The following is a 144179-nucleotide window of genomic DNA, read 5'->3' on the forward strand; positions in this document are numbered from 1 at the left end:
GAAAGAGACAAGAATTGCCACAAATATTGCAAAAGCCCTGTAAATTAGACAGAAACTTGAAGCAAACTGGTCTAGGTCCAATCAGTTTTGATAAGAAATAAAATGCTTAACAGGCAAATTAAATAACTCTTCAGCTATCAAGAATGAATGCTTAACACTGAATCCTTCCACCTTTGCTAATAATTATGCTTGTTTTTTTGTAATTCACCATAACCAACATAATTAAAGCCCTTTCTTGCAATTTACTCTTCCACCAATGAAGAACAAGAATCTATATCCTCTAGCCTGTTATGCACTGCAACCTTTCACTTCTCTGAAATTTCAGTAAAACAAACCAAATCCCTACTTCTCAAACTCTATAGTTCAGGATCTAAATCCAGCAGTCTTCATCCCACCTTCCTAAGGCCTGCAGCTGAAAAAAATCACTAAGCCGCTTACTCATATCTTTAACCTCTCTCACCTCAGGAACTATCCCACTAGCGTTTGAGTACATAGTTATAATCCCTCTACCTAAAGTCACTTCTGCTAATGGATTGAAGAATTATAGACCTATTTCTTCCCTGTGCCCTATTACCAAAATATTTGAAAAACAGTGGCCTTGCTTGACAGGGGCACTGGGAACTAACTTTGGGTGGCATGATGCCAGGGAATCTTCTTGGGCTAGGCTTATATAGGCTCCAAGGCCATTAGCCTAGTACACACCTATGAACCTATACAGGCAAACTACTTCAACACATTCACAGCTAGGGCCTGTTATATGATGCACAGCATGGCTTTTGCAATGCCTTCAGTACATTTACTGCCCTGTTAATGGCCACTGCTATTATTTGTTACAACCTAAATGAGGGACATATTACTGTAGGTCTCTGTTGACATGACAAGGGCTTTTGAAATGGTCAACCATACCCTTCTTTTTAACAAACTCAAAAAACTTAACTGTGGTGATAACACTACTACCTGCTGGTTTTACAGCTATCTAAAAGACAGAACCTTCCAAGTCCATAACAATGTCTCTTCCTCTCCTGCTGCTAAACTAGATACAGGTCTACCACAAAGGTCTGTGCTAGGTCCTCTTTTCTTTTCTCTCTTTGTTAATTATCTCCTCCTGGAATGACCAAAACATAAGTAAAAAAAATGTATGCAGATGATATGCTGCTCCTGCAATTCATTGCTATCCACTCCGACCTGCAAACTGACTTACAGGACAATGTCACTCAGTTATGCCTCTGGGCCACTAATAAAAGCTACTAATAACCTCTCTCAAACACGCAGCATGGGTTTCACCCATCACATAGTACCACTCCAGCTCTCTTATCCTTCACTAATACCGTACACCATCACAGGAATAACAACAACTTTGTATCTGCCATCTTTCTAGACCTATCAAAAGCTTTTGATACGGTGTCCCATTCCAAATCAATAGATGTACTAACTAAACTATCCTTCTTACCATCTGCCACAGCATGGTTTCATAACTATTTATCTGGCCAGCAAAAGTCTGTTCAATGGCAGGGCGGCCTATCTCCACGCCTTCCTTTATTCATTGGTGTCCCCCAAGGATCTGTCTTGGGCCTTTTCCTTTTCTCCCTCTTTACTAGTAATCTACACAGAGCTACTCCATGTGGTTGTATAATACAGTATTCAGATGATTCAGCACTTACCTGTGCTGCCACTTCTCTATCAACTCTTCATTCTCAAACACAGGAATCTTTCACTTCCGTTGAAACATGGTTAGCCAATGCCCATCTAATCCTGAACCCAAACAAAGCTAAATTATTACTCTTCCAACCTAACAAGACATCTATGTCATGCCCACCATTTAACATAATAGCCAAAGATAATACTGTCATCTCCCCGATAACCCATACAAAGCTTCTTGGAGTGGAAATAGACAATAACCTAAAATTTGGCTCGCATGTCTCCCTAACTATAAAAAGAGTCCATAAGAAACTTGGAAGTCTATATAGACACAAAAGGTTCCTGACCACAATGGCCAAAATTACTTTAGCACAAACCCATCTGCTCTCCACTCTACTATATGCCTCTCCAATTTTAACTAATCTAAGGAAAACTGACTTATCTAAGCTAGAAGCATGTTATAATAAAATTGCTAAGTTTGCATCTGACTGCCCATATAGAACACATCATTGTACAGCTTTAAGGATACTAGACTGCCTCGAGCTTCCCAACATTATTCTTTACAACCAACTCTCTCTAACTCACAAAATTGTAACACAGACAACCAGATCCCCTGCACTACAAAATCTCATCCTTCCTTACAGTTCCAGCAGACCACTTCACTTTAATAATAAGAACTTACTCACCATCTCCAAGACCAACAACACTGCAGGAGAATCTTTATTTTCCAACTATATAGCTCGTATATGGAGCTCCCTTCCTAAATCAATTCTCTCAGTCTCATCCACTAACCACTTTAAGCCATCACTTAAAGCTTATCTAAATAATAAGTAGCTATGTTCCGGTACTGACCCCTCATGAATGCTCTGATACATAACAGTATACCCCAACCATATCCAATGTCTTCCTCAGTGTTTAATCCTTTATTCCTACTGACCTGTCTTAACTTTATACCTTGACATAAGTCATAGTTTACAAATAGTACTAGCTATGTTCAAAGCCTAGGTTTTGTTGTCATGATGTAACAAATTTGTATTTTCTTATGTATGCTACATTTTATTTACTTTATACTTTATTGATTATTGTAATGTGTGCATTAAAATTTACTGTTACTCATGGAGCTTTTCTCCCTAGGCCTCCGCTGAAAAAGGACCTGTGTCCAGTTAGACTTTCCTGGTAAACAAATGTTAAATAAATAAATAAAATAAATAAATACTAATTGTAAGAAAACCAATGTCATGGTCTTTGCTTCAGCCAAGTAATTACCCACTATTCCTCCTGTTCTCTTAACAGATATTAATAGGAACAGAATACCTAATGTCACTGAACAAAGGTACCTAGGCTTAATAATCAACCCTACCATTTCCTTCACCACACGCACAGATTTTATAACTAATAAAGTGCTTGCTCAGCTAAAATTACGTTACAAGATCAGTCATCTCCTTTCACCTGCTGCTCAAAATCTTTTAATTCATTTTATCATTAGCATTCAGCCTATGAAACTCACAGATATAGACTGTTGAGAATAAAACCTGAAGATTCATTCTGTTAGCATCCCCAGATATACCATTGCAATTTGCTAAAAAAAAAGCCAAATAGCTTTCAGTGCCATATAGGGGTACTTTTCTTCTAAGTAATCTAATTTACAAGTGCTAAAACATGGTCAATCTTCCACTCCCCCAGCATGAAACTACATTTGCAAGATAACCTTTATGTACTCAGAAGTACATAGAACAACAGTTTGACTCTGTTATGTCCTCCATTTAAAACTGCTGTAGGCAAGGCAGCCTTCTCTAGACTGGGACTCAGAGAACATCTGTTTACTGAATCTATCTCCAGCTGCCACCATGACAGTGGTTAGGTAACTTATCATCCCATGCAATGGATACTAGAATACATTTAATAAATTATTCTCAGCTTCTTAATGTGGCATCTTATATGCAAATATTTCACATGTATATAGGAGTTTTTGTATTACATGTATGATTGCACTGCATTTTATGCATACCTTACATTGCATTTTATATATATCTTTTTTAATGCACTCTGACTGGATCTTTTAATGTTATTCTATCTGCATTCCATCTTACTATCTTCTGAATTTTGGTATATGTTTGTATATAATATTGTTGTGTGAAAGACCATGATGTATTTTCTGCTTTTTGAGGTTGCAGATGAAAAGAGTCAATAGACCAGTCCACTTGTCATCAGATAGTAAATGATAATAATAATAATATTCAAATAGTATCTTTATGCTAGATATTGGGATTAAAGGATATTTAAAGCCTAGGTGAGAGGCTGTCTTCTCTTTCTGTTAAATTACTATATTTTATCGTCATCAGTATATTTCTCTGCTTACTTTTTGTTCTTGCCTACTCTGTAGAGTAAGTCATTCTAGCTGTCTTTTCCTTGCTGTGCTTTGTATTTATGGGTCCCTATCAGCATCTTGAATGCTGACAATATCAAATTTGATATTGTCGCATCGAGAATGCTGAAAGGGCAGAACGTCGAATGGATAAACGGAAATCTCCGTAAGGGGAGATTTCTGTTTACCTCAATGTAGTGCGGTCTCAGAGTTGGTATATTTAAGTAGCGGGGGGTGTCGGGGGGTGCAGGGGGGCTTGCCCCCCTGCCTACACCCTTTAGTTTTTTTTTTTAATTTTTTTATCAGCATTCAAAAATGTAATAGGTCGATCATTTCAGTTCGACATTTAGTGATTCAACCTATTACATTTTCGAAATGCTGATATAGACCCGTATTTCATTCCCATTTAACATTTTTTAAGTTTTTTTTTTTGCTTTTTACCTTGTCTACTAATTCCTGTTGTCTAGAATATTTCCTGTGAGATTATCAGTTTGTTTAGAATATTTTCGTATCTGAGTATTCTATCCTATACTGATTGAAACTGGTTTTGAACCAGACACTGTTTCTTCTTTAACTACACCAGTGAAGTTGTTCTTATCACTAAGATTTTCTTCCTCAGCGCTAACCTAATTCTTCAAATTTCCATCTGATGCTTTCTGTTTTAATTTGACAGAAACTTCAAAATTCATTTCAGGTTCTGTATTTTCCATATTTCTTAACTTCATTTCCCTAGAATAAACATCTTCACTAAGAGATTCCTTCTCTTCAGCCCTATTAGTCCTTGGTTGCTATGTAATTCTATTCCTTATACTATATTTGTTCCTGCAGGCTGCTCTGCCCTTGATATAAACTGACATTTCATTATAAATGGTGTAGTTTCATCTTCTGCTTGTATTGTTAGACAACTTTATTTACCTTTTGACCTTTCTAACACTATTTCTTAAAATTAGTTGGATTTATGTGCTCGTATGAATGTGATTGGTGTTTGCTCCCCCTTTTTTGGTTAGGTAGAAGTGTATCTCCTGGCTTGTTCACTTGCTGTCTCCCACTACACACTGATGAAGTGGTCTTTTGAAAGGAATGCCTACTTCCTATTGCCTCCACAATTTTTAAATTGAGGAAAATCTTTCCTTATTAACATGTTCCGCTGTATCAACCTTTTGGCAAGCTAGAAGGGAATTAATGCTCATGCTTGAAATAGTTGTATGTATTAACTTCCAGGTGGTCTGTAATGCTAGGGTATAACATACAATGAGCAATGGAATAATGCATACTGATTCCTGTCCCTACGAATGCAGACTATAACTGTTTTTCTAATAAAGGTTTTCCTTTTACACATATACTATGCCTTTATAAGTGTAACAATACTGTCTGAATCTAGTAGCCTCAGCAGTTCCCTGTAATTTATTAAGACATTTTACTTAACTTTGCAGTAACAGATTAGCAAAAGGTAACAATGCAGACAATTTATCACACTCAGTACGCTCACTATGATTAGTAGCATGCTTTTCGTTCATTATAGTTTTTGTCTGCTGGAAGGATATGCCATTATCCCTATGTTAAGTTTGATATGGTCAAAAATATTCCCTTGTGTTTTGTTAGCATTGAAATATCTAGCTATGTGACACCTTTTCCACATTTAAAATAGAGTACATCTACAGTTGGTACTTTCTGTTTGTTACCAGAATTAGGCGCATGCTTCCCCAAAAGTGTGGATTGTTTAGTTTTAAACAGTTTAATCAGATGATGATTTCTCTACAAGTATGACAGAATTTTTAGCATGCATTGGGTTAGTTTGATATGCCCGTATTCATAAAGAAGCAATATATGTTACTTACTGCTACTATATCAACACAGAGGATCCAATCATAATATGAATACATGTTTTAAATTACATATTTGATATGTTACCATTTTGTTAGGAGAGGTAATGAAGACTCTGGGTAACAGTGCCTTTTTATCATTCTCATAGTCATGATGTTCAGTCCCTTCCATGGTCATGAAGAGTTTTGAAACTTCCTCGGCTAGCTTGGCAGAAAGGATTCTAGCCCAGTTACTGTGGTTCCATCCTTTCTGGTGGGCATACTGCATAAAGGCTACTCAGTATGTCTTGAGATCTTCATTGATGAAACTGCCACTGGCATGACCATGGATTTGGCAACCACCACCATCCCCTCAACTTCAGCAGCAGTAGCCTGGAGCAGTTGCAGCATAGCTGTCATCCTGATAAAAGGAGAAACACAAATGCACTCCTCATAAAAGTCCTCAGAATATAGTATGAAACTGCTTTCTCTTTATGAGAGATTGATTTCCTCCAACAGTTCTTTTCTGTTCACAGCACACATCAGAGGAATGTAGCTACCTCTTAAGTAGGGGAAAACTTTTGTCACAAAAAATGTGCAAAAATATGCACACTGCACCCACCAGTGTGGAATATAAAGTGCAGCAGAAACCACCGGTTTATAAAATCTGGTTATATCGAAAAATGCAGGTTCTGCTCAAATGGTCAGAGTGATAGCACAACTTATAGTACCCTTTAGCCATAATACAAGGACACAGCTTCTCTTAACAAGTCTCTCTGAGCTTCTCAGCATCATTATTTCTTCTGATTTTCCTTGGGCAGGAAAGATCTTCAGGTTCCTTCTTGTGTTTTCCACATGTCTCTACTCTGCAGTGTTTAAGACAGAATTGCTGCTCTACAGCAAAATTTCCCTTCAGGAAGGGCTAACACCTATAACCTGGCTGAAGTCAGCCAACCTTTTAATACACCATTCATTAGCTTCATTAACACACCTGTGAGAACCTACTCTAATAATTTCTTAAATGAATAGCTCTACTTAAAGTAATAGTTTTTTTTACAGATTTTAGCATAATAGCATTATTTATATTGTTTAATCTCAGCTTCACTGCATTTTGGTATTTTTGAGATATCACTTGGTGAGAACGGCGACACTATGTTATTGTACTGCTATGCTTATATTAGTGCAAGTCCACTTAATAAAAGACGAGCTCTTCAACAGACAAATATTGATCTTTTTAGACTGAATTACATGTTGACAAAAAAACAGAAAGGAGATAAAATTCTCCACCCCCTCGCACTTCCTGTTACTTATATACACCAGCTGTAAGATTCTACAACAATGACGACATTGAAAAGTTTGACTCCCTACAAATTAATGCCAGCATCTTGTGATCAAAGCAGTTTTTGATTGCTTATGCTGACTTCAACCAACTGCCTGGTAAGCATCTCTCTCTCTCTCTCTATATATATATATATATATATAGATGCATATATATATATATATATATATATATATATATATATATATATATATATATATATATATATATATATATATATATATATATATATACACACACACACACACACACACACACACATATATATATATATAATATATATATATATATATATATATATAAATATATATATATATATATATATATATATATATATATATATATATATATAATGGCAAACTTTCCTAATGTTGACATTTGCTTTGTTGACACACTTTGGCTGACAAATCTGATAGTGGACAAGCATGCAAGACTGAGAGGGACAATCCCCAAGGTTGGGGATATTCCCCTTCCTCGCAAATTGTACCATCTCAGAATTTGTATGCAATATAAGTAGGGGTATGGGGGTGCTGGGAGGCCTGCCTCCTTTGCAAAAAACATTTTTTAGAATTTATTTTGTTGTTTAGTTTACCTGCTATGAGGTTCTTCCTCATGCATACACACTGATTTGTCGACATTTACATTGTCGACCTTTTGTTGCCCACTTTATCACTTTATCACTTTATTGATGTTGACATTTGTGTATTTTTATTTAGCAGTTTTTATATATATGTGTGTTTGTGTGTGTGTGTGCGTGCATGTGTGTGTGCATGTGTGTGTGTGTGTGTGTGTGCATTTTATACATATATCCAAACTAAAAGCAATATCTAAAATTCATGGGAAACTATGGATATTGTTGATGCATTTCTATTGCATACTCATGGAAAATATGTATACATGATGGTGCAATGTATTTGAGATCTCAGTGTCATGATAGGTAGGTATATCTGCAAATAAATACATAAGAAGATTAATAATATGCAATCCAGTACTCGATAATGGACACAAAAGTTAACACTACAATGACAAGGCTTGTAGAATATATGAATAAGTATAGTTAGATTCCTTTAAACATTATGCATATAATAATAGAGTGGCATACTTATTTATCAGGAAAAGAAATTCTGTCTGTCTGTCTGTTCTTCACAATCTTCAGTTATGACAATGGGCAAAGCATCTAAGATAAAATTTAATCTGAGAAACCACCGTTAGTACATGAGCATTGCCTAGATAATTAGACAATACGATCAAGAGCTTAAATAAGCATTTCAGAAGAATAAAGCTATGCAGAAAATTACAAATGCAAGCAAATCTGCATCCAGGCTGAGCTATAACATGCATACACTGGCCATACTGTGCATCAGATATAGACTGCCCAAAGAACATACTACTGAGCACAAGGGCACAGTTATCAGCATATACACAGAGAGGGAGGGCCACAGTGACAAGTGTCAACAATGGGCATTGTGTGTGAGGGAGTTTAACCACTATTGTGGTGTGTGTATGTGTGTTGGGGGGGTTACCATTATTGGTGTGTGTGTGTGTGTGTGTGTGTGTGTGTGTGTGTGTGTGTGTGTGTGTGTGTGTGTACGTGTGTGTGTATGTATAAGTATGTGTGTGTGTGTGTGTGTGTGTGTGTGTGTGTGTGTGTGTGTGTGTGTGTGTGTGTGTGTGTGTGTGTGTCTGTGTGAGAACCATGTCTGGGAGAGTTGGACGAGTGGGTGGACTGGCCATGGAAGGGCTTCTGATTCAAATGCTGTGAGACTATATGGTGTAGAGCACTGCAGGCATCTGAGTGTGGTTGTCTCAGTTGTCACAGAGAGCTGTGTCTTTGTTTTCTTGTCCATGTGCATCATTCAGGGTTTGTGGGATGGGTTGCACTGGAAGAGAAACTGTATCTTTGGAATGGGATGTCTTATACCCATGGTGAACCCTGATTAAACAGCACCTGTGGAAACACCAAAAGAGATCACCCTTTAGAACACTTCAGCAGTAGCTGGAGCACAGTAAATGAACTACTTCTACATAATATAGAGGTTCAGGAAAATAATAGGTAACATACCTTGGGCAGGTGACCTCTGAACCTGAAGCCATGATGTTTCTGTAAAATGAAGTTGTCATGGTTGTAAATTCTATTAATCTGCACATTGAGTTATTATGGTTGATAGTCATCCATTTTAAAACATACCCTCCTGGAGCATCACCATCAGATATGCTTAGTTGTCTGCTTATATCTGCAGTAATGTCTGTCATGCCACCATGAATTCCAGAACTCTTTAGACCTTAATGCAGAGTTGCCAGTAACTTCTCCATCTCTGTTTGTTGTAGTCCAGTTGGTGGACCACCTCCCGTGGTTATGTGCTCCTGTGCCAGTTGGGCTGCCTGAGTTTTGTCAGCCCTGATCAATTTGGAGGCCCCTTGTTTGAGTTAATTATGATTTTTATTTTTACCACTGACAGCTTTACTGTCAGCAGTTACATCCTACCAAGTGCAGTCTTAGAAATCCCGGTCAGATTTTTCATGACTAATTATCTGCAGAGAGTGGTGATGGAGGGGCTGTATTGGGATCTGATCTCCTGCATGGGAGAACTTGTAATTTGTCTGTTTCCCACATTGTCACATGGCTTTTTGAATTTGAAATTAAATATCCTCGTAAGAAATGTTACAGGCATACTTGCCATAGCCCTACACAGCTGCAAACTTTAGGGGGCAGGAGTGGCAACAACCATGTGGAACTGAAATATCTAATAGTGTTACACACATAAGTGCAGTACTGCTGGGAAGGTATGCTGTCTGCAAAGTCAGGATGTGTTATGCAACATTGCTGCTGGCATCTGTAGGTCCATAGACCCAATACTCAAATGTGTGGTCAGAAGGTGTCCATAGACAATTGTTTAGGCTTTACCACCCCCAAAGACCCCAGGCAAAGAAACACATATATTTGTGGTAGCATAGTCCTGATCTATAATGTTCCGTCATGAAATTCACCAACATATAATCATAACATATAATCATAAGTGTTCTATAGGCCATTGAGAGAGCAACTGAAATGTCAGTGAGCCCAAACGCGTGTGTGCATGGAGTGTGCATGTGTTTGGAGCCATACAGTAAGGTACACACAGAATACATCAATATAAGGTACCCATTACCCCAGATAACTTCAGTAATACACCAGATGATTAAACAATATATGGATTTGGAGTGAAAGTGGGCTGTGTAGGGACACCACTGTAAACACTGAGGATTTCCATGGTTGCTACTTAAACTTCTGCAGCGTTTACTGTACTTTTTATATTCCTATCTGTTCTCACCTCCAACACCAAAAATAAAGTGTTATAGCTAGAGCTGGGCAAGAAGAACAGCTGCCCTAGGAGCAGTGTTGGGGGGCACCATCAGCTAATCCCGATCTCTCTTTAATGCAGTACTGGCTTTTAAAAGTTGGTATTGCATTTGTGGTCAAACCTGAGTGCTGCAGCACTTTGTGTGTGGTCACAACTGTAGCAACTGCCAGTTTGCTACAGTTTTTTAACTAAAACATGAGCTTTGTAGCTCTCTGTGCAGGCATCATAAAAAACTCTAGCAAAGTGCTTGCTACACTTGTAGCAAGAAGTTTTCTACAGTTTAAAAGAAGATTTTTTTTTTAACTAAAACATGAGCACCATAGTGTTCCATGCAGGCAGGGTATAAATTGTAGCAAATGTTTGCTAAATTTGTAGCAAGCATTTTGCTACAGTTTAAAAGAAGAAATGATTTTTTTTAATAAAGTGGGGCAGGAGGGGTTGGTATGCCAGTAGAAGGAACTTCCTTTTTTTTGCTTTTCAATGAAAGAGCTGGAAAGTGGGGCGTAGATCCGACTGTAATAAACCAATCACTGCATTGAAGTACTTTTTTCTTGTTTTTTTTTTTGTTTTGTGTTTGTTTTTGATGCTCTTCAATGGAAGATCTGGGTGAGGGGGCTGATTTAATTATAATAGCATCATCACTACAATATAATGATCAGCTTAATACAGTTAAATTGATTTTTTTTTGGGTGGGGGTTGAACTGGCACAGAGTGATGGTTGAACGACCTACACCTCTGCAAAAATACAATCTACACTATGGAACACTTGTAACAGTGTGCAGAAAGCTTGTGCCATAATGGCACACAAGATATATTAGGTATCCCACTGAGTTTATACATATGACACATTTCCCATCTCCCACACCAGAGGCTTGGATAATGTGAGAAAAAGGGGGCAGTGTCCCCAAGGGCAAGGTGTTAGGGGGACATGATCAACAGATGGTGATCAGTTGTTAGTGCAGTCAATGCATTTGCAATCAGGACAGAAGCACTTCAGTGCTTCACTTGTAGTATAAGCTGTAGTAGAGTTTAAAAAGTCAAATACCTTTTATTTGACCCTCAAGTATGAGAGTACCTTTTCTTTTTTTTTTTTTTGTCAATAACTATTTATTTATTTTTTGCTACTCAACTTAAAATTGAGTGGATACCAGATCAGGTAACAGCATGGTGCACCAGAATGGATAGCTACAACAGTGTCCTAACACCAACACAATATAGCACTAGTCAGTCATGTGGCAACTTCTGTTGTAATGTACACAATATTCAAGCCTTCAGACAAATGTTATATCATTACACATTAGGCTGGATACTCACTCCTTGGCCTACAGGTATGCATGAACTATAGAAAAACATTAATAAAATGCAAGTTGCTTGCAACCTCAATAATCCTCCATTTAACCTGCAGTAGCAATAGGCTGTCAGTCAAGGTAAGACTTCCCAGCACCATGGCAGCATTGTTGCACCTTAAAGCACCAGCCAAATATATAAATAACAAGTGACAGAAATACATTTCCTATCCACTTACCTTTCAGAGACAAATGCTGTACTTAGAATTTCTTCTCTAGCTTGAATAATGTTTGCTTTATTGTTGATCATCAATCATCTGTAGCATGATGAGGTCTGGGTTTATAGCACGGCATTTATACTAAACAGGCACAATATAATAAATGTACCTGAATCAGTCATTTTTCTCTTTGTGACAAATATTAATAGTGTACAAATAGGCTCACTGACATACATACATTAGCATGAGCATCTGCAAAGTGCAATGAGCAGGCATGGGTGCGTCAGTGACCCCTTCAGGAATGTGGGGAAATATATTTTACTACTATTGCCTATAGAGGTGCTAAAGAGCAAAACAGCTCCTATAGATGGGCAACATGAAGCTTGTACATGTATTCCATACCAGTTTCACATCCTAATTAACCAGTGGGAAGAAAAGGTGGTCAGTGCAAAGACCACTGAGATATATTGTAAGTACAATGAGTACGAACTAGAAAACCTTGTAAAAGGCCAAAACGGAACACTATAAGAGCAGACTTGAATAAAACAGCTTTTATTATACAAGTAAAAGTAGGCGCTTTCGGCAAAATAAATATTAAGCCTTCATCAGACTTGTCTGATGAAGGCTTAATATTTATTTTGCCGAAAGCGCTTACTTTTACTTGTATAATAAAAGCTGTTTTATTCAAATCTGCTCTTATAGTGTTCCGTTTTGGCCTTTTACAATATATTGTAAGTACTTTTAATATACTGAGTATCCTATTTCTCTTGTTAGTAAGTCAGATTCTATTGAACCATTAGTTAAAGAGTTCTGTGTTTGCTGTTTTTCTTTCTTTTGCAGCTCAGGCAGAGATCACGGAGAACTCTACTGTTTTCCTGAAGAGAATGTCAGGCCATTTCAAATGAAGGGGTGTGTATGCTTTATCAACATATAATTTAGTGTTCAGTAATGTTCCTACCAGTTATGTGTGTAGACTTCCAGGGGATGTTTCTGTACAAATAGTATTAAATAGTATTAAATAGTATTATTTTCTTACAGTAGTGCATCTGCATGTTACCCCTGAACTAATTTTCAAAGTTATCATGACAGGTGGTGCACTGTTTGTAAATATTAAGTAGATTTAGGACTTACAAGTGACATTGGATTTTATAGGTATAAATGCTTTATGATGTAATACTAGGTAGGTAAGGAAAACGCGTTGCACTTATGGACATTGTTCTTCACATACCCACAAGCAGGGCACACGAGATAGTCATAAGCTACAGAGCTAGGTGTTCCTACTGATATTTATCCTACTACAGTGCATCTCTTGCTCACTGTGATGATATCCACTTTACATGCATTGCCTAACTTAGGGTTACGTATTATTGAGGTGGGAGAATACTGCCTGTTTAAGGGTGGAAACATGTTTTGTGGGTGTACTGGGTGGGTAGGTATAGTGAGTTGTGATTTAGGAGAAAGTACTGATGGGGTGGTGTTGGTTGGTGTCTGTGTTCCCACTGACACCATATTACCTATGCTTCACTTCAACTGCCACTGTCAGCCATACTTTCCCTTTACTTGTTTGCACATGTTCCTTTAGGACTTTGGATTAGTGCATGTAGACAGAAGTGTCTCAAGTATTTCAGTAGCATTTGTACTGTTTGTGCAGTACAGCAGTGAAGCATTCTGTACCATATATACTGATTTATATTTCCATTTTCTACATCATCTGAAGCAGCTGGGTTTGTGATATGGCCAAGGTCCCCAGCCACCCATCAGACCTGGCTTTCTCAAACTAATACTGCACCGGGTTCCTTGCCTTTCTCCTTTGCTTACTCTAGAAGAGTTCTATTACTTCCTCTAGTGACACTGTCAGGGGGTTGCAGTTTATTACATGGATGAAGTTGGTGGAGGTGGTAGGGTAATTGGTGGACTGATGACTGGAAGCCCACATTGGCCACCTGGAGAAGGTCCTTATGTGGCTTCAAGAGTTGCACAACTGCCTTGCACTGCCTTCACAACTTCATATGGGTGATCAGTGAGGAGAGCAGTCAGGGTGTAGACTGACTTCTCCCTGGGTCTAAACCTCATAATGTAAACAAATATTGATTATACCCATCTATCCCCCACATCCTGGTGTTCCCCTTGTCTATCACCTCCCTACCTTGTTTGTTGTCCTGTCCTCCTTATCACCAGTGCCCTCCTTTTGTATGTTTATAATTCCATTGTCAAATTTCCATGTGTGTCATCACCTGTCAGTCTTTGTCTGTGTTTTATGCTTGTTTGTTTATTTGTGTGCCTCTACTTCCAACCCTCTCCCTCATTTCACCCCCTGCCTTACACTTCCTTATCTTTCCTTCTCGAGAAGAAAAAAAATATCTCTTTCTTACCTCCCAATTTGCTTGTTTCTTTGTCTGTTGCACCCTCGTTCTTACTTTTCTGTACGCGCATTTTACCCCAGTTAAAGTAATAAAAGTATATATAAACATTGCTGCAGGCCATTTACTGTGGCTTCCAGACATTTTGTAGCATCACTATGTTGCACATGTCCACATGCTTAGCTGCCTATCTGCTTCTTGCTTGCTACTTCTCTTTGCATCATTGATAAACATAATTGTTAGAATCTATTTCTTTTTGTCACGCCTACCATTTCTGTGGGTGGATTTTCTAATTGATAGTGGCTGGTGATGTGAAATTCCAGTTAGTTAATTGACAACTGACATCAGGCTACATTGTGCTACAAGTCATACCCACAGTAGTCTCAATGTGATTGCGGTAGGCATATTTCTGAATCCTGTCGTAAGTGTGCAGTTTTAGAAATATCAGGGCCAATTGGAATTTTCCCAGATAAATGGAATGGATGTTTTATGATAAATAATAACATTATTTGTATGAAGGTAAGACAGGAAATTATGACACATTATTTTCAAATGTCTTATCTATGCATGCTATTAATAGTCATTATTTACTAAATGTTTTTGACCAAGATATGAAAAGCCACTAATTAATGGCAAATTCACAATGTGTTCCTTGATTTTTATTCTTAAGGATGCAACCGCAATATAAGATGCTGCTAAAGCATTAAACTATAATGAAAATACTGGTAAATAATATTATTTTTGCGCAGTCTTTTAAGAAGAAACTAAATAGTAAATTAACAGTGGCTGGATTTACTTGTATAGCTTGAATTTTAAGCAGTATTAGATTTTGAGATGTAGCTAAAATGTATATTGTTAATATTTGTAGCAACCAAAGCTGAAACAATGTCTTTATCAGCTTTATATGCAAGCAGTTGCATTGTGGTAGCACTACTTGTTTGAAAAAATCTACAGGGGTTTATTAGTCAGGGCTGTTATGTGGTTAAAAAGAATCTGCCATGCCTGCTCAGTATTAAAATCCTCAGATTACAATGTTTTCGCTATAACTGCCCGAAACTGACAGTGTGAATATGCAAACACCTAAAATACATCAACTTGAGATAATACAAGGTACAAGGAAGCACTACACCAAGTAAAGTCTATTAAAAACTTTTTTATAGGAGGCAAGTCCATCTTGCACACCCTGTATTGGGAGTTTCACATTTTTATTTTATCCAGACTTCCTTTAAATGTATTATTTTAACTCCATGATCACTGTAACTTGGAGAAAAAACAGCCAGTAATGTCAGAAAAAATATTAGTCTTAATCTGGGGTGCTTCAAACTTAAAAGCAAAACAAACCATACACATCGAGATAAAATACATCATTCCATTATGGAACATGCAGCACAATATGGGCATTTATTCTTTCAAACAGTAAAGCTCAAACAACTGTGAAAAGAACAATCTCATACTGAGCAACTGCATGTAAGACACCAATACTGTGATAAAGATTCCATTGTTTTTCAACAGGATTTTCCATTCACAAATTTCACCTTTTTTAACCTGCAGGAACATCAAAGTTTATTAAAAAATGGAGTTGTGGGTCTAGGGACAGAACTCTCCTCTTATGATTGTTTTGCCACAACAACAACAACAAGTAGTGAAAGCTTAATGTTTTTGATTGAAATTTTAGTAAATGGTTGGACTTGGGAAAACTTGAAGCTTTGCTGAGCTGCTTACCTGTGGATAGGCAGGTGTTCCTAAACTATATACAATTGTACTTCTCAGTTAAGAAAGACCTAGCAGGTAACAATGACCAAAAAATGCCATGATTTATCTTGACTTCTAAGAGGACGAGAACATCCCAAGTGATATTTACACTCATTCCTCGGTCTTAATATTTGATGGTGCAGGTCCACATCTGAAGGGGAAGGTGGAACAGAACTATGAGAATGATTGTCAAATTATATAGAGTGTGCATGGAATTGCTACAGATTATTCACATTTTGTGAAATTATGCATAATACCAAATAGTGTTCATGCTTCTGTTCTTGATCTAGTCTTTGAAAATTCAAAGCAATTTTTTCAGTTGTACAAAGGGACCAAACTAGTGTATTTCAGTACATAATTTTTGATAAGCCACAGTGGTGCAGCGGTTAGCATTGTCATCTCACAGCAAGAGGTTCTAGCGTTCGATTCTCGGCTGGACTGCCTTCTGTGTGGAGTCTGCATGTTCTCCCCGTGGTTGAGTGATACAGGTAGGTGCAAGCATGAATGAGCTTGCCTTCATTGAAGGTTGGGCATCGGGCTGGCAACTTGGCACCATAAAAATCCAATGCCAATCATGAGTGGACCGGAGTTCCACTGTGGCGACCCCTAACTGGGAAAAGCCGAAAGTCTATAATTCATGCTTTACCTTCTGGAAAAAATTCAACTGATATCATCTTATGCACTGCCTTCCCATGCTTCTGTCTTGACAACCTCACTGCTTATGCAAAATCCTTTACAGCCAAATTCTATTCACATGTACATAGCTGCATAGATACATCTGTTCCCCTCATAAATAAATACAATGTAAAATTGAAAACTAAACCCCTATGGTGAAACCTTAATATAAGCAGATCTATAATGAAAACTAAATTTAATTCTTAAGATGCCAATAGCAATCTTGCTAAACTTAACAAGGAACTCCAGACCCTGATCATATCAATGAAAGCTAGATATGAGGCAAAAATAGCCACCCATGTAAAGGATAACCACAAAGCCTTCATCATTTAAGTTACAAATCTCAGAAACAATGCCCAGCACTTCACAGAACTAGTACTAGAAAAAGATATTACTTACTTAGACCCAGAGGGCATAGCCAGTCTACCAGTGGACACATTTAGTTCAACTCCTGCCTCACCTTCTACATTCTCAGATCAAATACTTGCATCTATAACCCCTAAATCTCCCAAGAACAAGTCCTCATGGTGCTGTCCAAGGCCAAGAACACTACTTGTGTGGGGCTGGACAATATACCAGGTTGCCTTTTGGACAGTTTGAAACATGACTAGACAGACTCCCAATAATGGTTACTAAATGTCAACCTCCAAACAGGTTTCATGCCAAATGAACTGGGGACAGCAACCATCATCTCCTTGAGCAAAAGTGAGGCGTCTGTGGACCCAGGTAATTATAGACCTGTATGCCTCATCTGTAAGGCTATGGAAAGGATCATTATTGAATTAATAAGTAAGGACATAGTTAACCTGCAGTCTCTATACCCAAGCCAGTTCAGATTCATCAAGGGCAGATCTGGTTAATTTAGCTGGTCTACTTCTTCAAGGAAGTTACAGAAACAATGGATGAAAGCAAATAAATACACAACACATATCTAGACCTCACAAAAGCATTCAACACTATCACATAGTCAGGTGTCATAAATAAAATCTTCCAGTTAAAAGTAAATCCCTATGTAATTCATTGGACAGAAAAATTAACTCACAAGTAAAAGCTAAGAAATTAGGGTGGGTGGATGTAACTCCTCCAAAAGACCTGTTTCTAGTGGTGCATTCTATTGTTCTGTCCTTGGACCATTTCTCTTTGGCATTTACTTCTTGGAGGTTAAAATAAATGTTTAGTAACTCTCTAGAGAATGCAAAAAGTCTTCAAGAGGGCCTTTCCCAAACAAACAGCTGGTGTTATAACAATGGACTAAAACTAAATGCCAAGAAATGTATAATCACATCCTTCTGCAAGTATGGCTTCCCTTTTAACTATGACATTGACAACACCCCTGAAACTTAATCCTGTAGCCATGAATCTGGAAATCTATGTCAACAACAAACTGTCATTTAATCACCATGTATTGCAAGAATGTACTTTTTCATTAAACAGCTTGTACCTAAAGGTATGGTATTCAGGTGTAGAGATGTAATCATTCTAACGTACTCAGCTATCATCAGGCCGACCACTGAATATACTGCTTCATTTAGCATGTACCTGTCCAAACACTTGTCACAGCTAGAGTGAATGCAGTGCCTTCTCACAAAAAAAATCTTCTGCAATATTAACTGAATGATTTGGAGGGACAGGGTTATTTCCCAGAGAACCCTCCTGATATGGAACAGACTCCTCATCCATGTAAAACAAAGTTCATCCCTTTCCATATTCAAGTGCAACCTGAATCTATGGATGAGAAACAGACAGTTTACCCCAAGACTGCCACTGTGCTATTAATGGAGAGAGGCAGCTCCTAAATGCTTTATCTCATGCATGGGTACCCTCAAATTATCGATGGTATAATCCTAGTTATTATCAGCAAGGATAACATATAATTATTGATCATGGGATGTGCACGGCCAGTTGAAACCAAATGGGACAGGTTAATTTGATTACAAAAAGGGAACGTGACTAGTCTTAAAATGGAGTACTTACCTATGAACCTATTAAAAAAAAATCAAAGGCCTAAATCACAAAAATGAAGTAGGCCATCTCAAGTCTATGTCCTTCTTGGTATTATATGTGCTTCTAAGAGATGACCTCTGGCTTGAGTATAGAGCCTCAACAGACTCCATCCTGTCAGACCTGACATATTCACATGTCCAATAGCAGCATGAACACCCACTCAAAGGATCTCAATGTCTTTTGCAACATAAATAGAACATGTAGGAGGGATAGATGCGTATCACAGAGAATACCTCTTCTTTGGAACCATTTCCACTCCACATAATGCAAAGTACTTCTCTTAATCTATTGTAATATAATTTGGATGAATAGATGAGAAACCACAGATTTACCCCCAGTTTAACACACACATGAATCTCATGGATAGGAGCTACAAGTAAATGTTCCACCATATCCTTGTTCTGATCACCTCCGGGTTATTTGTATGTGAAATACAAGGGTTAAAACTTCCATGGGAGTGTAAAGCTAGGCTTCTTAAGATCCTTAATATCAATAGTCTAGTAAATCCTATAAACCTATGCAGAGTTCTATGAACTGTGAATCTCCTTAATGATATAACAACCTCTGAGACAGCTGCAACATGGAGAAAAGTGCTGCTTATACAATTTCATTTACCTTCCTCTAATTAAATACTTAATTCCCATTGAAAACGCCTTTTTTTAGAAACAAGGTTTGAGCTGCTTTATTGAATAATGTTATTTAACTATCATGTTATTAACTGCGGTGGTGGTGCTTCGGTAGCGTTGTCGCCTCACAGTAAGACGTTGTCCTGTTCAGTTCTCAGCTAAAGCATCTTCTGTGTGGAGACATGCATGAATGGGCATACCTTCATTGAAGGTTGTGCATCAGGGCCAGCAACTCGGCACGTAAAAATCTACTGCCAATCATTAGCGGACCGGAGTTCCGCTGTGGCGACCCCTAACTGGGAAAAGACGAAAGATACAACAACAACAACTATCATATTATTGTTTTATAACCTGGGTAAAGATCTAAGATTTATGTAACCAAGTTGTGACAGTTCTTCATTCTCTGTTTGTTTATCAGCATTTTCTCCTTCCAGCAAAGAGTAATGTACAGTTATTACTTGACAGTTAATGGTGATCTCTGTGTTTTTCACAGTTCCTGTGGCTTTTTGTATTATGACAATGAGTCATAGTTTTCTGCTTTAGTTACAATGATGCTTCATGTCACGATACTCCACAGTCCCATGTTTAGTCATTATACCTTATTGTTGAAATATTACACAGACATGCAGAAGCTATTAAACTTCTCTGCTGTTCCTAAGTCATAGTAGCAAAGTCACAGTTTGCTTGCACTGGAGAGTTACAGTAATCCATGTAGTTTTCTAACTAGTGCTGGAGCTGATTCTTTCTAAAGCAGGAAGCTGACACACCTCTTATATTTACTTTGTTTTTGACTAAACCACACTTAAGAATAAGACAGATATCCTTTTTAACATTTTTAAGCCATGTAATCTTTTGAATGAATGCTATAAAACTTATCATGGCATGTATTTCCTTTTGTTATTCTTCATCATCATCATCATCATCATCATCGTCATCGTCATCAACAACCCCCTTTACAATTTTTCTGCATAGGATCAGTGTATTGTATTAACTGTTGTCATCTCTCTCGATTCAATGCCACACTCATACCTTCTTCAACATTCATGCCTGACTTCCACAGATCTTCTCTCATATAATCCATCCACCTCTTTGCTGGATGCCCTAATTTCCTCTTGCCTTCTTCCTGTCTGTCCCAAATCTTCTTCATTAGATTGTATTCTGCTTTTCTGCACATGTGCCCGCCCAAACCATTGTAATTTGTTCCCTTTGACTTTTTCTGCAATTGGAGCTACTTTGACTTCTGCTCTTATGTCCTCATTTCTTCATATGTCCCACAGTGAGCATCATACCACCCGTCTTAGGCACTTAATTTCCATCACCTCTGGCTTCCTCATCTGCTCTACCTTTATTTCCCAGGTTTCTGTATCACACAGTAGTACTGGTCGCACCACTGTTTTGCATACCTTACTTTTCAGCTTCTTTGACATTCTTTTATCATACAATACACCTGGCACTGTCAGTTGGCTGCAGTCCCTCTGATTCCAGCTTTGTCCTCTTCATTTAAACTTCCCTTCTCCTCACCCACCCCTACCAGATATTTGGAGCTGTTAACTCATTCCACTATCTTCCCTTCTATCTCACTTCTCAGCTTCTTTTGATTTCCCCCATTTGTTGCTATTACCACTGTCTTATCAGTACACAATTTCATCCAATGTACCTACAGTTTTGCATTCCATTCCCCTATTCTTTGCTGAAGTTCTTGCTCCAAATCTGCCTGTACTGCCACATCATCTGCATACAACAACTTTGTTGCTCTGTCCCCTCCAACTATCCATCAAAACTGATATTCAGGATTCAAAAAAAAGTCCTACATAATAGGAAGACAAGATATTAACCGATTTTGAATTGTAGTGATAGAGGCTTAAATATTATAAGTCCACAAACTGAGGTAGATATGTCTGATGATAAAATACAAGCTATGGTAATTCCTTACAATCATAATGCTCAGGGCTTAGTAAGGATTTTGAAGGACACTTGGAATAATGACTTTTCTCCTGATATTAAAATCCTTCTTGGGGGATCACAGCACACAATATATGCTAGGGGACAAAACATGACAGGACTGTTGGAAAGTTCAAAACAGAATGAGATAGGCACTTTTAAATCTCACATGGGTAAAAGTTGTTCATGTAGGTTTTGTAAATTTATTAATGATAGTCCCTACATCACGGTCACCCATTTCAGTAGGGTGATTTCTTGTCCTGGTAGGGTGGACCGTAACACAAAGCAAGTGGTATATTTAGCCACATGCACATCATGCCCTGCATATTATGTAGGAAAAAACATTAGGTGATTAAAGGAATGTATAGGTGAACACACAAGGGATATAAAAACCAAGAAAGTAACTAATGTACTTTATGTACACTCTATTGATTATCCTAATTTTAAGATATTTCTTTTTTTGGGTCTATATTAGATATTCAAAAGCTTAAAAGTTCGAATCACTAAAGAATGAACTTTAGTGATCGAACGCTTAAATGTTCAAATATACACAAAAATTAAAAAAATAAATAAAAAAAAAAAAAAAAAAAAAAAAGAAAAACTAACGTGTGTAAGCAGGGAGTCAAGCCACCCTGCACCTCCCACACCCCCCACTACTTAAATATATCAACTCCAAGATCACGCTACAGTGTAGGAAATGGGAATTTTTCCATTTCTGCACTGTAGCACACTGAAGTAAGATCTCAGAGTTGGTATATTTAAGTAGTGGGGGGTGCAGGGGGACTTGCCCCTCTGCTTAAACCCTTTATTTATTTATTTATTTTTTTAATATTCTTTTTATAGATATTCAAACATTTAAGCGTCCGATCACTAAAGTTCATTCTTTAGTGATTCGAACTTTTAAGCATTCGAATATCTTATATAGACCCCTTTTTTATAGTGGATAAAGTAATAGACAGAGGTAGGGGTGGTAACCTTGGAACTTAGAATGCAAGGACATTATTTGGCAGTTGAGACTCAATGCCAATATCAAACCAAGTCTGAATGTAATTATTTCAGTACTTCTTATTTTAAAATAAAGAGTGGGTCAAATATAATAACTTTGATTACAACATAAACATTTTTATATTTTATAACATATTTTCTCTTACACACATGCTTAATATTATTTATTTTTTAATGTAGTTTTTAATGTGCTTATTGTTGTATTTTTTTAAAGTAGTATTTGTTTATTGCTTTTCCTTTGGTGGAAGTTGAGATGTCATTGCTTAGGAGGGATATTTAAATGTATAGTGGATTTGATTAGTTAACTCTGAAGAAGCCTAGTGTTGTCTTGGTGAAAGCACTTAGTTCTTTGTTTTAAACATTGAATACGATTTTCAGCCTGCACATTGGTTGTGGCACTGATCTTTTGACTCATTTTATTGTTTTGTGGATGTTTTTGTTAATAAGTTTGGTTACATTTCAGTAAGTGCAAGAAATTGAATAAAAACATGCTAGAAACCCACACCCAAAGCAGGATAATGCATTATATTGCCCTGAAGTTAGAGTATAGACCAAACAAAGAAAAAAATTGAAATACATGGATGCAGGTAAGTAGGACAGTGGGATATTTTTTGTAATAACTTAAGAGTTGGGAGTTTTATTCAAGGTCCTAGAGCATGAGTTGGTGGTATAAGTTAAGTAAATGAAAAGTTTGATTTTGAGTAATGAAATCTGGATAACATTTCTGCACTAGTTACAATGGAGTTCCATACAGCAGGCCTGTTTTTGGAAAGATGCGTTCATTGCATGCTCAAAGGCTGGGCTTTGCAAAGTGTTAGGACTTCTATCTGTACAATTCAAGTACTAAGATGCATTTACCTTGAGATTGTTTACTGGGGAAGAGGGTAGTCATAAACAGAAACTTCATAACTGCTGTAGCATGAAAACAATAGCTTTTTACTAACAGATATTCAGTTGACAATTTGTAGCCAGAAACAGGCATGCTGATCTCAGCAGGTGAAATAATCTGGCATTCAAATTCATATAATAACTTGCACAACATATGCAGGGAACATAAAATATTGTAGGCATAAAGTTATCAGCCATATTACTTTATTTTTACAAGAAGTTCCAATGTAAGTTTTTTTTTTTTTTTTGTAGCATTTCAGCCTCTTGCATTACCACATTGGGCTGATGTCACATGCATTTATGACTCCATTTAAACTAATGAAACTGCGCAACCTTCAGAGTAAGGGGACTGCTTCACTACTCCCAGAGTTCTGGAGCATTAAATCTGTTACAGCTGTATTGGTGGACTATACTGGGTTCAACTAAAGTCATTTGATTATTTAAGTCATTTTATAGGGCAGTTCCTGCGATGGAAACATGTAGATATAGTCTGTAATGAGATTTAATGCAGTGAATGTACTAAGTCTGTCTAAACTTAATCCTGGGGTTTTTTCTTATATTGTATTTACTGAGACAGAAAATATCAAAATTCAATGACGTATCTAAATCAGTATATCATTTTTATCATCTACAAACTAAACAGCTTCGCTAAATATTTTGGTTTAAACAAGTAATTTCAACACTTATCACTAATGTTTAACTTAACACCATATTCTTCTTATTTCATTGCTATAAATTATACAGTGTGAACTGGCAGGGCATACTTTCTTCCATATAAATGTAATAAAGGTTTGTTTAACTCACATTTATAATGTATTATATCATATTTCATTGCTCTTTTCTGGTACTGCACAAACAAATAAATGCATCTCAAGAAAAGAACCAATAATTTATTTATACCATACCTTCATTAGTCCCTTTTTATTTTATTATTCATATATTTATGCTGAACAGACTGCTTGATCTAGCCAACATCCTCAGAGTCCTCTATCAGCATACAGGTATACATGCCCAACCTGTTGCCATTCATTTGTTTAATGCTGCAAACATTTCCCTGAAACATCCACTGTTCTCCTTCATTGCAGTAAATTGCATTTGAACTCACTTTACACCATCTCTTTTCTGACTGTGCAGTCTAACAATAAACCTAATGATTAGTGAGGGTGAATCTCATCAAGGAACCACTAGAGAGTACAGCATGCTTCACTCATCTTCCACTGATGCATCATTGCATTGCAAAACACTCCCCTTGCAAATCAGTCGTGCCACTGCTGTTGTCAAACATTTCATCTAGTCCACCTGTTAGGAAATCAATGGCAGAACCAGGCTTCATGTACCCTTCTTCTAACCTCATACATCTAAAAGACCACTGGCATAAGATCAGTCTTTATTTTTTTCAGTATCTATGTTAGTTTCCTTCTTTTAGTCTTGACAGTTGAAGCAAACTGAGCACAACTGTCATAAAACATGTTTCCCTCATTAAATCATTTATATAGTTTCTCTCAGTCAATGTTATTCATGCCATTGTACTTGTTTCCCCCATAATATTGGCTACTGAATTTTATATGCCCTTGCACTCACTAAGATTTTCAAAATAGTTTTAAGGTTCACTGCTAACCAGATGGTTGTATCTCAGCATTATATCTAAATACCCTTATTTTCTCTTTGAACAATACACGGGTCCCTGTCAGTTGATTGAGTTTTCAGAAACACGAAATTCATATGGTCGAGACCACATGATTGAGTTTTTGAAAACGCAAAGCTTTCCAATGGAGATCGCAGTACAGTGTGGATCAGGAAATTTACCATTTTCCTCACTGTAGTGTGATCTTGGAGTTGGTATAGTTAATGTGAAGGGTTGTGGGGGTGCAGGGGGGGGCTTGCCCCCTGCAAAAAAGGTAAGAAAGTTAGAATTTTATGTTTTTTATTGTTTTTTTTTTTTGTTTCTTTTTGTGTTAGAGTTTTCAGAAACTCGATCATGTGGTCTCTACCATATGAATTTCCAGTTTCTGAAAACTCGATCATGTGACATAGACCCATATATATATATATATATATATATATATATATATATATATATATATGTAAATATATATTTATATAAATATATATTTATATACATACATACATACACACACAAAATGCATAACTCTTTAGGTCACTAACTTCCCCAGTGATAATATATTACATGGATGCCAAACATGCAGATCCTTTTGATATTAAAATACATTTTCTGGCAGAAAGATGATGTCATCTTATTTATTTTTCAATGCTAATCCAACAAATAAATGTATGGTTAACAATAAAGTTGTAATTTTTTGATGTTTAAGTTTGGATTCATCTCAGGCTGAAACAGCTTTCCATTTGACAGTTTTTAAGATTTAAGGCTTTTGAGGTGAAAGCACACTAATTGCACAGCATGGCCATTTTTACTGATGCGGTATAGTACAATGACTTAAACAAATGATGGTTGAATCGGCTTTTAAGAGATTTGATATTAAGTAAGCTTTCAGAATTAAACATTCTCTATTTATACAATAGTATTCATATCTGAAGCAACAGAATAGTCTGTTTGATGGGCAGAATTATCCTAAAAATAATAAAGGAAAGGTTCAGAGGTGTGTATTAGGCAAATGACCACAAGGGCCTTTTTAAGTGTAGTTATGCATCCCAAATCTCTGACAAGTTCTGGTATCCTTAATAAGTAAGCAATTGGTAGCCTATCTACCACAACAGGAATGGTTTCTGGCCCAGAAATTGTAGTTTATTGGCTGTCTGGGCAGATTTTCCATCTCTTTCAACTTTCTGATTTAAAATCCCACGTTTGCGCTTGTTTCCACCTTTCCTGCAGCCAGTCTAGTCCAGATACAGATTTGCTGTATCCAGGACTGTTTGCAAACTTCTGAATGGTGCCAAAGTCTGCTGTTCAATTTTTTCCCTAAGATCTGTTAGTTCTCTCCTCTCCTGCACTTTTACTAGGTTATTAGCAGTTTACCAGACTACTTGTAGCAATTATTGTAGCACACATAAGTGCTACCAGCACTAAACATTCTACAAGGAAACAGCTCCAGTACTTATTATTAATGCCCACCCCTCCAGGAATGTCTAAAGGTCAGCTCCCTGTGCTTTCTCCTATTAACCTGGTGAGTTTGAGCATCCTGAGGCAATGTAGCAACTGCCTCATGTACACTGACAACCCTCTCCTCTTACCTCCCAACACTCAAACTTGTGAGAGATGCACTTATATATCCAAACTGGAAGCTACGCACTCTCCAGCCAAGTCCGGAATAGCTGGTCAAGAGGAGAAGGTCAACACTTGCACCACACCACATGGAACACACAGCCCTCCAGAACACACACCAGCACTGCCTTCACATAAAAACACAAACCATACACCCACCTTCACAGAGGCTCTCAATAAAAATCTACCCAAACAGCAGAGACCTCGAAGGCAGAAACGCACTCGACCACCACAACACAATACTAATGACGAGACACATAACTCTCCTAAACAGTGTGCCACTCAATCAAAGCCCCTAAGGCAAAACAGCATGCCCAACACACTAGTCATAGGTGACTTGATAGTGAGCTACACTGATGTCCCACTCACTAGGTTGAATAAGGAGAAAGTAACAGTCAGCTGCCTGTCAGGTGTCAGGATCCGCCACATAATGCACACACTCAGGTCCCTCAACAACAAGTACAAATATGACTCTGTCATTGTACATGTGGGTGTGAATGACCTGAGATGTACCTCCCTGGACTACATGAAAAGAGACATGGAGGAGCTCTTGGAATATGTAGCCCAGGTGGGTATGACCCTAGCCCTGAGCAGCATTCTACCATCACCCAGAATGATACCACAGTTCAAGCAGAAAATGATTGATTTCAACAATTGGCTGAGTTTCTGGTGTCATTCTAAGGGGATCCAGTATCTGTCTGCCTGGGATGACATGATTGACACACCCAGATGATTTGCCAGAGATGGCCTGCATCTGTCACCCCTGGGCTTCCGGATACTGGCCAAGGCTCTTGCCACCCCTATAGTGACTTTTTTAGGTGGTGTTCCAAAGGCCAAATTACCACCATAACAGCTACAAACAAATTCAATCTGAGGGCCATGCTGCTCAACTCTAGAAATCTAAATCTCAAAATGCACTTGCCCGAAGCACTCCTTAAAATGGAGAACAGAGACCTGGTTCAAGGCAGCAGAAAGCACCCCTGCCCTACCAGGCTATAACTCATTCCACACCTTTAGGCCCCAGAACTTGGACAGAAGCTCCAAAGGCAGTGGTGTTTCCATATGCATAAAGGATCGGTGCACCTCCAGACTGGTAGCCCAACATAACACATCTGAGATACTTCAGGTGCAGCTAACATTGGGTAAGACAGCGATTCAGGTCATAGCCTGCTATAGGTCCCAAGACTCACACTCCACATTCCTAAGCACCCTGGAGAATATTAGGGTCCAACCTAAAACTCTCATACTGGGCGACTTCAACTACCTCCGTCCACGAGGCACTATTCAATAAGCTTGAAAGCTTAACTGCTGCCATTGGAGCTGCTTAAATGCCACACTTTTTTTTTCTAATGAATCCAATGTTCTTTCAAAAGCATCTATAGACTAGTCAGCGGTTACCACAGATGCTGTAATAGTCTTTGATAATGAAGGATTACATTATCAAAGACTATTACAGCACCAGAATCTGTGTTAGCCGCTCACCAATCTATAGAAGGTTTTGAAAGAAGATTGGATTCATTAGAAAAGAAAGTGCAGGCATTTAAGCAGCTCCAATGGCAGCAGTTAAGCTTTCAAGCTTATTTGAACCTGGGAATAGTGCCTCGTGGACTGAGGGTGCTTCAAATGCCTTCTTATGCCAACACATATCCGTAACTTTTAAAACAGTGGCAGCAGTTAATGCGATAAAGGTTGTTTTTTGTCTTTTGGCATTGGATTCTTGAGTCTGAATTCTTCTAATGCTTCTTCACTCCATTTATTGCAGTACAGACTGTTCTTGTGACATTCAACTTCAACTACCCCTCCATTAACTGGGAGAACTACTCATGTATCAATACACTTGGACAATGTTTCCTGGAATTCATTAATTCCAATGCCCTGGACCAGCTCGTTCTTACTCCCACTAGAGGTAGCAACATCCTTGACCTGGTTATTACTAACATGGATGACCGTTACTCTACACCAATAGTCAACTCCTCCCTGGTTAAATCTGACCACAAACTAATCACCTTGGAAATCTACATCCCTCCCACAACCCCTGCAAAGGTAACCACCATGAAAAACTGCTTCAAAGCTAACTTTGGGCTCCTAAATACAGAGATGGTTATCTTCATGGCAGTCATGCAAATGGAGATCAGTTGCATGACCGTTGAATCATACACCAATGCACTGTACGAACACATACACAAATGCATGGATCTCGTCATACCCAATAGAACTAAGATGCTCTCCTCCAAAAAAAGGAAGCCAATCTGATGGTCCCCAGCCATAAACAAACTCTATAACAGAAGGAGGAAACTGATGCGGAATAAGGTGATGTCCAAAGACTGGAAAAACTCCCTTATCAGCCCCAACAAAAAAATTGAGATCACCCGTCAAATCCTCTAAAGCTAGCTGTGAAAACAGATTGCAGCAGATAGTAAAGCCAACCACAAGGCCTCCTATAGTTATGTAAAGAATCTCCATGGCAATACCCAGATTTGCTCTGAGCTACTGCACAATATCCTATACCGAGCCAACAGATATTGCCAATATACTGGCTGATAGATTCAGTGCCAACTTTACCCCCCCCCCCAATGGACCAGTCTCAATACTAGTAGATTGCCAGGCACCCAGTATTACTGCTGCACAGGTTAAAACAGCACTGTCCAATGCCAAAAATACAGCTTCTGTGGGACCTGACAATATCCTTGGCTGTGTTCTACATGAACTACAGAGTGAACTGGCAGCTCACGTGTATGCCCTCTTCAATCACAGCCTCACCTCAGGCTTTGTCCCTACCGAATGGCTCACTGCTACAGTCATTCCTCTCCACAAAGGAGGAGTGACTACAGACCCTGCAAACTATCGCCCCATTAGCCTGATGAGTGTGATATGCAAAGCTATGGAATGCATCATCATGGACTTAATAAACAAGAATATAGGGGATCTCCAAACTCTGGATCCCACACAGTTTGGTTTTGTGAAGGGTAGATCATGCCTGCTCAACTTGGTTGACTGCTTTGAGTCAGTCACCAGAGCTGTGGATGAAGGCAAGGTGGTTCATACAGCCTACCTTGATCTTGCCAAGGCCTTTGATACCAATCCCACTCAGGAATCATAGAAAAACTCACTAAGCTAGGCATCAACCCCTACATCACTAGGTGGGTTGCAAACTGGCTCACAGGTAGAACCAACAGTGTGAAAGTAGCTGACTCCAAGTCAGACTGCCAACCAGTCATGAGTGGAGTCCCACAGGGTTCGGTCGTGGGTCCTCTCCTGTCTGGTATCTACTTCTCTGAAGTCTAGGCCAACACGAAGGGACTCTGGCTGACAAAGTACGCAGATGATTGCAAGTTGAGAGCTATTATTAACTCCCCAAGTGATATTGACATCCTACAGAAAGGCCTCACTGAGACCAACAACTGGCATCAGGACCATGGCCTTAAGCTCAATGCCAGAAAATGTGTCATCATCCCCTTTGGGAAAAACATGGTTCCCATGAATTACCACATTGATGGTAGTCCACTGAACACAGAAGGCATTATAAGAGATCTGGGAACAAAGGTTGACAGCATCCTCTCCTTTGACCACCACATTGCCACTATGGTCAGAAAGTTCTTCTATGTGGCACATTTCATTACTAAGGGTTTTGCATCCGGGAAGAAAGAGGTCATTGTCTCCCTCTACTCTTCCCTCATTAGGCCAATCATTGAGTACAATGCCCCATTTGGCATGTACCTCACTAAACAACTGCAACAACTGGAGAGGCTACAAAAGTACCTCACAAAGATGATCCTAGGCCTTAAACAGTTGTCCTATATGGACAGACTCAAAAAACTCCAACTATTCTCTGTCTCATATCAGCTACTTAGAGGTGGTCTCTGCTTGACTTACAAAGCCATGTCTGATCCAGCTCTGTTAGAAATGCTTCATCTAAAGAAATCCCAATCACTCCACACCACACGCTCCAGAGACCTCAACCTCATTACCACAATCAACAGAACATGCTGGACGGACAGGCTCATAACCCAGAGACTGCCCATGCTATGGAACAGACTTCCCATGCATGTCAAGCAGAGCACCTCACTGGCCCTCTTCAAGAGCAATCTTGATGAGTGGATGGGAAATAGAAAATTCACCCCAGGGATCACTCCAGTGGTTTTACTCGACAGAGGCACTGGGAACTAAGGTCGGGTGGCATGATACCAGGGTAATCCTATGGGCTAGGCTTATAAAGTTTTCAAGGCCATTAGCCTAGTACACACCTATGAACCTAGGAACTTAAGTGCAAGAAAGGGCCTTGGAGATGACCCATTTACAGGCTGCTTGTGTCCATTAAACCCTGCCAAACCAGGTAACAATTTCCTGTTCCCTATCCAATTGTCAGGGCAAGTGTTAGCATTTTGGAGCCTCCCAGCAAATTTCAGGTTTGGAGCCCCCTGCACACTTCCAGTCTAATTATAACCCTGTCTCTGTCATTCTACCTAAGCAACATGTTAGTTCATGTTACAGAGTTTTAGGAGACGTATGCACAGACTAAACTGTAGCTATAATTCTCTAACATTACAAGAAGCCTGTGTGCAACACTATTTTGGGCCACCTCACAGAATGACATTCACAGTTACTGGCATTTAGTTGCTACAATGACACATTACAACAACTCTATTTACAGGGCTGGACTTGGATGAACTGATGCCCTAAGCTCTGCATACGGTTTATCCCTCATGCATGCATCCTTCAGTGTTCCCCACACCATGCACATGACTTTTCTTCCTTTTCTCTCATTTTGCCTTACTCTTTAGCTTTTTCAAGAAGCCATTACTTTCTAAATGCTCTGAAGTGTATTTTCAAGTTTTTTTTTTCTTTTTTTCACAACCCTTTTATACCAACGATGGCTTGAACAAAAATTATGATAAAGGAAAAAAATTTGGTGTTGCTGTTTAACTTTAATTTCTCTTATATCCTTTCACCATGTCTTTAATAACCAAGACATTACAGTAAAAAACATTTAGGAAATAACTTAATTAAACCAGGGCCCCCATAAACCATAGGGTTATTGATGGACTTGTATAAATTTCAGACCACTGACCCAACATTTTAATCCAGTGGTGGCCTGAACAAAAATCATGAGTAGAAAAAAAATTTGGTCTTATTTTTTTTTTTCTTTCAAGGTAGATATAACTTGTGCCAAGACTTAATGTTTAAAGCTGCTGAAATAGTAGCTCACAATAAACTAACAAGACAATTGTTGTGAGGATACACACTGCCTGCCCACCCCCCCCCCGGTTAAAAAAAATTGCCTGTGCATCCTTCTGGTGTTAGATTGGGGTGAAAGCAGACTTTCAAATGGCCACAGTCATATATTTTAAGTGACTGATGTCATACATATGCATAGTATGCCTTCTCAATCCTCACCCCTATACCCCAAAGTCAGCCACCTGTCTATGTGCCCAATGTGTGATTGTGAGGAAAGTGAAAAAAATAATGATTACAATAATGTATTACACTTTGTTGCAATTAGACAGTTGTTGTTGAGTCTTTTGGCTTTTCCCAGTTAGGGGTAGCCACAGCGGAACTCAGGTCCGCTAATGAGTGGTAGTTGAGTTTTACGTGCCGAGTTACCAGCCCTGATGCACAACCTTCAACGAAGGTACGCCCATTCATGCATGTCTCCACGCAGAAGATGCTTTAGCTGAGAATCGAACCGGACAGCGTCTTACTGTGAGGCGACAATGCTACCGCAGCACCACCACCGCGGGTTACACTACCCCTATACTATCTATAGTAACCTTCACTGTACGCCTTTGAGGTTTGTAAGAAAAGTAAAAGAAACAATGACCACACTGTCCACAGCCCAAGCACAAGCTATAATGACTTCCTGTGCACATCTCCTAGGTTTGATTCTGAAGAAAATTACAGTAATGACCACACCATCCCCAGCCTCCTGCGCAGCCTGCAGCAATCTTCTGCTGACACTCTGAGCAGGGCAGAGTTCAGAAGTGGTGCAGTTGAGGGTGGAGGCCAGCAGTAAGTCCATGTCAAAATCCATTTACAGTTTGGGGTGTGGGAGTCACCAGACTCCTAGAAGTTGTAAATATCTGATTGTTCTGTGAAGTATTATATGCCTTACTTTTGAAATATAACTACATGTTACTTGCATTTTCACTGCTACCCAGAAGAATTATGTGTGCGCCTAACATCGTGTGTTAGTTTGTGTGTGTGTGTGTGTGTGTGTGCACATGTGCATGTGTGCGTGTGCGCGCGCGTGTGTGTGTGTGTGTGTGTGTGTGTAAAGTAAAAGTGATTTTTACCAACACACACACACACACACACACACACACACACACACACACACACACACACACACACACACACGCACACACACACATACTGCATGTTTACCTTCAAGGAAACTAAAAAAATGTCATCTGCTGCATGTTTTTGAGCTGCTGAGGTTACCCAGAGCACATGAATAGATGCGCACAGACAGAGAGGGCATGCAGACTTCACATATAAAAACACATAGCCAACAACTCAATCAGAGCAATGCCCTTTGCAATGGCAATGCTACTCACTGTGCACGGAGGCAATGAGCAGTTGTTTTCACACACATCCTCTTCCTGCCAAACCCCCAAAGATAGCCACCTATCATGTGTAAAGTCTATGTTTGTGATGAAAGTTAAAGAAAATATGGCCAGCGTGTTACTGGTAAATGCACTGCAGCCATGTTCCCCCTCTCACACACACAAGCGTAATAGCAGTGCTGATGATGTGAAACAAATTATAGTCATCTTGTTACTCTTACACTGTAACACGCACTCACACACAGACCAAACCCATATCAGTATCACCAAATAGCAATACACTATGCAAGGTCAGGAACTGTTGTATAGTAGATGCAAAACAGCAGCAGGGGCAAATCTCTTTTATTTATCTCAGTGAAGAGTAATGCATACCTGTCACTGTCCCTGATTTAACAGAATGTCTCTGATTTTATCTCAAAATTTTACTGTGTTCCTCATAAAAAGCTTGATTTTTCTGGTAAATTATGCAGGATTACAGACAGTTAATACATCCAGGCATCAGAGTTTCATATTTCTTATTGTACAAATAATGCATGTCAAAGCAAAATATATCTTATTCTATTAACTTTATAAGTGAATTAGAGTGATATCTTCAAACTGTTCCTGATTTTGAGCCTTTATTTTGGTGTTATATTTGACTGATTTTTTTTAGAATTCATGGACCTCATTAACAAGGACATTGGCAACCTCCAAACACATGATTCCATGCAGTTTGGCTTCATCAAGGGGAGGTCATGTCTGCTAAATTTGGTTGACTTCTTTGAGACAGTCACCAAAGGCATGGATGAGGGAAAGACGGTGCACACCATCTACCCTGACCTGGCCAAAGCCTTTGATACTATTCACTACTCGAGCATAACAGACAAACTCTCTCAACTAGGCATCAATCCATATGTTACCAGATGGGTAGCAAACTGGCTCACTGATAGAATCCATGTAATCAAAATAGGGAAAGCCACCTCAAGCAGTAGACCCATAACAAGCAGCATACCCCAGGATTCGGTCTTGGGGCCTCTGTTATTTGGGATATACTTTCTGAAGTGCTGGCCAAAACCAGTGGACTGTGGCTGACCAAGTTTGTAGATGACTTAAAGCTGGGTGCTGTCATCAATTCCCCCTACTGATGTGGACATCCTCCAAGAGGGTCTCACTCAGACAAATGACTAGTGCCAGAAACATGGCCTCAAGCTGAATACCAAAAAATGCATTATCATCCCCTTTGGGGAGAGTGACATCCCTACAAATCATCACATTAATAACAACATCCTAAGGACTCAGTCAGTCATGAGAGATTTGGGCATCCAGGTCGATAGCAACCTGACTTTTGACCACCATGTTGCTTCCATTGTATGGAAAGCCTTCTACATAGCCCACCTCATAAGTAAGTATATTTCATCCAGGGATACGGAGGTCATAACATCCCCTATATTCTTCCATTATAAGGCCCATTATTGGGTGTAATGCCCCTTTCAACAGGTACCTCACAAAGCACATGAAGCAGTTGGAGAGACCACAGAGGCTCCTCACCAGGAGAATCCAGGGCCTCAAACATCTACCATACACAGATAGGCTAAAAGCCATATCCCTCTACTCACTTTCATACAGACTCCTCAGAGGTGACTTCTGTCTGGCATACAAAGCAATCTCAGACCCTGCCTTGATGGGACTGCTGCATATCTGCAAGTCAAGCTCCACTTGAGTAACCTGCATGTGCGGGCTCAACCTGGTCTGTGACATCAACAAGACTTGTTGGCAAGACAGATTTATGTCCCAGAGACTCTGACATCCATGGAATAGACTCCCTCTTCACATCAAGAAAAGTACCTCTTTACCCCTTTTTAACTACAACCTGGATAACTGGATGGAAAACAGAATATATGCCCCTGGGATTCCACCTGTGTACCTGCTGGACAGGGGCATCAGGTACTGATTTGTCTAAACATGGGCTAAACTCTTGGCTAGGCTTATAAGGGCCTCAGGGCTAACAGCTTAGTAACCTCCTATGCTCCTATGATTGAGCAAGTAAGTTGAGAGTTATAGTATCTGGTATCCTGCCAGTATTTATAAAACTCCCTGAAAGAGAAAACCATTCCTGAAGATGGGAAGCATCTACTCTTATTACAATCCTAGGTAAATAGTGAGATTGGTCACTCTGGGCTGCTGATCTCTAATGCTTACCTTGCTTATGTTCATTCACTAATTTACGGGATTTATCCTAACAAGGACATATCACAACTCTGTTTTGGATAAAGCACATTACTGGAAAATTAATATTTTTTCTCCTTATTTTTCCCCAACCAGAGGCAGTTTTTGTGGGGCCCCTACACAGTCAAAGATCATTAGCCCCCCCCTCCCCCGCAGCCAAGGGTATTACAGATGCCTAACGTGGGATACAATTTTAGTGTTAGTGGAGAAAATGCCCACCACCAGATTTAACTAAGTGCACTTTATCAGTGATAAAATATTTAATGAAATTATGAAGCCTGCTACTTCACAAAATACGTTTACTATCACCAGAGGTATCTTTGAATTTTAAAGGATATATAAATAAGAGTTATTAATACTCACCTGGTTTAGTAAGTGCACAAGAATGCTCTACTATCTTTTCTAGTTTGCCAAACATTACAAAATATCAAATAAGATAACTTTCTATTTCTGGACTCCCCTTAATGGCCAGGGGACCCCCAGCAACTGCAGGGTTCACTGGTGCCTAATGCGAGCTTTGCAGTTGTCCAGGTTGCACTAAAATTGGATTAGGGAGGAACTCTACTTCACATGGATGGGGACCATGTTCTACAGAAGGGTTAGTCTTTGGGATACATATCTGTCTTACCAGCAGGTCTTGTTTGTGTCACAGGCAAGGTTTAGTTCTTTAGAATGTATAATTCTGGTGCTGTTTGTTTTGGGTATATGCAGGAGGTCCATCAGGGTGGGGTCTAACAATATCTTGTATAGAAGGCCTAGATCTCCCATCAACAACTTGTAGGAGACAGAATACAGGGATAGAGCTGTGAGGTTGTCTGCATAGGACATGTTACTTACCCTCTGTATTCTTTTACCTCTTGTGTTTTATTTCTCCAAGTCTTTTGGGTTTCTAATACCATGATGGGAATGGACTCCATTCCTAAGTCAAAGTACAATTAAAGTTCATGAAATTAGTATTGTTTCCCTCTTTGATGTCAGCCAAAAGTGCTCTTTACAGCACCCGCAATGTGCCCAATAATCTCTCCTGCAATTCGTACGGTGTTACATGAATTGGTAACATATCTAAATATGATTGTAAATTCTTTTTTATAAGACCAGTTGCTCCTACTACTGTTGGAACTGTCTGGGTATCTTTCTTCCACATGGCTCTAATTTCTGCCTGCAGATCCAGGTATTTTATGACTTTGTGTCTCTCTGTACGCAAGACACTGTAGTCACTGGGTGTGGTGATTTCAATGATCAATGCTACTTTTGTCTTCTTCTCTTGGACCACTATATCTGGTTTTCTAGCATCTATCTTTTGAACTGTTGGTATTGGGTGATCCCATGTGATATAAACTTCATCATTTTCTATTATTCTTTGTGGCTCATGTTTCCAGTGTTTTTCAGCCACTTCGACACCATAATGTTTGCACAATCTCCAGTGTAACAGTCTTGCCACATTATTATGCCTTTCAGTAAACAGTCCCTCTGCCATTAGTGCATCACATCCAGCAACAAGGTGTGTGACTGTTTCCAATTCAGTTTTACAAACCCTACATATGGCTGTTTCTCCCACATGTTCAATGGACTTTGTAAACCAGCGTGTACGTAGCCCACTATCTTGGGCTGCCAATATTAACCTTTCATTTCTTGATGTGAATTCACCTCTCCTTAACCATTCCTGCATTTGTTCTTGATCAACATGAGGCTGTTCCAGAAGTTTTCTATACTTGCAACTATATTTATTTTTTTTCCACATTTCTTGCCTTCTCATCTGGTCCTTCACCTTATATTCTTTCTTTTGTTTTTTAGCATATTCAGTTGCTGCCTAGTTTTTACATACTTCTGGTTTGATTTCCATTCCTGCTTGACATCGATTTGCTTCAGCTAAGTTAAGCAGAGATGTCATCCTAGATTTATTTTCCTCATGTTTCAAAACTTTCACTACATTTGGATCTTGTGAGGTCAGTAGATATGTGTGGAGTCCCACTATTGCAGATCTGTACATGTAATCAATTTCAAGGAGGCCCATCACTCCTTCAGAATGGGGAATATATAATCTTGGTATACACTGATTTTTATAAATCATTTGGTGAGCATGAAGCATCCTTCTTGATTTAATATCCAGTCTATCCAACACTTTTTGGGGCCAGTCAATCACTCCAAAACTATAAGTTAGGACAGGAAGAGCAAACTGATTTATAGCTTGGATCTTGTTCCTAGATGTCAATGCTGTTTTCAGGATTAATTTAAGTCTTCTAAAGTACTCCTTAATGAATGTTATTTGCATTTGTTCATGTTTTATTGTTGGTCCTTCATCAGTTCCCAAGTATTTATACACTCCCTCTTGCTCAAGTTCTTTTATATCATATTCTTGTCCCAAACGAATGTTTTCCTGGTGCTGCAGTTTTCCTTTTTGAAAGGTTGCTTTTGCACATTTATCAAGACCAAATGACATTCCAATATCATCTGAAAAAGTTTTGACAACCTGCAGCTGTGCTTTCAGATCCTCATCAGATGAGCTATAGAGTTTTAAATCATTGACCAAAGTAAACAGCTTAATGGATTAATGGCAAGGCAGAATAGCAACGGTGACAGAGTCACCCTGGAATATCCCCCTTTGAATTTTTATCCCTGGGATAATAATATGTCCTTTATCATGGCTTAATTGCAAAGTGGTCTGCCACTGTTTCTTGGTTACTGTATCTTACTGTAATGTAGTCAATCAGTGTAGGGTGTTTGTTATACATTTTTAAGCACTCTTTTATCCCTCATACAGTTCTTCAGTATAACTTTGTTTAACAGCAAATAATCATTTGTTCCATATGGCTTTCTTTTATTGCCCTTTTGTTTTACTGCCATAATTGAGTTTTCTTCTAAATGACTGTAAACTCTGTTGGTGTCAATTCCCATGTATAGTTTATATGTCGTTGGAAGACAAGTTATTGGTCTATAATTTTTAGGGTAGCTTGCAAGTTCACTCTTAAGTAAGAGCATTGTTTTTCCTGTTGTTAACCAGTGCGGCATGTGTTCAGGGTGCACATATAAATAGTTCTTACTCATGGCTAAATCCATGTGCTAAGAAGTTAATACTTTAAGCCAAAAGTTAGGTACTGCATCTGGGCCTGGGGTTTTCCAGTTAAAGGCTTTTCTCAACTTTGTTTGAATCTCTCTGGCTGTTATTTCATCCCATTTCATATCCTGAACCTTTAAACTTCTTATTCTTTCTTTTACTTCTTCTATCCATTTAGCATCTTTGTTATGTTCCACAGAATCTTCATAGATACTTCTCCAAAATGTATCTACTTCCTCTTTTTTGGCGGTCTTTCAATTCCTTTTACCTTATTTCCCAATTCTCTATAAAACTTTTTTGGGTCATCAATAAAATGCTTATTTTGTGCTTTTCCCTTACAAGGGCAAACTCTGACTGCATCAGAGTTTCCACAGTTTCCCGTTCCTTTCCTTGCTGTCTAGCTTCCAATGAACTTTTCTAAGTCTTTCCACCTGTTTTGACATGTTTAGTTTGTTATCTCCAAAAGCGCATAATAGATCCTTGTCTGCTCTAATACTGTGCATTGGTTTTATCACATCTATTGTTCTTAGTATTTTTGTTGATCTGTTCCCTCTTCTATAATCTTCTAACAATGACACTTCTTGTCTTAGCTGCTTTATAGTTTTCTCTATTCGATATTTCCATGCTGGTATTCGCTTTCGCCCCTTCCTTTCCCTCGCTACCGTGTGTTCCTGTGATAGATCAGTTATTAATTTAGCAGCACAGTAATATATTCTGTTTACTTCTGTTATATCACATGGATCTCTAAGGACAGTCCTAATTACTGTGTTCATTTGTTTTATCAAGCTTCTGACTTTTGGGGTTTTATTAACCTTCTGCAGTCTATTTCTCTCATTGATCTTGATATATCTGTCTTTGTCTATTAAATCAAGCAACTCTTCTTTTAATTAATTAATTTTCTTCCATACTGAGGGCACATCCCTTGTTTCCATTTCCTGCTGGCATTTTATAGAAAGTTCTATAGCATCTTCTTGTGGCACATTCTCTTCAATTCCATCCTGTGTCATCTGTTGTTCTATCATATGGGAACTCACTGGCCTATCGCTCCTCAACATTGACTGCATCAGAGTTTCCACAGTTTCCTGTTCCTTTCCTTGCTGTCTAGCTTCCAATGAACTTTTATACTGGTTTCCTGCAGAAGGCTCCAAAATATCTTGATATGGCAACTGACCAATTGCTTCCTGTTCTACTGGTTTCCCCTTAATTTGGATATCCATTGCTCTAGCCTGTTGTGGTGCTTTCTGTATTCAATTTACTACACTGAATCATACTCTTTGCAGCTGTTTCATAACCTCAATTTCTATTTCTTTGACTTCTACATTACTGTTCTCTTTTTCTACTTTTCCTCTTAGTCTTTTTATTTTTTGTATTGTAAATTTTTCCATATCCAGATTCCTTTTCGCTATATTTTTCTTCAAATTTCTTTGGTGCCGTTCTTTTTGTATTGGTTAGTTTTGCATTCTCCTTTGCCTAAATATTACACCATTTTAAATCTCTTTTCTTTCCCCTGTCCATATTTCTTCTTCACATGTCTCCTGATCTTGCTTTTCCTTATTCTGGGGACTCGCTCCATCATGCTGTGATGTAGTCTGCTTTAGACCTTCTACATTAAATCCTTCACTTTGCAGGCACTCCATAACTTCAATTTCTGTTTCTTTAACTTCTGCTTCACTAATCATCTTTTCTACATTACATATTTGTGCTATTAATCTTTTTATTGTGAAATTTTCTATATCTCGATGTCTGTGCCTGTATTTCTCTTTGAATATCTTTGAGACTGCCTTCTCTATATTAGTTAACTTGGCATTTTGATTTTAATAAATATTGCACCATATCAAATCTCTCCTTATTTCCCATGTCCATATTTCTTTTTTATATTTTTCAAATATCTCTAGGTTTTGTTTATAATTTCTCACTTCCTCAGATGCTTCCTTTTCCAAACAGATCAAAATGTCTTGATCTATATACTGTTTTTCAAAAATCGGTTGTACTAATGAATACAAATTTTTATTTGAAGTTTCTGACAGTTTTTCCTGTGGAAGTGTTTTTCTTTCCTCTAATTTCTCTCTTAATCGTTTTGTATATCTTGTTTCTGGAAATTCTGGGCTTTTTACATAATAGTAACAATACATAATTTCTTTCTTATCCTCAATAGTCCACTCTATCATCTTTATGGCTCTTCTTTGGCCAATCAATTTTTGTCATTTTTGTGGACTGCTACTTCTTTCTACAACAGGGGGGCCATCCTCCTCCTGAGCCTGGCCTGGCCCCATTGTAGGAATGTTTCCATATTTTGAGGATTCTACACTGTCATTTTTTCCAGTCGTGGTGCCAGTGTACCTACCAGGATTGGGCACTTTTTTATCCTGGGTCTTGTGCACCCAGCTATCTTTTTTTAGTTTTGATTTACTTCTGTCCATGATATATGCTATATAAATACAGTCTATATATCAGTCTCACCTTGGTGAAATTTTGTGAAAAAGAGGGTCCGCATGAAGGTACTCACCAAGACTTGAGGATGAATTCAGTTTCAGCACTACTGTGGATGTTCCAATTATTGGATGTGCCTGGTTAGGTAGATACCAAAGGAGGGCATTATACTCAATGGTAGGTCTGAGGAATGCTGAATACAGCGGAACAATGACCTCCTTGGACTGGATGCCATAGCTTTGTTAATAAGTTGTATAACATAGAATGATTTCCACACTACTGTAGACATATGACAGTGAAAGGCTAGATCGCTATGTGTTTCACCAAATCCCTGACTACTGGGTTGACTGTGAGGATTGTGATGTCAATATGATACTTACCAGAGGTGCATGACTTCCCAAAGAATACTATTATGGATTTCTTGGCATTTAGTTTTAGTCCATGGATCTGTCACAATTTGGTTGTCTGTGTCCACCCTTCCTGGAGAACATTAGTGTCAGTCAGGGATTCTACAACTACTCCTAATTTGCAATCATCTGCACATTTAGTCAGCCAGAGGCCCTTGACATTGGCCTTGACTTCAGAAAAGTAAATGCCAAAAAAGAGTGGTTCCAGGACTGGTCCCTGAGGGACTCTGCTTGTGACTGGCATTTTTGTAGAGATGGACTCCCCAGTTCTAACTTCCTAGGTCCTGTCTGTGAGCCATCTGACTATCCACCTGGTGACATAAAGGATTATACCTAACCTCTTGAGTTTGTCAACAATGACCCAGTGGGTTATTGTGTCAGATGCCTTGGCCACTTTAAGGCGTGCAGTGTGAACCATTTGACCTTCATCCATTGCCTTGGTAACCTTCTCAAAAAAGTCCACCAGGTTGAGTAGACATGATCTGCCCTTGACAAAAACAAATTGGGTTGGGTCCAGCATTTAGAGTTTTCCTTTGCATATGAGACTAGTGAGGCTTACATAATGATAAATAATAAAAGGTAGAGTAAAAAATAACACAGAAAGGACCACATTTTCACCATTATAGTCTTCTTGGTTATTTTCATGGCCCCAACTCAAAGTAAAATGGGATCATCCCCATATTATAGCTCTTGTCCTGTAGGCTCAAAATTAACATGTACAATTCTTCCTTAACAAAAAAATATATTTGCTTAATCTATTTTAGTCTATAGACTGTTTCATTTGTTGTCAGGTACTCTTGAATACTTGCATTATTTATTGAAATCACTCAAAATTTACACAGCTAAATGAACGGGTCCCTATTGACCACTTTGAATTGCAATTGTAATACACAGGCTATTTTTTATTTCACTGTTTAATCTATAATTGCATCTTTACACAAATGGATCACACTTCTACGCTGATTCTTCTCTGATAAGCTACTTTGATTATCATCAATTAAACATTATTGTTCATAATGGTTCACAGTTAAACAGATTTAGTTGTCTTTCCCCGATTTTATCGCACATTAACAGTCCCATTCGCTCTCCCTTTGTTGTTGTACACCTGCTGCTTCTCCCTTTACTCTTGCAATAAATTTGTTGAGCTGCCAGAGTTTAAAGTTCTTAAGTAATCAATGTCCATTGCTTCATGATATGAATACACTGGCAACTTCTTTTACTTAACTATTGCTTCTTCCGCATTAATAAAAGTCAACGTTCATCCACAGAAAACACTTGTAGCACTGCTGAGAAAGTCATTCAGTGCTTTTGTCTACATCACTTATATTCTCTTCTGGAATCCATAGACTGCAGTCTGTGAAAGGTTGCATCTACATAATCATGATCTATGTGATCATAGGATCATAGGAGGTTACCATGGAGGTCATTTCAAGCTAGCCGTTCCCAGTGTAATACCATAGATGCTCTAGTCAATACCCAGGATTGTATTTAGTAATGACTGCCCATTTCCAGGAGGGTTGTGGGCACTATTCCCAGTAAGAATTTATGGTGCCCTATCCACTTGTCCAGTTTCCTTTTGAACAGTGTCATAGAGGTGCTCTGCTTCACATGAATTGGCAGCCTATTCCAAAGATGTGGCAGTCTCTGGGTGACAAATCTGTGCCTCCAGCCCATCCTATTCAAGGTGCAGGCTATATGCAGGTGCCTGGAATGGGTAGCTCTAGTGTCATTTAATTTATGGATGTGCAGCAAATTCTTTACATTTGGGTCAGAGAGTGCTCTGTAAGCCAGGCACAAGTCTCCCATAAGAAGTCTATATGATACTGAGTATACTGAACTAAATTATCTATTTTATTAAATTTATTCCCAGGCTGCCATAGTACCTGACCATTTTCTTTGTTGTTATAAGTTGTTTTAAGTCTTATACATGTCTTTCAACTCTTAGAGCAAGAAATCTAGACAAAGCCATAAATAATGGAGAGACAAGGGCCCCAAAATAGGGGCATTTCTTAAATATTGCTCTTACAAACTTAGAAAGTTGATAAAGTAACAGGTTTTATATTAGTATAAATTTTTTGTAAAGGGTATGAAGTCTGAAACTTAAATGTCTGTCATTATTTTCTGACTTCAGTCCTCAATGACTTGCCAATGATTTGCCTGAGAACCACAATCTTATAAGAAAACAGAACAAAAATATAAAGCAAAAATCTAGACATTCTGTGAAAATCTGGACAGTTGAGAGGGCAGATTATGAGATACAGGCTGATATACTTCTTCTATCTATTCCCGATAATCATTTTGTGACAAATACCCACTGAGCTAATCTAGTTTTCCCAGACTTCAACAAATGTAATCCCCCTATATCTTCCACTCCTTCCATCTGTCTCAAAATCTTTCTTCAAGCATTTTGTCATTCTAATTAACTGCTAGGCACAAAATGATTTGCTTCCTATTGTTTAATTGGCAACATGGTGACTTGCTGAGATCAGTGTCTTTTGATGAAACTCAATGTCATTTACATTAGCTGTCTTAACTTTTGTTATGCCATCTTCCTTTTGTACAACTACTCTTTACTTCTTTAACATTTCAGTGAATTACTTGTTGTCTGTAGAACTTTGTTGAGATGCAACCACTCTTCTTGGGCATCTTGGATTTTTAATAATGAGGCACTTGCTGTTTTGGGAACATTCTTTAATAAAAAAGTGCCCTCATATGTAAAATATTCTTTTGATTTTTATCGACAAAAAATGTTTTTATCAATAATGCAAATATTTTTGGTAGAATATGTTGCATCATTGTATTCTGTTATTTCTAATGACAAAAGAATGCTATACTTGCCTATATGCTTTGAGAATGAGGAATTTTGTGATCAGCAAGTGATATTATTGGGTGAATGTTTGGATTTAATTTTGGACAATAATTATGTTTTTAAAGATAGATTTTTAAACAAAAGGATGTTGTGGTGGTGGGTACTGGAATGGCACCCAGTTATATACTTTTTTACTTTGGACAGGTTGAGAAAAAAAACAGCACAAACAACAAACTAAAGAGTAGGTCAGTTGTTCCAAATGGAAAACCAAATAAATAAAAATGGGACACTCCACAAAGTTGAGAAAAGAAATATATTTGTTCCTCTTATCAATGGCAAAATCTTGAAATATATTTCTGTTTTACTGGCAATTTTACATGCAGAAATTATTTAATAACATCAGAAGCTTGTAAGTTATTTTGAATCAGTGTTCTTATTATCTGTGATTTTTTCCTCCACTCATGATGTACACTATAAATTTCATGGTTTTAATAATTTATTAAGATGATAAAACAAGAAACTCGATGACTTATATAACTACAAAAATGTTAGTAGTAATAATTTGCTATATTTTAGTAGTAAGGGTCTGCATCACTTAAAATACTGTAAGTAGTCAGTTTGTTAGAGCCAGTATATTGATGGGCAATAATTTTGATAAAGAGGTAAAAGATTTACAGAAAAAAAATAGTTGAAAGACAATATCTGATAGTAAGTAAAGTGAAAAAAGATGTTATAAGTAAAGTGGAAAATAACAGAGTGGTTTTGTATAAATCAAAAGTAATAATGGAGGGTAATGAAATTCAAGGTATTCAGAGTAGCAGTAGTAATTATCTGAGTATGAGAAAATTATGAGTTTAGGGTCTCCTCCTTATCTTGTTAATAAGAGGAGCTATAATCTGAAGCAACAGGCAAATAATGATACTATGATGTATGTGGCATGAAGAAAAACATTTCCAGGTTTATTTATTCCTGCTGTAAATGTATAATGTGTGGAAATCTGTGTTATTACTGGTAAATCCTATGTTTCTTCAGAACAAGTTAATTGCATGGTGAAACTACATGGTGTATATTACATTTTGTGATCGCTGGACATTTTATGTGGATGGAGCTATGCATAAACTGGATGAAAATGTATGAGCATGATTATGCAATAAGGCTAGGCAATAATAATAATAATAATAATAATAATAATAGAAATAATGTCTTAAGTAGACATGCTGGGACTGTGGAGATTTTAGTAAATCTTACTTTTATGTGTTTGATTCAATAGTATTGGATGCAAGGGTGGAAATTAAAAAAAAATCCTGGATGCTAAAGAATAAGCTTGTCAGCATAAATTGACTGCTTGTATGCAACCAAGGTTTAATGAAATCTTGCATTTTAAGTGTAAATTAAAACAAAAGTCTTAAAACATTAATGTGACTTTTACTTCATATGGAATGTAACATATAATATCTAATAGCCTTGCTGTCTGAGGAAGACTTAAGACTAAAGCATTTGCTTCATGTAGATCCTGGCTTGCTTCATTGTTGGTGATGGACTACTTGAGTTTTTTTTTTTTTTTTTTTTTTTTTGGTGTGTATGCACTTGGAATAATCTTAATTCAGAAGGTTAAAATGTGGGATGTAGAGCAGGAACAGGAACTGTAAAAACTGTCATATAATGCAAGGATTTTAACTTCCATTAAGGTGTAATGCATACAGAATGGTAGGTAAAAGCTGTTGCATTCTACCAATGCATTCCACACCTATACTGAGATAGAGATCAGAGCAGCCACAGTACATACTCCATATCAAGTGCTACCATTTTATCTCATTGCCTTTTCCACCTGGTTTACTTTCTGGTTCTGTATTATCTGTGCATGGTGAGTCATAAGCATTTACTGGCTTAGTCATCTGCTACACTAATTTCTTGTCCGGTTATCAAAGAGAGTAAACATAAATAATACATTTTATTATGATGTACTACACTGATATGTGTTAGCAAATGTTGAGTACAATCTTAGTAGAAATGATTTGCAAGCTTTTAAACATTTCTCATAGACTCAGAACATTAAACTGAAAAGAGCAGATGTTACACTAGGTTTTAGGTAAAAGGGAAGGAGTGGTATTGGTTCCTTTAGTTTTGTCCTTGTTTGTGTGTAATATATATATATATATATATATATATATATATATATATATATATATATATATATATATATATATATGTTCTGGATCTGTTGTTCAGCTCTCATTATTTTTAGAAACATTTCCTGACTGATTTTCTCTGTGTTTCTCGGTTCTAAATCAAATGTTAAGTGATAAGGACAGCCACCAAATGAATCAAATGAATGAGTACATGTACAACAGCAGACATGTACTTATTGCATTTTACTTGTTTGTGGAACTTAATAGAGGGTCATGATAATCTTTTATTCAGACTAATGACACTGAAAATATTTCTGAGACACAGTGAAGATGAAAACCGGTGCCACAATTTGTTGGTTGGAGGCAAACCCAGAGTACTAGGCAATTCTCTGAGTGTGTGTCTGTGTGTGTATGTTTGCGTGTGTGCATGTAGTGAAATTCCACTGAGGAAGGGTGTATCTTTTTGTCAGGCAGGTGCAGCTCAGTAATACTGCTGTATTTGTTAGAGAATTGTATGCAGTCAAGTAGTTTATTCCTGACTGTTTTCAAAAAAATTTCCATTTTCAGGTGATTTTCTGAGTATGGGATGTGTCAACAAATTAGAAGTGGTGAATAGCTTTTATTCAGTTTCTATTCAGCAGTTTGATAAATTCAGTAATGATGTGCATATAGTACAGTAAGACAATAGTACAACATAGTCCTTATACAAAAAGGCTAAGGCACCCTCAAAGAAAAATGTCGTCATCTAACAAACATCATTAATGAGGCTGCAGTGCTCCATTTGATAGCCCGCATCTCTAAAATGGTACCAAAATTTGGAATATATATGCTGAGTATTCTGTTTTACATTTTGATTCAACACATGTAAGAATACCAAACATTTCTTTCACAGATCTCCATCTACTCTTTCTCACACATTTAATTTCTCTTGTACCTCACTTTACTGGCCTTTCCTTTTCTTTATATTGCAGTTACATCATCAAAATGTTGGCAAAATGAACTGATTTGAAATAATACAAGAATGCAGGGGATTAGCACTTAAATGTTCATGATGCTAATTCTCTCTCCAGACTTAGCCATATCGTGAGAGCATATTTTTTCTTGAAATGATAGTCTCTTTTCAAAAAAAAAAAATAAATAAAAATAAAAATAACTAGAAGAGCAAACCACTTTTACTGCTTAACTGCCCTTTAGCATCATTCTAGTTACATAGTGTTTGTCTTCAGATCTATAATGTTCACTAACCAACTGCTGTATATACAATTCTTATATCTGAAGTTTGTGTTTATGGTGTGTAGGGGAGGAGGGAGGAGAATAGCCACACAAGTGTCATTTTAGGAAGCAGCCAGTATAAAAACAGCATTTACATAAAGGTGCGATAGTTTCTTCTGGGGGGGGGGGGCAAAGTTCCCCAGTCTTCCATGCAGTAATCCATTCCTCTCTGCACCCCTATTTAATATAATCAACTCTCAGGTTGCTACATTTGGGGGAAAATATAATTGTTGTGGAGCTATTGAACTTTTTGGCAGCACATGTATATTTTGTTCTGTTGCAGTGCAGGCAGCTGCTGTTGCTAGGTCAGCTATGCTTCTCGTATGATTGACTTACAATTATTTGACTGCAAAACATCTAAAAATCTTGGGAGGTCGTTAGGCAAAACAATGATACTTTCAAGGTTTCAAGGTGCAAAATAAGTTTTTGTAGGGGTGCATGTCCCCTTCAACACCCCATGTGGTGGTAAGCCTACCCCAAACTACACACGCACACACACACACACACACACACACACACACACACACACACACACACACACACACACACACACACACACACACAATAAAATAACCACTGCAGTCACCAGGCTGGAGATAAAACACATCCACTTTAATCGTTCAAACTGTGAAACACTGATAAGCACTTTGGGGTTCTTATAACTCTTCATCAGATCAAATAACCAACATCTTAGTTCGATATTTAAAGTATAAAAGTATAGGGATGTGGAAGGGGTAGCAAACCCCCACATGAGGAGTGACAAATGTTTTACCTTATGCAAAAAGTACTTTAAATTTGTAACTGTGACTTTCAAAGTTCACTTTTACTTGATGGACATAAATGTTCATAGTTTCTTGACTTGTGTTTTCGAGTCTGGAGCTTGTGACAGTAAGACAACTTAATGAGGATACAACCTTCTATCCATGCAGTTTTAAGCTTCTCCAGCAGGTTCAAGTATGCACTGCATAAAACAGAATATACTATTCTACTTGACCTCTGCTTACCTACCTATAATATTAAGTTTAATAGCTAGAAGATTATGGAATTAGTGGTTAATGAAACTGCCCTAAAGCACTTAGTATTTATAGCCATTTCTGGGCAATCTCCAAAAGCATTTAAAACTTACTACAGACTTTATCATAATCCCTTTACATCCATTTTAATCTTAATCTGACACAAAATATATTCCCTAAATTGAAAAGGCAATAGCTACACCAGGTCCCAGAGCAAGAATACCTAGTAGTTCAGCACTACAGACACACAACCAAGAATAAGCCATATATGTATATGCATTAAGATATACCCTTTAATTAATGTATTTATATATGTATTTACATTTGCAGTTACAGTGTTAATATGGCTTGCTGGCACTGCATCTATCTCTCTGTAGTTTGACTGAAGTGACTAAACAGGACAGGCAGTCACACACACACACACACACACACACACACACACACACACACACACACACACACACACAACCTCTCTGCATAGCCAGCCACAGAGTTCATCTGTCCTTTAGTTTAAAAATGTGGTGTACTTTTTGGCTTCTGACGTTCCTTCGAATTAACCAGCAAGCCTTATAACAGTGTGTGTAGCCACAGATGTATGAATATTCCAGCATTCCTTCTATACTGTCCTACTATATGTAAAGTAGTATAGAGAATTATGATCAGGTGCCCAGTCATAACCAGCTTATTATGTGTAAAGACATGGATACAAATAAATTCACCTCAAGAGCAAAGCCTGAGCAATCTTATATAATAAGTAGCAGAATTTTAGGAGATGTGACCCCCTCCCCTTGTCATGAGGTAATACTACTTACTAGTTGTAGACCTAAATTCAGTTTTATCATGTGTTGCAGTTCACAGATTACTATTCACACTTGTAAGTGTTGGGCATATGTCCTGCCCATGCAACTGTAAACACAATGTATAATTGTAAGAGTGAACTTTGTTGCCACTACCAATAATCCTTGCATTTATTCTAGCAATACAGCCCAACCTATTTAGTATTGGCCTATGTGTACTTCTTTAAGGAAGGAGTGGCAATCCTTTATGCAGCGTACCCCTGAGACTCTTCTTACTAATTTCTGCCAAATGTGATTGAATTATCGTCCTTTATATATAATAACAGAATGCAAGCTTTACAAGCACTTCTCAGTGACAGTCTGTCTAGATTCCTTAACTCAAGTATTCATTTGGGGTGATTTATAATATCGAGGTAGCGTTGGTTAGGGAATGCAGTACATGGCCAAATACAAGTCAGATCTATGTGCCTTCAAAGTCAGAGCAATTGGTGGAATTGTGTGTTGTGAAATTATTTTATTTTCTCAATGCATGCAGATAGTACTGAAAATAACAATTAGGGCCAGATTCCAAAATACTTGCTCTTTTTGTAAGTGACTTACTCCGATGTAAAACTGGTCGATAAAGCAGACTTGCACTGGAGTAACACTAACAGAGATAAGTCTTTTCAAATCAGGCTTTATAGATCCTTTGTGGAAGGTACAAGTTTTGTTTTAATTTAATTTTTTTTACTTTTTTTATTCAAATGTTAAATATATTTTTCCATTTAAGCTTATAAATTCAGGAGATCATTTTTTTTAGAAAGATATGCTGTCCAGAAAAAATGCTTACTGAAAATTGTCATGCAATGTTGTGTACAGTTCTAAAAGTAATGGCTATGACCAGGGGCGGCCCGTGCTATTGGACTGCCGGACTGCAGCCCCCTCAACTTAAAATAAAGAAAAATAAAGAAATAAAAATAAAAAAAAAATCGTGGACTTTTCGCATCACTAGTCTGGACTGCTGCTGAGACAGTCTGGAGCATGTGCAAATTGTCTCAGCAGCAGTCCTGACTGGGAAACATGAAGAACAGAGCTCCCAGAAGTCTATGCAGTTTTAAACTGCATAGACTGTCCTGGAACTCGCTGAGAAAAGCGCATCGGGGGGACTGCAACGTCAGCAGTCTGGAATTTGCTGCAGTCTCATTGGGCAGAGTCTGGTGTGGATTGGAGGTTGCTGCAGTCGGGAAGATCTCGCATGGGGATGTGTTTGGCGGGCGGGTTTTATACTTATGCTGGGGAAAGATCTGCTAGGGATTTGGATTTATGATGATACAGGTAAGTGTGTGTGTTTGTGTAAATGCCCCAGGTGCAATATATTGGTGGTTAGACTCATGGTGGTGTGGTAGGGAATACCTCAGGCTTGAACCCTGTACCTTGTATGCAGGTGTTAAAGAGGTGAATTCCCTACCCACCACCATTAGATTTTGCCTCATATTTGATCTGATCTGTTCCTCATAATATCTGTGGTTTGTAAATGTTGCAATGCTTGATATTTGATGGTGCAGTGGTAGCACTGTTGCCTCAAAGCTGCAGGTTCTCAGGTTTGATTCTTGGCTGGGGTGCCATCTTTCTGGGGTCTGTATCTTCTCCCTGTGTTTGTGTGGGTTTGCTTTTGTGTCCTCCCATGTTACAAAGACATGTCTGCATTATTTCTTCCTGGGCCTCTGCTGAAAATTGTTTTTTTGTTCCAAGTCAGACTGTCCTGTTTAACAAATGCTAAATAAAATCGACAGGCATTTGAATTTCAGACTTCAGGTTTCTGAATGTTTAATTCCTTACATATTTGATGGTGCAGTGGCAGTATTGTTGCCTCACAGCTATAGGTTTTCTGGTTTGATTCTTGGCTGAGGTGCATCTGTGGAGTCTGCATCTTATCCTTGTGTTTGTGTGGATTTGCTCTGGTGTCCTGCCATTTTACAAAGACATGTGTCTACAGTATTTCTCCCTGGGCCTCTGCTGAAAATTGTTTTGTTCCGTCAAGAGTAAAATTGACAGGCATTTGAATTTCAGACTTCATATTCTTCAGAAAATGCATAGTAAAACAACTTTTTATTCTAGCAATAAATATATAGTAACACAACCTTTTATTATAGCAATTTTCTAAGTTTATAAGATGACTATTTGAAGTTTGTCCTTATTTTGGGACTCTATTACCCTGTTATTGGCTTTGTCCAGGTTTTTTGTGCTAAGGTTGACAGCTATGGCAAGAACTGAATTGACTGAATATGTTTGAGGGCTGTATTCCCTCATTACTGGGTTTGTCTAGGTGTTTTGTGCTAAGAGGTTGAAAGCTATGGTGAGAACTGAATTCATTAAATGATAGCCATTTAAGTTTCAGTCTTCCTCTCTTTCACAAAGCAGCTTATTTGGCAAAGTGGTATGTTGCTCTGACTGTTTTGCACAGGGACCTTGGCAGTAAAATGTATGGTGGTAACACAGCATTTTTCTTTCACAAAGCAGGTGATTTGGCATAGTGGTATGTTGCTCTGACTCTTTTGCACAGGGACCTTTTTATTCTAGCAGCTTTCAAGATTATACAAACAATGTTTAATGTGTCCCTGGTTTTGCTGACCCACCCCAATAAATTTGGCTTTTTCCAGATTTCTTGTGCTGTGAAGTTGAGATGCAGTTGAATATTGAGTAGATTTTACAAGGAGCTGAGAGCTGTAGGAGAGAAGTTTAGTGCTGATTATTCAAAGTCAGCTAATAGCACAACAGGTTGTGTACTTGCTTTTGATGCAGAAGGTTGTTGGTTCTACTCCCATAAGGGGTGAATGCTGCCGTACTGAAAGTTAAGATACTAACTATGAGCCTGTTATCAGTTTGCTATCCATTTCCTATTGCAATATTACTAGCTTATTTATAATGTAATTTAGGCAATTTATTCCTCAGGGCATCAGACACTTTATTTTTCGATGAAACCATGAAATATAAAGGTGATTGCTAGCAGCAACCTCTTTATTACAGATTTATTTAATGTGGAATTATTTACATGACTTTTTTACTACTTCAGAGATTGTGCATATTTACTGATAATGGTGGACTGTAGAATTGTGCATATTTACTGATAATAGTGGACTGTAGAGGTTTGAGTAGACTTTTATGATGGAAATGTTCTGAATTGGGCAGTTTTGTCATTGGTGCATTTGTTTCATTGTTTACTGGAAAAATGTTCAAAGCAATAGGAAGGTGTATCAAAGAGCACATGTATGTTTCATATGCAAGGGGCCTATGATTTGAAAACAGCCCAGAATTAACTTTATCTGCCACGGGTAAATGTATTTTCTTTGAATGTGGGTTTCAATGTTGTTTCAATGAATGTGAGTTTCAATGGCAGAAGTTTTAGTGCCAAGTTTGTTTAGCAGATGTCTTAGTGTTTGTGCTGTAAAATGCAAAATAAAACTTTCAAATGAAGTTCAAATCATCATAGAAGTGAATCAGTATGCACTTTAGTGTTTATGGTAAATGGAGTGAAATAGCCAAGTAATGGATCATTGTAATGGCTGATACCTCCCAATTGTCCAGATTTTCAAAGAATGAATAGATTTTTTGGTTCTTATTTTTGGTTTGTTCCTCATAAAATTTGTGATTTTCTGGCAAATCATTTAGGAATTAAGTCACTAAATAATGACACACTGAGTTTCAGACTTCATAACCTTCAGAAAAATACATGCTAAAGTAAGACCTGTTCTATCAACTGTCTCAGTTTATACAAGAGCAATTTTTAGTACTGTTTATATGTTCCCCCAATAGATTTGGCCTTGTCCAGATTTATTGCATTAACAGGTTGAGAGGTACATGCAAATAAATTGCTTTATAGAATTAGGCACAGCCAAATCTCTCAACTGTCCCTGATTTTGGCCCAAAATGTTGCGCTTCCCCTAATGATCCCTGCGTAAAATAGCAATTTTGGAAGAAAACATGGAGGGTTTATAGTTAAGAAATAACTGTAATAATCAGTTAGATTACTTTTATTTCAGAAATGCATGTAGATTATTTTATTTTGTCAGCTGCTCAAGTTAGCAGTACTAATATTAAAGTATCCCTTCTTTGACAGGTTTCCAGCTGTATTGTGTTGCTGTTTTATATTTTTACATCACATTTTTGGTCCATTTTCATAAAATTGAAGTTAGAAAATAATGACCGACATTTAAGTTTCAGATTTCATACCATCCAGAAACTTCATACTAATGCAAGCCCTCTATTGTCTTTCTAAGTTTATAAGAGCAATATTTAAAATTGCCCTTATTTTGGGGCCTTTGTCCCATTTCTTTGTATGGCTTTGTCCAGATTTCTTGCTCTGAGGTTGAGAGGTATGACAAATGTGTCAGGGCCATCACAAGTCAGCCAGAGACATTTCAAACTGTGACATATTTGTTGCACCCCTCCCCATGTAGTGACTCTGGATGTGTAGAAGCAAGGCAAGGAGTAGTTATGCAGTGTAAATGTGCAGAGTATCCCCCCATCTAAGGTAGACACAAGTACTAGAGTGGCTTTTCATCTGTCCTTGATTTTTACAGAATGGTCTGGTTTCTGTCATATTTTTTGTACTGCCGATTTATGCTTATTACTCAAAGTGCCTGTTGCTCTGTGTTTAAGTAGCAATACTTTAATGACCATTAGGTAAGCTTGGCTGAGATTGCAAGATGCAAGTAAGCTTTAATAAGCATGCTGTTAAAGAATTGCCAACATTGAAAGTCTTTCTGTTGCCATGTAGAGAATACTTAACTAGATAATGTATAAGCCTTGGGTATTGAAATGCATATGCCAGTATTTGTAATAAAGGACAGGATTACATTATTTTAAGAGTCTCATTAAACTTGGAGACTTCCAGTCATCTCTGCAGGCTTTACCCGTAAACAGAATGCCAATCGTGTGGTCCATAACCTGTACAGTAATCCTTTTAGTGTGGTCCATAACATGTACAGTAATCCTTTTAAGCAATGTATCTTGAGCTTATTTTTTGTTTGCTTTTCATTTTACTTTGATCATGTTTTCCCCATGAAACAAGTAGATGTAAAGCAGCAGGTCTTTTGGATAAGGAACATTTTTTACAAGTGGGGCATCAGAGATTTCTACTTTCAGCATGTTACTTGGTACTTTAATAAAGCTGAATATAAATTATAATTAGAACTGCAGTGCAAGAAGTGGTTTGAGTTGAGTGCTGCTTGTTTTTCTTATACTTGATTTTGACTGGCATTCCATTAATGTATTTTAAAAAAAGTAATTTATTTTTTCATGCCTCACAACCTTTTTTGTTTCCATCTAGATATTAAGCGTCATGCAGCCAATGCATTGAAATATTTTTATTCTTCTAAACTTCATTTTGTCTTGATTGGACTCTCATAATGACGGTTTGGCACCCAGGGCAGTATATTTAGTATTTGTGGTTTTGAGCATAGCTCCTCCCCTTTCTAGTTGTCCGCACCCCTTCCCATTGACCCCACCCATTCAGCTGTCTCCTGCAGCCCCCCCTTTGATTTGAAGTCGCCAGCCGCCACTGGCTATGACCCTGAAGCTGTTTATTCATCAACATTGTTATATAGCATGTTTCACTTCATTGTACTTATGTTGGGTACTGACAAGGAAAAAACATACTGTATCTCATTATATGTTGTAGTAACCCCAGATCATATCTGACAGGACAATATCTGCAGATCTAACTAACGTTTAGGATCCCAGTTCTGCAAACTGCTCCAACTCCACACATTCACTCCTCCTGCAGCTAGACGTCATGAAAAAAACTTCTCACACCACCTGAGGCACTACTTACAAGCCACACCAACTTTCATCACCCCTAGACCCAAACTCACCAGCACTGTACATACTTTCTCCTCTCAGGCACATACTCTTTGGCAAACTCTTTCCATCACCATTAAGTAAATCAACACTTATTCCACATTCAGAATGTAATTTAAAAAGCACTTCTTCATCCAAGCAGTTTGGTCCTGCTTCAACACATGACATATCACCTAACCTATCTCCTTTTTTAGTCTCTTCTCCTCTCTCAAGATTCACTGAAGATTTTCAGTCAAACATTACATAGCTCATTTAAGTCCTGCCTCATTCCTCCCCTGTATATACTATCCCACAATTCCCATTTTTTTCTTATGTAGTTTGCTCCTACCCTTTTCTAAAGATCTCACTGATTACTTTTATATAAATGTAAATGTGCCTATGTCACAAGTGATAACTCAATAAAGGTGCTAAAAAAAGATTCACTGAAGATTGACCTACTTTGGAAACTCATGTATATATATTGTGCATTACACTTTATTTGATTGTACATTGCACTGTGCTTGTTAACTGCAATGTAAATTCACAGGTTTTTTTTCGATGTATGCCTGAACTATTCTGCTATTGCTTACATTTCTGTAGTTTTTGTTTGTGAAACGTTTTGTATTTCATCTGGGCTGAGCCTGCAATAGGTCAATATTGATTAGTGCATGACCCTGGTAAACAAATATATATATATATATATATGGATACACACACCAGCAAGAAGGTAACCTTAGGACGTTGCAAAGTTGTAGACCATTCTATCAACCTCACATCTTGGCCTGAACACACTGTTTCATTCTTCAGGTCTTTGTTTTCCTTTTCTTCTAACCATCAACTGACAAACAGCTGTGGAGTAGATTTTCTCATGAAAGAGAGAGAGTAATTTACCCTAACAGTCTCAATTGAATTTTCCTTATTTAACAGTGCAGTTTACATTAAAATGCAGCACTGCTGCAGGTATTATGAAATGTAGACAACTCAGTGTGCTAGATGGGTAATTGTCTTATTTATCTGAGAAGGCTATGCCAATGCAGAACTTAATTTGAGAGTGATGTTACTTTATAACAGTCCATACTTTCATATATCCTTACTAGCGGTTATACTCTACTCTTTCTCAGGATTGTGTGTCATATTTTACATTTTTTTGTTGCACTGAACCTTACTGTATCTTGAAAATGAGTACATCACTTTTTTTTTCATTGTTTAGATACCCACTTATTCTAGATGTAGCTGGGCATTCGCTTATCTTTTATGTGTGTCTCATTGTACCCTTATGATGGTTAACCTATTCCCATCATGTATTTAAATATGAAAATGCAGATGCTTCCATTTCATGTAGTTTATTTAGGTGTTTAAGTAAAAGGTCGATAAGCAAGATTCTGAAGATGGTTCAAAGCCATTACTGCATTTTCATACCCTCATTTTCATTATGTAATGTTTTTAAAAACATTATCAAAATGAATTAAGGGAAACTACTCCATTTATGTTCTTAGTTCACTAGTCCCTGTCTTCTAGATGTATCAGTTGATTTTAATCTATGCCATTTTAGATTTATTGTTACCCACCTGCTTGTAACAAATGAATTACATATTTTAATTTTTATCGAGGCCCTTGTAATGTAAGGATTCATGCATTTTATCAAACAACATAAAAGGCTGGAAGAGCTTTACAGTTTGCATATATTATAGCAAATGTCAACACCATGTTCATTTTTTTAGCTTGGGATATCAACCACAAAATATGCATACTTTGTATAATTTTTGTTCTGTATTATTCAAATTTGTGTTCAGGGAGTAGTAATATGAGTATAATTTAAATAAATGACACAGATTAGATTGAGACTTCTAGCTCACTTGTTATTTTCCTTCATATAACTGTATTTTACTTTCATAATTTACTATTAATATTTACTTGGACTAAAATAGCATATGCTTTGTAAAGCATTCTTGTCAGTCCTTGCCCAAACAACTTGAAATTTGAGGTAAATTATACTAATTGGCAAACACCTTACAGTCAGTCAGTGAAGTAACATATTGAGCACTTTTGAATCTGACACATTTAGTAAAACATAATTTGAAGTGGTGAACTGCAGAACAGACAGTGTGGCTAATAAAGCAATTTTTCATGTGACAGTATAAGCACATTTAGAATCCTTCTCTAAATCTGTGCCTTAATGTATTTCACCAATATTTAAGAGAGACCCCTGGAGAATGTGTATTAAAGTAAAACATATTAGATGTTCTTAATTTAAAATAAATCTGCTTAGATGAACTTTTTCTCAGTTTTAATGCAGTTTAAAGAAAGTATTGAACAGAAGATCCATTGGATTACAACATTATTTGTTATAAATTATATTACAAAAGAATATAGAAAAGGTTATGATAAAACTGCATTTTTAGGTGCTAGTTTGAAGACAGTGTAAATGTTATTGATAACAGAGTTCTGACAATAAGCAGAAAATTATCTTGATTTCTGTGAAACAGTGGAAGAATGCTACAATTTCATGAAAGTCATCATGATTATTACAAGGGGCAGCCCCTGCCCTTCAGTTCACATAAGCAGACAGGTGCACAGATAAACACACACACACACACACACACACACACACACACACACACACACACACACACACGCACGCACGCACTTATCTGGATGCAAACACAGACAGACAGACATACACGTACAAAATAAATAATATCAATTGTAACTAGGTTGGGGAATCCTATTCTTCACTGCCAGTTATGAAACCAGTTATGAAATTATATTCAGAATGTTTGCTGTTCTGCTGAGACTAGGGATGTCATTCTTGTGGTTTTGTTTGTGCACTTGAATGTGGAATGATCACGTTTTTCATTTATTGGACAGATAATACAGAAGTTATTTTTTGTCCTCGAGTTATTTTATTTTATTAAATTTAAGTTAATGAATTTATTTTATTTAAGTTAAACTCACGTTAATGACCTCTGACCTACTCTTCTTCTCCATGGACCAGATAATGTGGCACCTGGATCACAGCAGGAATAGATTCAAATTAGTTTGCATGGATCTTAGGAGGCTCTGCAGGTTATTCTGTTGAAAGATGAAACATAAAGTTTTATTAATGCTCAGCCTTGAGAAGGACATCTATACAGTCAGTGGTGGGTACATACTAGTGAGTGTAGCCTGGACATAGCTTTGGATCCAATTATTTAGGACAGGTTGCATTCTTGCTTGACAGGCAATCACGTGACTCATTGTAGAATAGCAAAGATTTGGGCACAGTGTTAGATAATGTAAGGAAACTGTTCTGTGTGAGAAACATCTTACATATTCTATCTGCATAAAAAATGAGAATGTAAAAAAATGTGTCTTACATTTTTAACAAGACTGAGTCTGTGCAATGGGCATTGTTAATGCTAGAAGACACGGGGTCTGTATCATTATCATATCTTGGGTACTGGAGGAAAAAATGGGGAAGAATTTAAAAACAGAAGCTTCCAGCATGCATACTTTTATAAACTTGTTAAATGTAAGCAACTCACTGTTTTAAATTAGTTTTAAGACAGCTTAAGAATATGCATTGCTGCAGTTATTCAGTACTGAATAAAATAACCAGTGTTTGAAAACAAAGAGATGAGTATGCGGCATGTGTTTGGTACAGTATCACAGCCAAGATGTACAAGTACACTGGGAAACTAAACAAAAACAACAGCATGGCATTAATTCATAAAAAAATCACAAAAGCAGAACCAGTTGTGGTTGAAAGCAAACTGATCACTACTCTGATAATTATTGTAATAGATGAGTAAATGCTGGACTGGCTGGCATCTCTGGCTGAGTCAAGAGCACACAATGTTCGACAGCATTGCTTCAAGAACATATGCTGTCAGATTTAATCTCCCTTGTAATTCCTTGTTTTGCTCGTCTTCTCATGTGCCCCTCCTCTATGTCTCTAAGCATCTATTACTGATTTCTTCCATGTAGGAGAGCACTGTGGTATATGTTACATTATCTTGTTAAGGGATGAAAATTAGTTTGTGGCTATTCTTAATGTTTCCAACTGCAAAAATAACATCTGCCACCCATTAAAATGCTTTCCATAAAATGTTGAAACATGTCACTTCAGAGTAATATAAAATACAAGCACAAAACAAATTTAACAAACATTATGAACATTATAACACATAAGCTGTACTCAGAAAACCATGCATAGGTAGCAAAGTACATAATGCCAGTGAAAGCTAGGTTTAACAAATAAGTCTTCATTGCTGATGTGAAAACCACATCTGGCATGCCTTATCAGCTGTTGGTAGAGCATGCTCAGTGGTGAATGGAGCACAGACAAAGTGCTTAGCTTGTGAATAGTAACACCCCGAATCTTTGAAAGTCTTGCTATCCTTATTGTCTGGCAGAGGGAAGAGGGCAGAATTACTGAGGTTAAAGGTTCATAGGTTAATAGGTATATACTAGGCTAATGACCACTGGGATCTTTAGATCCCTAAGCATGCAACTCAAATGTATCCCATGAGTTACTATGCCTTAGAGGTTCTTTTGAAGGGGTATATCTTAGTTAAGGGAAGACTTAATGGCTGCCTATGTTCAACAGAGACATAGGTGTCAGATGGGGGAGGGGGTGAATTTCTGATTTCCCATTCCATGGTCCATGTTGCACTTGAATAGGATTAGGGAAGGGCTCAGCTTCACAGGGATGGAAGCCTATTCCAGAGAATTGGGATTTTCTGAGATACATACCTGTTCCTCTAATATGTCCTATTTAAGCTGTAAGCAAACTTTATATCCTTAGATCTAGCAGATATGGTGCTATTCATTTTCTGGTCATCACCAGCACTACTAGGTCATCATACAGGACCAAGAAGGTCAATATGCCACCTGTAATGCATGTTGCTACTGTAACAGCAGCCATTACAATTTCCACAAAACTAGGATGAAGCAGTTAGTCCTTGAAATACAGAGTGTAATCTAACAGAAGCATTCTGCAAGAGCTACAGACACTGGATATAACTGCAAACAGACCAGGTAGGCTGCACTGCAGTATCTGTCAAGATGACTTCAGATTGTAGGTGATACATGAAGAAGAAGAAACACATTCTAGAAAATGTTCCACCGATGGTGACAAACGATTTGAGCTTAGCACTTTAGCAGTCAAGTAAGTTAAGTACTGTACTTAGCTTTTAAACCTGTACAGACCAGTTTACCAGACTAAATCCCAAAATAATTTAGATTCATTGCATGCTGCCCAATATATTCACTGATTGCATAGGTATGCCAGTCATCTTGTAAGGTTGTAGACATTTATATGTAGGCTGTTACTGTACATTTAACATAGAATATTAGAGATGTTCTTGCTGAGCATTATATGGTTTCTGATTGTTTCTTTCAGTAAGAATGACCAATTTAGCATTATTTTCTTTATTTTTCTTTCTTTCTTTCTTCTCCTTTTCACATTTCCCTTTCTTTTTTAGTCACTTATTAATGGGAAATGCTCTTTTTGGTGAGGAAATGCACAACAGAATATTACAATGTATAAGGTTACTATACATTAACATCCTTACTTGGAAATTAATCTAAGCAGTAACGACAGGATTACAGATATGGTTCTAGATATTTGTTGCTTTGTTACAAATACCTAGAATCCATCTGTAATTCTGTAGCACTGCTACCCTAATATGTGGTTGTCCACCTGATGGCAGTCATGCAGTGAGACTTGGTCATACTGTCCCTGTGGGACTCCCACCTCTCTCTAGCCACCCTAGACATGTTAATTGAACTTATGTCACTCAGGCTAGTGTAAGGTCAGTCTCCCTTTGCAGCACAGACCCTCCGTATTTTATCATAATCCTTCCTATGTGCAGTATGTATAACATGAGCAGAAGTGGAAAGACAAGCGTGTGTAGCATCCTGCACTGTAGAAAAGCAGGATGTTTGGGAAAAAAGTCTTGGTTTCTGCTTCCTGCCAGTTTTAATTTTGATTTAAACTCTTTCAGCAGATTACCAGCATGGTCATTGTTTGATCTTATTCCCAAGCACAGGAGATATAAGTGGATTAATATGGATCATTTCCTCTACTGCCTCACAGTCAGGGTAAAACAATCGACCTGGCCAAAGTCAACCTTTCTGTTATGCATATGGCTGAAACCAGGCTGGAAGTAAAAAAAAATGAGGTAGGCGAGTAGCTGTTCTGTTAATATGCTTCATCCCTTTGTAACTCTTACCCAAAGTAAGAGCACAGGAAACAAATGTGTGTTTTGAAAATAGAATGAGATCAAATAGTGTGCTCAGAAGAGGAGTTACCCCAGGCTTTTTTAGCCTCATAGAGAAAATATCATTTTTTGGAATGAGATCTAAGCTATCTTAGCCATAAGTGGGCCAACGGACTCAAGGCATTTTATTAAAAAGGAGGTGGGACTGTAGATTGAGTCATAGCATGAGTGACTGTAAGCTGACTGATTACATGTGGCACTTTGGGCCAACTCATAGCCTGTGGGACTATGGACTGCTCATTCCATGTGGGACTGTACACTGACTCAACATGTATGAATGTGGGCTGACTCATAGCATGTGGGAGCGAGGATTGACTCATAGCATGTGAGACTGAGGATTGACTCATAACATGTGGGACTGTGGACTGTCCCATTGCATGTGTGACTGTGGACTGACTCATAGAATGCGGTACTGTGGACTGACTCATTGCATGTCGCACTATGGGCTGACTCATAGCATGTGGGACTATGGACTATCCAATTGCATGTGTGACTGTGGACTGACTCATGGCATGCAGGATTGTGGACAGGCTCATGACATGTAATACTGTGGACTGACCCATAGAATGCGGTACTGTTGATTGACTCATTGCGTGTGGCGCTGTGGGCTGACTCATGTAAAACTGCGGACTATCTCATTGCATGTGTGACTGTAGACTGACTCATGGCATAAAAGTCTTATTCTTCAGACTACACAGGAGTTTGTGGGATAAAACTAGGCTGGACTAGAAGTGAACTGATGAATTATGGATCACCACAAGAAAGTCACATCAAGCAATTTTAAATAACAAGTATCTCAATACAAACACTTTTTTACCAGCCTTACAGTTTACAGACCTGAGCATATCTGGATTGCATTATTTTTTGCAGTTGTAAAAAATAATCTTCCCGTTACTTTAAAGTAGAACTTTTTTCTGGCCAAGGACTCTGATTTTATTGGAGGCTGTTCTTTTTCATTCAGAAAATCTTGTTCTAAGGAATTTCTGATCAGGAGTGTAGCCGGAAATTTAAATTTTGTAATCAGATTATATGCTGCTGCTTCACCACGCACATAAAGCAACATTGTATAAAACCTGGAAATAAATCCCAATGGCCTCGGTGACCACTGCCAAGTATTCTCTTCATAGTTATATGTAGAAAAATTTAAAAAAAAAGTTACTTTTTGTTCCTAGCAGAACTTCAAACACATCACCACAATATTCTGGGCTACTGTGTTGTTAAAAAACCTTATTATTTAACGTCTTTAAGATTGTCCATTACCCCCCCCCCCCCCCCCAAGAACAATTCTCTAAGAGGCACTCGGAATTAAGTAATTACTTTTTTAGGATTCCACTTTGGTCTTGCAGTAGGAGAAAAAGCTTTCTTAAAGGGTGTTATTTAACTACTATTATACTGTTATCTGTATTCAGGTAGGTAATTATCTTTTTCATGGAGAATACAATTTTTTCTGCTAATTCTCCAGTTGACTGATATGTATATTTAATCATGTTCTTTTTCTTTGAACACATTTGCATAAATTCAGGTTTTCTTTTACTTCAAAGTGTAGTTTCCTTTGCATGAATGTGCATTTTATTGGAGCATAACCTTGCTCTTTCAGTGTGTAGTTTCTTAGTCACAGCAGACTGTGCACCTCAGTGGAAAATATTTGACTGAATTCATCTTTAATTTTATATCAGAGCATGGTCTTTTAGGTAAAATGGGATAATGGGATCACTTTGATGGGGAATCGTGCAGCCATGAAGTTAGTATGTATATATATATATATATATAGAGAGAGAGAGAGAGAGAGATGTTCAGGGGTTAGCAGTTTAGTATTTCGACTGCTGCATTTGCCAACAATGTGAAATACTGTGTTTTGTTTTCAGCAGCACTCATTGCCGAGTGCTGAGGTTATTGAATATTGGAATGTCAAATGCTGCTTGTGTGTATGTATGGGGTATACTTTTATCAAAGATAAGTGGGCATGTGTGCTGCATTTGGGGTAAGAGTGTGTGTGCAAGTGTTCTCTGGCAAGGGTTAAAGTAAGAGCTAGGCAAGGAGGTAGTTTTAGTGTTGTGCATGTGTGTAAATTATGGGAAGCATGTTCAAGTGTCTAATGTAGTAGCAGTGCTAGAGAAAGTGTTTTTTCATAAGGTAGTGTGTAGAGTTGGACAGAGGAAGGACGACAAGGAGACATGGTGGTGGAATGAGGAAGTACAGGAGAGTATACAGAGAAAGAGGCTGGCAAAGAAGAAGTGGGATTGTCAGAGAGATGAAGAAAGTAGACAGGAGTATAAGGAGATGAGGTGCATGGCAAAGAGAGAGGTGGCGAAGGCTAAGGATAAGGCATATGAAGAGTTGTATGAAAGGTTGGACACTAAGGAGGGAGAAAAGGACCTGTACCGATTGGCTAGACAGAGGGACCGAGCTAGGAAAGATGTGCAGCAGGTAAAGGTGATAAAGGATAATGAGGGAAACATACTCACAAGTGAGGAGAGTGTGTTGAGGAGATGGAAAGAGTACTTTGAGGGGTTGATGAATGAAGAGAATGAGAGGGAGAGAAGGTTGCATGATGTAGGGATAGTGAATCAATAAGTAGAATGGATTAGCAAGGAGGAAGTAAGGATCGCTATGAAGAGAATGAAGAATGGAAAGGCTGTTGGCCCAGATGACATACCTGTGGAAGCATGGAGGTGTTTAGGTGAAATGCAGTGGAGGTTTTAACCAGACTGGTTAATGAAATCTTGGAAAGTGAGAGGATGCCTGAGGAATGGAGAAAAAAGTGTTTTGGTACCGATTTTTAAGAATAAGGGTGATGTGCAAAGCTGTAGTAACTACAGAGGGATTAAATTGATCAGTCACAGCATGAAGTTGTGGGAAAGAGTAGTGGAAACAAGGTTAAGAAGGGATGTGATGATTAGTGATCAGCAGTATGGTTTCATGCCGGGAAAGAGCACTATAGATGCGATGTTTGCTCTGAGAGTGTTGATGGAAAAGTACAGAGAAGATCAGAAGGAGTTGCATTGTGTTTTTGTAGACTTAGAGAAATCATACGACAGGGTACCTAGAGAGGAGTTGTGGTATTGTATGAGGAAGTCAGGAGTGTCAGAGAAGTATGTAACAGTGGTACAGGATATGTACGAGGGTAGTGTGACAGCGGTGAGGTCTGTGGTGGGAGTGATGGATGCATTTAAGGTGGAGGTGGGGTTACATCAAGGATCAGCTCTGAGCCCTTTTTTTATTTGCAATGGTGATGGACAGGTTGAGAGACAAGATCAGACAGGAGTCCCCATGGACTATGATATTTGCAGATGACATTGTGATCTGTAGTGAGAGTAGGAAACAGGTGGAGGAGACCCTGGAGAGATGGAGATATGCTCTAGAGAGAAGAGGAATGAAGGTCAGCAGGAATAAGACAGAATATATGTGTGTGAATGAGAGGGAGGATAGAGGAATGGTGAGGATGCAAGGAGTAGAGGTGGCGAAGGTGGATGAGTTTAAATACTTGGGGTCAATAGTTCAGAGTAACGGTGAGTGTGGAAGAGAGGTGAAGACGAGAGTACAGGCAGGATGGAGTGGGTGGAGAAGAGTGTCAGGAGTGATTTATGACAGGCAGTACCTGTAAGAGTGAAAGGGAAGGTCTACAAGAGGGTAGTGAGACCAGCTATGTTATATGGGTTGGAGACAGTGGCATTGACATAAAGGCAGGAGTTTGAGCTGGATGTGGCAGAATTAAAGATGTTAAGATTTGCATTGGGTGTGAGGGTGGACAGGATTAGGAATAAGTATATTAGAGGGTCAGCCCAGGTTGGAAGGTTTGGAGACAAAGCCAGAGAGGCACGATTACGTTGGTTTGGACATGTGCTGAGGAGGGATGCTGAGAATATTGGGAAAAAGATGCTAAGGATGAAGCTACCAGGTAACAGGAAAAGAGGAAGGCCTAAGATAAGGTTTATGGATGTGGTGAGAGAGGACATGCAGGTGGTTGGTGTGACAGAGCAAGATGCAAAGGACAGAAAGAAATGGAAACAGGTGATCTGCTGTGGCTACCCCTAATGGGAACAGCTGAAAGAAGATGATGATGATGATGAGTGTGTAGAGTTGGGGTTAGGGTCAGAGGCAGGGTTTGGGTTAGGGTTAGCATGAGTAAGGGTGGCTGGGGAGGTTAAACCCTGTGTGCTAGCTGTAACAATAACCCTGCCTCAACCCCAACCCAACACACCACCTTACAAAATCAAGCTTTCCCTAAAAGTATCACTATTCAGGCAATGTGTGTCTAGTGTTTTTTTTTTAATTAATTTACTGATTGAAAAAGAAGAGTGTTTTCTGTATTCTGTTCTTTTTTTGATTGCTTTTCTGTTGAGAATTTTAGTTTTTGATAAAAGCAAATATTGATATGCAGAATTCAGCATAGTTATTGTTGATTTTTTTAACACATCCGGATACTTAACTCTATTCGTCCAGGAGTACAGGAAGGATGAACCTGAAAAATGCCTATAACAGTATCAGTTGCCATTTACCTAATGTGTGCTTTTGAGAAAGTCGATTAACTAGGCAATCCTTTGCGCTGATAGCAAAACTGGTATGGTCTTCTAGACTGCATACTTCGTAACTGCTTATAAACCTATGAAATTATCCATAGTCACATTTGTATTTTAAACAGATTATAGTTACGACACAAAGAGTTATAGCTGAATTTTTATTTGAGTACGGTTCCAAGTGTAAGGTAATATGTTGCGTTTCAATTTTATCAACAAATGGAATAAGAAAAAATCAAAATTAGTAATTCTGTTTATGATTTGAGAAACGATGAGACAGAGATCTTGAAGAATTTTTATTTAGGTATGAAGATATATTCAAGTATACTGGTACAGTCTTTTTGAGTAATACTTAACATATAGAAATATAGAAATTTTCTTAGTAAATTGGAAAAATGACACTTCCAGAGTAGAAGCAAATGAACTAACAGAAATTTACTCAGAGGTTACATCCCTGAGATTTGAGTTAAAATAAGTCTTCACTGCTTTTTTAATAAGAAAATCATACATGAGTAATTTTGTATAATGCTAGACTCTAGAATGAGTAGATAAAACGGATTCACTATGTAATTTCGAAATACTGAAATCCCGAATTTCAGTATTTTGAAATTATATAGCCGAAGACACGAAACACTGAAACCCTAAAACCGTGAAATTCAAAATCCCCACGCTAAACTACAGATACAGTACACACAAGCACATACACACCATTCCCCCCCAACTCAAATAAAATATCCTACACTACAGATAATCAGGGGGGCAAGCCCCCCTGCACCCCCCAAGTGGGGGGCTGTGCCCCCCCCACTTATATATACTAACTCCGAGATTGCACAATCAGACACAAACAAGCAACTCACTCCCACACATTATACACACCATTGCACACACACATCACAGTCAAAACACACACTGACAGACACTAAAGCCCCTAAACAACAGACAAACACATATATACATTCCCAAACTCACATCTTACCATTCACACACCACAACACCAGAAGCGCTAATTCAAAATCTCCGTACTTCGGGATTTTGAATTTTGTGCTTCTGGTTTACTAGTATTTCAAGACTTTGGTATTTTAATTTCGAATTTCAGTATTTCGAAATTAAAAAGGGAACCCGATAAAACACATACTGAATGAAATCTCTGTAATTAAAAGTTTGAGCTAAGCTGGAGGTTAAACTAGCAAAACAGTATGTTCAAACTCTCTACTAAAGAGAATATTGATTGCTAATATCCGTATCATTCATTAAATGTAAAAATGTAATCTGATATTGTAAATTTAAAATCATATTTTTTTTTGTATGAAAGACAATTCTTTGTGTAGTTGTAGGAATACTGGTGGTTGTCTAATTCTGGGTATAAAATCAAATGTAGGCAGACAGTGCAAGGATAGTACAAAGGTAAGATGATCACCTTAGTTAAAAGTTATTTAAAGGCAGATAACTTAGTAGGCGAGGCTTATTTTTAGCCTTCTGTAACTTTTTACCTCACAGACAGCACTGCTGAGATTCTGAGACGTGCAGTTAAAATAATTTAATAAGTTATATCCATTTTATAATTAGTATGGACAGTAAGGTTATACTTGAAGGAGCAGAAACTGCTACTATCAGCTTGAATTTCATTGCTATTTCTACATAGGGCTTTCAAGAAAATATATTTAAAAAATATTAAGAAAATACTCATTTTAAGTTTCCTTTATTAAATTAACTTTACTTCTGTGTCCCTTGCTGCTGTTGCTACCGTACATAGAATTCAGTAAGCCTAGTGACTACTTTATTTTTCTCTTTTTACATTTTCCTTGTGATGTTCATGCAGTGTTGTATATCTGAGGGTTTGGTCATAGTCTATTAGGAAAGGTTTTAGGATAGGAAAATGTTGCAAATGTGCTCAAATAAATTGTTTAAATAATGCAAAAAATAAACAAAGAAGTTCCAGAGTTAAGGCTGTGACACAGAACTAATTTAATGAACAGTAAGCGCTTTCAAACAAAAAGTTCTTCAGACTTTTCTCTCTATTAGTATTAATAACTTTTCAAGTGGCAAAAAAGGGCCAAACTACTTCACAGGAAGCACTATTTGAATGCATATGCTTGATAAAAATAATTAATGGTGTAATTTGAAAATATTCAATTTATTTTTCACTCATGCCTAATCACTGTCACAAAACTGCCATGGCTACTGTTCATTCCTTATTATGGGGTGAGACTATGACTATAGCATGCTCATCATCTAAGCAGCTGACAAAGGGTTTATATTATATATCTTGCCATCCCAATTCCATGTATGTATAGCTGTAAGGACTGGTCATGCAATAGGAGTGTGGGCTTGTTACTTCCTCAATTGATGCTACTCTTTTTCCACCATCCCCCGAAGGCAACCCCCCCATCCATTTAATTTCCATCAGGGATTACTGTCTGACTGCATTTATTTTACAATATTCTCTGTATCTGATTATCTATTTAGATGATACATCCATATCTATTTATATTTTATGTCCCTGACGGCATTTGCCCCACCAGCCATAGGCTCCTTCTAGTACATGTACCATTCTCCAAGGGCAACTGTTTTTTTGGTAGTGAGGGCTATTGTCATCAGTGTAAAAATGGTGTTAGTACCTAATCCTTTCAGGTCACCCAGTGGTTCTTATCAGAGACCTAAGGAGGATGTGGTAAAGGATACAAACTGTTAGGTGCATGGTTAGCATCTGCTGATGGGGCATAGGTGCAGCACTGGCATTTTTTAAAAAGCCATGTATTATATTGCGGCTTCCTAAATGAGGTTATTCATGCTTGTTAGTGACTATAATAAGGAGTGTGTTACAGCTGGAAAAACAATTTTATCTGTTTATTTATTTATTTGGTCCTCAACTTTGAGAAGACTATTTTTTGGCTAAAGAGCTGCCCATAGTGCCAAACAGTATAGCCACAGCTGTAGTCATTACACAGTGGACCCAAAGAAAACATCAACCTGATTGAGTGATGAGGACCTACTTATCTCTGCTAACTCTGTTGCTGGCCTGGAAGTCTAACTGAGTGATGAGAACCTACTCATCTCTGCTAACTCTGTTGCTTGCCTGGAAGCCTAATTGACTGATGAGAAGCTACTCATTTCTGCTAACACCTTTGCTGGTCTGGAAGCCTGATTGTGTGATGAGGACCTACTCATGTCTGTTAACTCTGTAGCTGTTTTCTGCAGTCCTTCCAGTCTTCATCAGGGTGCTTCTGCAATTCGACCAGAGCAACTATTCCCCATGAGGACCAAAGACAGCCAGAGCCACCTAATTCCACCCTCCCTACCCCCTTAATCTGTTCTCCTGTACACAGTATGTTACCTGATCATGGGTTACCAGCAACACAGCTGAATACCCTGCCCTATGACCTTAGTTGAAACATTATAGGGTTGCTTTCCTGTTGGTAAGTCTGACCAATGCATCAGTATAACCCTTTGTTCTTAACTGGGCTTGTGAATATACAACAGGACTGTGAAAATTCTCTTGAGTTTGAATGGCTACATTATTCTCACTTGATGTGACCCTTTGTTGAATACAGGAATCCACTTGTATGCTAAATGTTACAATTCTGAATAAACTTCACCAGATTCAGTCAGCGGAGTCAGATTTGAAATAAAAAAAAATCCACCCCAAAAATCCAAAACAAGGTCTGTTGTGGTTGTGTATAGAAAAAAATTGTCCTGAGCAAATAAAATTATAATCCCTACTCTATTTCAGTGCCTGTCCCTATGCTCCTCCCTGCAAACTATACATTAATACCCACAGCTGCTTACCAAGGATACACCCTCCCCCCTTTCAATGACATTTTAAATGTCTGTGACCTTTTGTTATTTAATTTTGTATTCCACTTTTACTGCAGTACAAACCACAATTCCTGATGACCTATGGTAAAGTAACCATGGCAGCTTAATGACTTGCCTACCTCATCTCCCATGCTGCTGCTGCTGTTCCAGCATTATGGGCTAAATGATGTTCATGCATTTCTAGCAACCAGTCATTCACTGCCTCCCATCAGTGACTGGTCAACAATGAAAGTGAAAAAAATGAAAAAAAAAAAAAGTAAGTGGGTGCACCCGGCATTATCCAATTCTGACTTCACTAGGCACGTGCAGTTTAAAGATGTATTATCCTCATTTGGGAAGACACAAGTACAATTACAGTGTGTGGACATCAAGACAGTAAACTCCTTTTAGGTAGTTTATTGACTGTTTGCTTAAGCTCTGATACTGACTTCTCATATGAACAATACAAGCAATTGAAATAAAACCGATGATAGTCACTTACAAGTGAACCATAAAAATGGAAGATTATAAAAGATGAAGACAAAATGCAGTAACGTGAACATTGAGAAAATTGGCATTTGGAATGATTTATATGATTCTTAGTGGGAAGAGTTTTTCTGCATCCATTTTATAGATAAAAACTCGTATTTTCATGGGAGATGGCTGTTGTAAGCACACATGCTGTGCATATTTTTGTTTAGTGATATGTAAGGCACTGGTCATATGGAACTAACATTTTACCCCAACCACTCAAAAATATACAGCTTATAAGAATTACCAATTTGTTTGCAATCTTAAATTCATATTTGGCATTTCGGGGTCTTGCCATTTGAAAAGAACTGAGCATTGAATAAGTGTACATCTTGAATAAACGTGCCATGTAAAAAGACCAATTAGCATAATTCCAAATTCTCAAAACGTGTAATTGGCTGCAGTTAAGATGTGCTGGTAGCATGTATAAAGTTGTTTGGAAGAGCGGACAAAGCGATGTTAAGCTAGAATGCACACCATCAGATAAACTAGTTATTTGGAATGACACTAGCTATTGGTAGCTTTGCATGGGAGGCCTTTTCAAGATGTACTCCTATTTCACACTGCTTTGTGGAATTTCTTTTTCAGAAAGAGAATGGAAATAAAGAAAAGACATTCGGTAATATTATAACAGCACTGTGCCCTTATATAATTATTATTTATGGAAAGAGCTCACAAAATGAACAGAAATTGGATCAAATCCTTTGCTGAACAAGCAGAAGTGGTTTCAAAGGCCTAAGTAAGATTTGCCAGTAAGACAATGGGATTAATTTAAGATACTTCTAATTCTCTTAAGGGTAGCTCTGTAGAACAACTTTCTGCAAGAACAATTACCTGGATTCTTTTACTTCTCATTGAGGACATGTTTGTAATGTATGTCCATGGGAGGCAATTAGTGGTAGATACGTGTCAGCAGATTTATAGGGGGATTAGAGAAATTTCAGGTGAAAACAATTTCAGTATAATGCCTACTCACAATTAAATTTAAGGAATCGGCTTCACTCTTCTAATTATAAAATGTGTATTATTGTGGTTTGACTGATGGTTGACTGCAGCACAAGAGATTCTGCATATCTTTTTTGTTTTAGTCCTAAAGAAGTAAGTTTCATAATGCAGCATGTTTTATTACTTCATGCAGTGCTGTAATGGTGCATACTTTTAGAAGTGGAATTATACGTATAGTACTTCAGAGCACTTTATCTTTGGGCAAGAGTCCATTTTTTTACCAGTACAAAACAGATAAGCATGTATTGTAAGTATCAGATAACATTATGTTTTGAAAGTACAAAGACTAATGTGCTACTCATAGATTTGGGTGGGTGCTGACGTCCAGAAAGATGTACTGCAACTACCACTGAAGGCAGGCAGATGGCAACTTGAATTAATGGAGAAAAAAAGCAAAGTTATGTGTACTACAAGAGAACATCACAAACGGATTCTGTTGATAGGGTAACAAGCAGGATGGAAGAGAAAGCAAGTAGTGTGCAGGGGCAACAAGGAAAGCAAATGGATGCTGTTGAATGGACTTCAGTAATGCTGACATGTTGACATCATGCTTCTGTTTATTGCAGGCCATTCACAAAAAAAGACTGCCCATTTTAAAAAAATCTGACTTCTCAGCCTGTATAGCATTCTTGTGGGATTTTAGATCATACAGAGGAGGTGCTTTTTGTGTTTTTCATAGACATATATATATAATATATAAATTTATACAAACACATACACACAAGTGCACACACACACACACACACACACACACACACACACACACACACACACACACACACACACACACACACACACACACACACACACACACACACACACACACACACACACACACACACACACACACACACACACACACACACACAAACATGCCTTATATCTCAAAATGTGCATGATTACTGAGTCAACATTTAAAAAAACATGCAGTAAACTGTAATTGGATTGTGTATAGTACATTAACAGTCAAGGCAGACTCATGGTTGAATTTTGAAAGTTACTGATTAACATTGCACATTTTACCAGCTGACAACATTGCTGACAGTGTAAAACCTAGTTCTACCCCCCCATATGTTGTCCTATTAGGGGGCAGGGTATACCTAATTCTACTTGATGCTACTTCAATGCCACAAACATAAGGAATACCCAATACACAACCGGCAGATAATGAGATTTTATAGCAGTCCATGCAAATGAACATTATTACTGTTTCTAGTATACTCTGATCACTGTTGAACCGGCTCAATAACCACCAATATCACCCAAATCTGGACATCTCCACACTGCTAGCTGCATGTATCTGTAACACTGAGTGCATTACAGGGAAATCTCTGTCACGCATGGATTGTTATGGCCACAGGCAGAGTAGTGGCCTGCAGTGGGGCTGCACTATATCTGTGCAGTTCAAACATATAAAAAACAAGATGGTTGGAGTCATTCCCTATGCACAAAGTGGATGGCTAATACACAACACTACCATGCATGCATTCGGCCCTTAATTGCCACTCCCCTGAGAACAATGCCATATGTCTGTCTGAACCAATGATGTAGGCATTATGGTTATTGTCCAAAAAGATCCTTGCAGTACCCACATATACTGTAAAACCCCATATACACAAATTTGCTTCTTTGACACTTTATTTATATCTACATCATGCTCCATTATAAACTTTCAAAGTGTTGCACTGTAACAAAGTTAATTTTCTGTTTAGAAATGGGTGTAGGATTATGAGAATCCTGATAACAATATGCAACCTGAGGAACTTGGGGATGGAGTTAATGCTTGGTGTACTAGGCCACACTAAACATAATGCTTTTTTAGAATACCAAGAACAATGCCTTTAACATAAACTCCATAAAGACATTCTGTTTTAAAGTTAATCTTCATTTTTGAACACATAAGAAAACCTCTTTTTGAAATCTTCATTTTACTCCAGGATTATTCAGGGTTTTGATTTTGTATACAATCTGGATATATTCAAACTGCCCATACCTGTTGTTTTATACTGACACACATAGTATTTTGGTAAGCCAAAAGCCAGGATATGATAACTGATAATATAATTGCTCCCATTATTGTACAATTGAAGTGGTCATTTTTTAAGTGTGTTTATTTCTTAAGCAGGTAAAAACCCACTAGACATACATACATTTCTTAATGGGGGCCCAGGAGCACCACCTGGCTAAGAGACTTGCTTACAGTCACACAATCTGCAAGTGAAATCAAGGGACTGAAACCCAGGAATGGTCCAGTGCATCAGAAGTATACAGTAACAGAGTTAGACTATTATATATTCTGTTATATGGTAGAGGCATAAAACCCTATCCACTCTATCAGAATACCATACCAAAATGGTCCACTACAACCATTTTCCCTGTACCTGCTTTAAAGTTATTTTTTTATCACTGACTCTGCTTAACTGCACAGAAATGATTTCATTTATTCTATCCATTCAGTGCTGTAAATATTTAGGCATTATTTATAATGTACAAGTGAGTTATACATCTGGTCATGCATTAGCAAAAAAAAAAAAAGAAGAAAAACTCTTTTTCTTACTCCAAGAAAAAAGTGCATGTCTCCATCACTGCATTCCCTTCCCAGCCTTTAAAACTTCATTTTTGTCTCATATATCAATTTTGAAAGTATATTCTCCTTACATAACATACTGAGTTTTTACACACCCCAGCCCCTGACAATCATGACTTAAGTTTCACATGACAGCTCACTTTTCTCCTTTAAAATGATAATGTCTTCATCTTTAATCAAGCACTTTTTTAAAATGTTATTTCATTTTGGTCACTGTCTCTCTCTTTGATTCTCATTTAGGAACTCATAAACCTTATTCCCCTGAGGTCAGAGTGACTTTTACCTGCTCCCCATCCAAGCATCACCTTGTAGGTGGAACAAGACAGATGGAAGCCTCTAGCAAAAAGTGGCTGAGTGGTGAGGTCATGCTGCATCCAGTGTGGCAACATCACTGGACTTTTATATATTTTTTCTTTTTTACACCTAACCTCTTCCCCTGCTGCTGGAAGGCACAATGCAAGGCTCACAAAGTTCTGTGCTCTGCACTAGAGTGATTGTATACTTGTATACATTCATGCCCCCTATTCTTATCTATCTATATATTTTTTGTCCTGAGTTACAAATATAAGAGAGACGCTGTCAGGTCTTCTCCCAGGGCTCATGATAAGGCACTTCAAACAACCTCCTTCAGTCTGTAAGTACTGGAATTGCCAGCTTACTCTTTCCCCATTAAGCTAGATCCTCCAGTGGTCAGTGATGGTAAATTAACCTCGGTCAGCTGGGGCACAGTCAGTATTGTCATGTACTTTCACACTAATATCCCAGACTTCTACACCAGTTTAGCAGGCACAGCCTTATGCATGAAGATGCTGAGCTTATCAGCATATCTTCCCAGTGCATCATTAATACACAGTGGATAAAAATACATATAAACAAACAGGCAGACAGCAAAATGGAAAAAATGCCATATAAACAAAATATATATACTATAAGAAAGCTCAAAATAGGGAGAAGATTGTGTGTGTGTGTGTGTGTGTGTGTGTGTGTGTGTGTGTGTGTGTGTGTGTGTGTGTCTTTCTCTTTACCTGCAGTCTGTTATTCAAGAGTTTATTATAAAGGTTTACCATGTATCCAGTGAAAATGGAACTATTCAGTGCTGGCCTGTGCAGTGACAGGAATGATACCACATGCTTCACTTCAGAATAGAAAGTGGGTGCTTCAGCATACACAGGAGGTAGAGATATCTGTATAACGTACAGAGCCATGTCCAACCCAGAATTGTTGAACATGCTCCATCTTAGCAAAACCAAATCTACTCGAGCTACACGCTCTAGGGATATAAACCTCAACACAACAATGAATAGAACATGCTGGAGGGATAGATTCCGTTCGCAGAGACTTCCCTTACTATGGAACAGGGTCCCGATCTACATAAGACAGAGCCCCTCACTATCACTCTTCAAGAGGAACCTTGATAAGTGGATGGGTAACAGAAAGTTCACACCGGGGATCACATCAACAGCACTACTAGATAGGAGCCAAGGGTACTAGCTGCTAGTACAAGGGTCTAGGGAACTACTAAAGGGGTGGTGAATACCGCACAATGTGGCTGGGCTAATATATGCCTTCGGGCAGATAGCTCAGTACCAGCCTATGAACCTATGAACACAGGGAATTTCTTTGAAGCTTTTCAACTGCTTTCTTAAGTTTCTATACATCTGCAAAGCACGTTTTGGCACCATTGGTTGTTGAATGTTTATTTGAAAGGAAATATTGCACCCTGTGGACTGCATATTTACAGTGGATCATGTGTTGGGCAGGATGGCTTGATGTTAATGCAAAAATAGCATTTAGTCACAAAAAATCTTCCAAGTTCTTTGTTAAACTTTTGGTTAGTTATTACTGCAAACAAATAAATGACTACAATAATTCTGTCAGTGACTATTTGGCTATAGTACATTTTTTTGTACACACTGAATTCAGTAATTTAAAGGGGAAGTGCCCACTTGAAATGCATTTGATTGAAACAGAAATTGAAATGTGTAAAATGAAAACAATTAAGAGACAAAAATGGTTATAGTAAGGCATGGCATTTAACTGGAAAAAAATAAAAATGGTCTTTTTTTCTTTCTGATTTAAATAATAAAAGTAACAAGCTGGGTGAAAGAAAGAGAGGAGGTTTCCTTTAAAAAAAAATCATTTAGACAACCAGACACTGGAAGTGACAGTTTAATTTTTCTGAGATATCTTCAGCAACAGACGTTGAATATGACCCTGCTACTAACTCATTACACACAGACAATGTACATCACCTACAGACATTGAACAAATCCCTCTGAATGCCTTCTTACCAGTAATTTAAATGTGCATAAAAATGTAGCTGTAAATCTATCTCATTATGATTTCTCTACATTGCAACTTAATGCATTAAATAAACAGTTGAATTTTGTATCTTCTTGTTACATGTCTGAATTTACTATAGTTACAGACATTAAACAATTCAACAGAATACTTAATCTAAAATACTGTTTCAGTACCAGGGAAACTTCTGCTATTGTCAATCTAAATGAGATTAGATTTAAAATATCTGCTTTTCACCACCCCTACCCCTTACTTAAACAACTTGAGGAAAGTGTCATAAAGGAACTGTATACAAACCACAACAGTGGTGGTGCTGCGGTAGCATTGTTGCCTCACAGTAAGACATTGTCCTGTTCGATTCTCAGCTAGAGCATCTTTTGTGGGGAGACATGCGTGAATGGGCATACCTTTGTTGAAGGTTGTGTGTCAGGGCTGGCAACTTGGTATGTAAAAATCTACTGCCAATCATTAGCGGACCGGAGTTCCGCTGTGGCGACCCCAAACTGGGAAAAGCTGAAAGATATAACAACAACAACATTCTAAGAACTTAAAACCTAATGAAAATCTATCATTAAAAAGTTGGCTAAGAAAGATAGCATAGTGGTTACTAAGGCAGATAAGGTTGGGGTTATTGCCTGTAACTCAAAACCAACATTTTCAGGAAGGACTATGCCAGCTACAAGATTTAATGTATTACACAAAAATGCACTGAGGTCTAGTGGTGGATTACAGAAGAGTTATTGACACTTGGTTGAATGAGAATATACAGAAAGGTAACATAACATACAGACTGCATAAGGAGTTGACCATTGATTTGCCTAAACCACAAATATTTTATATATTGCCCCAAATCCATGCGTCTGTGGATAACCCATCTGGTCTTCCCACATACCTCTGAACCTCTTAGTGAAAAAAATATGAAAAAGCCTGACATAGTGGAGGGACAAATTCCCAAAATAGGGACAGATTTTAAATCCTCTCTCTATGTGGCAACTTAGATTATGTGCTACTCTCCCCCAGGGCTTAACAATTATGTTTCTATAGCACCAGTTTTGAATATGAAGACTGAAAAATTATAACTTATTTTATTTATTTGTATTCTTTAAGTAAAGTACGTTTTATTTAGTGAGTAATAAATAAGCTTGCAATGTTATATGTATATGTGCTTTTAACATTCTGTATCTTTAAAAAATGTTCAATGATGCTTCAAAGTTTTCCAATGGAAATGCTGGAAGCATAGCATAAAAGAATTGATGGTTGGTTTCATGGTTATTCTGATGAAGTCTCCTTAGACAGATGAAAGTGCTTGATCTTGCTATGAGAATCCTTGATTTTATCATTTTGGATCGTCAGTGGCTTTTTGGAACATGAATTGATTCCATTAAATTAGATTACTGTAAGATATCAACATGTGGCATAGGCTTTTAGATGATGCATAGGTCATCTGGAAAAGGGCATATGGCCCTGTGAAATTAATTTTTAAATATATGAAGGAGATTAATGCACCATAAAATCTGTTGTACAATATAACTTATATCCCATCAAATATTTTTATATTACTCTCATGAAAGTATTGGATGGCTCATTACATACCTTTTTAGAAAGAAAACGTTTATAGCACATCATAAAAAAAATATCGGAGTCTCAATACATGGGCCTAAAATGAATTTGTAGTATTACCAAAGACATTGAAAATGAAACCCAACATTTGACAATAAGCTTTTAGCTTAGAGGGTATCATAGGATCATAGGATCATAGGAAATTACTAGGCTAATGGCTCTGGGGCCCTTACAAGCCAAGCCAAGAATTTATCCCCAAAAGAGAAACCTCAATCAGCACTTGTCTCCCCTGTCAATGAGGGACACAGGTGGAACCCCTGGGACAAATTTGTGGTTACCCATCCACTCATCAAGATTTCACTTGAAGAGGGTCAGGGCATACTTTGTTTGACATGTATGGGGAGTCTATTCCAGAGACAGGGCAGCATCTGGGAGACAGATCTGTCTCTCCAGCAGGTTTTGTTAATGTCACATATTAGATTTAAGCCTTTAGATCACGTACTATGCAAGGTGTTAGACTTACGGATATGAAACATCTCTAGTAGAGCAGGGTCTGAGATTGCCTTGTAGGTGAGACACAGATCACCTCTGAGCAATCTGTACAATACAGAGTAGAGTAATAGTGATTTGAGCCTATCCACATAGGATGGGTGTTGGGAGGCCATGGATTTTCTTTGTATTTCTGTGGCTTTTCCAGTTGGTGCAGGTGTTTGGAGAGGTGCATACCAAAAGGGGCATTGTACTCAGTTATTGGCCTAATGAGGGAGGAGTACAGAGAGGTAATAACCACCTTTTTTCTGGATGCAATCCCTTTACTTATGAGATGAAGCAAGTAAAAGGCTTTTTTGACCACTGCTGCTACATGATGGTCAAATGTGAGATTGTTGTCAACTTGTATACCCAGGTCTCTCACCACAGGTTGTGTGCTTAGGGGGTTGCCACTAATGTGGTAATCGGCAGGGGCCATGTTTTTGCTGAATGGTATGATAATAATTTTTTTTGCATTTAACTTAAAGCCATGACTTTGGCACTAGTCATTTGTTACTGTGAGACCCTCTTGAAGTATGTTATCATCATTTGGGGAGTCAATGACAGCACCCAACTTACAGTCATCCACAAACTTGGTCAGCCACAGGCCTTTTGTATTTGCCTGGACCTCTGAGAAGTAGATGTCAAACAATAGAGGGCCCTAGACAGATCCCTGGGGGACACCACTAATGACAGGTCTGCTGTCAGAGGTAGTGGCACCTATTTTGACCTTGTGGGTCTTATCAGTGAGCCAGTTGGCCACCACCTGATGAGATAGGGATTTATGCCAAGTTCTGTTAACTTTTCAATGATGCCCAAGTGGGGGATTGTGTCAAAGGCTTTGGCCAAGTTAAGGTAAGCTGTATCTACTGATTTTCTCTCATCCAATGCCTTGGTGACAGTCTCAAAAAGTCAGCCAAGTTCAGCAGGCAAGATCTTCCCTTGACAAATCCAAACTGAGTGGGGTCAAGTGCTTGGAGATTGCCTATGTCCTTGTTTATGAGGTCCATAATAATACGCTCCATGGGCTTACAGATCAGACTTATCAAGCTAATGGGGCAATAGTTTCCAGGGTCAGTAGTGGCACAACCTTTGTGCAAAGGAATGACAATGGCAGTTCACTCTGCTGGAATGAAGCCTATACTTAGGCTGTGGTTGAATGGGGTGCTCAATGGTGAGGCTCGTTCTTGCTGAAGATGTTGCAGAATACAGCCTGGCATACTATCAGGTCCCATAGAAGCTGTGTTCTTTGCCTTGGATAGGGCCTTTAACACTTGATCTAGATGGAGATGTGAGGTGCAGGGCAAGTATTGGGGATGTTGAATGGGCCTTTTGGGGGGTCAGGGGGGTGAAGTTTGTGCTGAACCTGTCTGCTAGAAGGTTGGCTAAGTCAACAGGCTCATGTAAATGGTACTGTTAAGAACTAACTTGCAACAAACCTGGGCTTTGCCATGGAGGTTTCTGACATAACTAAAAAGGCTTTATGGTTAGCCTTTGTTTCGGAGGCTAATTTTGATTCATAATTGGCTTTGGAGGTTTTTCACTAGTGATCTAACTTGCTTGTTGAGGCTAAGGAGGGAGTTTTTCCAGTTGGGAATTTGTGCCTTTTTACCCTTGGGCAACAGTTTCTTCCTGTTGTTGTAAAGCCTGTTGATAGAGGATGTCTACCACATAGGTTTGTTTTCTTGAGGAGCAGGTTTTAGTTCTGTTGGCTATGGTTGAGTCCCTGCAGTTGTACAGGTGCTTGTATACTGCACTGGCATACTGTTAAGCATATTTGTCTACATCCTCTGAGGGGGGCAGTGGTGTGAAGCTACTGATACCCTCCCTTAGAAGGTTGTAGTCAGTTTTTGAGAAGTTTTTTAGCCTGGTTACGGCTGGGGTGGAGGGGTTGAACAGGATAGACACTTCAAATGAGACAGACCGATGGTCTGATCTCACCAGGGAAGAACTTACTATGGGGGTGGTGCAGCAGTTGCCCATGTTGGTGAGGACCAAGTCTGGAATGTCATCTCCCCTTGTGGGGGATGAGACAAGCTGGTCTAGTGTGTTAGAACTGATGAAGTCAGGGAATCATTGGGTGAGTGCATTAGAGCAGAAATAGTTTACCCAGTTTATGGTGGGGTAGTTGAAGTTAGCAAGGATCAGAGTATTAGGGGATACCTTGATGGACTCAACAGATTGCCATTTATTTGAATTTGGTTAAGAACAATGAAAGCCAAAACCTACTAGAACATATACCTAGATACACCAGAGTAAGTCGTTTTGTATGTTTGAGACTGGTTATTAGTTCTGACGATATTTTTTTTAATTGGGCAATGTGATTGACACATATTGGTTCATACTAAAGAATAATCCTTTCTTTTACATTATTACCAGATAAATGCATGTTTTGTTTTCCATTAAGAAGAGCCCTTTGTAATCAGTTGACTTGGTATAACAAGCCTTTGGTTAGAAACCAAAAGCACTAAGGTGGGTCAGAAACAACTGCTACACACACACCATATTCCTCTAGACACTATCTGCTCTGAAGTAGGGCAATAGAAGGTGGGAATGTTGATCTAGATGGATCTGCTCTTCTAGATTGAATGTTACTGTAAGTGTGTAACTTCTGTATCTGTGATAAGGAGGTCTTCCCTTTCCAAGAATCAGGACAGTCTCTGAAGTGTTTACTCTTGGGTGGTTCTCCTCTTGGAAATACATCTTTAATGAGTGAGGCTCAAAAGGAAGACCTGCATGTAAAGATCACACCCAACCTTTAGTGTCTTGCAAAAGTGTTTAGGGAAGCATATTGTCACTATTGCACAAATACTATCCAAAGATGCATTCCTGAAAAAAGGCCAAAAAGTTAGTTAATGTCTCAGGTGGGTGGGCAGACCTTAATGCCATCTATCATTCACCTTAAGAAGGTGATTTTAGAAATTCTAGAGCCCACTTCATTTCTGGGAAATGAAATGAACAACTTTGAATTGTTTCTAACATATTTAGTTATGATGAGGTAAAATTCAAGCTGATTGAGAACACCCATACATTGCAGTAATATTTCTATTTGTTAGAGTCATCTGGAAAAAAAACAGCCACATTAATGAAATGATTATTATCAGTTTTAGTAGTTACCTTGGTCCCGAAAGATGGATTAGTTCACAAGGTGACTGCATTTTTAAGAAAGATCAAGTGAGGAATATTGACACATAAGGCCCATAATGCCAACATTTTTATATGACAGAAATGATACATTCCGTGACATACACTTTAATAAACCTGCTTTTGGCATGTAGATCAAATGGAGAAAGATTAAGCATTTCTAATGCAAAGTACAAATCCCAAAGGGGGACAGGATCCTTGCCAAGAATATGTCTCAGAAAGGTCCCACGATTTTCAAACATTCAAGCAGGCCAGTGATAAAGAGTTAGCCCTTGATGAAAATCAACAAATCTCTGTTAGATGCAGTTTAATGGAAAAGTAACTCAACCAACTGTCAAAAATATGTGACAGGTACTCCAAGAGTTTTACAAGTATTTGTTCAATGCAAACTGCATCACAATGTAGTTCTGATCAGGAGAGGATAAAGCAAGGTATTTAGTACTTTGCTGCACACTTATGAAATGTAGGAGTTAGTATATTTTAAAACTGCAGGTGTAGGGTGTGCAGGGGGACCTTATCCCACCTATAGAAACATTTTTAGTAATTTTTTTTTTTATTTTGATGAGTGCAGGGCATTCATTCAATGGTTTTGTTTTCTTTATATTGAATCACTATGGATGCATATCAGTATAGGGCTGTTCAAGATTGCTGGTACTGAAGTTATAAAGGGAATCAAGCCTTTCACGGCAGTCCATACAGTACTGTCCATTTGCTTTTGTTTGTTTTGCTTTCTATGTAGCCTTTTTCCTTGGGCCTCTTCTGAAAAAAAGCTATACACTCTACTAGACTCCACTATAACTAAATATGTATGAAAGTTGTATAAAGTTTGTTTAAATTCCTGTCATTTGACTGCTTGATTTGGATTTAAATGGGTCATATGATTATGTTTAGTCAGATTCACAGTGAAAATGCCTTATGAGCAAAACCAGTTTGTGCTTTGATTTCCTGTGATTTTCATTGATTCCAGTAAAGTGGAGAGATTCATTGAGTTATTGGTTTGCGTGTGTGTGTGTGTGTGTGTGTACACACACACACACACACACACACACACACACACACATAATATTTCAAGAGTGAATGACAAAAAAGTGATCATTTTTTATCAAAATTTAAGACTATAAACAAATAAAAATAATATTTTTGCAGGAGGGGGGCCCAAACCCCTGCTATTTATATATACCAACATTGAGATGTGTAGATAATTGTGCATATTGTATCTAAACAGCCACTGTAGCTAGATAGCACATGCATATAAGTTAGTCAGCTTGTGCAAGATCAGTGCCATTTTGTACAGTCAGTCAGAGTGAATGCAGGCATGAATGGAGATGAACATGCGATTGTATTTAAAGTAATAAGTGAGTCAGTTAGCCTCAGTACATGTTCCATTTCCAGTTCATGATGTGTTTATGTACAATAAATATCTTGAACCCATACACTGCTTCATTGTCTCTTTTGAATACACGAGACAAGTGTCATGGTGTCAGAAGTGAGATCTGATGCTGCTTCAACATACAAGCCATGAGGCACAAAATTAAAAGTGGAGAATTATACAGGAGTGAATGTGCAAACAAGTCAGCGGTTATTCAGAGGTACTCATTTAAATGCACCACATGCTCCAGAGACCGCGACCTCATTAACACAATCAACAAAACATGCTGGAGGGACAGGTTCATAACCCAGAGACTGCCCATGCTATGGAATAGACTTTCAGTACGTGTCAAGCAGAGCACTTCATTGGCCCTCTTCATGAGAAATCTTGATGAGTGGATGGGAAGTAGAAAATTCACCCCAGGGATCACTCCAGTGGCTTTACTCAACAGAGGCGCTGGGAATTAAGGTTGGGTGGCACGAAGCCAGGGTAATCCTATGGGCTAGGCTTGTAAAGGCTCCAGGGCCATTAGCCTAGTACACACCTATGAACCTATGAATGTGTGGCAAAACATTCAAATTGTTTGAAATTATTACAGAGATAAAATGTCCAAAATTGTGATGTACTGATAAAAGTATTCAAAATAATTCCCAAAGTGTTTAAAATGTATGAAAAAGCTAAAATGACCAAATTTATTTGCAATGTACTACTTTTTTGCATTAACTAAAATTATTTGAAGTATCCAAAATTTCTGGAACGTTGGCAATATTTGCAGTGTTTGCACTGTTAAAACAAAGTAATTTCAGACAGATTGTTGTGCAGTTGGGCATAATTACAACTACCTGGTCTATGCTTATATTTAAACAAATTTTGTTGTTATGGCAGGGGGATTTCACAGATCTGGACCACTGGTGTTTGCTAACAATATTGCTGAGAACTGGAGAGTATTTGAGCAAGAATATGATATTTTCATACAGGCTGCATTTTCTGATAAAGATGCATGTACAAAGGCATTTATACTTCTTAATTTAGCTGGCTCAGAAGCCAGTGAGAGGGAACATTCATTTGTGTATGCACCTGCCATATATGCAGGGGAGGGGGATACTGCCATATTGTGATACAGACTGAAATGTGGGAAGACCCTGTGTGCTTAAAACATAAATTTAGAGAAATGTGTAACCCTCAAATGAATATTACAATGAAAAAGCACATGTTTTACATAAGAAATCAAAAGCCTGGTGAAACTATACCAGCATATATTACGTACTTAAGAAATAAAGCTAAAACGTACAAATTTAGTGATCTGAGTGATGAGTTGATAAGACAGGCTTGTGTGTGGTGTTAATAATGATGCAGTGAGAAAGATTTTTTTTCACGATAGTGATTTAACCTTCAGCAAAGCCAAATATATGAGCTTACAGAAAAGCATGCGAATATGCTTACGAATGAAAAAAACAGGCATGCAGTATCTCATGCAGAATCTGCCAGTGCAAATGTTGATAATGTACAACATAAAACTAAGATGAAAAAGAAATATGAACCAAAGGGTGTGCCAAACATTCTCATTGTTAACTGTCATAATTGTGGAGGCAGTCATGAACCTAAATGGGAAAAGTGCTTAGGTTTTGGTCAGCAATGTCACAAATGTAAAAAGTGGAATAATTTCAAAAGGCATTGCAGGGTTAAAGTAGCACATAATTTTTATTAAAAGAGAGCATCAAAAGAAACAATTAGATCAGAGAGCTGTGAGCAAACTTTCTGTGTTGATGGTGTTGTGTCTGTGATCGATGAAACAGTTGACACATTAGATTATCAGTTGAGAGCAAAGAGTGAAATATTTTGTACTTTATGAATTAATGGAAAACCTGTAAATCTTAAACTAGACACTGGATCCATGTGCAGTGTTATATCAGCACACATGTTTGTCAAAGTACAAGGTGGTGAGAAACTTGATTCAACAAAGTGTGCAAAACTAGTTGCTTATGGTGATGAAGAGACTCAAACAGATGGGGCAATAGATCTCACATGCCATTCTGCTAGAAACAGCTGTGAGTTGCAGTTTTATATAGTGAAAAGACACGTGTGGTCACTGTTAGGCCTCAATGACAGTTTGAGAATGGGACTGATTTCATATAATAAAGAGGTCCACCGTATAAATCTGAGCAACAACAACGATAGTTTTACACAGAATATTTTTAGTGAATATGGTGATATTTTCAAAGACTAGCTTGGCAAACTTCCAGTCACATATTCCATGAAGTTAAACCATGAATTAAGCCCAGCTGTCAGACCAACAAGGAAAGTTCCAGTATCAACGCAGAGCAAAGTAAAAACAGAACTCGACAAAATGGTGAATTTAGGTGTCCTTACGCCAGTAAAAGAACTGACTGAATGTATATCCGACACAGTCAAATGATATTTGAATATGTATCGATCCAAGAGACTTAAACAAAGTGCCTAAACATCCTCATCATCTGATGAGTACAGTTAAAGAAGTAGCCACTCTCATGCTAAACACCACTGTTTTCTCTGGATCGCACATCTTCATTCTTAACCACTTTCAGTGCACCATTTGGTAGATACAGATTCTTGAGAATGCCATTTGGGATATATTCTGCTAGTGAAGTATTTCAATGCAATTGAACAAATTTTTTCTGGTTATCCGTGTGCTATCATAGTGGACAACATTATTATAAGGGGCAATGGTGAAGATAAACATGTTAGATACTTCAGAAAAGTTCTAGACCATGCTTGTGAAATCAGTCTTAAACTCACTCCTCAGAAATGTAAATTCAGACAGTTATGTGGGTCATTTGTTTACCAGTTCTGGCTTACAACCAGATGCGTTTAAGCAAGCAGCAGTTCTTGAGGTGCCAGTTGCAGACAATGCCATATCTTTGCGATGTTTTCTTGGTATGGTCAATTATCTAGGAAAGTTCATCCCAGACTTGAGTGAACTTTCAGCATCGTTACTTGAGTTGACATGCAAAAATGTAAACTGGTCCTGGTTGGAACAACACCAAAAAAACATTTGATGTTCTAAAACAGAAAATTGCCAGTCCACCCACATTGAGTTACTATGATGTTCACAAACTGTTAACTCTTTCGTGTGATGCTTCAAAGTATGGTTTTGCTGCAGCATGTCTTCAAGAAGGCATACCAGTAACCTATGAATCCAGAACTTTAACCCAAACTGAAATGCAGTATCCACAATTGAAAAAGAGCTTTTGGCTCTAGTGTTCTCACATTCAGAGTTCAGTGATTATATTTATGGCAAACCTGTTCAAATACAGACTGATCACCAAACTCTAGTGACAGTTCTGAAAAAGCCAACACATAGAGCCCCAGCATGCTTGCAATGCATGATGTTAAAATTACAAAAGTACAATTTTTATATTGTCTATACAAAATGCAAATTTCTATACCTTGCTGATGCTTTGTCAGGATCACCCAGACAAACAACAGAGCAACACGAAAATGAAAAAGCAGACTTTGAAGTCATGGAAGTCAGGAATTTTTCATCGTCACATCTTGATGAACTCAGAAATCATACAGCTTCAGATCCAATTCTCCAGAAGCTAAAAAATGTTATCAGTCAAGGATGGCCAGCATGAAAAACTAGTTTACCACTTGACATACAGCAGTATTTTCCTTACTGAGATGTGTTCATGATGGAAGATAGCATCATCATGAAAGGTCCTAAAGTGGTAATTCCCACAGCATTACAACAGGAATATATCAAAGTTTTGCATCATGGTCATCTGGGTACTTATTCAACCAAAAGAAGTGCAAGAGGCATTGTATTTTGGCCTTTTATGTCAAAAGATGTAGAGAAGAAAACTCTAGCATGTTCAATTTGCAACAGTATTAAACTGCACCAACAAAAAGAACCACTTCAGCTAAACCAGATTCCTGAATTACCATGGTCGATGGTTGCTACTGATATTTACAAATGGAATGGTCAACATTACTTAGTGTTAGTAGACCCTTATTCAAATTGGTATTAAATTGACCTTCTTCCTAACTTAACGTCTAGCACTGTCATTACTAAGTTGAAGAGACATTTTTCTGTCCATGGTATTCCACACAAAGTTGTATCTGACAATGGTGCACAGTTGACAAGTCAGGAGTTTAAGAAATTTGCTGAGTCTTGGGACTTTGTTCATGTTACTAGTAGTCCTGAGTATCCAAAGCCCAATGGATTAACTGAGTGTGCAGTTCAAAGTGCAAAATACTTGTTGGAGGAAATCCAGGAGAGATGGCGACATGTTTCTTAACCTACTTAATCTCAGAAACATCCCTCAAGATAATTTGCTTGGTTCACCTGCTCAGAGATTGATGTCTAGACAGACTAGAGCAACCCTTTCAATCAGTAAACAATTATTGACACCGAATGCAAAGAACAACAGAATGGTCAAGACTCAACTTTTGAGAAAATAACAATCACAAAAGATGTACTACAATGAAGTCAGCAAAGCTTTCAGACCATTAAGACAAGGAGAGATTGTCAATATGCAGACATTTAAAGGATATGGCTAAGTGGGAATCATCAAGAACATTTGTGAAGAACCGAGATCCTACATCATACAATCTGACGTAATGGATTTCAGAAGAAATTGAAGACACATATTACCAGTCTCCAAACCAGTGACACAGCAGATTGCCTGCGCCAATGACTCTATTTGCCAGAGTGATTCTACACTCGTTCAAATTCCAGAGGACAGTGTACCTTCTTCAAGTAATCCTGATGTAATCCCTGAAGTTCCAATTGTAAAAGAATCCCCAGAAAGTGTCTGTTGCTAAACCCAGTTATAATTTTTATGTGACCAGATCAGATAGAATTCCCAGACGGCAATCCGAAATACACAGCGACTTGGACTTGAATTCATTTGTTGTTAAATGTTGACTTGATATCTAGCTTGTAAAATATCTTGTTCTCTGAACAAGTCAAGGAGGGAGGATGTAGATCGTTGTGTGTATTGTACCTAGTCAGCCACTGTAGCTAGATAGCACATGCATATAAGTTACTGAGCATGTGCAAGATCAGTGCTGTTTTTCACAGTCAGAGTGCATGCAAGCATGAATGGAGATGCACATGTGAGTGTGTTTCAAGTAATAAGTGAGTCAGTTAGCTTAAGTATATGCTCCAATTACAGTTCCTAATGTGTTTATGCACAATAAATATGTTGAACCCATACACCGCTTCATCATCTCTTTTGAATACATGAGACAAGTGACAAGATGCACAACAGCAGGGTAAGGGGAAATTCCCTGACCCCACTGCAATATGATGTCACACAGAAAGCAGCTGACAGGCTGAAACAAAAGTGAAGAGAATGTTTGCTTTTGTCCGCTTTCACTCATTAACTATCATCTGAAAAAACAGTAACCTGATCTCTACCACGATGCGGTAAAGCAATACATAGAAGTGCGATCAAAAGTCCATAAAGCAAGCAAGTAAGCGTAATAAAGTTGAAGTAAAAAATCCTTTAATCCATGAAACAGTGGGTAACGGTAAGCGCTTTCGCGTGGGTGCAACCACGCTTCCTCAGACAATAAAGAACCCCACACACAACGTTTAAGTAGCATAAGCTAAAGTCAAATTGGAGCCAATTAAACTAATTAACAATTAACGCTTTAAAGAAAGAGAACCAACAACCTAGTGTCTACATAGCATTCCTGTATTAAAAAACATAAAACGAAGCTATGGCAAAATATATGGAGTTATAAACTTCCAGTTTCATTCTGTAAAAGTGTATTAAAACATCTCCAAAATCATGCAAATTATACAATCAGATAAAATGAAAATGCAGAAAATACAATCTTTTACGAAATAGTCCTTCATGAAACAGAACTAAACAAATCAGTTAAAACATTTCTGAGACATTACTTTCTTTTCAAAGCATAACTTAAAGCTGTATCATCAGCCTTGAGAACCTTAAAGTTAGAGACCAACAGCTATAAAAGCTTAGATGTAAAGGCTCAGTAAACATGAGGAACAATTCTGCATTAAGAAACAAATAGCTTCGGTATTGGTAGCAATAAAATACATTTTAAAAAACCGATATTTCATAATGAAAATAAAACCAACATTAACGTTATCAAACTAGTTACTGACGGCAACTATAAACAATTATAAACTGATAAGCTTCCGATACACATAATAGTAGTGTAAACAAAAATAGTGCAAACGAAAACTACATTTCTAATTTACCGCCACATAACAGAATTTCTGTTCTCCAAAGGAAAAAAGCTTACAATGCATGCTCAAGTTGTCACCGAGCATGTTCCTTCGGAGCAACTTACCAACTTCTAAAAAGGAAGCTTAATAGTGAAAACAAAACGATGTTTACAACACAAAAGATAACTATCACGTAACATACACCTAAGTACAAATTATTACAGATGTTTAGGATATTAATTTAACATCGCTAGTGTACTAAAGGGGAAAAAATATATATATAATATGAGTATTAATTACTGTTACAAAATTAAATAATTATTTATTATTCTATTAATAAAATATTTTTTTAACCAAATTTTTTATCAAAATAATATTTAACAAAGGGGGTACATCTTAAACTCATTAACTATAAAAATATATATGCACTCATTAACTATAAAATTAAAAATAAACAGATTAAGTAATAATGAATTCTTTATTTACTCAGGGACAGCTTACACTAGATAAACCTTATAGTTATAAATTAACCATACAACTTGACCTGAAAAAATAAAAAACTATCAATTATTATAAGCAACACCTAAACCTTATTTAATGTGTATAAAAAATATATATGTATATAATGACAATAAAGGTTATAAATATGAACTATTATTTAAAACAAAATATTAGTATAGTTGCTTGCTATGCACAATGTTCATGCTTACCACTGCGAAATAACTAAACTAAAAGTCTAGGACTATATTAATCTACGTCACTGCTGATAATGAACTAACTGGACTATCTTTCTAACTGGGAAGGCAAGATATAGCCTAAAGAAGGGGGGATATATATATATTTTTTAAAAACTTATATTTACATTAACGTTTCCTAGCATTCAGAATAGGCTTAATAGATACAAAAGTATTAAGGCCAGGAAAGTTATGAGCATTAAATTTCAATATCCATCTAAGTTCTGCTATGGCTAAATTATTAGAATCTTCAAGTAATCCTGATGTAATCCCTGAAGTTCCAATTGTAAAATAATCCCCAGAGACTGTCTGTTGCTAAACCCAGTTATAATTTTTATGTTACCAGATCAGATAGAATTCCCAGACGGCAATCCGAAATACACAGCGACTTGGACTTGAATTAATTTGTTGTTAAATGTTGACTTGATATCTAGCTTCTAAAATATCTTGTTCTCTGAACAAGTCAAGGAGGGAGGATGTAGATTGTTGTGTGTATTGTACCTAGTCAGCCACTGTAGCTAGATAGCACATGCATATAAGTTACTGAGCATGTGCAAGATCAGTGCTGTTTTTTACAGTCAGAGTGCATGCAAGCATGAATGGAGATGCACATGTGAGTGTGTTTCAAGTAATAAGTGAGTCAGTTAGCTTAAGTATATGCTCCAATTACAGTTCCTAATGTGTTTATGTACAATAAATATGTTGAACCCATACACCGCTTCATCATCTCTTTTGAATACATGAGACAAGTGACAAGATGCACAACAGCAGGGTAAGGGGAAATTCCCTGACCCCACTGCAATATGATGTCACACAGAAAGCAGCTGACAGGCTGAAACAAAAGTGAAGAGAATGTTTGCTTTTGTCCGCTTTCACTCATTAACTATCATAAAATACCTTTGCTTTCTAAACTGTAATATATATTTTATATATATATATATATATATATATATATATATATATGTGTGTGTGTGTGTGTGTGTGTGTGTAGATATAGATATATAGATATACATGCATACAATAGAATTATATTAGCAATGGTAGAACAGCTCCAAGACTGAATTAATAAAAGACCATGAGAAAATAAAAGTGAACAACAGTAAAAACAGAGGAAGCAGCAGGTTTAGGGTGAGCACATATGTGAAAGGTGGGATTCTACAGCTGCTACCTTGATATTGTCTTTAGTCACTCCGGCCAGGTTCACTTGACTCAGAGAAAGAATATCATTCTTGGGCTTCTGATGATTTGTCCATATTAAAAAAACCCTCCAAGTATAGCAAGCAGTTTAGTATTAGTTTTATTGTCATGCTCTAGTTGACCGACCCCTCGTACATCACAACCGCCCCATACTCTTGGCATCCTCTGCTCCCTTCCATTTATCTTACTCTATTTCTTTAAAAGCCAAATTAGCAACTTCCTTGTCATTTTGGTCATTTTCCAAGCATCCCTAGAATTTTGTCCTTATTATTTCCATTTATACTCCACATTTCTATAATTACTTATCTGTAGACCTTCCCTTCCTTCCCACTTTTCTTCCACCTAGCATTCTCCTATCTCCCTGCTTTTACTGCCAGCTTTTCTTTCCACAACTGCATCTGCTAACCAACTATAACTATCCCCTTGCATTCTTCTCCCTGCAGTAATTGCCACCCTCTGACTTGCCTGTCTGATTATTTTTCTAGTGTGATACTAGACCTGGGCCAACCTGTTCCGTTTCCCCTTGCTGCGCTCTGGCTCACTCCGCTCCCCTAACCCCATTCCCACCCACTCCAATTTTCCTTAGGCTTATACTTCTCTAAGCCACTCCAACTATCTCATTATTCAATCAACCATCCCTATAACCACACCCACACTCTTGATACATTTCACCTTAAAGGCTCCCTGCTCCAACTAACTTCTTGGTCTAACCAATCTCCCTTACATTTTATTTTTAATTTGCAACCTTTCACATAGCCAATCCCTCTTATTCTGTAAAATGTCCAGCACCCCACAGCTAACAATCTTCATTTTCTCACTCAATATTTCCCCTCCTCATATTGACCCAAGCCACCTCTCTCCACTATATGAAATGCTCATTTCCACCTAAAACTCCAACTCTTATTATAACGGTATAATCCACTGTAACAAGTTTCTCAAGCATTTCACCAACATTATTTAACTGTTACAACATATTGCCTCATAAACTAAAACTCCCCCCCATTAACAACAAACCCAAACTAACTCACAATATTTTACCCAAGTACTTTTGCAAACCCATCTGTGTTGCACATATAATATTTTACCTCCAGTCATTATCCCAAAGTGGCAATGTTCACCCAACCCCCTGCCTTTTCCTCTCTTCCAACATAAAACATTTTCCCTCTCCCTCCCTAAGCTCATCCACAAATACTCAAAACCTTATTATGGTAACAATCAACATAAGGAGTATCTGTAATAAAATTACTGAATTTCATGTCTGGCTTTCTCAATACACCCCTGATATAGTAGCTGTTACAGAAACATGTCTAAAACCACATATATTAGATACTGAAATAGTTCCAAATGGCTGCAATATTAATAGTTCCAAATGGCTGCAATATTATTAGAAATGATAGACTCACAAGGAAGATGGTGGTGGATCTGTACTATATCGTAACCCATTAACTATTACATCCTTTCCCAAACCTGTCCCAACTTTCAACAATATGAAATGTTTACTAGCATCTCTACAAATAAACAATAATAAAAAACTTATACATAGCAGTGATTTACATTCCCCCAGGTGAAACTATACCTAGTCTTGAAAATTCTCCAGCATGGATAACTCAAAATGTATCTAACAAAATTATCATTCTAGGAGATACTAATATTAACTGGTTAAACCTAAACAGGTTTATACAACTGATCACACCCACCACATGAATACTAAACAATCAACTGGAAACCACCCTAGACCGGATCCATGTTTCAGATCCACAAAAATACACTAACACTTGTACCCTCCCTAACACTCTCAGTGGCTATCTAACTACCCTTACACATAGAACCCACACTCAGATGCCAAAATCCCACTCTTACAGAGCATCTAGGAACTTAACTAATTTTAACCAAACAACCTTTAACAATGCTCTAAATGCTCATAACTGGACTCCTCTAAAACTCCTACCATTAGAAGAGGCATTACAGTATTTTAATAATATCTTCCTTAACACCCTAAACAGTTTCGCCCCACTGTGTTACAAAAGATCAAAACTCAATCATGCTCCTTGGCTTACCAAACCAACTAAACAAATACTTAAATCAAGAGATCAAGCCTGAAAAGAATGGCATAAAACTAAAACTCATGCAAATGAAAATAACTTCAATCAACTTCATAATAAAGCAAAGAAATTAGTTAAAATGATAAAAGAAACTACTTCTCACAAAAATTATCTAGTTCAAGTAATTATCCCCAAAAATTCTGGAAATCAGTCTCTTTACTCCTTAATACATACTGCGGTGGTGGTGGTGCTGTGGTAGCGTTGTTGCCTCACAGTAAGACGTTGTCCTGTTTGATTCTCAGCTAGAGCGTCTTCTGTGTGGAGACATGCATGAATGGGCGTACTTTTGTTGAAGGCTGTGCATCAGGGCTGGCAACTCGGCACGTAAAAATCTACTGCCAATCATTAGCAGACCGGAGTTCCACTGTGGCGACCCCTAACCAGGAAAAGCCGAAAGACACAACAAGTCTCTTTACTCCTTAATCCTGGAAACCACAACATCTATCATCCTTTCCAAACAAAGACCCTGAACAAATAGCCCATATTTTCAACTCCCACTTCAAAGACAGCATCGCTAAACTTGTTAAGAAACCTCCACCCAATGTGGATAATTCCCCCAGCAATAACACAAGCAGCACAAACTCTCCTAAAGACTCTAATCCTCACCCTTCACTCCACAATGAAATAAATGACAACAGCCCAATAATTCCTACTTTCTCCTTAAAACCCATGCCCACCTCCCAAGTATTCAAATTACTAAATAAACTAAAACCTTTCTCCTTATCTGCTGACAACCTCCCCTCTGAATATCAGAAACTTGGTGCCAAAGCTATAGCTTACCCTGTCTCTAATTAATAGATCTATCTCTGAGTCCATAATCTCTCAGATCTGGAAAAACTCCATTATAACTCTTCTGCACAAAAGCAGAACCACAAATGACGTAACTATCATCCCATCTCCATCCTCTCTCCATTTTGTAAAATATTAGAAAAATGTATGCAGTCAGCTACTAAAATACCTCTGCAATAAAAATCTTCTTGCCCCTACCCAACATGGTTTTCAACCTGCACACAGTACTATAACAGCCCTTCTGTCCTTTACTGATGCTGTGAATAAGGCTTTGGATGATGGTCTACAAACATCAGTACTTCTACTAGACCTGTTCAAAGTATTTCACATAGTATCCCATGATAAATTAATTCAGCAACTTGTGACTCTAGGATGCTCCCAACACTCCCTTACCTGGTTCTCTAATTATTTCAACAACAGACAACAATCACTTAAATGGCAAAATAAACAATCAGGATAGATAGCCAATAAAATGAGCATCCCACAGTGGTCTATTCTGGGACCTTTGCTATTTAATGTGCTCATAAATGATCTCTACTCAGTCTCCTCGCAAAGTTCAATCATCCAATATGCTGATGATTCTACTGTTATATCCCTTTCCAATAACTTCTATGACCTCCAAAAAATAACACAAATTGCCTTTACAAACATAGAAACATGGCTAAACGTCTTCTAAATCCTAAAAAATCCAAACTACTATTGTTCGCATATGACTTTATAATTTACTCCCAAAACAAGATAGAAATTGAAATAGTGCCCCCAGCAAAATTACTAGGCATCGCTATAGATGACAAACTATCCTTTCAGCAATATATTCTAAACAAAATAAAAAAACACACTTTAAATTAGGCAGACTCCATAGACAGAAACCATCCATGGACAAACCTAGAAAAATAAAGCTGGAAAACACCCTTCTACTTTCATCTCTTCTCTATGGCTCCCCATTGTCACTAATCTACATACATCCCTAAGCAACAACCTTCAATCATGCTACTACAAAACAGCAAAATTTGTAACTGGATTAGCATATAAAACACCATTGCCTAGTCATTAAGGACTTGAACTGGCTTGAATTCTCCCATTTCCTTAATTACACCCAACTAACTTTAGCTCATAAATTAATATACAACAAGGATAACTGCCCCACTCTTCTTTCTATCCTGGACTTCTATATCCCTGCCAGAAACCTTCAATCCATTAACAAACAACTTCTAAAGGTTTCCAAACCCAGTAAAAGGGCAGGACAAAGCCTGTACTCACATGCCGTATCTCAGCTATGGAACGCCCTACCTCCCTCAATCACACAATTGGAATCTTTAAAAAACTTTAAATTTACTTTAAAACATCATTTGCGTAATAACTCAGTATGACCCTGTGTACAAAACTGTAAACCACCTTAAACTTTGATTACCACTTTAAAACAGCAGATCTCCTATCAAAAACAATTACAGTCTTTCTTTGTGAATATGAACTTCATTATATATTTGCTTCTGATCTCATTATCTAGCCGTAATGGGCCATTTGTGCTGACATATATCATATCTTATGTATATAAAAATGACAATTTTGCACACTACATAGAACTGTAAAAAAACTTTATTCTTGATGTATTTGTTTTGAAACTTTGTTATGCTGCTGCTGTAGCTAAATTTTTTTGTTTACTTTTTGGATTTGCTCACTATCTTATTATCTATAGAAAATCATATAGGCCATAGACCTATAAAAATATTCTTTCTTGATGTCTATATTGAGAATTTGAATGTTACTGAATATATCATATTGTCTAGTATAGTTTCTGGATTTGTGAATGGAGCACTTCTCCCTGGGCCTCCACTGAAAATGGGTTCTGGACTCAGTGGACTTTCCCATTTAACAAATGTCAATACTTAAAAATAAATATATAAATAAGTAAGTAAAAAAAGAAAAAAAATCAGGCCATGTCTTTTTCAAAGTCATTGAAATATTTTAAAAAAGAGAGAAAAGGGATGTGGTTGCAGTTTGAAACACTCTGTTCTTGAGAAATAAAAAAAAACATGAAACTTATCACAATATTTCCAACACACATTTTGTCCCTTCTCAGGACTTCTTCAGACCTATAAGTGGAAATGGCATGAAGCTACTTCATTGAGTCCACTTTAAACTGAAACATGTGAACATTAAAGAAAACTATTTTTTAAATGAGGAAGCAGACAAAATGTAAAAGCGTTTTAACAAGGCCTGTTTAAGGGCCTTGACCCACCACATTCTGAGTTTACTATAACAATTATACCACAAAAATGCTTTACATATTTTCACTGATGTCACAGTCTTGGAGTATACTTTGAGCTATAGTATATCAGCCAATACACACTGGCGCAGTGTATAATGAACAAGTAACTATAATTTACTCAAGCCTAACATGCCATTTTTGTATGCTTCCACTTCACACCCCTAGCTCCTTATGGAGTCCAGACCTTTTTTGGGCCTGTCTTCTTTAAGCAGGTGACCTATCAACTAATAAAAAGCAGTATTAGAAAGTGCAAGGAGTTATTACCAAAATGACACTAAGATTGTTAATCTAGGATATCCTGCAATAGAGGATTGCAGCCCCTATTCCCATTCCCTGTCATACACACACACACACACACACACACACACATATATATATATATATATATATATATATATATATATATATGTCAGTTTTGAAATCCCCCACAGTGGGTAAAAGGGAAATTACAATTTTAGTCCATATTTTGAGTTTTTTACATTGTGGGTTTCAGTATTTTCAGTTTTTTAACCAAATGAGTATATTCCAATACTAATATAAATTAAGATTAAATTAAGTAAAAAATGAACTATAAAACTTACCATTTCTAATATCATCATTACTAGACTACTAAAGTAAGATAAAATATCTGACATTACTAAAGGCAATATCACATTAAAACCTACCTCACAACTATAACAGAATACCATCAAATGCACTCCATAAAAACCTAAATAAGCTGAATGAAACCCTACTCAGCACACAGTTTACACATTTGCCATATAATATTTAATTCAATAGGATATAATAATTTAACCCCTCAAAAATACAAAAAATAGATAAATTCAATATTTTGGAGTTAGCTGTCTTAGACAGTGCATTACCTGAGAAAAATTAGAGCAGGTAGTGACCATGCACAGAGGGTTGTGACTTAAAGACATACTAATGACCAAATTATGGTATGGAAATGAGGAACCAGATGAAGCAACCCCCCCAAAATGGTAGAATTATCAGAAACATTATAAAATGGTAATGATGTGTGGAGGGGTATGCCCCTGTTTGGGTAACAATGTATGGTGGGGCATGCCCCTGGTTTTCACCATGATTCATGGGCATACAAGATAGCAATGAAAGCAACTGCTGGTGCTGTGTCTCAGTGTTGCCCATCATGACCTTGTGTACCACCATATGAAGTACAGATGGAGTCTTGACATGCCACCAGCTCACAGGCCAAAAGATTGTGGACTATTTATTAATGGGGCTAGATACAGTAAGATTTCAAATAAAATGGTGTCAGGCTGCATCAAGAGGGATGTATGGCATACCTATTCTTGTGGATAAAAAGGTATGTATACTCTTAATTGTTTTAGTTACAGGGACCTTTCAATAACTTATAAGGGATATGTTATGGATGTTGCAGATTTCATCTTTGTAAATCCAAAACCATTTCCTTGATATAATGCTACAACAAGTGGATGACAATATCTGTGTTCCAGGACAGTAGAAGAGAGAACAAATACAATATGGGCCTTTTATTGACATAAATTGTTTTACTGAGGTCCTGGAAGTGATAGATTGCACATGTTACTATGAAGGTACTGTGAAAAACTGAAAGACTGTCAGCCAGCTAGAAAGAATTTTGTAGATAATTCTATGTCATTCAAAGCAAGAAAAGTAGATACGCCACAACTATCGAAGCAAACCAGACAGATAGCAAAAAATTCCTTTATTCGAATAAGTAAGAGCTTTCACGTTACTTAGAACGCTTCATCAGACTTAAACAAAATAAAAAGAATTCAAATCACTTAAATACTATAGACTCACTCACAAAGTACCAATAAAACACCATCTCCATATCACATGTTACTCAACAGGAAATTACATCAAAATTTCATTTGTAGAAAACACAATACAAATGCATATAAAAACATATAAAAACAAAAATGAATAAAAAATAAAAATACAAAACATAAAAACATAAAAAGCATGGAAAATAGAAAAGGCATCATGCTAATGTTTGAATGGCCTATCTAATAGAAAAGGTTTCAATGACAATTTGTCATTGAGACCATGGCCCTTGTCAGCCGATAGCTTTATAATCCATCTAGCCTCTGCTTTTTCAGTATTATTGCCAATGTTACCTAATCTTTCTGTTACAAGCAGCTGTCCAATGACCATAAACCCAAATACATGTGTAGTATCATGTTGCAAAACATGCTTAGCCAAGGCATTACCCTCATTCTCCCTATTAATGGCATAAAGGTGCTCCCTGATTCTTTCCCTCAACGTCCTATTGGTCTTACCCACATAGAAACATTGACACTTCTTACATAAGGCCAGATAAATCACATTCCTAGATTTACAATCTGAATGTTCATCAAACTCATATATAACATTAGTATCAGGGTGTTTAAATATATTGGAATTAAGTATATAGGCACACTGATTGCAACTGCGACAAGCATATGTACCCTTTCTCTGAGAAATAACCTTTTTCCTAGGGATCTTATCATAGCAAAGCAAACGTTTAAGAGACTTGGTATTCCTATAGCTGAAAGCTGGCTTTTCACCAACCAACTCCTTGATATTTTCGTCCAGTAACAAAATATTCCAATGTCTCTTAATAACATCAACAATAGAAGTATTATTATTAGTAAAAGGAATAACCATCCTTCTTCTATTTCCTTTCTTCTCAATAGGTTGTTTATGGGTAATGTTACTACTTCTTATATATGGTAGACCTATCTGTTCACGTTCCAAGGAATCTATCATAAAAAGATCACTATTACGATAGCCCCTATCTACAAAATCTTGTTCCATAGCTATTGCTGCCTCTGAAAATACTTGATTATCACTAGTTATATGTGAATAACGCATTACTTGGTTTCTAACAATATTTTTATGTATATGTGGCGGATGCATGCTATCCCTATGTAGGATAGCATTTCTCCTACATGTTTTTTTGTAAACTTCTGTCTTAAAAGTACCATCATTCTTGCTCAATGTGACATCTAAAAAATCTATCTTGATCTGTGAAATTGTACTGGTTAATGTAAGAAATGTCGTAGTCCCATTTATATAGGTAACAAAATCTTCCAAGTTCTCCAAATTCCCTCCCCATATCAAAAAAATGTCATCCACAAAACGCTTATAATATTTAATATAACCAGAAAAAATCAGATGTTCCAAAATATACACACTCTCCCAATATGCCAATATAAGGTTGGCATAAGAATCGGCACAAGAGGTGCCCATTGCTACACCTTTAATCTGAAGATAATATTCGCCACCAAAGGTGAACACATTGTAGCGAAGAACCATTTCTAAAAGCATCGTAATTCTCATAATTTGATCATTGTTGAACCCTTTACTAATCAGATATAGCCTTAAAAAATCTAATCCTGTCTCATTGGGTATACAAGTAAATAAAGATGCAACATCCAATGTCACCATATAATCTAGTTCTCCTAAACTATTATCAGCATTAAAGGGTGCTAATGTCTCCAGAAACTGTTTGTATCACGTAATATAGACACAGTAGAGTCTACTACAGGTCTCAAAATTTTCTCTAAATAGATAGACATAGTTTCTGTTAGCCAGCCTCTGCCTGATACTATCGGTCTAAAGGGAGGGTTATTCATAGTCTTATGTATTTTAGGAAGGCCTCTGATGGTTGGTACCACAGGTTTTTCAATCAAAAAATAACTGTAAAGGTCATTATCAATTATCCCACACATTAGCATATCATACAAATTTGCATGTACTGTTTTCATTAATTTATCTAGATCCAATCTATTTAATTTCTTATAAGTCATATTATCTGAAAGCATCTCCAACATGGTATCATTATAATAACTTGTGTCTAATATCACCGTAGCACCCCCTTTATCAGCTGGTCTTATTGCTATATTAGTATTATTCTGTAATTTCTGTAAGGCTAACCTTTCATCCATAGTTACATTATAAAAATCAGGTTTGGTTCTATTAACCTCAAAAAGTTTCAAAAAATCATCATTACAAGCTTTCTCAAAACAATCTAATAAAGGGTGCAAAGCTGGAACATAAGTTGACGGTTTCTTAAAAGATATAGCATTGACATTCACCTTATCATCATTACCAAATTGCAATCCCAGTGCAACATTCCATGTAAAACATTTAATGTCTACTATTAGATTACTAACATCAACCCCTTGGGAGGGGATAAAAGACAAACCTTTATTAAGTATCTTCTTCTCATTGTCCGATAAAGTATACTTAGATAAATTAACAATTAAGTCCTTGTCACTGGTTTCAGCGCTTTCTTCTGAAACTCGTGTGACCCTCCAGATACTTTCCTTTTTCTGGTTCCTTGTTGTGGACTCCAGTTCTGTCTCAGATCCATTCGAAAAGGGAGTGGAAAGCGAAGAGATGTAGCCTCATTGTCACAGGAAAACGAACTATGCCCTGCCACAGTTACAGTCTTTTTTCATACTACTGGCTCTGAGTTAATGACTTGATTCATATTATTAGTCAAAGAAGAATGCTCAACAGAGCGTGGTTCCACGGGTAGCGCTTCAACAGGAAGTGACGGCGTGAGCGTGGAAGTAGGAGGAACAGAAGGGCCCTTACACACAACTGTTGACGAAGGAATACTGGTATGTGTTACAGCATAGGAAGTCCTGGTGGATTCCCTCGGCCAGGAGAAAACGTTCCCCCTCAAGAAATCTAAGCAGTCTCTCTCCAATTTCTTTTTCTTCGCTAATAAATGCTTGTTATCTAGTGCTTGCATTGTGGTCGCTAGATCTGTGTAAAAGTCTTCTCTTTGTGAGTCAGTAAGAGTAGCAATCAGTTTCTTCTCAAGCACAAGTACTTCGTTCTGAAGCTCACTTTCTATAGTAGTGTATTGTTCTATCAACAGCTTCATATACGCATAACTAGTGTCCATATTTAACTGCTGCCACTTAGTGAAACGTTAGCATGATGCCTTTTCTGTTTTCCATGCTTTTTATGTTTTTATGTTTTGTATTTTTATTTTTTATTCATTTTTGTTTTTATATGTTTTTATATGCATTTGTATTGTGTTTTCTACAAACGAAATTTTGATGTAATTTCCTGTTGAGTAACATGTGATATGGAGATGGTGTTTTATTGGTACTTTGTGAGTGAGTCTATAGTATTTAAGTGATTTGAATTCTTTTCTATGTCATTGTAAATATTAATAAAAGCCACAGGCTGTTTCACAAATGTAAAGAAGATTGTGTTAAATGCTGACCTTCAAAAATGTAACTAGAGTGCACTCTGCTGGAAGAAAGCTGATAAAATAAAGCATTTTATAACTGTTTAATCTCAAAGCTTGGAGACAGACCGTCTGGACTAAGGAATTCCTTCTGTTGTTTTGAGACCAGAGTTAATTGCTAGATTTTACATTTATAATGTATTTATTCCTGTAGTTTCCTGGCCAGGTGCAAGATCAAAGAAATGTTAAAACTCTGAGTTTCTGTTAGCCTGGGAACCAGAGAAGAATGATGTAATCTAAAATGAGTCAGCAGTGATATATTACCAATTTAAGAGCTCTCAGAGAGAAAGAGAGAGCATTTTGGATTTTGTCTGAAGAATATCCACTCACCAGTACTCTGGCTTTGCTCTGTATGTAAGTAGGATTTTAGATTTTAGTGTTTCTCTTAGAAATAGATAGAAAATAGTAAGTTTAGTCTAGCTGTTTTCTAAATTTATGTCAGAATGTTCTACAGTATTATTTTAAGCATTTTCCTGAGATCTCTGAGCTCTTGACTAACACTGTGTTGAATTGAGGAGATTTGTCTTGTGTTTTTATTAATTATTATTAAATATTTTTAAAACTTTCAACTGTGGCTGTTTTGTGTAGAGATAATTTAAGCTCTAGAATACATTACATGTATATAGTGATGCTGTATAAAGCCACTCCAATAAGCCTTAAAAGTTCTGGTCACACTTACTAATTGGATAATAATATTGCACAGTAAAATTGGACACCCTTTGGAAAGAGCCTTATTGGTAGCTGATAAATAGGGGTTCTGGTGGCAGTGGATTACTACCTTATAGCCTGGACAGAAGGGGCACAGCTAGTGAACCTGTGCCAGCCTTCCCCAGGAGTGTCTGTGTGGTTGTATATAAATCATATCTCAAAGTGTGTGTGTGTGTGTGTGTGTGTGTGTGTGTGTGTGTGTGTGTGTGTGTGTGTGTGTGTGTTAGCTACCTGGGCAGGGACATGAATCACTGGTTGGACAGAGGGAGTGCTGGTATATACCAATGTTTCTTGAATGGCAACTTTCACGGGGTCACCTGGATGGTATGTACATGCACATATAAAGTACAGATCTGTACACGGGTACAATGCAAGTAGGGAGAATACCACGTTTAATATGTTGTGCTTGTGTACTGCAGAAGATGCCAGATATGCCCCAGATTCCTGGCTGATGGCTCTGTTATATTGTTGGCCTATAGACAACTCATGCAGAAGCAAGAAACATGAAATGTAGGGGACAGTGCATTTTGACTACTGAAGGAATGCTTTTAAAGTGCAGACAATACTGGAGGGGCACTGCAATACCATCCAAACATATGCAACAATATCATCGCTTTGTATGCCATGCTATACAACATGCCATTGTGCTAACAAATACAGTGGCAGGAAATCATAGAGAGCACTGACATGAACTGGATGGAGTTTTGAGAGATATCACTGACACCAACCTTTCTGAAGAGAAGTGATGACATAGGAACAATAGCATGCAGCACCGCAGTAACCTGCACCACCATGACCTGCTTCAACAATGGTTGACAGAGGTTCAATGTATTGTAAATGTATGCATTTTTAGTACCACTATCTTCTACTTGGTTTAACTTAAGTATATGTACACTTGAGGGTACATTCTTTGGTTTCCCAAGGCAGAGGACATGCAGCTGATCTTGAGTGGATACTGCAGAAGTTAGGAGCCCCTCTCCCAGCACTTGGATGTCTATGACATCAATGTTAGTCCACTGTCTATGATTTTGTTTGAATCATATATTTATGATAATATTTCCACTGTGTCATCCTTCTGCAGGTCCAGCTGTGGATGAGGCATGTCAATGGTCACCTAGTCTGCATTGGCTGCTGCATCTGGTGCTTGGTCACCAGTAGCCACCAGGTATGCCACATAGAATGGGGAGCAATTGTTTTCCTAATTGAGGTGACCTGTGTGGTCACTGTTTAACTCTATGTCTGCTTCTCATGGGTAGGTTGAAGGATTATCTCTTTTAAGTGGACCAGACAAGTCTCTCTGGATCTTCTTTTTCAGCTGATGGTTGCAGAGTTGTGTCATCAAGTGGATGTTTAACTAGCAATATGAACCATCTTCTGGCATATTTGACTGAGTTATTTGACAGGTACTCTCTGCCCACTGGGCCACCAGTGGGCGGAATTGGACTATAACATTGGATAGTCAGGTGAGGGATGACTGGGTTTGTTGCCTTCATGGCTGACCTGGCATCCAACAATGGCAAGACCTCACTCTAACTTCATCCTTCCTTATGTGTCATTATACATTCCTTGTTTATTGTCTGACCCTCATCTGTCCACTGTCCACCTTGTCTCTCTTTCTATATATGTGTGTGTGTGTGTGTGTGTGTGTGTGTGTGTGTGTGTGTGTGTGTGTGTGTGTGTGTGTGTATATATATATATTTGCCCATCTACTTTCCTCCCCACCTTTTATGTGCATGTCATCGCTGTCACTCTGTGTCTGTAGTTTATGTTTGTGATTCTGCTCCTGCTACTTGTTCTTCTCCTTTTATCCCATCCACAGTCACCCATCTCTGCCTTTCCTACCTACTATTATTTTGTGGTACTTGCAGAAAGGGCTATTTCCCTATTTCCAAACATTAAAAAAAAATACTCTTTCTCCCTCCACCTTTTATACATTACAGTTACCATGCCATGTTACATTCTGCTTCATATTCAATCCATTTCCTAAGTTCCTATGTACATATTTCCTCGATGTTTATATGACGAACAGGGTTGCCACCTTATTGTGCGCACTCAGATTGATGTATATTTTGGCCACTGTGGTGAACTTCTTGTGCCAGATCTGTGCTCCATTAATCCATGGAGTACCACATTGTGTGTGGAGGTACAAATTACTTGGCCTCCCCTATGATGTCCATCGGATTAGTCATGCTTTGCTCTGATTATCCCATTTTGTTGCACCTCTCTTTTCTTATGTGGTCCTGTGTTTTGTATACTAAAGCTCTTCACTGGTTAATGCATGCCTGATTTGCAGTATGGCTTTTCATACAATGTCCTCTTGGAAAATTAGTGCTGTGCAGTGCTTCTTGATAAAAATCACAAATGTGGACTAATTTTGTATAATTAATGCAGGTGCATCTATCTACCTTCCTCCTCGTAATGATCTGCCCATTCTTGAAAACATCTTATCCTGGTTCTCCCACAACATACCATATGAGACACTTATCCTTGGTGATGTCAACATTGTTTGGTCCAAACTCACAACTGACTCCCCCCAACTCAGTATCCACCTACACGGCTTCCACCAACTTATAACATCTCCCACTCACTTCCATAAAAATTCCACTTCCAGCTCCATCATAGACTGGATCCTTACCAATTCCCCCCACCAATACCACATTCCCACCACCTTACCTGACTCCCTCAGTGATCATCTCCATACCACCATCTTAAGACACTACTCCCATATTCCTAAACCCCACCTTATCAAAGACTGTCAAAAACTATCGACTTTCAATTCATCCCAATTTAACTCCATTCTCCACAACATAGATTGGTCTATCCTAAAACATCTCCCCCTAAATGATGCTGTAAGCACTTTTAATAGCATCTTCATGAATACTCAAAACTCCTTAGCTCCCTCTAGGAAGATCAGAGTAAAATCAAATCATGCTCCCTGGCTCTCCAAAGAGACTAGGTCCCTTATGAAACAAAGAGATTGTGCTTGGAAAACCTGGACTAAAACTAAATAACCACTTATTCTTCAAAAATACAGGCAACTGAGGAACCTTGCAAAAAACATACGACTAATGACAAAAAGTTATACTATAGCTCTGCTCAGCTTAACAACAAATCCAATCCTCAAAAATTTTCGTCAACTCTCAACAACATCCTCTGTCCTGGAAAGCCCTCTAATCCCTCCCCATACCCTAACTCTTCCTCTCAGGAAACAGCTACCCTCCTGAATAAACACTTTATCTCTTCCATCAAATATCTGGTAACCTCTAAGCCAAATTCTACTTCGACACCCACCCCTCCAAGTCCCACTAACACAACTTTGTTTTCTATTGAGCCAGTTCCCATTACTTACATCAAATCTCTACTACTCAAGCTAAAACCTTGCTCTCCTTCCACTGACAATCTATCTCCTACATTCCTCAAACTTGCTGCTGACTCAATTGCCTATCCTATATCTATACTAATTAATCGATCTATTCTGGAATTAACTGTCCCCACCCTTTGGAAATCTTTCTTCACTATCCCTCTTCATAAAGGTGGAAACTCCACTGACCCCTCAAACTACTGACCCATTGCCATTCTGCCCCCCCTCTCCAAGATATTAGAAAAATGTATTCACTCACAGCTTCTCAATCACCTCCTCACAAACCACTTACTTACCCCTACCAAACATGGATTTCATCCTCACCACAGCACCACCACTGCCCTCCTCTCCTTCACTCATATCATTGCAGAGGCCCTAGACAACAATAAACTCATTTCCTTTCTCTTCCTAGATCTCTCCAAAGCCTTCGATACTGTCTCTCATCCTCTACTACTTTCCAAATTTGCAAATCTCCACCTATCCTCCTCCGCACTTGCCTGGTTTAATAGTTACCTATCTGGCAGAGAACAATCTGTCAAATGGCTCTCATCCTCTCCACCATTCCTTCCCATCTCCACTGGTGTTCCCCAAGGCTCCCTGTTGTGACCCCTTTTGTTTAACATCTTTACCAATGATCTTTACACCTCATGCAAAGAATCCTCCCTTATTCAGTATGCCGACGACTCCACACTTATATCCATCTCAAATAACATTCCTGAACTACACTCCCTGACCCAACAGGCCCTACTATCCACTGAACAATGGCTCTCTCACAACCTATTGATCCTAAATCCCAAAAAGACCAAACTCCTACTTTTCCTTCCACATTTTCCCTCTTTCTCATCACAAAACCTCCTTTTTTATTACATCTTCTAACAATACAACTATCCAACCTGACACCCACACAAAACTCCTAGGGGTCTTTATCGCTGACGAACTAAAGTTCAACCTACACATACACTAATTTATAAAAAAAAAAACTAGGCCTGCTATATCGGAACAAAAAATTCCTAACCCCTGAATCTAGACTTACCCTGGGCCAGGCACTCCTCCTCCCCTCCCTCTTATACCCCGCCCTAGTTCTTAGCAGTATCCAGGCCTCCACTCTAAACAAACTCCAACAGCCTTACCGTAAAATAGCCAGATTCATTACTAACCCCCATACAACTCACACCACTGCATTTCTTTAAACTCTCTTCAATGGCTTGAACTTCCCCAATTTCTGCTATCTTATCAATTTCATATGCTACACTCTATTCTTTATAAACCCCCCTTCTGTCCATCTCTATCTTCCTTAGTTTCCATCTGCATTCCATCCTGGACTCTCCATACTTCTAACCAACAATTACTTGATATCTACCACCCAAAAAGGTCAGTAGGCAAATACTCTACAAACACTCTCTTGCCATGCTTGGAACAAACTTCCCCTTGACTGACATTCAATCTCCCACACCTCACACTTTAAAAATTAACTAAAAGCTTATTTTCTCAATTCCAGAACCTGCCCTTGCCATGACCCTACCTAGTCTTCCTTCCCTTTATGTACCCTCAAAAGGACCATACTTAGTACCTCATTACACCTCTCTGTCCAATGTGTCTACTATGCATTTGCATAATTTTATACAAACAAATTTTTTTTATTGTTGACCTATTGAACTATATCAATGTAAAATTGTTACTTAGCTTCTTTTTAATGCAACTTTAACTTTATGCGTGTAACCCAACATATGTGAATCTTTTTGCTATAACTGCTATTATATCAATATTGTTTAAAATTGTACTTGTTTAAAATGTACTACTGGAGCTTTTCTCCTCGGGTCTCCACTGAAAATGGGCCACAAGCCCAGTTGGACAAACCGGTTAACAAATGTCAATAAATAAATAAATAAGGTGCACACCCCTAAACCCCAACACAAGCATGCCCTTGTACACATGTGCACACAAATTATAGCTGCTTTATTGACTCCATATCCCTAGACATATCATTGTAAAGACATAAGTGAATGTTCACACTAATATGAGCGCTGTGACATACATACAGTACAATACATTTCAGATGCAATACATGCATAGACACACACACACACACACACACACACACACACACTGAAAAATGAACTGTGTAAAAGAAAAAAATAAATACATATTGTTTTGCAGACTGTATGGCAATGATTCCCTCTCTGCTGAGTAGAAGAACACCAATAACACCTGCAAAAAAATGCCACATTACTCAGCACAAGTAGAATATTATTTATTAATGACAACAAAAATACACATAATTGAAAAAAAAAACACATCCTCCATGCTCACACTATCAGAGGACATTTACAAGGTTATTTTATTATCTCAGGCACCATTTACTCAAGCATGCAAAGCCACTAGGAAACTGCTGCTTTGTTTAACAGCTCAAGCAGGCATCAAAGCTCCATTTCCATCACCCAGAAATGACACGAGGGCCCAGAATAAGGCAGAGTTGCCTTCTTCTCCATTATGTAGTCCCTGAAAATGGTGGGTTCCTTAGACAACAACCCATCTGAGTAAGCCAAATGTTTTATACAATTTTTCATTTAGCAAGGCTGTAGCACAGCAGTACAGTATGAAGTGACCCTGACTCAGACAATATGCATGCTACCATTATATTTTGCTAGTTCATGCCATCTTGTAAAGATCATTAAAGGTATGCAGTATAATAATACTATTTATACTCCATTTCCCTTTAAAACTTATGTACCACCATAATGTGGGATTATAATATAAGGCAAATATTAAAGAACTTAGTGACCGCCTTTATTTCACATCTTTAGTTTCATCATATCTTTGACTTTCTGCAAATCTGTTGCCTTTTGTGCTCAGTAAAACTATAGGGAACTCATGCAATGGAATTCTAATATTGTACCACACTGAAACCTCTCAAATGTGTTTTGCATATAAAACCACCCCACTTATTATTTTCACTTTTGTCATTAAAACCATTAAAATACTTTAAATTCATAGATTTACACATATATCTCTTACTTTTATCTTAGCAGCATGTGCCACACCTGTTGCACTAACATATTCATTAAACTATTCAGTAAAATATTCTCAGACAATTAATTTTTATCAGCTCCTTAGTGCAGAATGATGCAGCCAGGAGAGGCAAATGACAGGGAGAAAAGATTAAAAAGTTAATTATTGCTCACCTCTTTCATTGGGAAGGAAATGGGAATGTCCTGTGGGCAGACCCAGTGCGAGAACTATTTGGTATATCAGAAACCCTAACAAGGCACCTGCTAGGGTATTAAGTGGGCAGATGGACAATGTCCACTGTTGATGCCATTGCATGCCCACCTTTGTGAAAGAACTCATTGCAACAATGGTTAGATATGATTCATAGCAAAAACCATTCTTGTGAGCAGTGTATGATTCTGCAAGCTGGAAGATTCTCTCCTGTCCCTGTCTAAGTTTTCTTCTGCCATACCAACCTGCCAAAATGTTGGGAGGGAGATCTAGGAAAATTAAAAGAACAGCCTTGGAACAAAAAAGCCTGATATATGTGTTAGGTACACCTATCACCTTCCCTTTAGATGAATTCTCTTTATTCCCCTCCCTTTCATATAAACTTTATTTATTTCAAATTAAGTTTCATAATCTTTACTTTTTGTATATGTGTCATTAGAAGCACATCTTGATTGTTCTAAATGTCCTTTTTTAGCTGCTTGTAAAATCTTAAATAAATGGAATGCCATCAACGCCTAAAAGGTTCTGTATTTTTCTTCTAAAATTAGAATTTACATTCCATGGCAGTTTTCCCAAGACTATATTCCTTTCCTGTTCCACATTGTCTTATTTTTATGAAGTATATCATTCTTCATTATTAAACTTTGTAGACTTAATCCTTTCTAGTAATATAAACATGACAACAGCCACCTGAGGCAGCCTAAGCCAATGGGAAGCTTTTGCTTTCAACCTTTTCCAACAGCCCAGAAACCCTATTGAAGCTCTGCTTCTGTCCCTGAGAAATGGCACAAGGAACTTTATATTCTATATGTTTGCTTTGTTAGAATCTTCACATTCTGCTAAAGTTACAGGTGAGAATATTGCATTTTAACTTGAAGAACACATTTCATTCCATTACCTGTACATTGCTGAATTATCTTCTAGAGCCCCTGAGCATTATTTCAGTGTAATGATTTTTTTACTATCATTTAATTTGTTGGCTTGGAATGTTCAACTTAACAAGACCCATTTACAGTGGAGGGTCATGGGGAAAACCTCCAGTGAGCATATAGTCAGTCAAAACAATTTACAATCAGCAACATAATGAACAGGCATATTACATGTGTTAAAGTATAAACAATGAAAATGACTAGGTTTTTATATAATATACTGAGAATGGTATTTCGGAGGATACTTTAAACGTGTCCAGAAGAAGGTTTAATAATATAAAATGTGAAAAGAAGTTCTTAAAGGTGCTTATGGATTTAAGGGCTTCAAGTATTTAGTGCTATAGGAACACTGAGTTTCTGTAGGATTTCCTATTGACAGAATCAAATGCCATGCAGGGAAAGCATTTGTGCAGCGTATTTTGTGTATTAGACAGAGATAGGTGGGTTTGCAGTGATGAATACCACAGTTTAAATCTGGCTGCAAATTTGACTAATTTTGATATTTGACTTCCATCTAGTTAAATGTGATACCCACAGCATTTATAAGCAATATATAATTGTACAGAACTTCTCACTGGTGGATAGCTGTAGAAAGGGTTATTTTTCTGTACAAAGTTTGACAACATATGGCATTTTATACTGTTCCTAGATGCTGATTTGTTTGGACATTGAGTGTTATACTTGTGTCAGATTTTTATAAACTGACCTAAGAGGATGCCTACTTTCTTTATACAGGGATGATTTTTTTCTTGAACTTTGACAAGATTAGACATACTAGGTGCCTGGCTCTGTCTGATATATGGGCACAAGAAGTAAACAATATACACTTAAACATACTTGCACAGAGGAATAGGTTTGGCTCAGTTTTCCTCACTTGTTTGATAAATAAGGGCAGCAACCATTGTTTTTTTTTTCATATATTTTCTTTAAGAGTTTATTTTCCAGAGATATATTTGTTTTGAAATGGATTGGTTTGATTAATTTTAATTAATTTTGCTGTTCCATAAAACAGGGTTCTACAGATTTAACAGACAATGCAAAAGGGATGAAGTAAACAAACAAACAAACAGGGAGGAGTACACTCCTACCATGTCTGCAAATTTATTTGTGAACAAGCTTTTCAGAGAAGTGCTTTTTTTTCTCCACACAATTTACGTTCCAAGCAAAGGTTATGTCAGTAGATAATCTGAATAGTCAGGCATTAGTATTTTTTAATTCTCTGCCAGACGATTAATTTTCTAATGTTGGAAAAGATATGGCTTAATCTCTAGAGGAGCATTATTCCTAAAAATAGTCACCAGATTGCTCTGTCCTTTTCAGGCCTGAGAACCAGAGGCTTTCTTGAGGAGGCCAGTCAAACATTACTTATTTTTATGAATTTCTAAAATCCTCATCAGGAGTCAGTTTAACTGATTTTTATTTATTATTTGAAACATACTTATACCCGCGGTGGTGGTGCTGCGGTAGCGTTGTCCCCTCACAGTAAGACGCTGTCTGGTTTGATTCTCAGCTAGATCGTCTTCTGCGTGAAGACATGCTCGAATGGGCGTACCTTCGTTGAAGGTTGTGCATCAGGGCTGGTAACTCGGCATGTAAAAATCAACTAACAATCATTAGCGGACCGGAGTTCTGCTGTGGCGACCCTAACCGAGAAAAGCCGAAAGACACAACAAGACACAACATCTGAAACATACTTATATTACATTATTTTATTGAGTTTTAGTCTATTTTAGTGTATATTTTAATGTTTATTTTGTCTATTTTTTTCTGAAATAATTTTTGCTGAACTCCTTCATGACAATGAAATCTGTATCGCTTGCTTGCCCCTTCATTTATTCTTTCCATTCCCTAGCATCCAGTAAACGGGGGAAGAGTGAAGCAAGTGCCAGGGATAATGGTTGTCATCCAGTAAGGGTCAAACCTCTTTGTATACAACTATTACACCTCCCTCATCAGATAACATGATGCAGTAAGTCTGTACAAGTGGCATAAAGGGGACTGGGCCCTAACTATGAACCAGGTTTGAGTAGAGGTCTAGGTGCTTTATGGCAGACATGGGGTGGGAAGGACATGCTAATCCTGGGGTGAATAAAGAATGTGTATTCTTGTGGGCAAATGTGCACAACTGATTCCCCGGTTAGAGACCAAAAGGACCACCATGTGGTGCCTCCTTTGGATAGGCACACCTATGCTAGTGAAATAATATCCTTGAGGAAGTGAGGGGAGGTGCACCACTGATGCCCACTGCACAGCCCATCTGCAGGTTGCCACAGGATATATGCAAGGGTTAGGGATTAATTAGAAAAAAATAAAACCACCCCTGGTGGCTCTTTTAATGATATACCCTCCCAGCTGACTCTCACCCCTCAGTGATGAATTGAGTGGGTTGATTTGGAGAGGTTGATGATTGGCAGGCAGTGGGGGCAAAATACTGGAAAAGAAAACACGTTATAATGTCTGGTACTCTGGACACTGTGTGCTTGTTCCACACAGTGGACAGTCCAGTCAGATTGCATGAGCACTTCTTGATAGGGTCCCACTCCTCAGAGTTCTTAGTAGCAAGTGCAATTCTTGGCCTTTACCAGGTGAAATTTTTGTGGCTGGACTCCAGAACCCACCACCCCCACACACACGGATAGTGGCACCAGTGTTGGCCATTCCCTACTGTTCTACTCAGGCTAGCCCATCCAGTCTTTAAAATACAAATGAATCTAGGTAATCTGGTAATCTATGATGTAGTCAGTGCCAAATATCTGCAACATGAAGCCAACAAAAAGTTCCATCTAGCTTGCAAAATCCATGAAATTCTCACTGAAGATAAGCTTCTATGCCTTGCACACACTGAGTATAGGGAGAGGTTTGGTTTCCCCATGCCTCTGTTGACTCTGTACAGGATTAAGCAAGTAATTGAAGAATTAATTAGTTCATTTCTTTCTTTACTTCCTTCCTTCTTTCTTTCTTTTTTTATTATTTTTGTTTAAACAATTGGGTAAATCTACTGTTATCCCTTCACTGAATTTTTTTATTTTTTTTTCCAAAAATCTTTAAGATTGGTATCTTATATCTTTTACTGACTTGCTTGGACTTCAGTTTCCTTTGGATTTGCACTGTTTGCAACATAATCTTTTTTCAGTTATGGCCAAGTTCTGCAATCATTTATCATCTTAGACTTTCACATCCAAGGACTTGTTGAATATCTTTTGGTGGTATGTTATTATTTACTAAAACCTGTATGGAAGTTTTTTTTTTTTTTTTTTGACAGTCCTGCTTGCAGTTTTAGTTTTTCATCTTATTTTGCATTTGGTGTTGTCACACAATAATTGGTCCATACTACATTGATATTTATTCTCTGTGTTTGTGTGTCGTCTCAGGTGAAAAGGTAACTCTTCAGTTTGCATTACCCTTGTGCTGCATATTGTAACCTGTAGGGTACTACTATGAAACATTGACTTCCTGAAAGCCAACACTTTAAAAAGAAGCCTGAAAACCAAGCTGGTGAAAAACTCCTTTTTTTCTTGTCTTTCTCAGGGGCAAGTCCCCTGTACCTCCCTGAGCTTATATGTGCCAACTTCATGGTCACACCAACTCAGAGAATGGAGAAATCTCCATAAAATGTCAATTATCACCAGGGCACAATTAGAAATCTCTCTGGCAATGATTTCCTGTGGAGAAAAGCATTTGGCTCTGTGCTGTTCATCTTTTTTATTTCCTGCGGGCTACTGACACTCGGAGAATTTCTCCTCAAGATTTGTAGGGATGACATCCTGGAAGCATGGTCTCTTTCTGGTATAGAAGTGTTTTCATGCATTCTTATTTTTATTTGTTATTTGCCTTTGTCATCATTGGTGCTTGTTTTTTTGTCTTTCATCATATTTTAAGTACTGTTTATTTTCACTTGTGGCATGCTGCCTGATGTCTCCCCTTTCAAATTATAGTGTTTAGCTGCTTTTAAGGTGAAGTACCACACATTACTTAAAAAAAGATATATTAATGCTTTGGGATGGCTGTCCTATCATTTATGTGATATATATATATATATATATATATATACATATATATATATATATATATATATATATATATATATATATATATATATATATATATATATACACACACACATAGCTTTTCAGGGTTGCTAGGATTAGCAGTTTTGCTTGCTTTGGTGTAATGCATTTTCCCATTTTAGATATTTTTGTTTTGCTGGCAGAATAACTTTTTTACCTTACTGTTATTTCCATAAAATAGTGATTTTCCACAGTTCATAGTTCATAGTTATATACTGTACTACAACCACTAGGGTCTTTCTAAGCCAAGCCGTGCAATTCAGCCCAATTGTGTTTATTAGGAGGGGGTAACCCAATTGTGTCCCTATGTATCATGGGTGCTTATTAGGAGGGGGATATCTTATGAAGTTTCTAGAGTTAATGTGGGAGGGTATGTTAGTTTTGGCATTACAGTCTGCCTCTGTCTATCAGCAACATGGGATCCAGACACTGGGTTAACTTCCAGTTTCCCATCTATTGGTCAAGGTTACACTTAAGCAGGGTTATATTGTTTCCTTGCCTCCTCCTATTTTGTATATAGGTTCATAGGTAGGTACTAGGTTATTGGCCCTAGGGACTATATAAGCCTAGCCAAAAAGGTACCCTGGCTTTCCCCATGCAAGAAAATTATTTTCCTGTGCCCCTGTTGAGCAGAGCCACAGAAGTGATCCAGGGGTGAATTTCCTATCTCCCATCCAATCATCCAGATTTATCTTGAAGAGTGCTAATGAGGAGCTTTGTTTGATATAGAAAAGTAGTTTGTCCCAGAGTATGGGAAGTCTCTGGGACAGGAATCTATCCCTCCAGCATGTTCTGTTTATTGTGGTGACAAGGTTTAGGTCCCTAGAGCGTGTAGCTCAGAGGGATTGGGATTTCTTTAAGTGGAGCATGTCCAACAGCTCTGGGTTTGACATAGCTTTGTATGTTAGGCAGAGATCGACTCTGAGTAGGCAATATGCGATGGAGTAAAGCTGGAATTTTTTGAGATGGTCTGCGGAGGGCATCTGTTTGAGGCCAGTAATCCTTTTTGTGAGGTATTTCTGTGGCCTTTCCAGTTGTTGTAGATGTCTTGTGAGGTACATGCCAAAAGGGATGCTGTATTATATAATGGGCCTAATGAGGGATGAACAATGACCTCTTTTTTCCTGGATGAGAAACCTTTTGTGATGAGGTGTGCCACGTAGAAGGATTTCATGACTACTATGGTGATGTGATTAACAAAGGGAAAACTACTGTCCACCTGTGTTCCAAGGTCTCTTATCACACTTTCGGTGTTAAGTAGACTACCGCCTATGTGGTAATTCATGGGTACAGAGTTTTTACCAAAAGAGATGACAATGCACTTTTTGGCATTGAGCTTGAGGCCATGGCTTTGACACCAGGCATCTGTCTCAGTGAGGCCTTTTTGTAGGATGTCCACATCGTTAGGAGTTTCGATTATGACTCCTAGTTTGCAGTCATCTGTGAACTTCATTAGCCAAAGACCTTCTGTGTTAGCCTGTACTTCAGAGAAGTAGATACCAAACAGGAGGGGACCCAGGACTGAACCCTGTGGTACTTCACTTGTCACTGGTCTGACGTCGGATTTGGAGTCTGCTACTTTCACAGTGTCAGTTCTGTCAGCAAGTCAGTTGGCAACCCATCTTGTGACATAGGGATTTATGCCTAGTTTAGTGAGTTTATCTATAATTCCAGAGTGGGACATGGTGTCGAAAGCCTTGACAAGATCTAGATAGGCTGTGTGAACCACCTTACCCTCATCTACAGCTTTGGTGACCGCTTCAAAACAAGTCTATCAGGTTTAGGAGACATGATCTGCCTTTTACAAACCCAAACTGGGTGGGGTCCAGAGTTTGGAGATTACCGGTGTCATTGTTTATAAGTTCCATGATCATACGTTGCAGACCAGGCTCGTCAGGCTAATGGGGCGGTAGTTCCCGGAGTCTGTGGTGGCTCCCCCTTTGTGGAGTGGGATAACCATCACTGTCTGCCATTCAGTGGGCACAAAGTCTGAGGTGATTGAACATGGTACTTAGGTGGGGTACCAGTTCGTTCTGTAGCTCATGTAGAACACAGCCTAGGATGTTGTCAGGTCCCATGGATGCTGTGTTCTTGGCTTTAGAGAGTGTGGTTTTTACCTGTGCAGCCGTGATTACAGGAACTTTGCATTCTTCTGGTATAGAGATGGGTCCTTTAGGGGGTGCGAGGGGGGTAAAGTTAGCACTGAACCTACCTGCCAGGATAGTAACAAACAATTGTAAGGCAGCAGTTCAAACCAAAAAGGCAAACAAAAAACGTAGAATGATATAGATAAAATTTAATGAACAAAGCTCCACAGATTAAGCGCAACGCTTTCATAAAAAAACTTCATAGAATCTTACATTTCAAACCAGCACCACATATTAAATAGCCAACCCATGAATTCATACCCAGTAGAAATTCATTAACAATTAAGATGCTCATATCTTTAAAGAAACACATAAATGCACCTGGTATAACATATACCATACTTGATACAGCCCTGAAATAAACAATATCAAAACTAGGCTATACAAATTTATTTTATACAATTTAAGATTTTAATCTAAGTATATTAACAATGGACACATTGCTATTAAGACCAGAGGGGACAGTGGCATTCAATTTCAATTGCCACGCTAACTCTTTAGCTTCCAGTATATCTTCCCAAGTATTCCAACACAAAAAAACAAAGACACGGTCAGGATAATTGACAATATGTCTAGCAAGGGCATTTTTCAAATCCCCCTTCCTCATATCTAAACCATGCTCATACAACCGCTCTTTAAATTTCCTGTTGGTCTTACCTATGTAAAAATGTTGACACATAAGGCCCTTTTCCACATATATAACCCCCATAGTATTACATGTACTATGGGACTTGGACCCGAATATCTTGGAATTAACCTCGATCTGATCTTCTTCTACCACCATCCTACATTGGGGACAATTTCTACACTTATAAGTACCCCATTTTGTGTAGGTGGTACTAGGCCCATAGTCAATAGTGGGATGCTCAAATATATTTTTTAAAGTTTTACCCCTTCTAAATACAATATGGGGTTGAACCTCAACAACCTTGGCCATTTCTTTAACTAGGGAGAAGATATTCCAGTACTTGTAGATAGTCTCCTTAATAAAGCCAGCTTCATTACAAAATTGGGTGATAAATGCCCCATTCAAATCCATCCTATTCTTTCCTTGATTTCTATTAAATCCAAGCTCTCCTTGGGCCGTGCTCACATTAATGAGAGGGACAATATCACCCCTACTTCTTCTCTCTTTGATGTCATTCATATGCTGAGATACCAACCAACAGGATATCCTCTCCCCTGAAACATGCACCCCATTTTTTCACATTCCTTGCCAAATACATTCCAATCGGAGACCATTCAAAGCATTCTTCCAGTAAAGAGATGGGCCCTTTAGGGGATGAGAGGGGGGTAAAGTTAGCACTGAACCTATCTGCCAGGATGTTGGCAGTATCAGTTGGTTCTGTATATTTAGTACCATTGTGCTATAACTCAGAGCAGATCTGAGTTTTGCCATTGAGATTCTTGACATAGCTATAGAATGCTTTGTGGTTGTCTTTAGAATCAGTGGCAATTTTGTTTTCGTAACTAGCTTTGGAGGATTTTATGAGGGATCTCAGCTTCTTACTGAGACTGACCAGAGAGTTCCTCCAATCATGGGATTTTACTCTTTTTTGCAACAGTTTCTTTCTTCTGTTGTAGTGTTTGTTTATGGCAGGGGGCCACCAGATTGGCTTCCTTTTTTTTTGGAAGACAGCATCTTAGTTCTGTTAGGGATTACACAATCCATGCACATGTGTAAGTGCTTATAAAGTGCATTGGTTTAGGATAAAGCAGTCGTACCTCTGTTGTCCATCTGCATGGGTGTTGTGAAGTTTGCCACTTCTGTCTTAAGAAGCGTGAAGTTGGCTTTGGAGAAATTTTTTACAGTGGTTTCCCTAATGGGTGGTGGGGGCGGGATGTGGATGTCTAGGGTGATTAGCTTGTGGCCGGATCTGACCAACGAGGATTTGACCTCTGGTGTGAAACACCGGTTGCCCATGTTGTTAATGACCAGGTCTAGGATATTGCTTCCCCTGATGGGGGTGTGGATAAGTTGATCCAAGGCATTGGAATTTATGAATTCCAGAAAACATTGAGCAAAAGAGTTGGTACATGAGTAATTTGCCCAGATAATGGTGGGGTAGTTGAAATCACCCATTATTAGGGTGTTAGGTTGTACCCTAATATTTTCCAGTGAATCAAGAAATGAGGAGTGGGAATCCTGGGGCATGGTGTGGGATCTTTAGCAAGCTACAATTTGGAATGCGGTCTTGCCCAGAGTTAGTTGCACTTGGATAATCTCGGATGCATTATGCTGAGCAACTAGACTGGAGGTGTGATTATCCTTAATGAATATGGACACGCCGCCGCCTTTAATGTTTCGGTCCAGGTTAGGTGGCCGAAAGGTGTGGTATGAATTATAGCCTGGTAATGCAGGGGTGCTCTCTGGAGCTTTGAACCAGGTCTCTGTCACTGCACAGATGTCAATGTTCTCCATTTTAAGGAGTGCCTCGAGTGAGTACATTTTGAGGTTTAGACTTGTAACATTGAGTAGCATTTTCCTCAGATTTTGCTTGCTTGTACCTGTTACTGTGGTGAATTTGTCATTTAAACCTTGCCTAAAAAAGGCACTATAGGCATGGCAAGAGCCCTAGCCAGTATCCGGAATCCCAGTGGCGACAGGTGCAGGCCATCTGTGGCAAAGCATCGTGGTCTGTCGACCATGTCATCCCAAGCAGACAGATACTGCGTCCCCTTAGAATGACACCAGAAGCATAACCAATTGTTGAAGTCAATCATTTTGTCCTTGTACTGTGGTATAATTCTGGGTGATGGCAGGATGCTACTCAGGGCTAGGGTCATACCTGCCTGGGTTACAAGATCAGAGAGCTTTTCCATGTCTCTTTTCATGTAGTCCAGGGAGGTACATCTCAGGTCATTCACACCAACATGGACAATGACAGAGTCATATTTGTACTTGTTTTGGAGTGACCTGAGTGCGTGCATTATGTGGCAGATCCTGGCACCCAACAGGCAGCTGACAGTAACTTTCTCCTTGTTTAGCCTGGTGAGTGGAACATCTGCGTGCCTGACTATAGAGTCACCTATGACTACGGTGTTGGGTACATTGTTATGCCTTATGGGCTGTGGTTAAGTGGCACACTGAGTTTGTGGGCTATGTGTCATTTGGGTTGTGTTGGGGGGTGGAGGTTGCTTGAGTTTCTGCTTTGGAGGTCCCTGTTGCTTGCGCAGATTTTTATTGAGATCCTCCTCGAATGTAGGTGTGTGTTTTGTGTTTCTATGTGTGTGTTTTGGTGGTGTAGGTTTTGAGGGACTATGTGATGAGTGTGGTGTGGTGCAAGTGTTTAACTTCTCCTCTTGACTGTCTAGTCCAGTCTTGGATGAAGAGATCTTTGCTTCCAGTTTGGCAAGTGCATCTCTCACAGGTTTTAGTGTTGGGTGGTAGGAGGAGAGGGTAGTCTGTGTACATGAGGCAATTGCTACATTGCCCGAAGATGCTCATATTCATCAGGTAGACAGGAGAAAACACTGGGAGCTGACCCTAGACATGCCTGGATAGGTGCTCATTTATTAAGTACTAAAAACTGTTTTCCTCTAGACAAGTGAGGAAAGTTGAGTGCTGTAGTAATTTGTAGTTTATTTAGTGCTTACAATGAGTTCTGAACAAGTGCTGAGCTCAAAGAAACAGATTTGATTGCTAAAACTAAAAAAACTGGCTATTTCTAAGGGAGAATTTGAAGAGCAGACTTTATGCCACCGGGAATAGTTTAACCCTATCTAAGAGCCGATGCATAAAGTGGATGGAGTCTGCTTCACATGGATGTGCATGGAGATTCTCTGAAAATCAAATCTGTCTCGCCACCATGCCTTATTTATGCCACAAACAAAATTTAAATCCTTGGATCTAGTGGTTCTGAGGATGCCTTGTTTACAGCTATTGCCTGATGACATAGATCACCTCTCAGTAACCTGTAGGAGACAGAGTATAGAGATAAGGCTTTAAGGTGATACATATAGGACGATGTGTTTATACCCTGGATTCTCTTGGTAAGGAACCTTTGTGGGAGTTCCAACTGTTGCATATATCTGATCAGGTACATGCCATAGGGTGCTTTATACTCAATGATGGGTCTGATAAGGGCAGAATAAAGTTGCATAATGACTTCCTTGGACCTGGCTGCCATGCTTTTACTTATAAGTTGGGTGACATAGAATGATGTTCTTACTACTTTGGCCAAATATTGGTCAAAGGTCAGATTACTGTCTACATATGTTCCTGGATCCCTGACTATTAGGTCAACTCTTAGGGATGTCTTATCAATGGAGTAATTAGCCTGGATGGCAGTTTTCCCAAAAGGCGCTATAATTAATTTCTTTACATTGAATTTTAGTCTGTGACTTTGGTACCAGTCATTTGTCTGTGTTAGACTCTCTTGTAAGATATTTGTGTCATGGGGGAATCTATGATAGCTCCTAATTTACAGTCATCTGTGAACTTGGTCTGCCAAAGGCCCGTGAAATTAGACTTTACCTCCAAGAAACAGATGCTAAATAGGAATGGTCCAGCAGCATGGAGCCCTAAGGTACCACGCTGGTGATCAGTCTCTTAGTAGAGGTGGTATCACCAAGTCTGACTCCTTAGGTCTTGTCTGTGAACCAGGTGGCAATCCAGCGAGTTGTCTAAGTGTTTATTTTAAATCTATTAGGTATCTCATTTTCCTAATAATGCGGCTGATTTATTTTCATGTTGTCTTTTTCTTTAATTTGCATTGGATAGTCTTCTGTTATTTGAACTTGTTTCTATGCAGTCATTTAATGTGATACTGTGTTTTTTATGTGGTTTAGGTAGCCTACTAATAATTTGTTTGAGTCTGTTTTTATTTAATTTTTTTCTGTATTTCTGTCACTTGTTTACTGTAGGTTGCCTAGTAGTAAGTTTGTGTCGGTTTCTCTTCTAGTGTTTTTTTCTGAACCTCTTTAAATTGTTCTATGTACTTGTAAATGTGTTACCATAAAAACATGTCAGCTTGTCACTGTGAATTTTTCTGCAGATTAGTTAATAGTACAAATTTTTGGGCGGCCACGGTGGTGCAATGGTTAGTGTTGCCACCTCACAGCAAGAGGTTCTCTGGTTCTATTCCCGGCTGGGATGCCTTCTGTGCAGAGTCTGCATGTCCTCCCTGTGGTCGTGTGGGTTTCCTCTGGGTGCTCCGGTTTCCTTCCACATCCCAAAGACATGTAGTAGGTGGATTGGACACTCTAAATTGGCCCTAGGTGTGAGTGTTTGCTTATGTGTGCCTTCTGTGAAGGTTGAGCACCAGGCAGGCAACTCAACACCGTAAAATTCCACTGCCAATCAAGAGTGGACAGATGATCCACTGTGGTGACCCCTAACTGGAAAAAGCCGAAAGAAAAAGTTAACAGTACAAATTTTTATATCCTCCTACTTTCAACTGTCTACTTATTTAAACATATTGTCTGTATAATGTTATATTTTTGTGTAAATCTTCACATTGTTAAAACTATTAAATGCTCTATGTTTTATGGAGCTTTTCTCCCTGGGCCTTCACTGAAAATGAGCTCTTAATGGCCCAGTGGACCATCCTGGTAAACAAATGCCAATAAATAAATAAAATGTATTTTTTTACTTACTGTTTTTTTCCTTAAATCCTACTTATGTGACTGTGCTTCTCAGACAAACTAGCACACAGTGAATGGCTAACTAGTGCCCATATGAAAGCTGTGGGGATTCAGAGACAGTGCATAATGCATTGTTTGAATAGCTGTAAGCTACCCCACAAAGCAAACTGTGGAACATTAGTATACTCATGCAGTGCTCATCTGTGAATCACAGCTGTATATTTGCAATATCTTTCATGTGGCTTCTTTCTAAGGTGTTACTGTCCTCTCTATTTTTGCATGCATTTGTGAAGTAGATTGAGCTGCATTAAACCTTTAGATGGACTTTAAATTGTTGCATCCTTTCTGGGGTCATACATGCTTTGTTGCTAGTTTTGCTGTTTTTCCTTTACTTGATTATCATATTATTCTAATAATAATAAAACCCATTTGTTACCCACATAGGCCCACTAGACACACAGTCCTGTTTTAGGTGTGATTGGGGAGTAATGTCTGGTTAAGTGACTTGTTCAATGTGACACTGAGATGTGAGGGAACCATCCCTTTGCCAAAGGAACCATAGCTCACAGCGTTAAGCCACAGTGCCAACTGCTTTTGTAAGTTTCTTGGTATTTTATATCTTTTTAGTTTCTCTGTGCCATAGTTCATTGTGTGTGTTTCTGTGTTGTAATATATTTCTTTGACAGTGCTTTAAACTGTATGTATTGTAGTCTGTGCTGTGACTGTTGTATTGCAATGTAACTGAGTGAGCTTTATGTTTCTTTGAAGTGCCATTTTGATTTTTTTATTTGTGACCTTAGCATAATTTATACCTATTTTTCATGTTGCCGCCTTTTAAATTTGTTTTTATTTAGTAGATATTGTCACTTTAATAATCCTATCTTTTATCATATCATCGATGTTGGATGGATAGTTTGAATTTGTTTACTAGTGTGTAATCTGCTTCTGTGATCTGTCTGACACTTGAGAGTTTTCAATGCTTTTTCTAACAGCAAAGGTCCTACATAAGAATTTTCCAGTTACAAGTATCCTTGTTAGAACATAATCAGAGAACTTCATAATTTCCAATTTGTTTTTCTAAGAACATAACTGTGATCATTACTTTATAATAAGGAATTCTGTACTACATTTTAAACAGAGTTTGAAATATGTTTTGAGATCTATGATCTGTTGTTTGAATATTGCTTGAAAGCACACATTTCATATGAAAGCTCAAGAAATAAAGACAAATAGAGCTGTTTAAGACTTGGTGAAATAGCTGTATTGCCATGAACCAAAATTCACTGTGAGCTCATGGTAGTATATTTGCTACAGAATTCCAATATTCACAAGAAAAAATATATTACATTCTTTTGAGCTATAAAACAGTTCATATATTCAAATTTATCTGATCATGTACATATCTGTAGTATTAGAGGGACATCTCCCAGTAAATTGAGAGGCTATACATATCTAATTTACAAAAATAATGCATGACAGTGGCTGTTTATTTCTATAGACTGACCTGCTGAATGTGGTGTTTTATCATCTGTGAAAAAATACAACTTGAATTTGTCAGGCTTTATAGAAGCCTGCAAGCTGATCCTTGGGTAACAAAAAGGTACCTTGTCATCAATCTTAGCTGTACTTTTTATGCATCCTAAAACTGAAAAATAACCCTGACCTTAAGCATATCAAAGTGAATATTTCAAAACACGAGTTTATCTTCTATGCTGCAAAGCGGTGACTGACTAGATATGAAACTCACAGTGCGTATATTCCTTTGTGGTCTTCATTTTAGTAATTTTGACAGTTATTTTGTGTATGATTCTTTCATGAGACCTTTGTTAACAAAATCAGTGTGTCTGGGATTTTATTTATTGTAAAGTTAATGTCCAGTGATTGTTCTTGAAGTTTATATTTATTATTTTGCCATCTCTTTCACTGGACTAATCTGAAGACTCCTTACACAGAAATAAATGATATATGAATTGTTTAAATAATGGAAATTTAAGTCTGAAATAAATACAGCAAAGCGTCATGTAGGATATAACAAAATAAAATAATTATATAGGTGCACTATATAGTACAACCAACACATAGCCTAACACAAGGAAATATGACAGTCACTGTTATACAAGTGCAGCATAAGAGTCGTGATAAAAGACATTACATAAAGAAGCGTGTTCCTATTGCGTTGTCGAAGTTTTACAACTTCGAACACCATATGGTAGAACCCATATGTTCGAAGTTGTAAAACTTTGAAAACATTAAAAAAAAAAAAGAAAAAACTTACCTGGCTGTTTTAAGCAGGGGGACAAGCCACCCTGCACATCCACACCCCCCCGCTCTTTAAATATACCAACTCCAAGACTGTACTATAATGCAGTACAGTGCGGAAAGGGAAGATTTCCCTTTACTACATTGTAGTCCGATCTCGGAGTTGGTATATTTAAAGAGCGGGGGTGGGGGGTGCAGGGGGCTTGCCCCTCTGCTTAAAACAATCAGGTAAGTTTTTTCTTTTTTTCATTTTTATTTTAAGTATTCAAAGTTTTACAACTTTGAACATATGGGTTTGACCATATGGTATTCGAAGTTGTAAAACTTCGATCATGTAATAGGAACCCAAAGAAGCACACCAGGATCTTTGATAGCTTACACTGCATGAGCTCAGACTCAAACAAACCAAAGCAAATACTGAGGACATTTTACTTAAAATAACACCTCGTTTATTTATTTGTTTGTTTCTCTGTGTATTTATTTATTTGTGCATGTTTAGCAAACTGTTATTTGAAACAGATTTCCCTACAGCATTTATTTTATTTTGTTATAGATTGTGAATTAAAAAACAAAACAAAAAGAACCTCACTAAAGGCATGTTGTAAGTTGTTGCTATCTCAAACAGTTTAAGGTCAAACAATCAAAAAAAATCAGGCAGCAATGCCAAACACCTATGATTTTTAATTCATAAAACAAAAACAAGGAAAACTTTCAGGTAAAACAAATCATTGCTGAATGCATTACATCTAACTAATTAGGTATATCATTCAAATGCATGCTACCTTTGCCATTTGACACCTAAAAACAATTAAAACACAGTTTACATTAGTAGCTAGTAAAGTCATATGTGCATTTTTTAATGCAGGTTTAATGCTAATGGCTGCATTCAAACCTGGATATACATCCACATGCAACCTTATAATCCAGTTATATTCTGCCATTTCAGTATGTATACTAATGTTTCTACCTCTCTTAACTAAAGAAACCTTCTGAACAACTCTAAATTTTAAACTGTGGCAACGCACAGTTCTCCCAATGCATTAATACGTTTAGCTAAAGCATTAGTGTTAATATTACATTGTATATCAGATAGGTGTTGACATATATGCTTTTTTAAGTTTCTGGTCAGTTTTACCTAAGTAAAAACAGAAAAACACTGAACACAAACAGCCTGAGAGACAACATGCTATGTATTATGAATTGCAAAACTCTTAAAGAAATATTTCTTTTTTGTCAATTATAACATGGGTGTATGCCTTCCTTCATAAAAGCTGGTTCTCTTTTTAGAGCAAAAAGATATTTAAAACATAGTTGTTTTAAATTCTTAGCCTTCTTAAAAGTGAATTATAGAGTGTGACCAATCAAACTGTATACCTCTGGAACTGCAGTCAGTGAATTCTAGAGTGTAACCAATCAAACTGTATAACTCTGGAACTGCAGTCAGTGAATTCTAGAGTGTGACCAATCAAACTGTATAACTCTGGAACTGCAGTCAGTGAATTCTAGAGTGTGACCAATCAAACTGTATAACTCTGGAACTGCAGTCAGTGAATTCTAGAGTGTAACCAATCAAACTGTATAACTCTGGAACTGCAGTCAAAATTGACCAGTTGAAAGTAGTAGCAGCAGCTATGAAGGTATATCCTTTGCATTTCCCATAGAGGTAGGTCTCCATGGGGGATTTCATATTCCAAGGTTTCTTATCTAAACCTTTATTAGCGTGACTGATCAAATTTTGTGTGACAATATCTAGTATATTAGTGTCACTCCTAGTGTTTTCTAAGTCTTGAAACACTAGGGAAATGTCCTATAGTACTACCAAAAAAGTAATCAGAAAGAAGGATTTGATGATCATGTTTTACCTTCTTTATATATATATTTTTTCTGCTATCACATTACATTTCATCACACAATATATCTGTGAAGTTACATGTTTAGCTTTATATACATACATGCAATTATTTCAAACACGGGTAATAATGCCTTTCTAACCTGCCAGTGTACCAAAGCAGTTGTTCCCATAATGTGTCCAGGCATTTCTTAAAATTATCTAAACTAGCATTGGCTTTAATATAATTTTGTAGTCTATTCCATGCATCATCTACTCTCAGAGAACCAATTAGTACATGTCTCATTCATAGGTTGTCTGATGATTCTCTACTACTTTTTGATAACCACAAATATTCCCAAGAGGTAGTTGTCTCAAATATAAGTATGAGACACTGTACAAGTTTAGATATTCTAGTTATAATAACTTAAATTTTCACATCCGTGGAAGCCCTTGGTATATTTTCTCTGGACTCTTTCAGTTTACTCATGATTGTTTTCTTATAAGATTACCATATTGTTATTCCATACTCAAATTTGCATCTAATGTAACTGGCAAACATTGAATTCATCCTTTCTGATTTTCTAGACTTTATAAATCTTTTTTACAGCCTATTACCCTTAGACATGCCTGGATTGGTGCTTATTTATTAAGTACTAAAAACTATTTCATCTAGACAAATGAGGCAAGTTGAGTGTTGTAGTAATTTGTATCTTATTTAGTGCTTACAAGTTCTGAACAATTGCCGAGCTCAAAGAAACAGTTTTGAGTGCTAAAATTAAAAAAAACTGGCTAGTTCTAAGGGAAAATTTTAGGAGCAGACTTTATGGCGCTGGAAATAGTTTAACCCTAGCTAAGTGGCAATGCATGAAGTGTATTTTTTTTTTAATATAACAGTAGCAGATGGGCAAACTGATTTAAGCAAATTAACCAATTAACCAATAAAAAGCTAAAAACTGAGCTCCGTTCCAGCAGTCTCTGATCAGACATGTTCTAACTGCACACGCCTGCCACTAGGGTGCAGGGGAACCTTCTCCCAAAAAAGATGGTCTGGGTTAGTTCTCAAGCTATACAAACAAAACTAGATTCAGCAGGTCTGAATTTAGTCTATGCTACAGCAAACAAGGCGTACCAATTTCAGAATGAAACAGTTCAAATAAGCAGGCACAATAAGCCTTTAACCAGAAACTCCCAGCTCAAAAGGGCAGAATCTAACCTCTACTCCCACAAGAGTGCAGACCACACCTTCTTAATGTAAAATAACTGGCCCAAAGCCCAAGTGCTTAAACCAGAACTAATACACATTTAGAATAACAGACAGTAAGCCTTCAGTCAGCAACTCCCAACTTAGAAGGATGTAAGCTACCTGTCCTGCCACAACAGTGCAGACCACAAACCTTCTTAATGCAAAACAGCTGGTCTGAAGCCCAAGTGCTTCAACCAAAGGCTTAGAATAACATTTACAATTTAATCAGGCTACTAACAAGCAGTAATAAATGCAGCAGAATAAATGCAATAAAGTAGGAAGAAACACAAATACAGTAAAAGCAGATGAATAAAGTGCAATTTTTGTTTTATATAACAATAGAAAATGAGCAAACTGATTTAAGCAAATTAACCAATTAACCAATAAAAAGCTAAAAACTGAGCTCCGTTCCAGCAGTCTCTGATCAGACATGTTCTAACTGCACACGCCTGCCACTAGGGTGCAGGGGAACCTTCTCCAAAAAAGATGGCCTGGATCAGTGCTCAAGTTATACAAACACAGCTAGATTCAGCACACCTGAATCTAGTCAATGCTACAGCAAACAAGGCACCAATTTCAGAAAGAAACAGTTCAAATAAGCAGGCACAATAAGCCTTTAACCAGAAATTCCCAGCTCAGAAGGGCAGAATCTAGCCTCTCCTCCCACAAGAGTGCAGACCACAAACCTTCCTAATGAAAAATAATTGGTCTGATGCCCAAGTGCTTAAACCAGAACTAATACACTTTAACAGACACTGAGCCTTCAATTGGCAATTCCCAACTTAGAAGGATGTAAGCTACCTGTCCTGCCACAACAGTGCAGACCACAAACCTTCTTAATGTTAAACAACTGGTCTGAAACACAAGTGTTTAAACCAAAAGCCTTAGAATAACAGTTACAATTTAATCAGGCTACTACAAAGCAGTAATAAATGCAGTAGAATAAATACAATTGAGTAACTAAAGATCCTGTTGTGGATAACTAGTGGTATGCCACAATCATCAGACAGCAACATTGCCAACAGTAACAATCATTCAGCAGTGTAAACCTTGGCTATATATGATTGCCACATTTGAAGTGATATATCTGACCCCATGTGCAAAATGGATGGATGCATGGATGCATGGATGCATGGATGGATGAATGGATATGCATCAAAGGTCAATTAATGGGCGGGGGGGTACTGCTAGTCTTCCACCAGTACTGGATGATGGGGTTGAGTTTCTTGATGGTGTCCTTTGGGTATAAGCTTAGTGAAGTCCTATTAGCTTATGAACCTATGAAAATCTATGCACATACCATTGTCAAAGTAACAGACCTTTGTATCAAAATAAAAGCAGTAAAAAAACAAAAAAACAAAAACATGGAAACAGATTGGTAGAATTGTTAATGTAAGCTAAACATTTGGTAAACATTTCCCTTTACCAATCCATATTAAATTGTCAGTGTATCCACAATAAAAGTGATAATCTTGCAGCATCAAGACTCATATATAAACAACTTTTCCCATTCAGTCATTGCAATGTTGCCAAAGGAGAAGGCCACAGCTGCCACTTTAACTACACCCTTCATTTATTGGTAATAATTCTGATTAAACATAAAAAAGTTTGCTCAAATAAGTTGCAGCAATCTGCATAGCTCTGTTTTAGTGTTACTTACATTTTTTATTATTAGACAAGTATGATACAGCCATATCAATGCTCTGAGTGTGAGGAGTAATGAATGCAGAGACGGTATGTCTGTAGCAACTAAGAAAGTGTCATTACTCCAGTTTAAAGTTCTAATTAAAAAAATAGTTAAAAATGGCATTGGCAATCTGTACAAGTTTGATTAACTTTCCATCAATATACAAAGTGAGGGACTCTGTCTCCTTTTCTGATACAGTTGGTTTAAGGGGTTGATTGCTGATCTCCACATGCAGTTTTTTGTTCACTCTCTCAAGATGTTCTATGACCAAAATATCAGAAATGACATATATGTCACGACAGCTCACAACTTAATTATTTTCATATTAACATTTGTCTATAGCATCCTCCATTACTCCACACATTAGAAAAAAATATTTCTGTGTAGGGTGCATTGACCAGGATCACTGGGCTTCCCATATCTGCCTGCTTTTCTACATCTTAAGTTTGTACTTTATAATTGCCTAATGCTTCATTTCTTTAGGAGGATATTGAGATAATGAGCCATGACAAGTTTAAAAGGCACAAGTAATGGAAGACTGTTTAAATTTAAATACAATGATCTGTTGCAAAGAGGGTGGTAAGTACTAGGCATTTAGAAAATAAGAGATGCCAAGGAATGGCTCATACAGTAATTTCTTGTTAAGAAACACCTTAAGGGTCAGTTCTCATCTTTTATGTACATCTTGTAGGACCACTTTAAGTCGAACACTGGATCACCGTTGTAATGGCTTAAGCTATTTGGGTCATATCCTGCCAAGGATATGACAAACCCACCTAGCTTTTCAAAGATAGAGGATGCCTTCTACCATTCTAACAGCCAGAAGCTCAATTAATAAGACAGTTAGAGTGCCAAAAGCTTCAGAGTTTTCCTGTTGCTAAACATTTGCTCCTTCTTTGGGATTTGTATATTGTAAGTTGACAAATAATCCTTCAAAGCTTGGAAAATAAATTCTTTGCTGGGGATATCCTTCCACTATTTTTCCCTAAAGAAATCTAGTGATTTTTTTGTGGGAATTTATTACTATTTAGGCTAGGAAGCATATTTTGTATGTAACGTCATCGTTGTATGAGAGATTTTTACTTCAATAAATGTTTGCAGTAAATGTTTTTGTGTAAAATCTATTTTTTGAGCTTTTACTTATATAGTTTTAAAGTGTATGTATGTGTTAGGGGCAGGAGCTGGTGTTTTTGTGAACTAAGTGTATTTTTTTACCTCAAAACCATCTTTATGACAAGCTGTGGGTTACAGAAAATTTCAGGCTCTACTACCTGTCTTTGAGGCTTCCCTGTCAGCTGAACCTTAGGAGCAGTTACCTGTCTCCCTCGTTTACAAGAAAAAAAGTTGCTAGGAAGTCTTTGGGTGTCAGGCTGGCTCCGGTTTTGCTTCATCTTCCAAAGTGTGGTTCCACTGTGGCTGGATTTGGTTCCTTGGGCTGTTCATTCTTTTCCTCAGAACTTCTGTTGCAAAAACTACAGCAAATATGGACCTGGGGGGGGGGGGGTAGACATGTCTTCTGTTTTGTAGGACTGCCCTCTATGAGCAAGATAGAACTACTCTTCTTGGTTCCAGGGGAGGGGTGAATAAAGGCCTCCTACAGAGCTAAGAAAGGAAGCCTGAGCTCCAGGATAGTGTGCCTGGTTTGCACTGGTTGTTTTCCAGAGTGTTTCCCAGGCAAAAAAACAAAACTGGCTTTTCTTGTTTTTGTTTCAATGGATAGCAAAGCTTTGCTGGGACTTGCTAAGGAATTGTTTTCTGTTTATTTTTTTTTTATTTACTTCCTCTTCAGAAACTAAAAGATAAAGAGTTCCTTGTGTTTCTGACTTAGAGTTTATATCAGAAGAGCAGGAATTGGAGCAAGAATGTTGTGCGTCAAGGTTTTCTTTTCAACCTGAAGATTCTAATTCTGATGAAAGTGTTGCTTCAGATTTTTCTACAACTTTTTCTAAAACAAAAGAGCTTTTTTTTAGTGGGATCAGGGTGAAATTCTGATTGTCCAGCAAATGTATTATGATTTGTTACAGTTGTATATTTCACAATCTGCGGCAGCCCCTCATGTTTTATCTGCTTTAGAAAATTCTGACAGCTTGTAGTTCACCTAAGAGTGAGCATCCTCCCTCTAGGAGCCTTATAGGTTATACAAGGGTCCTTAGAGTTATGAATACTTCTTTTCTTACCCTAAAGCAGAGTCTGCAATGATTTCAATATGCAAAACCTTTTCTATTAGACACATGGCTAAGGATAATCCCATCCTCACTGACAAGGATGGAAAGATGTTAGACAAATTTGGAAAGAAAGTTTTATTTTTCTGCCATTTTAACATTCAAAATTTTAAACTGCCAGGCTTACATGTTAATGTTTTTACTTCTGTCTTTTAATAATATGAAAAAAGTTAATATCAAACCTTTCCTCTTCTGAGATGAAAAAATCCTTGAATGTTTCTTTTCTATTTTCTTCTCATGTAATTAAATGTGCCCTGAATTGTTCTTATGATGCTGCTGATACTGTCTCCAGTGCTGATACCTCTGGGTTTGTCATCATGATATTTGCTTGGACGTTCTCAAAATCTTCCTGAAGATGCTAAAACTGAAATTTCAAATTATTTCCTGGGCAAGAGAGTGGTGTCTGTCCCTTATAAAGCTGAGGTCCTTAAGAAGTTTGATGAAAGGGGAAATTTGATCCAAGTGGTAAAACACATCTATCCCTGGATGGGAAATAGTATGTAATGGATGCCTGAGGTCAAAAACAAATACAGTGTTGTATTATAATGATTTGAAATCTGGCATCCAAAACCATGGACTCTGGTGACAGTGGCAATATTAATTGTTAAGTCATTCACTTCAATGGAGCTCAGGAAGTTTGCACTGTAAGTTCCAATGGGCAGAGCCTAAGCATTTTGACAGAATCCAATTATGTCTTCACATTTCAAACAAATGTTCATGTCTGGAACTATAAGGATTATTAAAGAAGTATAAATGGCAAACTCTTCAGCACAAACTATTTTTATAGTGGTAGTATTCTTTAGGTTCTAGGTCTTAAACTGACTTTTATAAGTCACAGTTAACACAGTAACTATTACATTTGTAATAGTGTGTAAACAACTTACACTATATCAGCAAACACTCAAGTTAGACACATACTGTCAGTATTTTATTCATCTAGCTGAGAGCTTTCATGTGAGGCTAAGGAGGTCTGTCTGTGTTTCTTGGTTGTTGAGATATTTAGAAAGAAATGTGAAAATGATATCTATATAAATTTAACATCACAAAAAACAACAGTTAATATCTATTTACCTGCACTAGACAGAGGTCGAATATTAATGCAGTTGAGCTTGTTATTGTGTAAGCTATAAGATAAAATCTTTTAAAATGTTGTACATAGCATGGTTTTGGCATTATTCATGCAAATATGAATAAGCAATATTTGATGCCTAAAGGTGTCAGTAGAAGTTAACTGCAGATGCATCTGAAGGCATCACTTGGATGTAATGAGTTAAGAGAAGCATTGCAAGTTAGTAAAATAACAAACTAAGGTAGGAGTTGGCTTAATACAGATGTACATGAAGACGCAGTCAGCTAGTAGAGAGAAATACAGAGGGGATTGAGAATATGTATCTTTTATAAGGGAGAGGGTAATTCTCAGTATAAGTACATAGACATGATATCTGAGCTATGGAATAAACTGCTACATGTGTCTATAGACGAAGATCAGTGGGATAGAACAATTAAACTACATGTACCCATTCATCCAGATATGCTGTAATTCATAATGTTTAATCTAATACAGATGTGGCAACACCTTCTTAGTTCATTTAAGCAAGGATGATTGACCATTTCATTCTTCTGGAGATGTCAGGTACAGGAGACAGATTAATATAATTTGGAGATACTTCTCCTCTAGAAATATGTGGGAGGTGGCACTAGAAGTAATAAAAAGAGTTACTAGGAGACAGTTACAAAATAACGAAGATTTGGGGTTTTGAATTCTTGGTTTAATTCCCCCAGGTTGTATGGAGTTGATACTCTGTTGCTGTTAAGCTATACTTAAAACATGGAAAGCACCAACATGGCAATAGCAAAAATAATTCATACAGTCCCTCATGCTAAACAGATCCTGAGTGGGATAGATCAGAAAGAATGGCAGAGTTATTGGGCATTTTTTGAAAGTGGTACAGGAAACAGCTCTCTTATATAAAAAGCATTGACATAGTCAAGGAAAGGGGTATGCAGATTGAGAAGACATGGTTAGAGAAGAAGATAATAACACTATGTTATCCCTGGACAATTGCTGGGAAATGGGGAGCAACTACTATTTACTTGACTGACTTGAGAATGTAAAAGTAAAAGGAGTTAATATGTCTTGTGTGTTGTTTAATAAGTAGATAAATGTGTTAAGTTAAGCAAATATGCAAGATAATGTTTGTTGTGAAAAACAGGGAGGGGTAAGAGACAATTCTTAAACAATAACTAATGCTGTGGTGTAGGTTATGTCGGTTAACATGAATATTGTGTATATATCTGTGTCGGAGGGACGCCTTCTAGCTTGTCGGTGGGAGTGGTAAGCACTAGGTAGCCTATCTACCACAAGAGGAGTGGTTTCTGGCCCAAAAAGTGTAGTTTATTGGCCGTTTGAGTAGTTTTTTCCATCTCCTTCAACTTTCTGGTCTAAAAGCCTGCATTTGCACTTTTCCCGCCTTTCCTGTATCTAGTCTAGTCCAGATACAGATTTGCTATATCCAGGACTGTTTGTAAGCTCCTGAGAGGTGCCAAAGTCTGCTGTTCAATTTTTCCCTTAGATCTGCTAGTACTCTCCTTTCCTGCACTTTTACTAGCTTATTAGTCTAGCACATTACCATACCAAATTTCTTGTAGCAATTATTGTAGCACACAAAAGTGCTACCAGCACTAAATGTTCTACAAGGAAACAGCTTTAGTACTTATTAGTAATGCTCACCCCTCCTGGCATGTCTAAAGGTCAGTTCTCTGTGCTTTCTCCTGTTAAAGGAGTACCGCACCCACAGACTCAAAAAAACATATTTAAAACATCATGGTTCATAGGTTTATACTAGGCTATCTGCCCTAAGGCATTTATAAGCCTAGCCCAAAGTTTTGTGGCTTACGCCACCCCTTATATGAAAAAATACTGTGCCCATTAGTTTGTTGTGCCTCTGTCCAGCAGTGACACAGAGATGATTCCCGGGGTAAACCTACGATCTCCCATCCACAGGTCAAGATTTCTCTTGAACAGAGCCAGCGAGGTGCTCTGCCTCACTTGGACCGGGATTTTATTCCACAGCATAGGGAGTCTCTGAGTGATAAATCTATCCATCCAGCACGTCCTATTTATATCCGTGCTAAGGTTTAAGCTGCTTGCTCTAGTGGTTTTGGTGGATTTGGATTTTTTGAGGTGGAGCATGTCCATTAATTCCGGGTTGGACATGGCCTTGTATGTCAGGCACATGTCACCTCTGAGCAGACGGTATGCGACTGAATAGAGCTGGAGTTTCTTCAATCTGGCAGCATATGACAGATTCTGGAGTCCCTTTATCCTTTTGGTGAGGAACTTTTGGGGTCTCTCCAATTGCTGCAGATGTCAGGTGAGATACATCCCGAATGGGGCATTGTACTCGATCATTGGTCTGATAAGTGAAGAGTACAGGGGAACAATGACCTCACTAGATCTGGATGTGAATCCCTTCATGATCAGGTGGGCAATGTAGAAGGTCTTTCTAACCACTTTAGCAACATGAGTGTCAAAAGAAAGGCTACTGTCAACCTGGGTCCCCAGGTCCCTGATAACCTCTTCTGTGCTTAGTGGATTGCCACCTATATGGTAGCTTGGGGTTACCTTGTTTTTCCCGAAGGGTATGACTATACATTTTTGGCGTTTAACTTCAGGCCATGGCTCTGGCACCAGCTATCTGTTTCCGTGAGTCCCTTCTGAAGGATATCCGTGTCCGATGCACTTTCCACTATGGCGCCCAGTTTGCAGTCGTCTGCAAACTTTGTCAGCCAAAGTCCTCCCATGTTGGCCTGTACTTCTGAGAAATAGATGCCGAACAATAGGGGGCCAAGGACCGAGCCCTGTGGGACACCACTTGTGACCGGCTTGGAGTCTGACATAGCGCCAGCAACTCTAACCCTGTGGGTTCTGTCCTTAAGCCAGTTTGCAACCCATCTTGTGACATATGGGTTTACATTTAAGCTGGTAAGTTTTTCTACAATACCCGAGTGGGGTATTGTGTCGAAAGCCTTTGCAAGGTCAAGGTAGGCTGTATGGACTGCCTTTCCCTCATCAATGGCCTTGGTGACTGTTTTGAAGAAGTAGACCAAGTTCAAAAGGCATGATCTGACCTTGACGAAGCCAAACTGGGTCGGGTCCAATGTCTGCAAGTCCCCTATATCTTTGTTTATGAGCTCCATTATGATCCTCTCCATAGCTTTGCAGACTAGACTTGTTAAGCTTATGGGGCGGTAATTACCAGGGTCCGTAGAGGCACCGCCTTTGTGGAGTGGGACCACAGTTGCCGTACGCCACTCCTTGGGCACGTATCCTGTGGTAAGGCTGAGATTAAACAGCTGCCTTATGTGCGGGTTTAATTCCTCATTTAGCTCATGTAGCACACAGCCGGGGACACCATCCGGTCCCATTGATGCTGTGTTTTTAGCTTTAGAGAGAGCAGCTTTCACCTGCGCATTTGAGATATCTGGGAGGCTACACTCCGCTGGGATAGTTATCTCTCCTTTAGGGGGAGGGGGGTGAAGTTTGCACTGAACCTGTCTGCCAGTATGTTGGCAATGTCTGTGGGTTCAGTGATTTTTGTATCATTTTGGACTAATTCTGAGCATATCTGGGAGTTTCCACCCAGGTTCCTAACATAGCTGAAAAAGGCCTTATGATTGTCCTTTGAATCCATGGCAATTTTTCTCTCAAAATTGGCCTTAGTTGATTTTATGAGTGCTCGTATTTTTTACTAATAATGATCAGGGGTGACTTCCCTTTTATGGATTTTGTTCTATCATGTAATAGCTTTCTCCTCTTATTGTAAAGTCTGTTAATGGCTGGGGTCCACCAGACTGGATGTTTGCCCTTTGTGGAAAGAGTCTTGGTTTTATTTGGGATTGCCTGATCCATGCAGTCCTGGAGGTGTTCATAGAAGGCATTTGTAAGGGCTTCCGCAGCTTGGGTTGTGGTTTCCACTGGCTCAGGGGCCTTGAAGGATACCACACCAGTCTTGAGTAGTGTGAAGTTTGCTTTATAGAAGTTCTTCACTGTGGTCTTTTTTGTTTGGGGTGGGGGCGGGATGTGGATTTCCAGTGAGATTAGTTTATGATCAGATCTCACCAATGAGGGATATACTTCCGGTGTGGAGCATTTTGTCCCCATGTTTGTGATAATGAGACCTAGTATATTTTCTTCTCTCGTGGGAACAGTGACTAGCTGTTCCATGGCATTTGAATTTATGAACTCCAGAAACCGTTGGGCTAGAAAGTTAGGGCTTGAGTAATGTTCCCAGTCTATATTCGGGTAGTTGAAGTCACCCAATATGACGGTGTTTGGAGATACATTTATACCCTCCAGTGTCTTCAGGAAGGCTGTGTGGGGTTCCTGAGTTTGAGAGGGTGGCCTGTAGCATGCTACAATTTGTAGAGCAGTTTTGCCTATGGTTAGTTGCACCTGGATGGTTTCCGAAGCTTCGTGCATTGCCACCAACCTGGAGGTGTGGGTATCCTTTATGAATATGGATACACCCCCTCCTTTTGTGGTGTGGTCTGGGTTTTGGGTCCGGAATGCATGATATGAGGTAAAACCTAATAGTGCCGGGGTGCTCTCAGGAGCCTTGAACCAGGTTTCAGTTACAGCACAGACATCAATGTTCTCCATACTGAGAAGGGCCTCGAGTGCGTGCATTTTGAGATTTAGACTTCTGGCATTGAGCAGCATTACCCTCAGTTTCTTCCCATTTTTGTTTTCTAGGGTGGTAGGTTTAGAATTTGAGCCTTGCCTAAAAAATGCACTATGGGGGTGGCAAGATATTTCCTACACTTTAACAGCACTCTGGGATTATTTACAGGATTTTAAATATTTTTATATGTAATTCCAGACTCTGACCACCTGGAGACTGGTATATTGACATGGTTTGGATAAATCAGGTTGCCATCCAGTATCCCAGAAATCATTGTTTGGCTCAAAAATGTTACATCATGCAGGCCTCCGTTTGCCTAAAGTTCCTGTCATTTCATAGATGTTGCATGTGTACAAAGTACTGAGTAAAACAGAACAGTGTAAGTAACATTCCCTGCTGCTGGATGACTATTTAAAACAGAAACAGTGCAAATGCCACAGAACTCACTCAAAGTGCTGTTTACTGCTGCCTTTTTTTCTAATTTAGTTTAAATGGCACTAATTTGTGAGACAATGAATTCCAGTCCATTTACTTCCCCCCACCCCCATAATACTTGGCTTCCCTAGCTGTCAAAGTACTGAGGGTAATTTGACCTGGTAATTACATTGTTTGGCAGATCTCAGCAGGGTGCTTGACTCATGTAATTTAATCTTTGCTCTAGCATTTCCTTTGTTAGAGGGGACATTTTTTTGCTGCACTATAACCATGGCCTTACTTGACTGCAATCACATCCAGTAAGGTCTTGCACCAAGGAGCTAAAGAATAAAACATTTATACTATTAACCAGTTTAGATCTTTATTAATTTAAGTGTTAAGGTATCACTTCATGCTTCCACCTTGTTAAAAATTGAGATTTACATGTGCAAAGTGTGTTGGTATGCAGTGTTTGCCTTCATATGTTTTTATTCCACTGGTTGGTTTGCAAAAAAAAACCTTTTGCAGTGTCCCTGGATTTGTCTTTGTACATACAAACCACATTGCTATATTTTCCCCTTCCTTTTTCTTGTGTCCAGAAGTCACTTATAACAGTCAATTTTTATTGATTTTTTTTTTAAATAAAGGACATCAAGGTTAACTTACCTCGAATCAGATAATGGATGCCACTGCAAAGAATCACTGTTGAAATATTTGTGCATGGACAAAATCCCTTACTAAATCTATTTGCCAGCCTCCAGTTCAATTGGTGCTATGGCTTTAATATACTGTTATGTTTGCTCATGCCTTCCAAATATCTCCACCATTACATACCAGTTTTGCAGTGTAGTAAGCACCCGGTATGCCCATACACCTTTAGCCATCAATATGCAGCTACTCCTGTTCATGTGAGTATGTGAATTCATTTTCAGACTTAAGGTGTGGAAGCTGCACTGAATAATTCTAGGTGCTTGTTCAGGTTTCACATGGTGCTTGCTTAGAGCTACTCTCATGTTAAGCCACTACAAATATGTTGCACTGCCACCTCTGATACCAGGGTAATGTTTTAATCTTTCTATTCCCGCACTACACACTAGCAGTATCTCATGCAAATACAACAGAGAAGTATGCGAGCGATACACCACTTAAGCATCATTTGCCGTGCAGAATGTATAAGTATGCATACCAAATTTCTGTGTTTCCAAACATTGGTGTTGCTACACTACTACTGAATGAAATGAACAGCACTCAGGCTGGAGGAAGGACAAGGGAGCCATGACATCACAGAATGGGTGGGTCTTATTATTTTAGTTAGAATCAGATGACGGCTGTGGTGATGTCACTTTGGGTGAGGGAACTGATAAAAACAAAAACAAAAAAAGTACCTGCTCTGCCTGGCCTCAATGATGTCAGTAATTGGGCGACTCCAGCAAGCTTTATTCAAACATGATAGAATAATTTTTTAAGTGAAACCATCACAGTATGAGAAGGTAGGCTTCTGTTACAGAATTAAGGGAAATTATAAAAACTGTAAATGCTTTATTGTTGTTGCTTTACAGAGGACAATGTAAATAGGGAGGAAAAGAGCCGTGAAGTTGAGGAATACATTAGAGAAACCTGTTGTACTCCTTTAACCTGGTGAACTTGGGCATCTTGAGGCAATGTAGCCCTCTCCTCTTACCTCCCAACACTCAGACTTGTGAGAGATGCACTTATATATCCAAATTGGAAGCCACGCACTCTCCAGCCAAGACCAGACTAGCTGGTGAAGAAGAGAAGGTCAACGCTTGCACCACACCACATGGAACACATAGCCCTCCCGAACACACACCAGCACTGCCTTCACATAAAAACACAAACCACACACCTACCTTTGCAGAGGGTCTCACTAAAAAATTTACCCAAACAGCAGAAAACTCCAAGGCAGAAATGCACTTGACCACCACAACACAACACTAATCATGAGACACATAACTCTCCTAAAGAGTGTGCCATTCAACCAAAGCCCCCAAGGCAAAATAGCATGCCCAGCACACTAGTCATAGGTGACTTGATAATGAGGCACACTGATGTCCCACTCACTAGGCTAAACAAAGAGAAAGTAAAGGTCAGCTGCCAGGATCCACCATATAAAGCATGCACTCAGGTCTCTCAACAACATGTACAAATATGACTCTGTCATTGTACATGTGGGTGTGAATGACCTGAGATGTACCTCCATGGACTACATGAAAAGAGACATGGAGGAGCTCTTGGATTATTTAGCCCAGGTGGGTATGACCCTAGCTCTGAGCAGCATCCTATCATCACCCAGAATGATACAACAGTACAAGCAGAAAATTACTGATTTCAACAATTGGCTAAGTTTCTGGTTTCATTCTAAGGGGATCCAGTATCTCTCTGCCTGGGATGACATGATTGACAGACCTCAATGCTTTGCCAGAAATGGCCTGCATCTGTCACCCCTGGGCTTCCAGATACTGGCCAAGGCTCTTGCCACCCCTATAGTGCTTTTTTTAGGTGATGTTCCAAAGACCAAATTACCACTGTAACAGCTACAAACAAATGCAATCTGAGGGTCATGCTACTCAATGCTAGAAGTCTAACTCTCAAAATGCACTCGCTCGAAGCACTCCTTAAAATGGAGAACATCAAAATTTGTGCAGTAGCAGAGATCTGGTTCAAGGCAGCAGAAAGCACCCCTGCACTACCAGGCTATAACTCATTCCACACATTTTGGCCCCAGAACTTGGACTGAAGCTCCAAAGGTGGTGGTGTTTCCATATCATAAAGGATGCGGACACCTCAAGACTGGTAGTCCAACATAATGCATCACAGATACTTCAGGTGCAGCTAACATTAGGTAAGACAGTGATACAGGTTCTAGCCTGTTATAGGTCCCTAACCATGTCCCAAGACACTCACTACACATTCCTAAGCACCCTGGAGAATATTAGGGTCCAACCTAACACAGTCATACTGAACGACTTCAACTAATCCCTCCATTAACTGGGAAAACTACTCATGTACAAATATACTTGCACAACGTTTCCTGGAATTCATTAATTCTAATGCCCTGGATCAGCTCATTATTACCCCCACTAGAGGTAGCAACATCCTTGACCTGGTCATTACTAACATGGGCAACCATTGCTCTACACCAATAGTCAACTCCTCTCTGGTTAGATCCGACCACAAACTAATCACCTTGGAAATCCACATTCCTCTCAACCCCCCCCCCCCCCCCGCAAAGGTAACCACCATGAAAAACTTCTCCAAATCTAACTTTTGGCTCCTAAGAACAGAGGTGGCTAACTTCATGGCACCCATGCAAATGGACAATAGTTGCATGACCTCCAAATCATACACCAGTGCACTGTATGAACACATACACAAATGCATGGATATCCCAATATCCAATAGAACCAAGACACTCTCCTCCAAAAAAAGGAAGCCAATCTGGTGGTCCCTTGCCATAAACAAACTCTACAACAGAAGGAGGAAACTAATGTGGAATAAGGTGAAGTCCCAAGACTGGAAATACTCCCTTATCAGCCTCAACAAAAAGTTGAGATCCCTCATCAAATTCTCTAAAGCTAGCTATGAAAACAGAATTGCAGCAGATAGTAAAGACAACCACAAGGGCTTCTATAGTTATGTAAAGAACCTCCATGGCAATACCCTAATTTGCTCTGAGCTACTGCACATTGGTGCTTCCTATACCGAGCCAACAGATATTGCCAATATACTGGCTGACAGATTCAGTGCCAATTTTTCCCCTCCCCCCCAAAGGACCAATCACGATACCAGTAGATTGCCAGGCACACAGTATTACTGCTGCACAGGTTAAAACATCACTGTCCAAGGCCAAGAATACAGCCTCTTTGGGGCCTGACAGTATCCCTGGCTGTGTTCTACATGAACTATAGAGTGAACTTGCACCTCACCTGTGTGCCATGTTCAATCACAGCCTCACCTCAGGCTTTGTCCCTACTGAATGGCACACTGCTATAGTCATCCCTCTCCACAAAGGAGGAGTGACTACAGACCCTGGGAACTATCGCCCCATTAGCTTGACAAGTTTGATATGCAACACTATGGAATGCATCATCATGGACCTAATAAACAAGGATATAGGGAATCTCCAAACTCTGGATCCCACACAGTTTGGTTTTGTGAAGGGTAGATCATGCTCAACTTGGTCCACTTCTTTAAGTCAGTCACCAAAGCTGTGGATGAAAGCAAGGTGGTTCATACAGCCTACCTTGATCTGGCCAAGACCTTTGATACCATTCTCCACTCAGGAATCATAGAAAAACCAACTAAGCTAGGCTTCAACCCCTATATCACTAGGTGGGTTGCAAACTGGCTCACAGATAGAATCCACAGTGTGAAAGTAGCTGACTCCAAGTCAGATTGCTGGCCAGTCACAAGTGGAGTCCCACAGGGATTGGTCCTGGGTCCTCTCCTGTTTGGAATCTACTTCTCAGAAGTCCAGTCCAACACAAAGGGACTCTGGCTGACAAAGTTCGCTGACGACTGCAAGTTGGGTGCCATTATTAACTCCGCAAGTGATGTTGACATCCTACAGAAAGGCCTCACTGAGACCAAAGACTGGTGTCAGTACCATGACCTTAAGCTCAATGCCAAAAAATGTGTCGTCATCCCCTTTGCGAAAAACCCAGTTCCCATGAACGACTACATCGATGGTAGTCCACTGAACCCAGAAGGTGTTATAAGAGATCTGGGAACACAGGTTGACAGCAACCTCTCTTTTGACCACCACATTGCCACTGTGGTCAGAAAGTCCTTCTATGTGGCACAACTCATTACTAAGGGTTTTGCATTCAGGAATAAAGAGGTCATTGTCTCCCTCTACTCTTCCCTCATTAGGCCAATCATAGAGTACAATGCCCTATTTGGCATGTACCTCACTAGACACCTACAACAACTGGAGAGGCCACAAAAATACCTCACAAAGAGGATCCTAGGCCTTAAACACTTGTCCTATATAGATAGACTCAAAAAACTCCAGCTATTCTCTGTCTCATATCGCCTACTTAGAGGTGATCTCTGCTTGACTTATAAAGCCATGTCTGACCCAGCTCTGTTAGAAATGCTAGATCTAAAGAAATCCCAATCCCTCCACACCACATGCTCCGGAGACCTTAACCTCATTACCACAATCAACAGAACGTGCTGGAGGGACAGGTTCATAACCCAGAGCTTGCCAATGCTGTGGACTAGACTTCCCATATATATCAAAAAGAGCTAACCCTCTTCTTGATGAGTGGATGGGAAATAGAAAATTCACCCCAGGGATCACTGCAGTGGCTCTACTCAACAGAGGCACTGGAAAGTAAGGTTGGGTGGCACAATACCAGGGTAATCCTGTGGGCTAGGCTTGTAAAGACTCCAGGGCCAGTAGCCTAGTACACACCTATGAACCTAGAAAATAATATCAAAACTGGAGTAGTTTAATGTGGGGATATGAGAAGGCGTCTTTATAGAATGGTTATTTTGTCTGTTATGTACAACATTATCAAAAGATTTTCAGATCATAACAGGTTGTCAATCTGTATAAATGTGGATTATACATTTTTTAATAAAGATATTTTTGTAAAAAATTCTTCAAATCTTCCTTTTATATGGCAAATAAAACTTCCTTTCAACACAGCTCTCTTTTTCAAAAAGCATTTCAAGCAGAAAGGTGCCAAAAACAGGATTTTAAAAATCAATGACTAGGAAGTTCCAAAAAGAAAGATGAAACCTCTTAAAATAGTCCAAAAAGTAGTACTGATTTTGTTTTTTTCAGGCCCTCCATCTGGGAATCTCTCTCTCTCTCTCTCTCAGATTGCATGCCTTCCTTTGTACCACCATATTATTTCTGACAAATGGCTTATTTCTCTCACCAGGCTGGACAAGCAGAAGATAACTGTTAGTTACCTGTCTGGAGCTAGGCTCCACAACATATGATTCGTGGGCATGTGAATAACCTGAGGAATACCTCACTGGACTATATGAAAAGAGACATTATAGATCTGTCTTAATATGTGTCAGAGACAGGTATGTGCCTTGCATTGACCAGCATTCTCCCTTCACCCAGTATGATGATACAGTATGAACAGAGAATGTTTGATTTTAATAACTGGCTTAGTTACTGGTGTTACTCCAGGGGAATCCAATATCTATCAGCATGGTTGTATATGACTAACAGACCACTTTGCTTTGTGAAAGATGATCTGTACCTGTCCCCCTGGGCTTTTGGATATTGGCTAATACTAAATCCATCCCCTTACAGACTTTTTTAGGCAATGTCAAAATGACAATAGTACCAACAGCAAAAAAAAAAAAACTCAAAGCTAGGAACATGAACAAGAAACTCCGCACTCTACAAGCTCTTTTCACTCTGGAGAATGTGGACTCCTGTGCTGTTATCGAGACTTGGTTTAAAGCAACAGAAAGAACTCCAGCAGTGGAAGGCTACAGCCCCTTCCACACATTTAGGCCAACAACAGCACAGACAGGGCCTAAAGGTGGAAGTGTCTCAAGCTACAGTAACAGCAAATACAACTCTAGGTTGTTTAAACTGGATGATGCCCTGGATTTCATCCATGTCTAAGTCTCCAGAGACAGGCTTCCTTACCATGTAGAGGCCAACTACAGGTTGCCCTCTATGACCCATGAAGCTCACAACTATTACCTAGACCTATTAGAAGTGCTCACCATCCAACCAAATACTCTCTTCATGGGAGACCTTAACTAACCCCGTATTGACTGAGAAATGCATACTGCCTCCAACTCACCCCTTCTATAGACTGGGAAACATTTATTGTGTCTAACTCACAGGAAGAATGTTTTCTGGACTTTATCAGCACAAACACCCTGGACCAAATAGTGCATTTTTCAGCCAGGGGATCAAACATATTGGACCTAGTACTCACCAACATGGGAGAGCATTGTTTCTCCCCCCCCACCTGTGTCATGTCCTCATTGGAGAATTTGGAACACAAAGCTGTCTCCTTGAGATACAAATCAACCTGAAAAACCCAACTAAACCTGGAGCAGTTAGGAACTATACTAAAGCAAACTACATTCTGTCAAAATTTACAGCTCTCCCAAACCCTAAGAACACAGCTACCTATAAAGAATTATCTACAGAAACCCTGTACAAACTACATCTCTCAACCTGTTAGAGCAAAAGATCTGAACAATGCCACAGATCATGGGGGGACAAAGGACCAAAAATAGGGGGACCTTTTAAATATTGCTCTTACAAACGTAGAAAGTTAATAGAATAACAGGTTTTGCATTAGCATGAAATTTTCTGAAGGATATGAAGTCTGAAATTCAGTTGTTTGCCATTATTTACTGACTTTACTCCTTAAAGTTTTGCCAGACATTTGTCAGAAAACCATAATTTTATGAGAAAGAGAACAAAAATATGAGTCAAAAATCTGGACATTCTGTGAAAATCTGTACAGTTGAGAGGGATGGTACAAACATGTAAATTGCTGCATTGAGGCTGTCGTACCAATGAGACCTAAGCCCAGATCTAACACCAAAACAAGCCACGAGTGGAATCCTTACCTTAACAGGCAATATAAACCAAGAAAAAATGTCATGGCCAATAATGCTGATAGGAGACATCTTTGAGAGGGGTAACTTACTTACTACCTTAACTAGTGTTTGTTACAATATCATACTCAAGTATCATT

Source organism: Protopterus annectens, chromosome 14.part0, assembly GCF_019279795.1.
Source record: "Protopterus annectens isolate FY-2018-M chromosome 14.part0, PAN1.0, whole genome shotgun sequence".
NCBI lineage: Eukaryota > Metazoa > Chordata > Ceratodontiformes > Protopteridae > Protopterus > Protopterus annectens.